Raw genomic sequence first — 125,678 nt, forward strand, 5'->3', positions numbered from 1 at the left:
TCTGAGCCTGTTTACTCGGAGCTGGTTTATACTTAGCCAGGTTAGACTGAGCTGTGTTATACAGAGCAGGATTTTACTGAGTAGGGTGATACTGAGCCTGGTTATGCTGAGCCTGGTTATGCTGAGCCTGGTTACGCTGAGCCTGGTTACGCTGAGCCGCGTTTTATCGAGCTGGGTTATACTGAGCCAGATTATAAAGACCTGTGTTGTACTGAGCTGTGTTATACCGAGCTGGGTTATACTGTGCAGCGTTATACTGAGCTGGGTTATAATGAGCTTTGTCATACTGAGCTGTGTTATATTGAGCAGGGTTATACTGAGCTTTGTTACACTGAGCCTGGTTACTCTTAGCAGGGTAACACTGAACCGTGTTGTACTGAGCCGTGTTGTACTGAGCCGGGCTACGCTGAGCTGGGCTATGCTGAGCCGGGCTTTAGTGAGCAGGATTATTATAAGCCGGGTTATTCTGAGCCGCATTATACTGAGCCGGACTAGACCGAGCTGCGTTATACCGGGCCGTGTTACACTGAGCCGGGTAATGCTGAGCTGTGTCATTCTGAGCCGTGTCATTCTGAGCAGTGGTATACTGCTATACTGAGCCGGGCTATACTGAGCCGGGCTATACTGAGGAGGGTTGTACTGAGGAGGGTTGTACTGAGGAGGGTTGTACTAAGCTGGGTTTTACTGAGCAGCGTTCTACTGACCTGGGTTAAACTGAGGCTGGTGATACTGAGCCAGGTTACACTGAGCCGCACTATACTGACCAGGGTTATACTCAGCAGGGTTATACGGTTCCGCATTATATCGAGCTCTGTTATACTGAGCCGGGTTACGCTGAGCCGGGTTACGCTGAGCCGGGTTATACTCAGCTGGTGAATACTGAGTTGTCCTATAATGAGCTGTGTTATAATGAGCTGTGTTATACCGAGTTATGCTATACCGAGCCGGGTAGTACTGAGCCGTGTTATACCGAGTTGGGTTTTGTTGAGCCAGGCTATACTGAGCTGTGTTATCGTGAGCCAGGTTATATTGAGCCGTGTTATCCAGAGCAGTTTTATACTGAGCTGCATTATACTGAGCTGTGTTACACTGAGCTGTGTTATACTGAGCTGGCTTATACTGAGCACAGCTTCTAGCCAATGCTGAAGAAACACTATGTTACTGAAGATTCTGGAGCTGGCTTCTCCACCAGTCTGAATATTCTGGTCCGGACAGCCACAGGGAGTGTTTCCCTGGGGAGTTGTGACTCTCCAGTGCCTCTTGTATTGTCTTCAGCGGGGTTCCCTCTCTGAAAGCCAGTCTGTCTGACATCTTGTTTCCCTCTCAGCCAGTTAGTGCCCCATTGGCAATTGTGTTGAGATTGTGGTGGGGAAGGGAGTTAGCACAGCAGAATATCGGCAGGGTGATGATTGCGGGGGTCAGAGACTGATCTGGGCAGTGGTGGGGGGTGGGTGTCAGTGAACGCAGAGCGTGATCTGAGTGTGGAGATGATAGGACGGTGCAAGCATGGGCTGAGTTGCCTGTTGGGGCAGATTTGACTCCTACCTCTCCCATGCAATAAGGTTCTCCCCTCCACCCCCTTCAACTGGTGTCTGAGTCATACAGTGCAGAAACAGGCCTTTCGGCCCAACTGGTCTGTGCTGACCAAGATGCCAATCCAATTAATTCAGAAAATTAAAAGTTGTCTGAATTATGTACCTGTGATGCTGCTGCAAGCATGTTTTTCAACGTACCTGTGCCTCACAGTACTGGTGCATGTGACAATAAACTCGAATGAATAGTTCAAACAAATAAAATCTGAGGCTCATAGCAGGGAAATACACAGCCATTTTGTTCCCAGGAAAGATCTGTAAACAATAGATGTGTGGTGGTGTTGGATTTACCAAAACTGCAGCTACATCTCACTCACCCATAAGTCGCCCAGTTACGTGTAAAGTTAGCATCTGTTGTAGGTGGGAAAACACGCGATGTTAGAGTGCAAAGCCTGCACACTGACGCATTTAAGGTTTTCCTCACTTCGCTGCTAATTTGTACAACAGGCAATAACAATTACACCTAATTTCTAGTGAGTTAATACAACAAAACCACATGTAAGTGGAAAGCTGCAATAATCTTAAGTTTATTTTTTGATATAAAATTTACTCAAATGCATTTTACTTATTCTGTGGAGCAAGACCTAGAAATATTTTGGCATTGGCTTGTGGAGATAAAAATGTCAAACTTTAAGTTAAATTTGCAAAATCCATTAAAAGACCCTATTAATACATAAGATAAATGTAAATTCATCTTTCTAATGTGTGGTATCTCCTTAAGTACCCTTGCATGACACTCTCATCAGTAAGGTCATTGGCATGCCACATTTTTGTGTGGTGTGTGACTTCCAGAACAATGTTAATCATCACTGTGACATCAGACTAAGTGCAAGCTGTATACTGAAATATATAAAAAAATGTAGATGTGTGACATAAGCAGGGTACATAGGACAAGGTCATATAATGTACAGCATGAACTTGGGAAGCAGCTGATTAAGCTTGTTAAGATCTATGGTGCCAATAACTTATATAGTCCTTATATTTCAAGGGTGCTCCAAATATTATTCAGAACTTTGTTACACATGAGTTACTCACTTGTAAATGAAATTGGATATTGCATTGATCTCAATTCTCTATATTGATGTTAAACAGTCTTACAACTGCAGAACATGACATTATTTGCGTATACTTTGCATAATTGCTAAAAGTAGAATTATAACCATCATCACGCAACTGATTTGTCAGGAGAATAATAGAAAAAAAACCTTTGAAATTAATTTATATTCTCTTCACAGGCCCAGAATTCAACTCTGGTATTTGGCTCTTCCCTCAATACCTTGCATTATTTGTTACAGTGTACAGAAATCATTTCATATTTTGACTTTCCCTCGGCTTGCTGCTCTTTAGTACAGCGGACCTCCTCTAGGACCTTTTCTTTGTGGTGAAGTTCAATGAACAGAATATATATGGAAGCGCCCAGGATGCCCCCGATCAAGGGTGCAATGACGGGAACCCACCACCAGCCGTCACCAGCTCTGTGAAAAGGTAAACATTAAAGTTAAAGGGAGACTCACTCCATGCCATCCCAATAGCAGTCCAATACCCCGGCCTCTTAGAACCCAACAGACCCCATTCACATTTACCCGGATGTCGGTAGGACTCAAGGGACTGGGTTATAGTGAGAGGTTGGACAGGCTTGGACTTTATCCCTTGGAGCACAGGAGACTGAGGGGTGTCCTATAGACGTGTATAAAATCATGATCACCAGTAGTCCGTCCTGGTCCTACCACGTAGACTTCACGGCCAAGAAAGCTCACCAGCACCCCTACTTCCTCAGGAGGCTAAAGAAATTTGGTATGTCCCCTTTGACCCTCACCGACTTTTATCAATGCACTGGATGCATCACGGCTTGGTACGGCAACTGTTCTGCCCGGGACTGCAAGACACTGCAGAGAGTCAGGGACACGGTTCAGCACATCATGGAAATCAGCCCGTCCTCCATGGACTCTATCTACACTTCTCGCCGTCTTGGCGGCACGGTAGCGTAGTGGTTAGCGCGACGCTATTACAGCGCCAGCGATCGGGGTTCGATTCCCATCGCTGTCCGTAAGGAGTTTGTACGTCCTCCCGTGTCTGCGTGGGTTTTCTCCGGGTGCTCTGGTTTCCTCCCACATTGCAAAGACGTACGGGTAAGTTAATTTGGGTTTAAAATGAGCGGCGCGGACTCGTTGGGCCGGAAGGGCCTGTTACCACGCTGTAAATAAAATTAAAAATTTAAAGCAGCCAGCATAATCAAAGACCCCACCCACGCCAGACATTCTCTTTTCTTGCCTCTCCCATCAGGCAGAAGATACAAAAGCCTGAAAGCACGCACCACCAGGCTCAAAGATAGCTTCTATCCTGCTGTTATAAGACTATTGAATTGTTCCCTAGTACGATAAGATGGACTCTTGACCTCACAATCTACCTTGTTATAACCTTGCATCTTATTGTCTATCTACACTGCACTTTTTTTGTAGCTGTGACACTTTACTCTGCATTCTGTATTGCTTTACATTGTGCTACCTCAGTGCACTGTGTAATGAATTGATCTGTATGAACAGTATGCAAGACAAGTTTTTCACTGTACCTTGGTACACGTGACAATAATAAACCAATCCAATTCCAATTCCAGATAGGGTGAATGCACTTAGTCTTTTTCTCTGGGTTGGGGAATCAAGAACTAGAGGGCATAGGTTTAAAGTGAGAGGGAAAAAATTTATTGGTATTGGTATTGGTATTGGTTTATTATTGTCACTTGTACCGAGGTACAGTGAAAAGGTTGTCTTACAAACCAATCGTACAGGTCAATTCATTACACAGTGCAGTTACATTGAGTTAGTACAAAGTGCATTGATGTAGTACAGGTAAAAACAGTAACAGTACAGAGTAAAGTGTCACAGCTACAGAGAAAGTGCAGTGCAATAAGGTGCAAAGTCACAACAAGGTAGATCATGAGGTCATAGTCCATCTCATCGTATAAAGGAACCATTCAATAGTCTTATCACAGTGGGGTAGAAGCTGTCCTTAAGTCTGGTGGTACGTGCCCTTAGGCACCTGTGTCTTCTACCCAATGGAAGAGGAGAGAAGAGAGAATGTCCTGGGTGGGTGGGGTCTTTGATTATGCTGGCTGCTTCACCAAGACAATGAGAGGTAAAGACAGAGTCCAAGGAGGGGAGGCTGGTGTCTGTGATGCGCTGGGCTGTGTCCACAACTCTCTGCAGTTTCTTGCGGTCCTGGCAGAGCAGTTGCTGTACCAAGCCATGATACATCCTGAAAGGATGCTTTCTATGGTGCATCGGTAAAAGTTGCTGAGAGTCAAAGGGGACAAACCAAATTTCTTTAGCCTCCTGAGGGAGTAGAGGCACTGGTGAGCTTTCTTGGCCATGACATCTTCGTAATTTGACCAGGACAGGCTGTTGGTGATGTTCACTCCCAGAAATTTGAAGCTCTCAACCCTCTCGACCTCAGCACCATCGATGTAGATAGGTGCGTGTACACCGCCCCCTTTCCTGAAGTCAATGACCAGCTCTTTTGTTGACATTGAGGGAAAGGTTGTTGTCATGACACTATTCCACTAAGCTCTCTATCTCCTTCCTGTACTCCGACTCATCGCTGTAATAGGGATCTGAGGGTAGACGCAAACAGTAGTTCATATATGGGACGAGCTGACAAAGGAAATGATTGAGGCAGGTACAATTCCAACATTTAAAAGACATTTGGACAGGTACATGGATGGGAAAGGTTTAGAGGGATATGGGTCAGTTGCAGGCAGATGGCCATTATGGTTAGCATGGATGAGTTGGGCCAAAGGGCCAGTTTCCATGCTGTATTACTCTATGACTCTATGACCTCTATTCAGTAGATTTGCTGAATATATCCAGGATTTATTGCTTTTATTTCAGAAGAATATTCTTTATAAATATTATGCAAATCCCCCAAATTATGATAATTTGGTCTCTCATGATCTTTGGACTGTATTTGATGCAAACTTCATAAAGAACACATTTGTACTTCTGCAAAACCACATACAATTGAAATCTTGTCCAAGTATTTTTACAAAATTGCTTGTAAATACAATCATAAAAGCTTAGAAAGTGTTGGAAGAATCTAACACCTTACAACCTCTTTATAAGTTCCAAGCCCAACCCACACAAGCTGTGTTCAGTTTATATCTAAAAGATACTCTGTAATTTCTGCTATCCTATGAGTCTCTTTCTCCAGACCACATAAGTCTTTCTTTCCAGCACCCAGAACATGCAAAACTTGGCAACCCAGTATCCTTGATCTGGATCACTCTTCCCCCGACAGGTGTGAGCTTTGCAAACTTATTTCCAAACCTTTGCCGGCTGTGATTTCCTCATTTTGCTCATTTCGTTAGAAGAACATAAAAACAATACCAACTTGAAACTCTTCCAGGGCAGAGTCTGCAATATTGTGCAAGAATTAGATTCCCCATGTCTCAGCATAATTATGCACTGCCCTCTGTTCAACATCAGAAGAGCTTTCTCAACACTAAAATAGCTCACTGAGCTAGGTAGACGTCTAGCAAAAATAGGAAGCAAGGTAGCACAAACCATCAGTAACTTTATTACTCAAATGTTTTAGGTTATGCATGTGAGATCTGTCAATAACCTTTGTAGGATGATCCTTTACTACCATAAACTCTTTGTGCAAACGTCCAGATTCCTTGTTCCTTTCAGGAGTGTTTCATGATTTTGTATTGAAGGTGTAACAGTTGAATGCTTCAGTCACCTTATTGTAAAATAAACAAGCTGTGCTCCCTTTAATCATGTCACACTATGTTCGTGTTCACCTGACAGTACAGAGGGAGTCTTTGCTTAACATCTCATTCACAAGGATGATGCTTCTAGGTAGCAGAACATCCTCAGCACAACACTGAAGTGCATTAGCGTTTAATTCAACAATAACGGTAATGACTAAATTTGATTTCTTTTATAAAAGCAACATTTTCTGTGCAAGTATAAATTTGTACTGTTGCACTGATTTTGCAGTTCATTACAAATTGATTCTAATATTCTCATTATATTAATCTGCGCAATGGCCTGAGATTTACACTGCTAGACTACATGGTTTTGACACAGATGAGTGTTCTGGCTTCCCTTGAAAGTCACACACCAGTCACAGTACATACTGCATCATTCTATTAGGCACTAAGTACAAGCTGGCATAACCACATTCTCTTAATCTACCAGCACATCAAGTACCGAAGAATAGACATAATCAGAGCTTGTGCTGCCAGGTTAAACAACTCAAGGGACTGAGCTTCTGTCAGTTATGGCTACAGAGCAGTTCATGATACCCATCACTTGCATCAGGCTCGGGAGAGTAGACTATCACTCAAGCCTGGTGCCAATGTAGTCAGATGGCACCATCTGGTATCCTTCAATCAGTAACACGCTCTGTACTAAATGTATAATTAATGAATTGCTCTCATTCCTTCTCCAGTTAGCATAATGAATATTGGGAATTTATCTGTTTTCCAAATTTACAAACAGGATTTCACATTTTGCATCCAGTCAATACTGAAATCCGGACTTGGAGGGCCAAGGGTGGTAAACAACTGATGGAAGTGAGTCAACACAAAAAACACTAGAGGAACTCGGCAGGTCAGGCAGCAGCTATGGAGGGAAATGGACAGTTGACGTTTCGGGCCGAGACCCTTCATCCGGACTGGAAGTGGGTGGTTTAGTGTAGGCACCTGGCAAAGGTTGGTTCTGAAGTTTATATTTCAGAGGTGGTAGAGCCAGTAGAGCTGATGCCTCACCACACCAGAGACCTGGGTTCGATCCTGACCTCCGGCACTGTCTGTATGTGGACCTTGCATGTTCCCCATATGACCACACAGCTTTCCCCGGGTGCTCCGGTTTCCTCTCACATCCCAAAGATGTGTGTGTTGGTGGGTTAATTGGCCACTGTAAATTCCCCCCAGTGTGTGGGTGAGTGGTAGAATCCAGGGGAATTGAAGAGGATGTGTAAAAGGATCCAAGATGGGTGGTTGATGGTTCGTGCGTACTCAGTGGGCGGAAGGTCCTGTTTCCATGCTGCATCTCTCTAATGACTCTCTGACTTTTATGTATTTACCTCAGTTGTCTAATTACAGGGGAAAAACAGCCATGTGGAAAGTCAGAGTTCCTAGCTTTTTACTTTTTCATTAATGTGAAAAAACAGTGGAAAACATATCGCCTGGGGAATGTTCTGAGCCAGGAGCCTGGACTTATTGGGATGGGTGGAAAACTTAGCTAAAGTCTTCTGGGCCAGAGTACAATGTGTGCCAGTGGCTTATCAGATCTGGTCCTGTACTGCCAATTATTGTGTAAAGTAGAATCAAAGCTAGAAGCTCCCCAGACTATGGCTTGGGCAATCTCAGAAAGCCTTTATCATTTGCCAGGGTTCAAATTAAATCAGCAATGCTTTTGATTTGCTTCTAAATGAAAAACATTATCATCTACACCATTGATGTACTATCAAACAGGACAGAGGGAAGTCTTGTGTAGGGGGGACTTGCACAGTTGGATTCTTTTAGGGAGAGGGCTGTGTCACGTACCCTGGTGTACAATGCTTCAGCATTTTGGGGATTTTAATTGGAAGCTGGCTTCATCCACAGACGTGCCCACAACATCAGATCAAAATAATGGACACGGCAACTTTTGACTGACTGCACTGTTTAGTACTGAAAAATTAAAAAGAAAGCTCAAAGGAAAAAAAACAAAGTATTTGTTTTGTACACTATTCACTTCCATAGTCCTCTTTAATTAGGTTATTTGTAATTAAAATACATCCACATGCTTAATGTAACTCAGCCAGCAATTATAATGAGAACCATAAAGATTTTTTGTACATTTCACTCAAAACAATCACGATCGAGGAAGCCGTTTAAATTAAGTTTGTTATTTTAGGCATTGGGCTGCTATTGTGCTGAAATTGTTCATTGTCACATACCTGAAAACCTCAATTCCCCATCCGGCTACAGCAGTGAAGAGACGTGGTCCCAGGTCACGAGCTGGATTTATGGGACCACCGCAGTTGAAGCCCATTGAAAGACTGATAACCATAATGATCAGACCAATCACTACTGGCTCGAGACCTTTGGGAACACGATTGTTCTTGGAGTCCAAGATGGCCAAAATGGAGAAAAGCAGTGCGGCTGTGCCCACAATCTGTGCAAATCACAGAGAGGTTTCATCAATTACATTGACATTTCCCATCATCAATTCTCAGGGGGTTGGGAGGGGGGAGTCTATGTTCTACAGACTGACTTTTCTATTTCCCATCTGTGTTGCCATAATATTAAAGAAAGATGCAGGATTGTTCAGTCCCTTATTTTGATGAGAAGTAATTTATTCGACAATACAGCTCACAGTGAAGACTCAGTCAAGGCCTATCTTGCAATCATTTCTCTGATTGAATTATTTCACTGTTTGTCACATATTTGCGCATTAGAATTAAATCCTAATGTAAGGTTAAGTATGTTCTTGGTTCAAGGTAGCACTGTCGACTGAAAATAAGGCACTTCAGGGACAGAAATCTGTTGAGAATTGGAAGAGGAGTAAAGTGGAAATATATCTCAAGTTTAGCAAAGTTGACCGTGCATTTCTACCTTATAGTATTGGAGACTGGACCAGACTTGGCAAAAAAAGAAAAAATCTGTTCTTGCTCTCCTCAGGTTTTGGTGCTTGTCTTTAAGGCATTGGCTATTCTTGTTTTTGTTCAGTATTCCTTTCTGCTGGTGTTTCCTCTTGTTCAACCTTAGGCTTATTGGTAAATGGACAAACAGTTTGGCTTTCTTTCATTGAGTAGTTGTATATTCTTTGTACCTTGCCTGTTCAACCCTTCACCAGACTTGACTGTGTCCCAGATGGTTGATGACCAGCTCACAGGTTTGCATCTCAGTCACACTTCATTTGGTTACAGTCAGGTCACCTTTAGAACTCAAATGGCAATGATTTACAAAGGCTGGAAATTGCAGTAGATGTGCAGAGATATCCATGTTGACACTTGGAGTAAACTCACCTTCACCGCGAGGCAGGAGTCAAGCAGCAACCTAATGACAATTGAGCCAGTTCCCACTGGTATCCTGCTTGAGATCATTTTAAAGAGGGTGCTGGAGTGAACATACAAAAGATGGGTCTACACACGTCTGTGAATCCCAAAGCAAATATGACCCAACAGTGAGCACAGTCCACAAAAATTACTTGCAAGGTATCAAACATTTTTGATCGATCTGCAGTTCATTTAACAACTAATGGAGAGTGCACTGAGCAGCCTCTCACTTGTTAAAGCGCCACTGGAGGTTGATTAAAAATGTTTGATAACTTGCAAGGATTTTTTGTGGATTTAGGAGTGTTAATATTTCTTCTAATCCCCTAGAGGCGAGTTTGCAGAGCTGTATGCATGGTTATACCCCAATAGGCCATTGGAGATAGGAAGAACATGAGAGCACAGAGACACAAGAGATTCTGCAGATGCTGGAATCTGGAGAAATACACAAAAAGTGCTGGAGGGACTCAGCAGGTCAGGCAGCTTCTATGGAGGGAAATAAACAGTCGACATTTCGGGCCAAGGCAGGAGAGGAGAATCTGGAACCAACTATAACCTCTTCACTCATAGAAGATACAGGCAGCACAGTTCACAATGGAACCTTATTCTGAAGTCATGTACACTAAGAACGTAGTTCACCAAATTAGTGAGGCAGCTCTATCAGATGGAAACATGTAGCCATTTTATCTACCTGCACTGCTCTCTCTGGCTATAAATGTAGCAACTTCATTCACCTTTCATGGCACCAGACCATTTCATGGAGCCACAGACTATCTTTAAAGAATAGGCACAGATTCATCAGGTTACGAAAGGGCTGGCAAATTTATTGCCTTTGTTGTCAGTACAAGCCAACAAGGCTGTGGGGCCGTGCACAATTACAGACATTGGTCAGGTTCTGGAGTTTTTTAAGCTTCCACAAGAAGGCTCAACAGGTAATGCTTCCACTTGCCTTGTACAAGTTGAGTGTGTAGAGGATCATTAACCTGGGAAAGCTCTCAGGATAATGTTATCCTCCGTAATGCAGCCTTCCCTGACCCATTCAGGTGAGAGACTCATGTAACTAGATGGTTCCTGGATATGAAATCTCAGCCTCTGGCTCTCATGAAGAATGGACACACCAAGAGCATCCGTAGTACCAATAATGAGACACATCACCAAGAAGTCCATTAACACTCAGTGCCAACAGAGAACAAGAGGTTAATTTCTGGCATTGTCCTCATATAAATCATTAATTATTGCTGCCAGCTGCGCCCTTCACCTTTAAAAATCAGTTGGTATTTGACATTGTTGGTGAAGACATCTCAATCTGGTGGAGTCAGGTCTGGATGCTGAAGACTATTAACATGACCTTCACTTGATTCTATTGCAAAGGATATCAGAATACATCAAATCAGTGCTGATTTCTCTTTCGTGTAACACAATCTGCCTTTGACACCACAGTTTTTCATCTCTCTCTACAACTTTCCAATAAAGGACTATTACCTCACTTGACCAACTGTCCTGCAACATCACAAGATAAAAAGCAGGAAAAAACATCAACAATGCAGTAAGGCAGTTCTTAATTACCAATAATCTGCTCACTGATACTCAGTTATCCTTCAATCAGGACCACTTAGTGCCAGATCCATTAGAAGCTTGTATTAACAAGTATAAGCAAGTATAAAAGAGTTGAGTTTCAGAGACGAGGTGAGATTGACTGCCCCTGATATCAAGAAAGCACACAACCATCTGAATCCTTCTGGTGCTCCAGGAGTCAGGAACTTCAGGATTCATGGGAATCATGAGGAAATGTCTTCATTGGTTAATGTCAAACATGAAGGAGAATGGTTGTGGTTTTTGGAAGTAAGCTGGATCATTGCATAAGATGAGAAGTGATGGCTGCAGCATGTTCAGTTCCAGTCAGAACTCCCTACATAATGAAATAGTTCACGCACAATGCAGTTGGACTTAGATAACATTCAGTCTTGGGCCGATAGATGGCCAATAACATTCTTGTCACAGAAGTACCAGGGAATGGGTGTCTTAGGTAAGAACATGACTACTTACGCTTGACTTTGAACATGAGCACCTTGGCCAAATTCTCCATCACCAACATCCTAAGGGGTCATCAGTGACCTTGTCATATAGAAACTGTGCCTACCAAGGGCAGGTCAGAGGCTTGTATTCTGTGATGAGTAACTCACCTCCAGACTTTGCAAAGGAGCTTGTAGGTGGCACACACAGTCAGCATTGTATGCCGGTGAAAGAGGGAGTGAATGTTTAGGTAGTGGATGAGGTGCTGAGTGAGCAGATTGCTTCGGTCTGTCTTGAGTGTTGTTGGAACTGCACTCACCCAGCCAATCAGATTATTCAATTGCACTCTTTACACTCTTTACAGCTCCAACGACACTCAAGACAGACCAAAGAAATCTGCTCTCTCAGCACCTCACTCACCACCTAAATCTTCACTCCCTCTTCTCCTGGCACGCCCGTAGCTGCTGTGTGTGCCAGTTACAGGATGCATGGCAGCAGCTCGCCAAGGCAACACTTTGCAGTCCTGTGACCTTTGCCACCTAGCATGTGTAGCGACCATAAGACTGGATAGACTGGATTGGTTGTCCCTGGAGCAAAGGAGGCTGAGGGGAGGAAGTAGATGAGATTATAAGAGGCATCGATGGGGTAGATGGTCAGAATATTTTTCCCATGGTAGGGTTGTCAAAAACAAGAGGGCAGAGGTTGAAGGTGAGAGGAAGGAGTTTTGAAGGGGATCTGAGGAGATAGTTTTCTGGAACACTCTGCCAGAGGAGGCAGTGGAATCAGACACAATCACTATGTTTAAGAGCCACTGAGACAGACACTTGAATAGGCAAGGTAAAAAGGGGATACAGACCTAATGTGGGCAAATGGGATTAGTGGAGCAGGGCAAAATGGATGTGGTGGGGCCAAAGTGCCCGTTTCTATCTGTCTGAGCACCAAGAATGGTTAGTTATATACGTATTTCTTTAAAGGATGTGTTCTTACACAGGTCAGGAAAGCAAGAAAAGGAGGCTTCATCAAGTTCAACTTCTGGAGAGGTTTACAGAGCTGCAGGTAAGGTAGCTGGAATCTACGATTGATACTACCTCTCTTGAGGAGGAAGGAATTTAATCCCCAGTTAGTTTGCAGACATGCACACCGAGGTGCCTGCTCCCCTCAATTTCACTTTCTTCGCTGTAAGCTTGTAGAAATCCTAGTTGGTACAGTTGGCTGCTCTCTTTCTTCTGCTTGGTAGAAATATAATGACTAGATTGATGAAAGATGCAGCGGTTATGAGAGTTAAGGAAGCCAAGCACTCTTCCTGGTTCACTAGGAGGTCCTCAGACAAGGATGCTGAGTTGTCCTTCTTTACAATATTTTTATTAATTCCACATAGAGAATACAGAGTACATGAATCAGAATAGTACTGAATACATTGTCTTGAATCACACTTAAAATCACAATACCCCCATAATGGTAATCAAAAGTGATAATTAATTAATAATGATTAAATTGCAATAATTTTCTTAAAAAATCTAAATCCACTACCAAGACCGAAGCTGTTTGGTAAAGAAAGAAAGACAAAGAGAAACCCTTATCACGTAATAATACTAGCCAACATCTGTACTTTAATCACCAAATCAAAGGTTTTGAAAATAGTTCAAAAAAGGTCCCCACAATGTTTGAAAGTCTAAGTTAGCATCAGAAATTGAACAACAGATCTTCTCTAAATTCAGGTATGACATAACATCCCGTAACCATTGAACATGAGTAGGCAGCATAACTTCCTTCCATTTAAACAACACAGCCCTCCTGGCTATAAGAGAAATAAAAGCCAATGTATGTAGATCAGAAGTCTCCAAAGTTATGCCTTTTTCTCCAACAATCCCAAATAATGCAGTCAAAGGATTAGGCTCAAAATTTATTTTAAAAAGCACAGAAAAAGTTTGAGATACTTCTATCCAGTACTTTTTAAGACTCGGACATACAGTATATTACACTAATCATGAGGCTTGTCCAGTATGGGTCTCTTTAGAAGTTAACTCTGTTAAGAAATTTTCTATTATTTCTTTGCTTGGTTCCGCACTTCCTTTATCATTAAATAAACTAACTGATAATCTGGTAGTTAAACATTCTTTGAGGATTTGGCTACAATTTAGAAACTATTTTGGTTTATTGAGATTTTCTCTGTCTAGTCCCATTGTTTCTAAATATTTTTTTAAACCTTCTATGACTGATGTAGTTTTTAAAGGGTGGGATAGATTGGGTATTACTTGCTTTCATGATCTGTTTGTTGGAGGAAATCTCTCTTCATTTGAACAATTGTCAACTATAGTTTACCAAAAACCCATTTTTTTTCGATATTTACAAATTAGAGACTTTCTCCGATCTCAATTACGTACATTCCCTATGAGTCCTGATAAGAACTTAGCAGATGTAACTTTTAATTTGAAGCCTTTTCATAATGGCTCAGTATCTAATATTTATGGCATGTTATTAGGAAAGAGTGAGGTCCCTTTAGACAAAATTAAAAATGCCTGGGAACAAGATTTGCAAATTTCAATCTCTGTGGAAACTTGGAATGAAATTTTTAAATTGGTCAACACTTCATCATTATGTGCTCGTCACTCCCTCCTTCAATTTAAAGTGGTCCATAGAGCTCACTTGTCCAAAGACAAGTTATCTCGTTTTTATCCGGATATATCTCCCTATTGTGATAAATGCAACAATGGAGAGACTTCTCTAATCCATATGTTTTGGACATGTCTGAGTTGTCCTTCTAAAGGCTGCACTCTGTTTTCCATGCACTGTGGTCAATTAAATTCATTTTACACAGTATTTACACCAATGACCACTCATGAGTTTATTCACTCATAGTTGCCTGTCCAGATTGGCAAGAATCATTTTATTTCTTTCTGTAATGTCAGTGTAAGTCATGTGCAGAACGACCCCTCCCATACCCCTCAACAGGGTAATTCAGCTGGTGAATGCATCTCCAGATGTGGTTCTAAGCCAAACAGATGGGAAAAGTCCACGGTTTGATCCTTGGTGAACTAGATAGACCCAACTAAGGGCTTGATTCGATAGAAACTTTCCCTGTAAAATTGGCCAAATGTTCCACCTTTTCAAATTGGGAACAGCTTGTGTCTGATTTTGTGATAAGGGTCTTTGTCCCAACAATCTCTTACATCCAAGCCCAGAAGAAGAAAATCTACCGAAGAGACCATGTGTAGGAAATGAGGAACAAGCATCATTGAAAACTGCAGTGAAAATTTATAGATATGGCACACAAGTATTTGTGAAATGATACAATCTAAACCACATATCACATTACTAAGTGAAAGCAGGATCTTGAGTAAAAGTAAGAACATATGGGGCAGTTGGTTCCAAAAATTTCTTCAATGTGAATTGGGATTCATCTAGAAATTTTATAGACTGTGAATGAAAACACTTTAATTATTTAATTAAAATAAGGCACATGATAAAGAAATAAAATTAAGCAATTAATTCAAGGGAACATTAAAATGTTTTATAACAATTAAGAAACAATGAAATTTAGGACATAAAATATTTGAAAGCTAAGTAGTTATTATTAGTTTAAAGTATTCTAATATCAATATGATCCGATGATCACTTGAGAAGTTGAAATAAATAGTCACATTCTGAGGGGTGCAGTAGTGTGAATTCCTTGCAAGGTGATTATTGGTCTGGTAGGCAAGGGACTTGGAGGGTTTGAGCTGCTTCATCTTCAGAACAACCACCTTGAGATTGATGCTGCCCGGTCTATTGTTGCTTTATAAAGAACTACACTGAAAAATCCAAATAATCTTACTAATAATTTGAAGGGTGATATCAATGAATGAGTACATGATTGAGTACCACGTCCTTGACGAGATGTTACCTTTACATTCAGAACTACAGATGAGGGAATATCTGTTCTTCCAAGTCCATGTGAGTTGCCGATGGCATCAGGATGAATTGTAGGAGGAAGGGCTTACATACTTTCTTTCCCTACTCTTATTCTTACCAGTTCCCTGATTTTCTGCATCCTCTCTGTAACAGGTCCGCCTGTAATATTTCTGGGCTAACTTCGTGCCTTGTGTCCCTGAACTCATGAAGTCAATAACTCCCCCTTTCCCTGTGCTTGGGATAAGATACGCTGAGAGATCAGGAAAGGTTTAACAGGTGCTTGCTGCTTTTATGAATGGTCTGCGGACATTATTCCTGTCAACCCCAGTACGCCAAGCAATGGAGGACCAGGAGCCAATGCTTTCTCGTATTTGGGCCATCAATGGAATGGGTGCAAAACAAATGGATAATTTATTAGAGAAACAAAGGACTGCAGATGTTGGAATCTAAATGAAAAAACAAGGTGCTGGAGGAACTCAACAGGCCAAGCAGCATCCGTGGAGAAAAGCAGGCTGTCAATGTTTCGGGTCAGGACCCTTCTTCAGGACCGAAGATAGGAAAAGGGGAAGCCCAATATATAGGAGGGAAAAGCGGAGCAGTGATAGGTGGACAAAAGAGGGGAGGCGGGGTGGGCACAGGGTGGTGATAGGTAGATGCAGGTAAGAGATAGAGATAGGCAGGTGTGGGGGAGGAGGCGAGAGCAGATCCACCAGGGGATGGGTCATAGATATGGAGGCAGGCGGCATTGGGGGGTAGATAATTTATTGGATTTCCTGTCACACTCCCCAGCATTGAGGACATCGTCAAGATGCGGTGCCTCAAGAAGGCGACATCCATCACTGAGGACCCTCACGATTTGGGACATGCCCTCTTTTCCTTACTACCATTGGGGAGGAGGTACAGGAGCCTGAAGACCCACACGCAACGTTTCAGGAACAGCTTCTTCCCCTCTGCCATCAGATTTCTGAACGGTCCATGAATCCATGATCACTATCTTGTTGGTCCGTTTTTGACCTATTTATTTCTTTTTGTAATTTATAGTAATTTTATGTCTTTGCACTGTACTGCTGCTGCAAAACAACAGATTTCACGTCATGTAAGTCAGTAATAATATATCTGATTCTAATTCTGATTCACATTATGAAAACTTTATTTTTTTCAATACATTCTTGTGTCTTGGCTGGGTTTTCTGTGCTCAAAGGTTTGTTATCGGGTCCCATGTATATTGGAAACTGCATGGGCCTCACGAATGATGGTGAGTGGGAAACTGTGAAACATTTAATTATTAACTCATTCGTTTCTGGATTGCTTCTCACTGTGCATCCTTCTTCGACCTTCCACTAAGTAGAAGTTGGGGAAAATTTTCCAAATCACAGCAGTGCTGGGGAGCCTGGGCATTGGGCAAAGTCAAACGAAATGCAATCCCAATTTTCCGATGGGCATGTTTCCTGCTGTCTCACCATACATAGATAATCTCTGCATTTTATTGATATCCTTTGCCCTTCCACACATCTTGTGTGAAATAGGTAAATTATCATTTCCATGAGCAGTTCACAGTGTTGTATGCATGCCAAATGACAATCTAATAATTTAATGATTTCTTTTTATTTTATCTCTTTCATCTAGGGTTTTCTAAAATAAGAGGTTAATGTTTTATCAGTGAAGATATGGTGCCATTCAGTGGAAGGCACGGTGCTGTTCCTTTGTTATTTATACAAGTGGAATATTCAAACAGCTAGCAGTGTTACCTTTTGTACTTTAATGTCACCAATGAAGAACTATCAGTGTCTCAGTACTTACCTCACATTTCGATTGCTCCTTTACGTACTAAAGTATTTCGCAATGAGTTGCATTTGAAATGATTCACTGCTGTGTGGGGAATATGACAGCTAATTTGCACTCACTAAGATCTCACAAGACAAATGAAGAGTTAATCTATTGCATGCAGCATTAATATTGGTTCAGGCCATTGGAAGAACCTTTCTGTTCTCTTGCAAATAGTGCCAAGGTTATCATTTTTCCCACCTGTTTTAACAGGCAGATAGACCTTTGTCACTATGGAACAATTTTTTTGTCTTCACTATCAGGCAGGAACCAGGGTGGAACAGATTACAAAACCCATCTATTTTTCATTCTATTGATACCTCATTTAAAAGACTTCTGACAAGACACTGGTCCTTTAGTCCACATTGAAGTGTGCTCAGTCCCTGAGTGAGGTTTGAACTCATAGCCTTTTGAGGAAGAGATGTGTGGTAACATTGGGCTTGATTGACAGCTAACATGCCATGAAGATAACACAGGTTTGCATTTGCATTCCCTTCCAGGGTTAACTTTCAGTCTCCTGACTGCCTCTGGAAAGGGTATTTATACCAAGGAATATAAGGAAATTCTGAGGAATGCAACCCTTAAGACCCTTTGGATGGTCAATTCCAGACCAACATGTTAACAAACTTGATGGTTGGTCATTTTTTTATGACAGGGAAAGATCTATAATGTAGAATATGGAACAGGTGGAAAGATTACAAGCCGGTGCAATGCAAAAGAATTTCAATGTACTGAGTCACAATATAGGAGCAATTCCACATCTCTGTCACCAATATAGAGAAAGCAATAATGGTTAAGTGTTTCAGTCAAGGGTGCTCTGCTGTAACTTCTGAAGACTGATTATGGAGTGTTCGAGGATTGGGAGCAAAACATTAACCACAAGAAATAAATAAAATTCCACAACAATTTCAAGGGGTTTGATGAATTTGTTGGTAATGATCGAAAAGTGTGACAGGCAAAACATATCAAAACCAGTTCATAAAGATTGTGTAAGATTAGTTAAGAAGCATTTATGTTTACCTGGTCTGCAAATCCATTTACAAAGGACAGATGTGGAGCTGGATAAGAGGAGAAAATCTGCGCTGTTGCATTTTGACCAGTTATTGTCAAGTTCCCACCATCAAAAGTCATGAAGGCATCTGTAGAGTATATAAAAATTAAGCAGCAGCAATTTCTATTACATAAATGCCGATGTAAAAAAATAACAAGCTTACCATAATAAAGACCAAAAACTGCCGCTGAACCAATAAAAGCTCCGACGAACTGAGCGAAGCAGTAGACAGGAAGTTTCAGCCACTGAAGCCGCCCCAGCACACACATTGACAGTGAAATAGCAGGGTTCAGGTGTCCCCCTGAAACAATTTGAAACATCTTGTCAGCTTGGGAGGGAAAAGAAGGAAATATTCTCTGTCATATTTGCCTGTGATCATTATTGCATTTCATGAATTAACCACATGGAAATTTAATTTACTTATTGGGAGCAGATTAATCCTTGCAGCTCCAAAACACCTCAAAAAAGATACAATGAAAACCAAAAGAGAAACAACCGCAGGTGGTGGAAATCTGAAATAAAAACAGAAACTGCTGGAAAAACTCAGCAGGTCAGGCAGCGTCTGTGGAAAGAGAAACAGCTGAGGTTTCAGGTCTGACACCCTTTATCAGAATCTTCTCTGATTTATGTTTAGTTTATGTTAATGCTTTTCTTGTGATATGCTCTGTGCCTGTGTTTTCCAATGCACCTGTGCACACATGCACTTGTGTGCATGATAGTAAACTCAACTTTGACTTTGACTTCGCTTTCTACAGATGCTGCCTGACCTGATGAGTGTTTCCAGCTTTTTCTGTTGTTATTTCAAAAAAAAGGCTTTAAACCCATTAACATCCTGTAACAAGATTAGAAGAAGGGAGAACTAAGAAGTGACAGGGGTGGATGTGACTAAGTATCAGGCAAACATAAAGGTGAGATGATGGAAATTCCATGTGGGACATTCCCATTCCCAGTCTCCCACATCCCAGGAGCAATTTATACAGTGGAAAGGAAAGCAAGGAATTTCTTCAGATTGCTTCGTGAATGGGTCTCACTGCCACCTATTCAGCTTCAAACTCGGAGTCCAGCAGTAAGTTTTATCCAACTCCATCACTATAACTTCAACACAAATGCAAAAACTCTGAGCCGATGTAACAAGGAAATAGGCCACTGATTTTTTTTTTGAGAGTTCATGCACAGAGAAAGGATCTTCAATATTTTGTAGCTCCTTTCCTGAAGTTAGGATTACTGAAGAAATTTACAATCGCTAAAGTCCTTTTGAAACATCGTAGAGTCATGGAATCGTAGCACATCGAAACAGGTCACTCGGCCTAACTCATCCATGCTGACCAGTGGACACCCTTCCATATTAATCCCATCTGTGAGCACTTGGGCTCATAGCCCTCTTTGCCTAAATGATTCAAGTGCTCATCTGGACACTCCTTAAATGCTGTCAGAAACCCAGTGTTAGTGTGTGACACCCAGTTTAAACCTCTCTCTCAGGCACTACGTTCCAGGTACTCACCACTCTCTGGGTGAAGAAGACCCCTTCATATCCCCTCTAAATCTCTCCCCCTTACCCTAAATTTATGTTCTCTAGTTTTATCCACCTCTGATATGGGGATAAGTTACCTGCAGTTTGCCCTATCTAAACCCCTCACAATTTTATATATTTCGTACATGTCCCCTCGTAGCCTCCTCTGCTCCCAGGAGAACAGACTTGCTTTCTCCAGTCTCTCCTCATAACTGAACTGCTCCATCCCAGGCACCATCCTGGTGAATCTCCTCTGCACCCTCTCCAGTGCTATCACATCCTCACAGACGTGATCGGAGAAAGTGTGGGGGCTGAGCTCCTATACAAGGAAATTGTACAATGACTGGTTAACTTGCCTCTTTTTAGTGATGTTAGGTGTGAATACTAGTCTTCTGTTCTTCTTGTTACATTGGATCAGAGTTTCTACATTTGTGTTGAAGTTATAGTGATGGGGTCGGATAAAAACACTGCTGGCTTCAGAGTTTGAAGTTGAATAGGTGGCAGTGAGACCCATTCACGAAGCAATCTGAAGAAATTCCTTGCTTTCTTTTCCACAGTATAAACTGGTCCTGGGATGTGGGAGACTGGGAATGGGAATTCCCCTGCTCTTCTATGAATTTTGCCATGGAATCCCACATCACCAACTGGGAGATCCGGCAAGGCTTTGACTCATCGCCTCGGATCCTTTGGTTGGCATGGCCTGTTCTATGACTGTGTGTCCCACCCGTGTGATATTCCTGAGGCCACAGTTATCTTTTGTGGATGTGAGCTACAAACCTGCCTTGCGGCCTTGCTGCTGCAGCTGTTCACCAAGTGGAGCAGTCAGCAGGTGGCAACGAGGCCTCAGGAGGCGGAATCTGAGCCCTCGCTTTCAGAAGGGCTGATGGTCTTTGACGGTTTGTGCTGAAAAGGGTCTTTTCTATTGTTTCTTTAAGTGTCTCATGATCAGAGACATTTATAACCAATTTAACTAGATATAAACCAGTTTGAAAAAAATAAAGAAATATTGTTCTAAATTTTAAAAGAAACTGCAAAATAATTCAAGCATGCATTTATCTGGTCGCAGATTCCTGGAGTTGTACAGGACAGAAGTGGGCCCTTCTGTCTATCACATCCATGCTGACCATTTGTTCCCATCTACACACGTACACAGTAAATGGCAGGACGCTTAAGAGCACTGACATACAGAGGAATCGTTAGCTGCAAGTCCATCGTTCTCTGACAGTGGCAACACAACTGGATAGGGTGGTAAGGAAGAGGTAAGGCACGCTTGCCTTTATTAGTTAGCGCATTGAGTATAGAAGTTGGGAAGTCTCGTTGCAGCTGTAGAAAACTTTGGTTAGGTCACACTTGGAGTATTGTGTGCAGTCCTGGTCACCACACCACAGGAAGGATGTGGAGACCTTTGAGAGGAGGTCTTTGCAGAACAGGATGTTGCCTGGATTGGAGCATATGAGCTATAAGGAGAGGTTAGACAGACTTGGATTGTTTTCTCTGGAGCATCGGGGGGTGAGGGCTGACCTGAGAAACGTAGTAAAATTATAGGGGGCGTAGATAGGGTAGATAGTCCGAGTATTTTGGTTGGCACAGACATGGTGGGCTGGAGGGCCTGTTCCTGTGCTGTTCTGTTCTATGTTCTATATTCACTAATCCCATTCAGATCCGTACCCATCTATGCATCGCCTATTCAAATGTCTAAATGTCTTTTAAACGAGGTGATTGGATCCGATTCCACCACCTCCTCTGGAAGTGAGTTCCAGATATTGACCACTCTCTAAAATATTTTCCTCTCAGATTCCCTTTAAAACTTCTTGCTCTCATCTTAAACCTATACCCTCTTGTTTTTTTTGCTGTTAATTAATTAAAAGCATAAACATAAAGTGGAATCAATAAGATTAAAAAAAAATTAGCTGAACTTCTAATGAACGTGAGCTACCCCATGCATATAAACAGGATGTGATAGATAAGCCATGGCTGACCGAACACAGACGGGCCAGATATGAAGAATCTAGGCCCTTAATTTCAGTGCAATGTGAAACAGCTACTGGCGCAGAACATGAAGTCAGATGACTGCTGAAATATGCAGGTATGGAAGTCAGGAACATACTGACCCATGAGAAGTCTTTAGCTGTTGTTAGCTGGACCATTGGCAAAGTTAAGTAACAAACAATCTACTGGAAGAACTCAACGAGTCAAGTAGCAACTGTGTGAGGAAAGGAGTTGTCGACGTTTCACATTGAAACCCTGCATCAGGGCAAAGCTAAGTAGTTTGGGGCATTGCTTGGCTTGGAAAGTAGCACTTCTGACAGTGCAGCACTCCTTCAGTACCACCCTGAAGTCGTAACCTAGACTGTATGATGTTTCCATCAAGTGTGTAAGATGCTGGAAGGTTTAACTCGGGAACCTTCAAGGGGAAATAATATTGGAAACATATAGGGAGTCCAATCTTTGAAGAGTAAAATAACCCCGGTGAAAACAACTGTTTTTACCAAGGAATATAATGCCAATATTTCAACAAACTATCATGGCCTTGCACTCAAGCGGTGGTAGTGTTAAGAATGGAAACCAGGGTGGGCCTCAATGTCTGAAGGTCTGACCTTACAGAAAAACATTTACATTGTAAATCATTTAAAATTACAATGTCAAATAATGCTCTTCTAGACCAATTTAACCTCTCTTAATTGTAAACAAGAAGCAAAAAAGGCTCAAGAAACCAAAAAGCATTATTGATGGAATTGAAACAACATGGTCTGTTTAACATAACACGGAGGATTTAGTTCATTGTCCAGGCACACCATTGCCTTGCCATTGTCTAGCAACACACAGGATATAAATTTTACTGGGCTCCTTGATTGGAAAACAGTGTCTCACACACAAGATGAATATAGAATCTCTGGCAAATCAAGTTAATGATCCCACAGGACTGTGGAGACGTGGTAAGTTCTTTAACTGAACTGGTTTGAGTCGTGGGAACAAGGATTGTGACTGTCCGACTGGGCACCGCTCATCTGTTCCCAGTGCTGACAGCACCAATAATGCCTGCACCTGAATGATGGTGAAAGCTGCTTATTGAAAGAGTTGGAAGTTGGGATTTTGAACTCAATTTAGTCAAACACTGCAATTAAACAGCATGCTGTTGTCTGAAGCAACCCAGGACTGAATTTTAACCATAGAAAATATTTCATTTAGTGCTTCAGATTCAATGGAATCTATGACTGGCTTCTCAATGAGGTTAACACAAGCCTAGAAACAGCCCCCCTGGGGTATTCATTACAAGGAGAGAAATATGTTTTCTCTTTTGGCCACCCCACAGCCACCTCCTCTCTCCACACCCATTAGTTCTCCTCTTTATTCCCCTCACATTCCCACTTTAATCTTTTCATTTATTCCCTCTCTCTATTGGAGTCGCTTTTGCAATCCCTCTCTCTCCTGCTTGGCACTGCACAATGACCACTGAATTCATTCTGACCTGGCATTTTCTCCTGCCCTCAAGGCTGTGGCGATATAACCCACTATGTTAGTTGATCTGAAACAGAGACTGGCATCAAGTCTTTAAAAAAACTTTCATATATCATGTCCTTTCAGATTGTTTCAAAATGCTTTGTGGTTAATGTGGTACCATTGAAGTGTGATTATTCTTTTAATATGGGAAATGCAGCAGCCAATTTGCACGCAGCAAGTCTCCACAAACAGCAATGTGATCTTGACTGGGGGTAAGATATTGCCCAGGGCACAGGGATGACTGCACCTGTGGGAGTAGTTTACCATATCACCCAAAAAACTGCATCTGCGATATTGCAATGATCACCCAGTAACCAAATCTCTGGTACAGAACTTGAACCCACAGCTATCTGATGCTAAGATAATTCTCACTGATACAGATGCAAACAATGGAACCATGTTAAAACTAAAGGCAGTTTTTCAGGAGGGTTTAAGGAAGGAGAAGGATATAGGGAATTGGGGAAGCTGAAGGAAGATTAGTGTCCAAAGTTTTGTATCCAGATACGGAATGATTCAGCCATCAATGACGATTAAAGGTGTGCAAAAGACCAGGAATGGAGGAGTGTAGATATCTCAGACGGTTGTAGGGAAGGAGGTGGTCACAGAGATAAGCAGGAACGATGCCACAGAGAAATAGAAAGGTCTATAACTTTGGTCTGCATGCTTATCTCCTGGGAAATTCCATCTGGTTAAGTAAACCCACAGCACTCCTGTCTAGCTATAGTTCCAGTTATTGGCTCACTGGATTCAAAGCCCACAGTGTTTTAGAACAAAGAGAACGGTGCACCACAGCCCTCTAACATTGAAAGATAAATAACACAAGGGGCAGTCCACTGAAGTAAAGAAATATGTCTTTCACTGGCAGATCAAGTTAACAAGCTACTAGCTATGTCTTCATTTCAACACTTAACATGTACACATTCACTGCTTAAGTTAACAAGTAAACACTTCCGCTGCCTGATTAGAGAGAAGGATTCAGGAACTGACACATGCCCGAGAAGGACGGGCCACCACTTTTTAAGAGCACATGCATACTGTTTCTCGCAGTGCATTCTCCATAATGCCAAGACCCTGCGAGCAAAGTGAAATTGGTCGGGAGATACATTCACCATGAGAAGACAGGGGCAGCTGGAGCCAAGGCTGGCTGATGCCACAGATGGACACCGTAGAGAAGTGATGATGAACAGAATCTCAATGGTTGCAGAACAACTGAAGAAAGATAGCGCAAGGATCACATTATCACTGCACTTAGTCAGATATGAGGGGTATTGCAAACAAGTAAAATAGATAACCCGAGTGCTGCGAGTAGACTGAACCCCACTTTATGGATCTATTATTAATTTACAGAGTGTCTGTTTTAGGTGCTTCAACAGACAAGCTACTGATACAGGGGTTGCTCCAACATTTTCCCCTGGAATTGGCTGCTGTACTGATATTAAAACTGTCAGCACTCTGTTGTTAATTTGTGAAGCTGACAGTGATATCCAGTGTCTGCACTTACATATCTCAAGGTGAAATTCTGGAGCTATCTGTCAACAATACCTTTCTCCTCCCCTGGATGCACTGTTGGAGTCTTTACAGAGCAATCGTTACAAAATAAGTGATTTAACGTAAACTTCAACTTTTTACGCCCTATTCTTACCGGAGAAAACTATGAAATGTTAAAATTTGTTGAATAACATGTAACCATTGTTGGGTGGCATGTTAAGTTAAAATTTCTGTCAAACATTCTCTCTGAACCTGTATTTTGTTTTGGTTTGGAATTCCCTTGAAATAACAATGACAAATTATGCAGTTTAAAAGCTAACAAAACAATCATTTTTAAGAAATTTCTAATATTTTGACTTCTATCTTAATCCAACGCATGTTCTGGATTTTATTTCACTTTCTGTAAATTGTCAAAGAATTTAATTGAATTCAGTAATTTTGACTTTCTGGTCTTTGTGAATACTTCTCTCTGATTGGCTGCTCAGCCACACTGATGACATCACAGCTGCTGAAGGTGGTAGATCCCCTAAAAAGGCACAGATCGTAAACCATATTAGCAAAGGAGGAAGTTATGTCTTAATCTTTGAGAGAGGATTTTGTTAAGATAAGTGGTGATCAGAAGATTACCCCCAATCTCATGCGCTCTAATTTTGCTTAACAATTTCTTGTGTGGCACCTTATTGAAGGTCTTGGCTTTACAGGAGACCTTCAATAAGGTGCCACACAAGAGATTGTTAAACAAAATTAGAGTGCACGAGATTGGAGATAGTCTTCTAATCACCACTTATCTTAACAAAATCCTCCTCCAAAGATTGTCACTGTAATATGTAACTTCCTCCTTGTATTGGTACTAACTTATCACTTCAGATGATTACAATATCATTAAAATTCTTGCAGATTTATCAAACTTAGTTTCTCTTTCTTGAATCCATGTTGACTCAAACCAATCCTTCTTTTCTAATCAGGTCCATAATAATAGATGTTAGTCTTTCCCTACTACTGAGATCAAGCTTACTGGTCTGTCTTGCTACAGTTTGGAAAAGCCAGGCCTTTAACTTTGTCAATGCTGCCATATACTCCAGAGACGCTTTTTTTTAACGTAAATTCTAACACCTAGATTTCTTACTTTGTAATGTCATCTTTGTTGTGCAGTCATCTTTTAGTACAAATGCTTGCAATTCCTTATCTTTCAAGCTGCATTCTAGGTTAACTCCCTTCAGTTATCTGTTTTAACATTTATGTAACGTGTGTATGGAGTGTGTATGAAGTGTAAAGTGTGTATGGAAAAGATATTCTAAATTCACAAGATGTATGTTTTCTGTAGTCATTCCAGCCAAAGCAGTGCTGAGAGCACTGACAACCTCAGGCTAAAGTTTTATTTAGAGACAAACGCAGCCTAGACTGTGAATCGTGGAAACCTCCTGGACAATGAGTTCTGTGCCCACTTTACAGTGAGACATATCACACACATTGGACCCAGACACACGGATGAACGCCACAGACACAACACGCAAACTCATGCCTTAAATGCACACCCTGCACACACACACACACACACACACACACACACACACACACACAGGTGTGCATATGCTGTTGGGTGCTGGATTTGGCTGCTAATTCACAGAAAGCTTGAAATTATTTCAAGAAGGATGTTAAAATGTTTACTAGGTGTGGAGTGTGGTGTCACTTTTCCTTTGGCTAAATATAAAAGGGGTGGTGGGTGCGTATTTTGACTGGGCAGATATTGAGTGGATGGTGGGAGGTTTCTGTAATCTTGCTTCATGCTCTAACATAGGCAGCTTGCTAATTGGATTTGGAAGTCTCCTGTTTGGAGCTGAGGTAGCGGAACTAACGTAGAGGGAGAAGGAGGCACGAGAGTGGTGGCAGAGTGCTGGATCAAAAATTGGCCCTGAGTTTTGTTGCTGTGCTCTGTATCCCTCCTCCAACCAACAAGCTGAAAGAAGCTATGATCACACCACCCACCTTGATTCTTCTCAACCTGTTGACATGACTGATCACATTGATCCAGCACTGTTCCCCTCTTATTTCTGATCATTCCTCTTTTGTCCAGCTTAGTAGATGCTCCCTTGCTTAGTTCCACTTATATTCATCCAGTCATTGCCAGGGAATCACTGCAATGGCTTCTCTCTCTAAACCTGGACCATTACATCTGGAGTCTCCCAGGGATCTATCCTTCACCCCCTCCTGGTTATCATGTATAGCATATACCAGGGTAACAATAACAACAGGTTTCACACGTACACATTCTGCCTCATCACCACCTCTTTCAGTCTATCCACTGCCATCACCTTGTCCAATATTCAATGATCCAGAATCTCATTCAGTGACTCTTTGGGAAATCCAGAGCTGTTGGCTTCAAACTGATAGCACAAACTCCACTGCCCATCATTGACTCCGTCTTACCTGCCTCAGGTGAGCCAGAGTGTTCACAATCATCATTGGTCCCAATGGACCTCTGATTTCCTCCTCTCCTTTCCATCTCTGGTTCCATCTCTATCTGCACCTCAGCTAATCAGCCACTAATTCTCTTGTCCACACTTCTGCAACCTCCATTTGCAACTATTCCAATCAACTGCTGACTGGCCATTCATTTCCAATGAGTGTAAACTAGTCACCTGATGCCTGTGTCCGAACTGACACTATCTCATTCAGCGAGGACATCTCTGTGCTACCTCAGCTCCCAGTTCTCCAATGCCTACATTTTAAGTTCTTGTGCTTATGGTCTCAGCAATTCCTTCATTCCCATGAAAATTCCTCTAGTCTTCAGCATCCCTCCAACTCTGACCTCTTGTCCAACCCCCACCTTTTAGGTCTGAGCTCTGGAATTCCGTCTCCAAGTTCCGTTGTTCCTCTTCTTTTAAGATGCTATTTAAAACTATCTTTTTTTGACTCAAATTGCCTGTCCTAATATTGCTCCCTTTTAGTCCTGTGTGAAAATCTGTGTGGTTCTATTCCTGTGCAGTGTCTTTGGACATTTACTAGACTAAAGACAGAACATGCTACTACTTTGGCTGGAAGGATCTGTTGTGCTTACAAATACCTTTTGTTTTTCGATTCCATTTTACAGTTTTGCTACATTTTAAAAACATTTTCTTTTATGCATTCTAAGATTTACTGGTCTCAAAAATCTTACAACAAACTATAAAAACATTCTTGAGAATAGGATTGACTTCAATCCTTTTAAATTGCCTTGTAAATGCTATTATCTGTCTGATCTTCTGATAACAACTTAGGTGAATGGATGTTATTTGGCTATGAAACAGTCATAAAATATATGTTTAAGATCGGTTTCAATTACCTTTAGTCTCCGCTAAATCTGAAACTAGTTAAATGCACAGCTGAAACTTTTCTGTCGCGGTCTAAGAGTAACTTAGAAAACTTGATAGCTGTACTATGAAAACCTTTACACTTAAATATATCTGTTTCCAAGCTGAAAGCAGAAGTGAAGGGATTTGCTCTTGCTTCAGACGAAGCCTGCTTACTGAGCCCAGTTGACCTTCTTGCACGTCCTGCCCTCTGTGCCTAGATACAGCAAGGGGAAAGCCCACCCCAGTGCATACTGCACACTGTTTTAAATCAATATTTCTTTGGTAGGGAGAAATATTCACATTCAACATAATTGCACCACATTTTAAAACAAAAATAGTTGAGCCAGTATTATAAGTCAATTCCCTTTGTGCATTTGAAAATGGAATGGTGCCTTCAACAACACTGCAGCATGGTTTGTAAAATCTCCTCTCCACACCTCAGATGAACAATAGATACCCTAGAATGCCAGGGTCTTACTCTTTTATTCTACATTCACACACTTGCTTTCTTCCTTCACTTCAGCAGATGCTAACAATCCTCCGGTATCATCTCCAAGTCATCAAGGGAATGAGTGTTGGCAAATGATTTCAACTCAGGGTCAGGGTTAAACGCCATTAATAACAACTTTTCAAATTCACTTTTGGGATCTGGGTGATGCTAGCACGCCCTGCATTTATCATCTGTTCCTCGAGAAGATGGCGGCGGATGCCTCCTTGAACCACTGCAGTCCTTCAGGGGAAGGTGCTTCACAGTCGTGCTGGGCAGGAAGTCCCAGGATTTAGACCTTTCCGAGTCACAATGGTGTAGGACTTAAAGAGGGGAACCTGCAGGTGGTGGTAGCTGCTGCCCCTTGCCCTTCTTGGTGGTAGGGGTTGAAGCTTTGGGAGTTGCTGTAGAGTGGCCTGGGTGAGAAATTGCAGTGTAATTTGTAGGTAGCTGGTCATTGACTTCAGGAAAAGGGGGCGGTGTACATGCACCTGTCTACACCAATGGTGCTGAGGTCGAGAGGGTTGAGAGCTTCAAGTTCCTGGGAGTGAACATCAGCAACAGCCTGTACTGGTCAAATCACGTAGATGCCACGGCCAAGGAAGCTCACCAGCGCCTCTACTTCCTCAGGAGGCTAAAGAAATTCTGTTTGTCCCCTTTGACTCTCACCAACTTTTACCGATGCACCATAGAAAGCATCCTATCTGGATGCATCATGGCTTGGTATGGCAACTGCTCTGCCCAGGACTGCAAGAAACTGCAGAGAGTTGTGGACACAGCCCAGCGCATCACGGACACCAGCCTCCCCTCCTTGGACTCTGTCTTTACCTCTTGCTGTCTTGGTGAAGCAGCCAGCATAACCAAAGACCCCACCCACCCGGATCATTCTCTCTTCTCTCCTCTCCCATCAGGCAGAAGATACAAGAGCCTGAGGGCTCGTACCGCCAGGCTTAAGGACAGCTTCTACCCCACTGTGATAAGACTATTGAATGGTTCCCTTATACGATGAGATGGACAATGACCTCACGGTCTACCTTGTTGTGACCTTGCACCTTATTGCACTGCACTTTCTCTGTAGCTGTGACACTTTACTCTGTACTGTTATTGTTTTTACCTGTACTACCTCAATGCACTTTGTACTAACTCAGTGTAACTGCACTGTGTAATGAATTGACCTGTACGATCGGTATGCAAGGCAAGTTTTTCACTGTACCGTGGTATAAGAGACAATAATAAACCAATACCAACAATACCAATACCAATACCAATAGTACACACTGTGGCCACTGCAGGGGGAAGGAGTGCTAGGGCAGTGGTCCTGCAGGCTGCTTTGTCCTGGATGGTGATGGCCTTCTTCAGAGTTTTTGGTGCTGCACTCATTCAGGCAAGTCTTCTGTCATGCTGCTGACTTCTGTCTTGTAGATGATATTGGTGCTGGTTTATTATTGTCACTTGTACTGAGGTACAGTGAAGAACTTGTCTTGCATACCGATCGTACAGGTCAATTCATTACACAGTGCAGTTACATTGGGTTAGTACAGAGTGCATTGAGGTAGTACAGGTAAAAACAATAACGGTACAGAGTAAAGTGTCACAGCTACAGAGGAAGTGCAGTGCAGGTAGACAATAAGATGCAAGGTCACAACAAGGTAGACCGTGAGGTCAAGAGTCCATCTCATCGTATAAGGGAACTGTTCAATAATCTCATCACAGTGGGATAGAAGCTGTCCTTGAACCTGGTGGTATGTGCCCTCAGGCACCTGTATCCTCTGCCTGATGGGAGAGGAGAGAAGAGAGAATGACCCAGGTGGGTGGGGCCTTTGATTACGCTGGCTGCTTCACCAAGGCAGCAAGAGGTTAAGACAGAGTCCATGGAGGGGAGGTTGGTTTCTGTAATGCGCTGGGCTGTGTCCACAGCTCTCTGCAGTTTCTTGTGGTCCTGGGCAGAGCAGTTGCCGTACCGAGCCGTGATACATCCAGATAGGATGCGTTCTATGGTGCATCGATAAAAGTTGGTGAGTGTCAAAGGGGCATACCGAATTTCTTTCACCTTCTGAGGAAGTAGAGGCGCTGGTGAGCTTTCTTGGCTGTGACATCTACATGATTGGACCAGGACAGGCTCTTGGTGATGCTCACTCCTAGAAAGTTGAAGCTCTCAACCCTCTCGACCTCAGCACCGTTGATGTAGACAGGTGACTGCTGAGAGGAGAAGGGTTCAGAAGATACCCAGTCTCTTACCCCGTGGGTCTTGATGCTGGGGGAATTGGTGGTGGTGATGGCATGGAATGTCAAGAGCAGACGGTTCGACTCTCTTTTGCTGGAAATGATCGTTGCCTGACAGTTCTGTCACTACAAGAGGGCATGAGCTCAACAGCTCAATACAAGACGGCATGGCTTTAAAGTAATGGGTGGGAAGTTCAAGGGAGATAAAATAGAGGGATATGTGGGAGGAAGGGGTTAGATAATCTTAGGCGAGGTTTAAAGGTTGGCACAACATTGTGGGCTGAAGGGCCTGCATTGTGCTGTACTGTTCTATGGTTCTATGGTCACACAAATGTTTGTTCCTACTTATCGGTCCATGCCTAAATGTTGCCTGGGTCTTGCTGTATGGACTGCTTTATTCCTGAGGAACTGCAAAGAGGAAGGAACATCGAGCAATAAAAAGTGAACATCCGCACTTCTGACCCTGTGATGGAAGGATGCCCTGGACTGGGATGGTTGACCTCCAACTGTGGGCAGCACAGTGGCGCAGCTGGTAGTTCTGCTGCCTCACAACCCCGGTGACCTGGGTCAATCCTGACCTCTGGTGCTGTCTGTGTGGAGTTCGCAGGTTCTCCCCCTGTAACCACATGGGATTCCTCCGCTGCTCCGAATTCCCTCTCCCGTATCAAAGACATGCAGGTTGGCAGGTCAATTGGCTGCTGTGAATTGCCCCTCGTGTGTGGGAGTGGGGTAGAATCTGGGGGTGGATGATGAGCATGTGGGGAAAATACTTTAGTGTAGGATTAGTGTAAATGGGTGCTTGATGGCCAGCACAGACTCAGCAGGCCGAATGGCCTGTTTCCTCTCTGTAGACTTGGACTCTATGATTCTAACTGCGACCACCTCCCTTTGATGAGGTATAACTTAAATCACTGGAGTGGTTCCCTATTGATGCCAACTGACTTCAGTTTTACCGGGGTATCGTGATGCCACATTCGGTCACATGCTGCCTTGATATCAACAGCAGTCGGTCTCACTTCACCTCTGGGATTCAGATCTCTGGTCTATGCTTGGAGCGAGGCTATGATGAGGTCTGGAAACGAATGATCCTGGCAATAGCCACCCTGGGCCACGGTGAGTAAGTGTTGGTGGGTAAGTGCCGTTTTACAGCACTGTAGATGATGGCTTCCATCACTGTGCTGATTGAGGTTAGACATACTGGGTGGTAATTAGCTGGATTGGATTTATCCTGCTTTTTGTGAACATGGTTGGAGATGCCAGTGTTGTAATTGCACTGGGACAACTTGGCTGGAGGTATAACTTGTTCTGGAGCACAGCTCTTGTACTGAAGTTGTCTGGCCCAGCAGTGGATGGGATGTAGCAACTTAGAGGGTTTCTTTCTGCCCTGCTGTATGTCAAGAACCAATTTAAGTGCAATAGCAGGAAACTCGAGCCGAATTCCTCATTTACCAGCAGTCCCACACATTACCTCCCTCAGTCATTTACTATTGTTGTCTTGGCCACAGTTCGTAGATAAACCAAACAACAAGCAAATATTCTGAACCAAAGTTATAAGGCAAATCATATCACACTGTACACAGTGAAATGTGACAACCTTTCCTGGCCCCTTGGTGCCTGCTTTCCTTGAGCTTTTTTCTCAAGCTCCTACAATATTAGTTGAGAGGCTGTAGAGTGGTGGTGGCAGCCCTGCTGACTTTCAGTGAGGATACTGCCTTGGAGGCAGCCCCAACCACCTCTACGGTTAGAGGGTGTTCTTCCAGTGTCATTGGTGGCAGTACACTGAGCTGGCTGATTGAAAGGAAAGAGCAAATGAGCAGGGGTTGGGTCTTGAATGCAGAGAGACTGCAGTAGGTTCATTCTGCATGGAGATACTGCTATTGCCCTGGTTTAGGCTCAGTGCCCCCTGATGGATTGCTGGTCTGCTCTGGTTTACTGAAAGCCCCCTAAACACATTGACCTTCCATGACAACAGGGGTGCCTGCCTGACCTTGCACCCGAGTACTCACTTTCAGTGGCAGCTGCTTCTGCGGAGCTGTAAGCTGAGACACTGCCATCATGGTTACTGATGGAGTTGGCCACCAGTACCATGCTGGAAAGGATGGGCTCCCAGCTTTGTGCAAAGCCCGGTGCCAAGTTGGCACCAAACTCTGCCATACTGCTTGTCAGTGAACATAGGCTTGCTGGCAGCTGACTCGAGGCACACATTATGTTGTGTTCCGCTGCCAACCTGTTCCTGGAGGCTGGCTCGCTGATGTTCTCATCTAAATTCTGTGCAGTGCTACTTGAATTAAATCTTACCCTCTAATGAGGGGCAGCAGCACCAACTTCCCCCTCACCCTCGCTCCAGTGTCTCTCACTCTGTGTAGATCTTGCCTCTGTGATATTTACTAAGTTTGTGCATTGTCATTCTCAGAGCTTCTGGCTGTGAAGTGAGGTTAAGTAACTATATGTTTTCACCTGCACTGCCCTCTTGGATTTCCTCATTACTTGACCAGGTAGCAGGTTTTGGATATCTGAAAAGCAATGGGTAGGGGTGGGGTGAAGGGAGAGGGAAATACAAGCGTGTATGTGTGCATCTGTGGCACTTCCGTCAGAAGGGATTGTGGACTGAGAGGGAAGTAGATTGTAAGGGGAATTAGTTCTGATGATAATGCATCTGCAACAGTTTCAGCTTGGACATAGCGGTTAGTGTAACACTATTACAGCGCCAGGGACCCGGGTTCAATTCCAGCTGCTGCCTGTAAGGAGTTTGTATGTTCTCCCTGTGTCTGGGTGGGTTTCCTCCGGATGCTCCGGTTTCCTCCCACATTCCAAAGTCGTACGGGTTAGAATTTGTGGGCATGCTATGTTGGAGCCGGAAGCGTGGGGACACTTGCGGGCTGCCCCCAGCACATTCTTAGCAATGCAAAAAGATGTGTTTCACTGTGTGTTTCAGTGTACATGTGATTAAGAAATAAACATCTTATCTATCCTGTAATAGCCAGAACCGCCACCTCTACAGTGCTTAGAACTTGTAAGCACATCTCTCCCTGTATGGTCTGTACCTGCTGTCTCTATCACAATTTCTTTCAAGGGGGAAATAAGTCTTACAGCTGGGCATTGTAATACCGTTAGGAGATGTGGCTATCACAGTTGAATAGCTGTCAGTGGGTACAAGCCTTGGGACATGGTGTGAGGTTGCTTAGTACTAAGTGTGTGAAGATGGAATGAAGGTGGAGTGTTAGGTCTAAATTGTGGTTGATAAGACATTGGCTGGTGAGTGATGGAATGACGCAGTCAACTGACTAGTGAGCATGACTACTGATGTAGCCAGTTACGGCATTTACAGGTGCATTGTGAACTGGAAAACTCATATCAGGTAATTAAATCTCTTCCACCAGTGATTCAGATCTTAAGTAGGTGCTAATCTCCTGCCACTGATATCTGTGTCCTTCCCAGTGCCTTTTCATGTGTGTCTGGAGGGCTTCCTGACATCACACCCCCCCCCCCCCCACCGCTCCCAACAGTGGACAGTGACACAAGCTGTTCTCCTTCACCAAGACTTCTAGTGGCTGTTTGGAAAGTCTTGGAACACACACTTTCCCTGGTTGTTGCCAGGCAATGCGCAGGAGCTTCTGGAAGGACACACACCTGCAACCTCAATTTTATACAGCAAGCTCACCAGCACCTTTACTTCCTCAGGAAGCTCAAGAAATTCAGCATGTCCCCTTTGACCCTCACCGATTTTTATCAATGCATAATGGAAAGCATTGTATCTGGATGCATCACGGCTTGGTACGGCAACTGCTCTGCCCATGACCACAAGAAACTGCAGAGAGTTGCGGACACAGCTCAGCACATCGTGGAAACCAGCCTCCTCTCCATGGACTCTGTCTACGCTTCTCGCTGTCTCGGTTAAGCAGCCAACATAATCAAAGACCCCACCGACCCCGGATATTCTCTCTTCTCCCCGCTTCCATTGGGCAGAAGATATGAAAGTCTGAAAGCACATACCACCAGGCTCAAGTACAGCTTCTATCCCACTATTATAAGACCACTGAACGGTCTCCTAGTACAATAAGATGGACTCTTGACCTCACAATCTGTCTTGTTATGGCCTTGCACCTTATTGTCTGCCTGCACTGCACTTTCTCTGTAACTGTAACACTTAATTCTGTGTTCTGTTATTGTTTTCCCTTGTACTACCTCAATGCACTGTTGTAATGAAATGATCTGTATGGATGGTATGCAAAACAGTTTTTCACTGTACCTTAGTACATGTGACAATAATAAACCAATTTACCAATGCATATATCCACAGCCTTAATTTTTTTGTTAAATGATTAATGCCCCCATTTGCATCATCCCATCCTTGCAATTCCTTGATTACTGCACAGAATTCAGAAGAATTATCTCAGTGTCTCCTCCAGCCACAATACACCTTCCGTTTAAGAGGTGCAGCGCAGATTTATGCAGTGAAGGTTAACTTCAAACAATGCAGGTTAACTTTAACAACGCTTAAGTATGAAGTGAATGATCAGCACAGTTACTGCTGGCTGCAAACAGCAGTCATAATTAGCAAGCAGTACAAAACAGGAGAGTTGTTCTGGGACTTTGGTCATGAAACACACTGTGGAAATGCCTATTCATTACTTCTTTCTCTTTCAATCTACCAATCAACTATCCTAGGGGCTCAGGGTTAGAGATGGTAAAGGCATTGCCTGGTGACCTGCTGTGACAGAGAACTCACATCTTGATCAGGTAGCAGTAAATGACCCAGATTATAAAAATTGATTTGGACATGACCACAACAATGATGATATTTGACACGATCTAGGATTCAGCAGTACCAGAAGACTGAGCCCAAAGATATAGGCTTAGAGTTTCCATCAGTTTGTGCTGGTTTTACAAAAACAAAACACAAACAAAAATCGCACAAAAGATCATGGAACTTTACACAAGAATTACATCAGGGTTACACAATCTGTAGTGCTGGTTTAAACAACGTTGCACTACAAACCACTCATGTCAACAAAACTGACCTTAGATCAAAATGGTGAGTACAGAAAGTTTTTGCTGATTTGCAGGAATTTTGGTGGGGATTAATATTATACTAATTTTTAGCCAACAAGATATCAGTAAACATGTTTATAAAGTGCATGCAAAGTTGTATCATACTGTATACTTAGAGACACTGACTAGTGTGGTCTGATAATTCAACACAACTCTTAAAGTCACTAACAGTCATTTGAACATAGGTCACTCACAGATAGTGGTAAGCATGTTGTGTTAAATTCATTTTCAGCTCATTAAGACACTCCATTTCCACCTTTATGAAGATCAGGTTTTTGTTAATGCAAAGGTACTTATAAAAGACTACATTCTATTACCGTTGTGCTGGTCCAGGGAAGTTCTTTAATTCTCCACCCCACTCCCCCTGTGATCCACATTGGCCTCCTGCACTGTTTTAATGAGGTTCAACATAAGCTTGAGGAACAGCACCTCATCTTCCTTCTGGGCACAGTGTAGCTTTCAGGGATCAATGGTGGATTCTACACTGTCAGATAACTCACAGTAGTGTAGCGATTAGCGTAACGCTATAACAGCGCCAGCGACCGGGGTTCAATTCCAGCCACTGTCTGTAAGGAGTTTGTACATTGCCCGCGTGGGTTTCCTCTGGGTGCTCAGGTTTCCTCCCACATTCCAAAGACGTACGGGTTAGGAAATTGTGGGCATACTATGTTGGCGCCGGAAGCGTGGCGACACTTGTGGGCTGCCCTAGAATGCTCCACGCAAAAGATGCATTTCACTGTGTGTTTCAATGTAGATGTGACTAATAAAGAAATCTCTTTTTGTACCAGAATTGGCCACTTCCTCTGTAGCTCATTCAGCTGTGATACTGGCTCAGATCCTTTTCTCTCCATTAGCATGATCTAACCTGTTGGTCATCTCCTCCACTCTGCATTACCGCAGCTTTATGTTTCTGTATTTGAGTTCACATCTTTTGTGTTGCTTCATTCACATTCTCTGTCTCTAACTCCCTCAGCAACCTATCGTCCAGATGTCTTCAGCTACAGATTATCCCAATGCAAACCTGGCCTCACCATACCAGAGATATTCCCTTCATCCCTTTTATCTCTGTGACCTAAAGCTAACCACTTTTCTCTTTTTCCCAGGTCTAATGAATGGTCTTCAACCTGAAACGTTATCTTCTTTTCCATAAATGCTCTCTGACCTGCTGATTTTATTTCAGAGTTCCTGCATCTACAATCTTCTTTTTGATTTTCAGCTATAAGGTAAGATATCTTTATTAGTCACGTGTACATCGAAGCACACAGTGAAATACATCTTTTGTGTAGTATTCTGGGGGCAGCCCACAAGTGTCGCCACGCTTCCGGTGCCAACATAGCATGCCCACAACTTCCTAACCCGTCTTTGGAATGTAGGAGGAAACCAGAGCACCCGGAGGAAACCCACGCAAACACGGGGAGAACGTACAAACTCCTTACAGACAGCGGCCGGAATTGAACCCGGGTCGCTGGTGCTGTAATAGTGTTACGCTGACCGCTACACTACCGTGCCTGCCCACCTAGGCCTCCGTGCCTGTGTGATTCTCTGTTTGGTGATATACAAATAAGCTTGAAAGGAAACTTGAACTGCAGCTTCACAGTGGAAAACAGTTACGATTTATGATGAGGAACAGGGCAGAACTATCACCACAGAATTTGTAAAGAATTAATTTCAAGAAAAGATTCATCGTTTTTTTAAGAAAATGAGCGAGCAACAACACTACAACAGAGAAATAGAATATTCGTCACTGGGTCTAGATCCTGGGACTCCCTACTCAACAGTGCCCTGGGAACACCTTCACCAGAAGGACTGTAGTGGTTCATGAAGGCAGCCACCAGCAGTTTCTCAAGGGGAACTGGGGATGGGCAATAAATGCTGACCTTGACAGTGATGCCAATATTCCAAAAGGTTTGTTAAAGATACGCAGTGCAGAGCACATCCAGGATGGCCAAACAACCATGGCAATCAATGGATAAACAGATCGATCTGGTGTAAAGGGAAAAAATCTCTAAAAGTATGCAGAAAAGAAGGTGAAGATAAACAAAGAAATGTGAAAGCATGTTAAGGGGGAAATCATCATTTTATAGAAATTGGAGCCTTTGGACCGTGAAAGTGTAGACAAAAACATAACAAAATGTTAAGAATGATAAAAGTATTGAAGAGGAGGACTGGAATAATGTTGTTAAAATATTCAATGATTATTTCCTTCAAAAACTTATTGAGAATGATTTAGTCAGTATATTTGACATTTAATAAAAATTAATAAAATGTCATCATAAACAAGATGGAGGTCCCATATACAGTAAAAAGAGGAATGAAATAATTCCACTTGTGATTCCCAGCATTTACCTCTTGAGTAATAAGGTAAGGGATGTGATTTGTGAGGTTTACACAGCCAACGTAAAGTGTTGTTGCATATTGGGAAGCCCCCATTAGATCAGAAGGAGGGTAAAATGGAACCACTTTCAAAGGGTAACTCAACATCGAAGTACCTAGAACGTAGGACACTGAAGCATGTCATTAAACCCAACTGATCTATACCAGTGATTATTCACCACATGATTCTTCCCCCACTCCCTTCAAACAATCCTTCAATTCCTCTTAAATATATCTAAGCAATTGATGGCAACTGCTCCTTGGAGCAATAAGGTCCATATCCTAAGCACGCTTCAGTAAAGATGTTTGATTTATTGGTGGTCATTAAATACTTATGTCCCATAGTTTGGACTCTCCCATTTTCTCTACTCATACTCATCAAACCTTTTCATAATCTGAAGACCTTTCTTCAAGAAAAGAACCCCGTTGATTCAAACCTTCCTGATTGGTTCAACCTCTCAGTTTTGGTATCATTCTTGTAGTACCAAGACCATGCATGGAAGACAATATTTGGACTTGACATCAGTTGCAAGCTGCTCTCTGCAGATCTACTCATTACTTTTACTATAATCATTCTACACTTTTAAATTTAAGTTCTATATCACTATTACCTCAACGCACTGTGTAATGAATTGATCTGTACTAACAATATGTAAGGCAGGTTTTTGCCGTACCTCGGTACAAGTGACAATAATAAACCAATACCAATACCAGTATTGTAAAGATATTAAGATGCAACTTCCTGTCAATGGTGAGCCATCTATACTGACTGATGACCAATGCAGAAAGTCTGGATTAACTTTCAGCAATCCCCACAGACAACTTGAAATCCCAAATTAGTTCAAGCCTCAGTGGCAATACCCTCTGAAGGGGCAGGGTCTTCAGTGACACAACACTGTCACAGGAGGGCAGGATGCCAGAACAAGCTCCACCCAGGAAGCTGCTGACAAAGGCTTTGACAGCTGGCTAAGCCATACCCTGCCTTTGCTACTTATTAAAACATGTCAAAAACTTTGAACCTTCCTGAATGTGTCTGACATTTTAAGTGTAACTAAAAGTCAACAGGAAAATCATAAATTATCGAAAGCTTACCTTGCTCCCTTGTTGACTCAGCAGGTAGTGCTGTTGCTTCAAGCTCCAGAAAACCAGCTCGAACCTGTCTGTGTGGAGTTTTTACATTCTCCCTGTGGCTGTGTGGGTTTCCCCTGCATGCTCCAGCTTCCTCCCAGATTCCAGAGACATTTTTAAAAAAATTTTTTAAAATTTTATTTACAGCGTGGTAACAGGCCCTTCCGGCCCAACGAGTCCGCGCCGCCCATTTCAAACCCCCAAATTAACCTACCCGTACGTCTTTAGAAAGTGGGAGGAAACCGGAGCACCCGGAGGAAACCCACGCAGACACGGGAGAATGTACAAACTCCTTACAGACAGCGACGGGAATTGAACCCCGATCGCTGGCGCTGTAATAGCATCACGCTAACCGCTACGCTACCGTGCCGGCTTCTGCTGATTGGTAGGTTAATCGGTTACTGTAAAATTATCGCTAGTGCAGGTTTATCATGGGAAACGCGGGGGGAGCTGATGGGCATGTGAGAGAGAATTGATTATAGGAAATGAGAACTGATGGGATTGCTCTGAGTGCCAGTATAAAACATGATGGGCTGAATGGCTTCCCTACGTGATATGAGTGAACTAAAAAAATGCCAAAAATCTGAAACATGGACCTCAAACTAAACCATAGTGGTAGGACTCTGTACAGATGGGTTCAGGCTAAAAGAAGACAAATTTAGGATTGAACTCAGGAGTAAGATAAGATAAGATAAGATAAGATAAGATAAGATAAGATATCTTTATTAGTCAAATGTACATTGAAACACACAGTGAAATGCATCTTCTTTTGTGTAGAGTGCTCTGGGGGCAGCGCACAAGTGTTGCCACGCTTCTGGTGCCAACATAGCATGCCCACAACTTCCTAACCCGTATGTCTTTAGAACGTGGGAGGAAACTGGAGCACCCAGAGGAAACCCACGCAGTCACAGGGGGAACGTACCAACTCCTTACAGACAGCGGTCAGAATTGAACCTGGGTCGCTGGTGCTGTAATAGCGTTATGCTAACCACTACACTACTGTGCCTGCACAATGAGTGAAGAACGTATGCTACAGATTCCTGAAAGAAGCAGTGCTAAGTGAAAAACCCAGAAGACAACAACTGATGAATGAATGAACTATAGACCCTCATCTTTGTTTATGTTTTTACCTTGTGACGAGTACTTTAGTTTCTTGAACCAAGCTTAATTGTAGCGATAAGCCGATTGGTATGTAGCTCACCTTTATCATAAAGCTTTTACTTAAAGCTGCTGGGAATGGAAACCTTTTCTTTTACACCCAGTATCAACATTGTGTATTATGTCTTTAAAAGTAAACTCCATCATACTCAGAATTTATTTCAATGAAATCTGTTTGCTGGTGCATACTTTTCAATAATTTACTTCTGAAAGAATCAGTAGTCAAGACCCAGACTTCATTTTTATTTGATCACTTCTGAAAGTTCATGAAGCAACAAGCTTCCACTGCCACAATGATTGCCTAGTTAGGTCACAGTTCATGGAGCATCTGATACCAACAAAAGTTGTGCTTTCCACTGGCCTCTCACTTCTAGGTTTGTTTTCCACAGAATGGTGCAATGTCAGCTTATAAGTCATTGACTTTCTGAATAAACTTCTCCTGAGACAGAGTGTGATTTGTGTTAAGCATCCAGTGAAGAGTTACTGGCCACCTGTTGTACCTGAGACAGGTCTTTGGTATGGGTTGGAGTGCAGAGAGAGATGGGGGACCCCTGGTACAGGACACACCAAGGCCAGAGACAACTGATGGGAAAGCCTACAGTGTTTTACATTTTCTCAGTGGCATTCTTTCAGCATTCATTCCAAAACACACTTCTGCTGTATTATTTGAGCCTGTTACATTTAGATACAATGCATAGATTTAATAACAGATTACTGGGGAAAAACATGAGGAACTCAGCAGGCCAGGCAGCATCCGTGGAGAAAAGCAGGCGGTCAACGTTTCGGGTCAGGACCCTTCTTCAGGACTGAAGATAGAAAAAGGGGAAGCCCAGTATATAGGAGGGAAAAGCAGAGCAGTGATAGGTGGACAAAAGAGGGGAGGCGGGGTGGGCACAGGGTGGTGATAGGTAGATGCAGGTGAGAGATAGTGATAGGCAGGTGTGGGGGATGAGAGGAGAGCAGATCCACCAGGGGATGGGTCAAGGAGAGAGAGGGAAAAAAGGGTAAAGATTCCAACCTGGAGTGGGCCAAGTTCCTTGAGCATTCTGTCAGCCTTATGCCTCCGCTGCAGCTTTCCAGCAGGCACACAGGCGCTTGGCATCATTGTGTTCGCCCCCATGCATTTCTCTGAATGGTGCATTTTACAATGAGAACTTGTCTGTAAACAGGACCTTCGGCCCAACTTGTCCATGCTGTTCAATATGTCTATCTGAGCTAGTCCTACTCACTTGCGTTTGACCCATATCCGTCTAAACCTTTCCTATCCATGAACTTGTCCAAACGTCTTTTAAACATTGTAATTGTACCTGCCCCTACCATTTCCTTGAGCAGCTCATTCCATATAACCACTACGGTCTCTGTGAAAAAATTGCCTCTCGGGTTCCTTATAAATTTTTCCTCTTTCACCTTAAACCTATGGCCTCTGGTTTTAGACTCCCCTATCCTGTGACCATCCACTTTATCTACACGCCTCATGATTTTATAAACCTCTATAAGGTCACACCTCAGCCTCCTGCACTCAGGAGAAAGAAGTCTCAGCCCATCCAGCCTCTCCTTGTAACTCAAGTCCTCCAGTTCTGGTAACATCCTCGTGAATCTTTTCTGCACCCTTTCCAGTTTAATGACATCCTTCTTTTAGCTGGACGACCAGAACTGTACACAAAACTCCAAGTGCGGTCTCACCAACGACTTGTACAGCCATAACATGACGTCCCAACTCTTGTACTCAGTGCCCTGACCAATGAAGGCAAGCATGTAAAATGCCTTCTTCACCACCCTGCCTACCTGTGTTGCCACTTTCAGGGAACAATGTACTTGCACCTCTAGGTCTCTCTGTTCTACAACACTGTCCAAGGCCTTACCATTTACTGTGTAAGTCCTGCCCTGATTTAACTGACCAATATGTGACACCTCACACTTGTGTTTAACAATTGAGCCTTACTATTCTGTTTTGACCCCCCTCTTTACTGAGTTTTACTGTCAGGAACTACAGTTACTATAGCATTCAGCACCATGTACTCACATCAAACTGTCAACAGATCAGTGTGGACTGTGATAGTTTGATCAAATCACAAACAAAACTGCTCATCGGTAAACATTTTGGAACACAGCAAGGGTCACTCTTCTGATGCAACATTGCGGCAGCAGGCTGATCCCTAATAATAGCACATGGTACAATACAATTTGTACTGATCCAAAGACCATTACACTTACTTCACATTTTTCATATTCAATTTCTTTCTGTTAAAAATGATTCAGTAAGAAAATCACATGTCACAAAAATTATCCAATTTGTCTTGTTAATGACATAAAATTGCTTTTTATATCTCAATAATACTGCATCAAACTGGATCAGACTGGAAGGTCCTCAGCTAATGGACAAATTTAGTTCAAGTTTGTGAATTACTTGGGGATTATAGAGTCATAGAGTCATACAGCATGGAAAGAGGCCCTTCAGCCCAACTGGTCCATGCCAGCCAAAATTCCCATCTAAGTTCATCCCATCTGCCCACATTTGGCCCATAGCCCTCTAGGTTTACTTTCCTATCCGTGTACCTGTCCAAGTGCCTTTTAAATGTTGTTAATGTACCTGCCTCAACCACTTCCTCTAGCAGTTCATTCCATATACTGACCACTCTCCAGGTGAAAAAGTTGCCCCTCAGGCTCCTATTAAATCTCTCCCCTCTCACCTTAAACTTATGCCTTCTAGTTCTTGATTCCCCAACCCTGGGAAAAAGACTGCGCATTCACCCTATCTTTGCCACTCATTAATGGTGCCAGCATTTACTGGCCATCTCTAATAGCCTTTGGGGAGGTGGTGATGAGCTACCTTCCTGGAACACTGCAGTCCTTCTGGTGGAGGCTGGATAGGGAGTTCCAAGGTTTAGAACCGGCAGCAGTAGAGGAAAGATGAGACATTTCCCGGTCAAGGTGGTCTGTTATTTGGAGGAGGGGATGTACCCATGCACCCACTGCTCTTACCTTTTCGCTCGTAGAGGTCCTGGGTTTGGGAGATGCTATTGGAGTGGCCCATGTCAGTAACTTTCATGCATTTTGTAGATGGTAATCACCACAGTTACAGTGCTTTGTTGCAGAGGGGATGAATGTTTAAAAAAAAAACCTGCAGATGCTGGAAATCTAAAATAAAAACTAGAAATACTGGAAACACTCAGCAGGTCAGGCGGAGTCTGTGGGAAGAGAAACAGATCTAACTTTTGAGGTCAAAGACTTTCGTCAGAACTGGGGAACATTTGACCTGAAATGTTAGCTCTGTTTCTCTTCCCACAGATGCTGCCTGATCTGCTGAGTGTTTCCAGCATTTTGTGAGTGAACGTTGAGGTTGGTGAACGAGATTCTGGTCAAACTGGCTGCTTTGCCCTGGGTGGGATTAAGTTTTCTTTTTGCTGGATCTCCACTCATCCAGTCAAGTAGAGAGTATTCCACGACACCGACGTGCCTTGTTGATGGTTGATAGGTTTTGATGAGTCAGGGACTCAATCACAGGATTGCAGTCTCTGGCCTGCTCCTGTAGTCACATTATTTCTGTTAGTTCTCTGATCATTGGTGATCCTCAGAATGTTGAAGATAAAGGACTTGAGAATGTCATTAAGTATAGTGGACTCTATCTTATTAGAGATAGTCGTCACCTGATATTTATGTGGTGCAAAGTTTACTCGCGACTTATCAGATCAGACCTGAATGTTGTCAAGGTCATGTTGAACATTTACCTGATTACTGATAAAATAACGACAATTAATAAAGCTAAACATGCTTTCCTTCCTAACGTGGCATGACATGATTCAATATTTTCATTCTTGGAGGGAGCTACTCATCTCACACAGCAGCTGATTAGTTAAGAGAACAGATTTACAATGAGCTAAATCAACAGCCCCAGTAATATTGAGAGCTATATCTTAGATAGACATTAGATATTTATTTATTAGTCACGTACATCAAAACACATTGTGAAATGCATCTTTTAGCATTACTGAGAATGTGCTGGTGGGCAGCCTGCAAGTGTCACCACGCTTCTGGTGCCAACATAGCATGCTCACAGCTACTAACCTGTGCATCTTTGGAAGGTGGGAGGAAACCAGAGCACCCAGAGGAAAACCCACATAGACACGGGGAGAATGTACAAACTTCTTATAGACAGCAGTGGAATTGAACCAGGGTTGCTGGCGCTGTAATAGCGTTATGCTAACTGCTACACTACCGTGCAGCCCATATTTTTATTATTGACAAAAAGCATCACAAGTCAACTGATTTTGTTTGAAAGAAACTGGAATTTAGGTAATGATAATTGAGATGTTCTAACTTCTCATTTACAAAACGTTCCATACTGACAATGTCCATATTAATCTGTAAGTACCCAGCGACGGAAATTCTTATTGATTGGCGTGACTTTTGCTCGGTTCCACTCAATGGGTCAGTAAACAAAGACAAGCAAGGAGCTAATTCCTTGGATAAGCCTTTGAGAACATAGCATTGTATGATATTCAAGCCAATTTCAACTCCGGCACAGATGTTCCTTTTTAATTTCGTTGTCTTGGCTCTAGGTTATCTAATCACTTTACTAACCTCTCTCAAAACTTTTAATTTTGATGATGGATTTTACAGTAAATTAAGTGTTAACATGTCTTGCCCATGGAAGGTTTATCAAGTGACATCTCAAGAAAGTGGAACTGAATTCCCAAGTGGAAACAGATTCAAGTAAATCCCACCATTCTGTCTGGGAATCATGTACTTTGGAGACAATTTAAAACTTGTCTCCTGGTGGCTGGGTAACAGAATTCTTTGCATTGCGAGACTTGGTATTGAGATAAGCATCTGAGCCTGTACAGTGGCTCTGATTTTCCTTATCTGCCAACTGTTGTCCACGTGGAACCATTACAATGTGTGGCTTTTTGAATCAAACGTCCTGGCCTTTTGCATACTGTTGCACATCTTACCGTATACAGTATATAATATATGTGAGAGAGAATAGTTTGCAAAGAGCTATGTGGGGGAATGGGACTGATGGGTGTGCTCTCAGAGCTGGCATAGACTTAATGGGCCAAATGGTCTCCTGTTTCGTAAGGAGATATCTGAGAAATATATGAGAAATGCTCCCAACATAAAGCCTCAAGAAAATGGGTTGACTGGTGCAAATTTAGACATGAGCTGGGAGCAGCTGATTTACAATCTGCACAATTTTCTGTTATTCTTAAAGGGTTTAATCTCAGCCTTCAGAAAACCTTCACTCCTTCTCCACCAAGTGAGAAATTAGCAGTTGAGTCGAAAATTGGGTTTCGTCCAATTTCAGTTGATGTAACTTGCCTTATGATCGTATGTATGCCAAAGCTGTCTCTGCAGTGACAACAGCTGAATTGGAAATCTGAGATGGAATTCATAGGATCATCAACCACAGCATAAATTTCCACTATAGGGAGAATTTATACTGGTCAAAGCCAGGATTAAGAACAACACAATCTGGAAGAAGCATAGGAAATGATGTTGATCCTGTAATACAATGTGTATTATTTTCATTATAAATGTGGCAGCAAAGCTATGAGCTTTGCATGCTTTGCTGAGTGCCAACAATTTATAAAATAAATCTCATCCCATTGTTGCAATGTTAAATTAAATGGGAAAAGTCCCCTAGCAAGTGTGCTTGTGAAAATTTATGGTTTTGACAAATCCACTCTATGTCTTTTCAATATGGCGTAAATAAAACCATATGGAATTGTTGATCCCAGGAACTATTTAATGTTCATACATCAATTTGCACCAGCATGCTCAGTGTGTGGATGTAAGTGAAAAGAAGGTTCGGGGAAAGAAATGATCAAATAAGGCTTCTTTATTATAGGGAGTTTGTAAGTTTCTGTATCGACTCTAGAAGGCAAATGGTCTTATATACAGACAGAGGCAGCTAAAGAGTGGACCACTGCCTTATTCTCCCCTCCCCCATTTGCAGCCAGGTGTTCCAGTCCTTGTCTGCTGAAGGAGTGGGTGGATCTGCAGGGTAAAGGGCCAAATTCTCCAAATGGCCACGACCATGTGTCCTCTAAGTCCACATGGTTCTCCACCATTTGTGCACAAGGAAAACAAGAAGATGACATCCAGTCCATAGATCAAAATAGATCTCTTTACAAGAGGATCAAAGGCAGGTTCTGAAGCTCCGTAACATTTAAGTTATATCCTTGTCAGCATCTTAGCACTTCTGTGCTTGGATTCTCAGTGGGATATACACTGTCATGAAGGTCAAATAGATATATGGTAGTGATCTGAGCATCACTAAACTGTTCCTAATAGATTCCTCCCATATTGGGACTGCCTGGCTAAGGAATTCTTTAAAAAGTGCATGATAAATTTTCTCAATGTTATGCCCAATAAATACATGTGCAAAATAACTGCAGCCAATATGGAAAATGGGTGAAATCCATTGCATTAGATTTCTGCTTGTGTAAGCGTCCATCTAGATGAACCCTTCAGTTTGCAGGACAATAATTTTAAAATTAACATCAATTTACTTCCCTGGAATTCAAGCTACGTGTTCTGCTTTGTCACCTATAATCTGTGTTGATTATAGAAATTATAGAAATTATAGAAGGGTTGTTGGTTATAGAAACTCATTTAAAGATCTCCAAAGCAGAAGCAATTTAAGGGTTATGGACCCGCATTGGAAACATCCAGTGAAACACTCCTCCATTTAAGCCATTGGCTACCTCTTCTTGGCCATTTATTGATTGTAACCATCCCATCTTTAAGCCCTTCTGAGACAACCCATGACTTGTGATAGGTGCACAATTTCACTTCTAGGTTCCCTGTGGCTTCTGTTGTTCTTCTCCTAAATATTGTGGCACAATCATGAATTGCAGCATATTGACCGAGGGGACAAATGAAGCAATGTGACTTGGAATAATCCCTCTAGCTTCAACATGGGATTGTTGAAGCTACTGTACATTGAATGAACAGAAAACTAAGGTGCCTCTGACATGAAGGGTTAAATCTTAACCTCATTACACCTGTCATAGTTAAAGATGAACACACGTTGGATGTCAACTGTGGCTAATCATACATAGAGATAAATATCATGGAACTTGCTAAGTTGACATATCTGTAAACAAATTCAAAGAAAAGAAACCTTTAATGGATTGTACTGAACTTAAGCAAAAGCAACAAACTAAGGATTTGAAACAACCCCTCTGAGCAACAATTTGATGCAGTACTCTCTGAGGTATATTTTTATTCATGTATTTTTATAATGATACAGAAGAAGGCCATTTGGCCCATCGAGTCCATGTTGGTTCTCAGAGCGATCCCATCAGTCTCATTCCCCAAATTATTTCCCTGTAATCTATTCTCTCTCACACATCAACTCCAAATTCTCCTGCCACCCACCCATACTAGTGGCAATTTACAGTAGCCAATTCTCCTACCAACTAGCACGGCTTTGGCATATGGGAGGAAACCAAGTAAACACACACAGTCACAGGGAGAATGTGCAAACTCCACACAGATAGCACTCAAGGTCAGCATCAAACCTAGATCTCTGGAGCTGTGAGGCAGCAGCATTAACAGCTGCACCACAGCACACCCTAAAGTTGTCGAACGTAAGTTTATTAAACCCATGTAACACTCACCACATTCACTGAACTCAGCCAATCAGACATAGGAACCACCACTAATCTATCTATGTTCCCATTACTGGATTATTTTGTTGCATTCTGAAGACAATCTCTTTCTCCAGTGACACATCAATAGCCCCTCATTGCACTCTTGAGGTGTTTAATCTTGGAAACTCTGGTTACATCCGTTGCAGTCAACTTTGAACTATTTTAATCTTGTTTTACCAATATACATGATGTATTTCTTGTCTGTCCCTTTTCAACACTAGGTTCTGCTTATTAGTGGTTGAATGAACCAAAGTTAGGGTTATGCTGGCAAAGGAGCCTACTTTAGTTATTAAGATGACAATTATCAATAATTACAGCTGACTCTGTGTGATTTTTATGCACTCACTCCAGAACTTCCTTTGGTGGAATATTGTGAGTTGTGATCATGGCTGCACATTACTTCCTGATCATCAGAGAAAGCTGCATCAACCCCTGAGGACGATTGGTTGGTGGACTGTCTTCTGAGATACAACACTATTACGGCTGGACAAACCTAATGTTTGAAATCAATAAAGGACATTTCAAATGCAGGTGAATTATAGAAATAACTACAACGTAATTTTCTGGTACTCTGTCTGGCATTTTAACTCCACTATTGTCCATGGTAATAAAGAATCAGAAGGTTTGCTGGCTCTGCACTGCAGTGCTCCAGGAAATGGAAGAAGACATTATATTCTGCATTCTGTTTTCCTTTTTACTACCTTGATGTACTTATCTATGGAATGATCTGCTTTTCACTGTATCTCAGTACATGTGACAATAATAAACCAACTCCAATTCCAATATATGTCTCCATTCCAGCAACTACCTTGTCCAGCAAGAGAGAGAAAAGTGTGTGGGGGAGTGCTTCAAAACCTGTATGGATGATATGCCTGCCACGGTTGAAGAACTGACACTGTGTGCAAATTGCCACGCGTGTGTGTCAGACTTGCAGCCGTATGAAGCGTATGAAGGTGCGGTATAAATACAAGGTACGGGTCCTGACTGCTGGTTGATGAACGATGGCAGCGTGGCGCAGAGCGAGTGGCTGGTGTTGGGAGAAGGCAAGTTGCCATCTTCCCCGTAATGACGACCTCTATTTGCAGAAGCCGCAGTGCACTTTCTCTTCAAGCCCTGCAGGCTTGTTTTAACTGTTGCTGACCACACTGAGGGTAAACCACTCAGTGGTGGAGTGAATGCTATGAGGACACCGATACTGTGGTGAACAGGCAGCAAGTATTTGGAGTGCTGTTTGCATCTGGTTGAAATGATACTGGCTAACTGTGTATCACTTGCCCCTTTCTGTTGTTGAGGGGCATCAAATTTAGCCCCACCATCTGCTAATGCATAACTGAAGTGCTTAAAGGAAATTACCCCCCCATCGGATTGGATAAGGAACAGCACCTGCTGAAAATCCCTTGACCGTACTATAGAAATCCAGATGTTGAAGGAAATTGGCCGAGAGAAATTCAGCTGCAGTTAAATACATAAAGAGTACTCCTTCAGTCGTTATCTGATACAATGTGAACTGCATTACAGTAATTCAGCATTTTTGTTTAATGATCAATTGATGAGTCCATGTAATCTATTACAAAGAGTTCGGATTAGTGTTCCATAGAATTAATTGTATTTCTTTTTAGAAATGTTCTTTAGAAGAACAAATGTTTACTCAAAGGATAACTGACGTCTCCAACTCCAGAACTTTCTCTGATAATCTTCGAAGTTAATAAAGTGAAATGTTTCATGCATTTTGTTTACTATGAGTGATCATCTCCAAAGCTCAGAGTTTATCATTGACTTTGCACAGATCAATGTTAGACACGGTTACAAACTGCAGTCAGAACTTAGGAGAAGAGTCATAATGTTTTATTCTCTCTGTTAGAGAATGGCAGGGCAGCAAAGGCAACCCCTCCATACCTGCTCTTACCAACTTTCTCTTCATTTTTTTTAGAAAATTGCGAGTCTTTCACCAGCCACACTGCAACCACTGGGGGGCAGTGTGTAGGAGGGTTGGTAAAGGCCAAGGCAGGGAGAAGACAAGATAAACTGCTGGAGGAGCCCAGTGGGTCAAGCGGCATCCGTGGAGGCAAAAGGAATGTGACAACGTTTTGGGTCAAGACCCTGCATCAGGAGTGGTCTGGTTGCTGTTTGAATGGTGTTTGGCATGAATAGAATTTGAAATGTTCGTTCTGTGTTTGCTTTTATTTTGCCATTGCAGCCAAGCAGAGAGTGTGGTGGTCAGCAACAGAGAGGGAGTAGGAACTGCTGGTGAAAGGGGCAACACAGCAGTGTGAAATGGCAGTGCAGTGAGATGGGTTGTCTATGGACAAGCCTGGACACAGAGAGACGGTCGGGGTTGTCTCCATACTTTGTCTTCCTCCGTCTTCGGCTCTGGAACTGCTCACCATGTACAAACAGCAAGGCAAGGCTGGGCAGCATAAACAGAGCGTTGCCAATCTTCCATCCAGCTTTTTCCATGGACTGAGGGCAGCTCCAGAGTAATCTGAGCAGGATATTTGTACGTAAACAGCAATGGGCTGCACCAGGTTTCAGGTGGCACTGTGCACTTGTTGGATGTAAGTTGCCCTTATATGTGTGGGTCACACACTGGAGTGAGGGCTGGATCATTGATGTCCAGCCCTCAGCAGTCACCTCTGCCTGTAATGTTGACTACAGAGCGGACTGTTGCAAGATGAAAGCACTTTGACTGCTGCCACGTGACTGAGCACTGACGTAAAAACAGAAAGTGCTGGAAACACTTATCAGGTGCTGTTTCCAGTGTATTTGTTCTTTATTTGAGATTTCCAGAGTCTGTAGTTTGTTGATTTTCATTTACTGAGCAGTAACCTGCGGGGTGCACTGACCGTGGTCACTGAGCAGCTGGGCACTGAGGGAGTGGACTCCCTTCTAGTGTCAGTACATCTTCGAGGTGACATTTAGTGCCCACTGAGAGACATGCAGCCAGAAGCACCCTGCGTCATGGGCACACCTGTACTCCTTGCCAATCCGTGTGCTCACTCTGCCTGCTGCTTGCTGGCAAGAGTGAATTAAATCAAAATGCACGCAGCTCTCCTGGAAAAGAGAGCATCAGCAACCTCTGCTATGCAGCCTGTTATGTGTTAGAGATATCTCCAATTCCAGCTTGGAATGTAACCACACCGACCACTAGTAATGTGCTGCTCACCCTCCTCTTGAGTTTGGAGCTCATGACATGTTTCATGTAGAAAGTCCTGACCAAAGCACAGGTGACTCACTCGAGTTCCTCTCCAAGGTTTGTGTTCCCTGCTGAGACTCAGGCTCTGCTGGGCGCCCTGCCCCTGCTCTCTCTCCCTCCTTGGCTGGCAGCTTGTCCTGCAAGGTGAACCCTCTGATCATTTTCCCTGCTACACTGTACACCCTACTAATGCATCAATCTCAAACTAGTTACTGTAGAAGTCAAAGTTAAGGCCAACCACACCTCGTAGACTTCAGCAATTTCAACAAAGTCTGGAAACCATTCTTCCATCGAACCAACAGCCAATAGAAATTAGCTTCAGGTGGTGGTGATCTCTTTAAACAGTACTGATGGGGGATCCACCCTGATGCTTAACATTTGAACCTCCATGTGTGTTTAACACATGACCTTGCTGCAACATTGAACACAAACTGACAGTAGTGGCTTTATGTTAACATTGCACACTGATTGACAACAGGTTCTGTCTGCACCAGTAACATTGAATGCACCCGTTCACTGTGCAGCAGCTCGTGTGTTCATGGTACAAACAAGCCCCTGAACATTGATCGCATTGGAACTACTTCAAAGCTCAAAGTGTCCAAACAACAGGTGCTGCGCCGCCAGATCTTGAGCTGATATATTTTCTCTTCCTTGGAGAACCAATGCATAGGTTTATATGCAACACAATTAGGATATGTCACACTGACTGCAGAGCTGAGCAGCTAACTGGAGGTAGAAATCCAGTGTAATGTTTCAGAATCATTATAGCCCATTAGGGACCATACATTGCCATAAATTGTACTTAATATGTCAATCGGTTATGCTACATTACACTGATGAGTTAAGGATACACAGAAAGTGCTGTTTTATCATATATTGTAGAATAATGAAATAACCTCCAATGAGTCAGTGGAGCCAGTGCAGTTTTTGTCAATGGAGAAAAAGGGTATTTAAAGATCCAGCTCTTAAATCAAGCTTCAGACTGAATTTCCACCAGCTGCCCTCCTATATCTGAGACCTGCACTTCCTACAGTACCACCTCAGGGCACTGGAAAATTACCACCAACTTTGCCTCTGCAAAATCCTTCAAATTCAAGGACAAGTGAACTAACATCAGCGTCCAAAGTCGCTCCAATGTCTCCAGTATTGAGGCCCTACTTACAACTTAATTGGATACATTGGGCAGGCCACATTGTTTGTATGCCCAACATCAAATTCCCAAAGTAGACTCTTTTTTCCAAACTTGGTAATGGGTGGATAAGGGAAAGATTCAAGGATGTGCTCAAAGCTGTCTGGAAGAAATGCAACATCTTCACTGACTCCTGGGAATCTCTGACATGACTGTTAAAAGTGGCAACTGAACTTCCAGGGTGGTATTGAGAACCTTGAGAACATGGATCAGAAGCACCAGGAAGTCCTGTGTAAGTGGTAGAAGGAACACAACATCTCTCAAACAACCCACCCACTTGTCCCATAAGCCACCAACTGCCCCATCTGTGGAAGACACTGCGATTCCTGCACTGGCCTCACCAGCCACCTCAGACCCACAAAACTGGAAGCAATTAAGTCATCCTCTATCCCAAGGGACTGTCTAAGAGACAAGAGTGATTCACAGTGAAATGGATGCATAGCTAAACAATGGACAGTCTTATGAGTGCCATAGTAAAGAGACAAGAATACAGTCAGTGAATAGGACAATAAATTCTTCTGTATTGGTTTATGTGGAGTTGAGAACAAGTTAAAAAATATCTATTCAGGAATATCTATTCACCAACAAGTAACAGATTAGCTTTATGCCAATTCTACAAATAACAAAGTAGCAGGAATGAAGATATTACAGTACCAACACAACAGGCTGGAGAAGCTAGACCTCATTAACAAGTAGCTTGGAAAATTATTCACCAGTTGGTAAAGAGCTTCAGTAAGCAATGGAGGAGGGGTGCTGGCATGCAACAGTTAAAACCATAAGGGCAATCAAAAGTTGGAAAGGCAAAAGGTTGACAGTTGTGGAGGAGGATGGATCCTGACTTGTACATAATCATTGGATGCAGCCATACATGATTTTGTAGAATGTTTGCATGCTCCACAAACCAGAACATATGGCTTCAATGCCACAATATAATGCATGAAATGTCACATGTTATTTTGCAGCAAGATCACAAGAGACAGAGGGCGAGGCTGGCATTGACAGATCATTAAATGTGCATGAACATTTTGCAGGTTTCACACACAGTAACACACAGGTCATACCGATGGAGGAAGGGTTGATGTTAGGCAGTGTGATCTCGAGCAGTTCATTAGGAAGCCTCTCAGGAAGGTTGTGCACCTGCTTTTCATATCGGACTTTGGAAGATTAAAGGAAGAATTGTTGGGGTTGGACTTGATTCACAAATTGTCTGTCCACATCTTGGTTCATGGGTTGTGGTACACAATACTTTTCACAACCTAGGATATCCCAAACTGCATTACAACCAATGGAGTACTTCTGACGTAATGCAGGAAAAGTGACAGGCAATTTGAGCAATGCATGTACCCACAAACACTGTCGACTGGATCATGCACTTTCCAGTGTTGAATCAGGAATAAGTACTAACCAGGATACTAGGGAGAACTCCCCTTTAAAACAGTATTATGGGATTCACCTGAGAGAGGAGATGTGGCCTCAGTTTAATGTCTTGGTTGAAGGACAGTGCCTCTGACAGTGAAGCACTCCTTCAGCACCCATTGGTGGGTTAGTTTACGTTTTTATAACCTTGGACAAGAAAAGGCTATAGAAGCAAAAGTGCAGCCAGAGCAAGTAATGTTGAAGGCTGTGAAAATAGCTTGTCCCCACAGTTAGCAGCTGAACAGGTGGGTATAGATGTTTGATGGAGACACGAAACTGCAGATGCTGGAATCTGGAGCAAAAAGAACAAACAGCTGGAGGAACTCAGCATCTGTGGAGGGAAGTGGGCAGTCAATGTTTCAGGTGGAGACCTTTCATCTGGACCGAAGGAGGTATAGAAGTTCTACTGTGTTCTGGACTGGACTCAATGCCAAAACTCAGGTGGCAACTGTGCCCAGGAGGCTGCACCTGGATAAAGCTGTTCCTTCACTTATTGGGATATCTTCATCTTAACAAGAGAAAGAAAACTAAACCAAAGACTTCAATCAAAATTGTCATAGTGCAGACAGTGATGATTGCTGAAATTCTTTCATTTCAAGACCAGATACATTTTTGAGATCTTCTCTTGAGGTATGATTCTAGCCAAATTTCTTCCTTACTTAGGCAAAGAAGAAGTTGAGAATTTCTTTGAACAATTTTGCAAAGCATGGATTCGGAAAAGAAAATACTTTCAAGTGCTAGGTTTCTTAAAGATAGAGTTTGCACAGAGGGTTTTAAAAGGAAAGCCATAACCTCAGGTGGTTGCAGAATGTATAAGATGGAGGCTGTACTGTAATGCTGTGGCCCAGAATGGTTGGAGACAGCAGCGGAATTGTTCTCTTATCCCAAGGGCTCCCAATAAACATTTACGTTGCGAGGACTGCAGATCCCTGAGAGAGGAATAGATAAAAGTATTTCCAAAGGGAGACAGTCAGGTTAGATAAGTAGTCCTTTTGGCTAGTTAATTCCCAGGCATGGGGTGAAGTCAGAAACCAAGGGCAAACTTCCTCTGGTGAAGAAAAGTAAAAGAACAAAGATCTTCATTCATGTAGCAGAAGGGATGTGAGACAAATGGAGTGCAGGAGAGAGGAATAAAATTATTTTACATGGAAGAAGCACCGGCTGAAGAGCGGTAAAATGGATTGTTTGTTATTTTTAAATTATTAGGCAATAAAGTGTATCTTTAGACTTAATTGAGTCTGATGATACCTGTTGATTATGTGGACTTGCATATATAAAGATCACTAAACATTTAAGAGCCAATAGACTGAAGAGACTTTTATCCCAACAGATAGAATATAAATTCCAAAGGTATATGAACATTGGGCTAAGCCATTAGACCATCCAGTCTCTGCAAGAGTTTATGTACATGATAGGTGACTCATTAATGATCATTTTAGTGAGCTTTACATTGTGTGGCTTATCTGATGGGTGTGGAAGTATCATAATTCGTAACTGATGGATTTCTGATCGGAGACATTACTATCTGGAAATTTGATTGCACACCTTTTTCAATGGTTTACAATTGAAAATCTGTATTTTTCATGAGTGAAATATAGAAACGAGCTTTTCTGTGTTGTTTTGCATCACTCTGAAAATTCATCCAAGTACCCTTTGTCACCAATAACTATAACGATCCTGATTCTACACTGAATCATTCTCCATGCGGGTCTCTAGTTGGACCACTACAGGGGAATGTGGGCCCTGTTGTCCCAGGGGCCATCCATTGTTGGGCACTCCCATAGCAACACAATCTGGTCCAATAGCAGTGACGTAAAATGAGGTTTAACTAACTTACCTCCTTCACCCACATTAAAGCATGCCCCACACCACCCTACCTCCAAGCGCAAACCCCTACCTCCCAGCTCCGCCATCCTCCAGACCTTTTCTGCTGCTCCTGATCCTCACCCACACCTCCTACACCCTGACCTCCCTGCCATGACATGGTGAGCCCACCACCATTTGTGCCCACGGCTGATGTCCAGAGACTACCCTCAGGGCAGGGGGAGCAGGTGATATACTTTCTCCTGCAAAAAATGTGCAATGTCCAGTCTGTTAGCATTGAAGCCTCTGGTTCTCTACAATCGTTGTGTGATGTATAGAGACCTGCTGACCATAGGTCCATCCTGACAGAATATTCTAAAGGCTTTAACTCAAGCAGAATATTCCTTATCACTCTGCCAAGAGAGCTGACTCTTCCTTCGATCCATTGACAGTAGAAATAGTTGCATCTGAGGCATTGATAAAATGTGTACATCTCCCCCCACGCCAATCTCCAAAAAAACCCGATATACTGCTTTGTTGTCACATCAATTGTTGCCTTCTCTGACATAAACATTGTTGCTTCTCAATTTTTATTTCACTTAAATAAATTATGGTGCTGTCATAGCAGTGAAATGAAACTCTGTCTCTGAATTGCCCAAGTTGAAATAATCCAAGATCCAATTTAATGAATTTTGGAAAGAATAATCCAAGATTTCTAAAGTAAGTTTCATTTCAAAAAATGGCAGAAGGCATGAATGAGAATCCAATGTCTCTATTTTGTTCCAGCATAGATTTATTACTTTAAGCAAAATTTAGTTTTAAATTAACCTGTAACATATTCTCAACTCTACATCCATCTGAATATTCAGGACATAATGATGGATAGATAGGCTTACATCATTTCTACTGTATGTGTCAAAGCAAAGAGTGAGGCAGCACAATGCTCCACCCATGAAGTAGATGCATTTTGGATCATACATTGCATGTGTCTTCAAAAATGTTGTTAGTATGGACAGGGACATAGTTGTAAAGAATGAGCCTCCTCAGCCATTTGATTAGGGAAAAAAATGTATTTGAACCATACAGCACAAAACCATAGAACCATACAGCACAAAGCATGCCCTTCAGCCCATTTGAATAGATATAAGGTTAGAATACAGGGAGAATGGAAGAAATATTAAACTATTGTGCTGCATTTTGCTTTGAAAGTAACACCAAGGCTGATTGCACTCACTGTTATTTATGTAAAATTCAGTCAGCAATATCTTGGTGAGTATGCTCTAACTCTGGACACTGGTGTCAGAGATGCACGGCTCCTCCGAACCCTGGTCAAGACCAGCATCTTGTCACTGAATCCCCATTCAAACAGAGTGAACACTGCGAGGTTTCTGCATTGACGTTCCAGCAACACACACAGGCTGTCACAAGAAGTGACGCCTTGGTCACTTGAGCACAATTAACTTGTAACAGAACAGTATGCCAGTTATGGCCAAACAACCTCCCCGGTACTTTTAAAAGTGTCAAGATTTGTTTCATCATATTTTAATTATTGCTCCAGATTTAAGAAAATTGAAGACATTTTTTAACACTTCTTTCCGTTACCTCATTATGATCTTGCACCTTGTTGTCTACCTGCACTGTACTTTCTCTGTAGCTGTTACACTTTATTCTGCATTCTGTTATTGTTTTACCTTGTACTATCTCAATGCGCTGATGTAATGAATTGATCTGTATGAATAGTATTCAAGACAAGTTTTTCACTGTACTATAATAAACCAATTCCAATTCAATTTTTCTTTCTTCCTGTTTTGTTTTCTTTCAGAATTCCCTATTATAACAAACTTCAGGGTTCAGACACTGGAGGCTCGTTGATGAATTTTTATCATTAATATTTCAAATGCGGATTTCATTTGCAATTATTCAAAGAGTTTGTAAATCATTAATCGAGACATAACTTGCTTCATGACTAAAACATTAAAATTTGTCTGAGCTTCATTGTTTATGAACTGAAAACTTTATAAAGAGCCTGTAGCCAGCGAGAGTATTTTTTCTGGATCTGCTGGCAGCTCAAGGATTCTCAAGGCTATATCCAAATAATAAAGAAATATCCCCATTACCTTTATTGATGTTATTATCTTTATAGCTTTAGTGCCATATTGTAATAAAAAACTTGGGTTAGTTAAAGCCAACATTTTCTCTTTCAACATTTAAAATCTCTTAAATCTTTCACGCTGTTCAGAAGAATGTCTCCACCTACCTGACACTCCTATTGTAGCATAAACAGCAATGGTAACGCCAAATGGAAAGCCAATAGAAGAAGTCAACATGTTGCCACTTACTCCTCTGCTCAGCACTGACTGGGCGATAGACCCACAACCAAACAGCTGCAATATACAGAATTTGGAACAACATTTACAGATATTTCAAAAGATATATGGTACTATGACATCAGCTCTTTAATTTGAAACACTGAATCACCTGGATATTTTAATATACATAATATGAAATGACTTTGCTATAAATTTTAATGAAGTAATAAGCAAACTTCCGGTAAATGAGTTCACATCTTAACTGAAAGGTTGCAAGAAAGAAAGACCCCATATAGGTACAGTGTCCACCATGATCTCAGGGTATGTTTGACATATAGTCATTGTTGTCTAACAAACATACACACTCATGGCACACAATTTCATTTCTGTGAAAATGGTTGGAGGGAAAGTGTCCATATTGGGAGAGATTCTAGAATTACTTTTCTTTCATTCAAGGGACGTGGGCTTCACAGGCTGAGCCAGCGTTTATTTCCCCATCCCGAGAAGGTGGTGGCGAGCTGCCTTCTTGAACCCCTGCGGTCCTTGAGGTGTGGGTGTACCCACAGTGCGGTTAGGGAGGGAGTTCCAAGATTTCGACCCGGCGACAGTGAAGGAATAGCGATATATTTCCAAGTCAGGATGGTGTGTGGATTGGAGGGCAAGTTCCAGGGGGTGGTGTTCCCAGGCTTTTGCTGCCCTTGTCCTTCTAACTGGTAGAGGTGATGGGTTTGGAAGGTGCTGTCTAAGGAGTCTCGGTGAGTTGCTGCAGTGCATCCTGTAGATGGTACAAACTGCTGCTACTGTGCGTCAGTGGTGGAGTGAGTGAATGGTTGAGGATGGGGTACCTATCACACAGGCTGCTGGGTCCTGGGATTGGCCCTTTTCCAAAACACCATGTCACCCCACTAAAGCTGTCAGGATGCACTTAGAACAAAAATTTGCACCTGTGGGGTTCAATTTGGATGGGAGTTATGTAAAAATCCTCCTTATTTTAAGGACAATTAGATAGCAGTAGCACCACTGATGTATAAATCATCCACCACCCTAGCAGAAACAGGCCAACTTGTCATGGATAATGACTTAAAATCAGATGTGATTTATATTTCAAACTTGTTTAATATATCATAGTTAGTTACTGATGGAATTGCTGCATTGTTGGAAATACAGTGGATAACAGGCTCATCCAAGGCCCCGTATGAATGTTCATTCCAAAGGCCTGTCGGAGTTCTCTCAGCACCTTGGCAGATTTGTATCACCATAGCCAACACTGCCAGCTCTACAATGATATTCTATCTGGCCTCCTGGCTTGCTGTGGGTGTAACCTGAGCAGGTTCACCAGAAACCTCAGGGTTTTGGCCAATGTTGTACCGGTGAACCCCAGATGCACTCCGGGGACCTCTCACCATCCTGGTTGTGGGATCTTGCTGACCCCTGAGTGTGGTTATATATGAACCAGTGGGGAGATAGGGGTTGTTTTATCCCATCTGGTGTAGACCTGAAAAGATGGTGGGATCAAGTTCAGCAGGAACTTCCAAAAAAAGTTGATTAATATTTGAAAAGAAAGAAATGTATGTTGTGCGGAGAGCGGCACAAGTGCAATGGGCGGAATGGCCTCTCACTGAGCTGTAAGATTCCGTGAAAATTGTACTGAGCACGCTTCACCAGTAGTTCTGAGACTCTGGAGTGACTTTGGACGTCCTGGGGACGCGAGAGACGTGAAGGAAAATGAGCTCTCTGCCCAACTGAACGGCACTGGATTTTGTTCGCCTTCCCTGCTGACCGTTTGCAATACTGCCAATCGCACACGGCAGCGTTTTGATGCTTGCTTCATAATCTGTCAACGCACCGCAGCCGCAATACGAAAGCCTTCTGTTCTAGAGACCAGTACACGGGAAGTGGTGCCACGGGTGATGATTACTGTCAATTCAGCATGGAAATACACGGACTTCACACAGCATCCGGGCAGACTAACGGGGGAAAACAGTGGGACCCGGACAACCTTTGTTTACAGAGTACCTTTTTTTTACTTTCTCTGCTCGGTTCTTTCCCCTTGAAATTAGAACACGAGGCCTATTTTGACACTTCAATTTAAAATTTACGAGAATTTGGCGGTAAAGAGGGTCTTTGTGACTATTGATGTACAACTGAGGTAAGGTCTGTCTCCAATGACTTGGCACAGGTGCCCCCAGATGAGAGCTAATGGATGCAGTTATTCATGAGGAAACTCATCATTGCCAATACTCACAATCAGAATAAATGTTCCCAAAAATTCGGCGAGCCCTTCTTTTATCCAGCTGTTCTTGAGTTTGCATGTATCTACCAAACTCTTCTTCTGGATCTGTGATTGCATGGTGTGTCAGCGAGTTCTTTCTCTCTCTCTCTCTCCCTCTCTCTCTGTGCAGGAGCCGCTACCTGTTGGTTCTTTTAGACAACACACCGCTCTGAACTTCGTCACTGTGCTGTCCACCTCTCTGCCCCGGCTGTGATAACAGATCAAAACGTGCGGTCCACGCTCAACATGACCAGAATCCTCGCCCTCTCCCTCGCTCTCTTTCTCCCCACATTTCCAAATACAGTCAGGTTTCCAATAACTCAGCAAGTTATCGACATCGGAGGGAAAGAAACATTTGCCCGTTTCCCTAAATTCGAGTGCTCCCAGTTAATCATTACCAACACACACAGTGGATCCATTATATCTGGCCCGCTAGGAAAATCAGTGTCCCGGGGGTAAAATGCATTTGGCTCAGAGATTCAGCCAAGTTCTCGGAGCTTGTAGCTCACCGTGTTGAGAGGATGTTTTGGAAGCCATTATTTCTTTGGAGTTGGTGGTGATGGAGACATGGGAGATGGGAAAAGGCACCGACTTCATTAAAAGTGAAGGAATTCCGATAACAACTGCAGATATCTGGAAACGGCAGTATTAAAATGTTCACCTGACTGGTTGGAGGCCAAGGTTTTCAACATGACTTTGGAACCAGCTACTGTACAATGTGTCCCCAACCTACCGCAGATCGCTACTGGTCGCCTCGCTGTCTGTACCGGGTGCTCTGTAACTCGGGTTATAATTGAACTCTGAACGGGATCTCTGTGCCAACTCTCGTCGCCAGACCTTGTAAGCCTCGGGTAGTTTACCAAAGGTCTGCTTCTACAGGTGGGGTAAGATTCCTAATGACCACCTGCAGAAAGTAGGTAATTGTCTGTGGGACATGCCCCATGTTTCCTTTTAGAACAAACTTATGGACTGTGTCCAAATGCATGGACTGTGATCAGTTGCGAAGCAAACTTTATAGTGGCAAACCATGAATCAAATGAACCAATCAATTCCCTTAGCCGCCTGACTATAAGCTCAAAGTAAGGTTTCTGATGTTTGTAAAATGGACGTTTCACAAAGGACATCACTAAACACACAATGATGCTTTCTGTTTGAGGATTTTGTCTCCTTTTAGAAACTGTGGCGCGGACATTCTTTCCCCTGACTGCTCCAGGCAAGTTGTCTGGAGAGGTCCCAGCAGCCTGAGCAAGCGGAGTGGCCACAACTCATGGGATACGCTCTCTGCAGGAAAGCGGGAAGGGTGTGCTTCCTCAAAATGTAAACTCTCAAAGGATTTCAAAGTTTTTCCCTGAAGTAATTTAAAATAAAGTTTCAGATCTGTAACACTTTATTCGGCATTCTGTTCTTATTTTCCCTCCTCCTACCTCAATGCACTGTTGAAATGATCTGCATGGATGGCATGCAGAACAAAGGTTTCCATTGTGCCAATAATAAACCAATTTACCAATTTATAGTTGAGGGGAGAAATCAGGCAAGCATTTCAATCCCAATGAACTTGAATGGTTTTGGTATTGGTTTATTATTGTCACTTGTACTGAGGTATAGTGAAAAACTTGTTTTGCATGCTGTTCGTACAGATCAATTCATTACACAGTGCGTTGAGGGACATAGAATTTAAATTCAAAAGAGTAGAACAATTGTAGTCAAAGTAATGAGCAGATCTGCAGAGAGCAGCTTGCAACGAGTTGCCACGATCTGGCGCCGTCTTGCTGAATAGCTCAGACCCTTTGGAAAGCTGTCCAGTAATGTGAGGTTGGACTTCCCACACTCAGGCAGTTGCCTCTGGGGGTGGCTGAGGTGGGGTTTGCATTCGTGCTGAATTCCTCCTCCCTTTCTGAGGTCTTATTTCATTGCCAGAAAAGCTTCTGCCTTCTGCAGGAAGGAAGGCCTCGTCCATATCTGTTTATTTATCGTCTGTGTGTATTCAAAGTCGAGTCTCTATGGTGACCAGCTGTGGTTGCAGTCTGCCGCTGGGTTGGTTGGTGGGCTCACTTCTACAAGATGCGCCATGGGTTGTTCCGCACCACAACTCAGGCACCCCTACTCAGTCGGGACAGCCACAACCTACAATTCCCTGTCCTGGTCTCACCTATAACGAAAGGCACACCCTCCAGTGACAGCAGCAGCAGGAGTGGTATCCCAGAGGTGGGATTGAGGGGAGTGGATTCCAGCCAGAGCAGTGGGAATGGGATCCTGGGATTGGTGGATTGGAGGATCTACCAGTAAGAATTTGGCATTGGACAGGGTGTGGAAAGTTTGGGATTAGACTGGTGGGATATTAAAGGATACTTGGGGAGTGGGATTAGACTGGACAGGATTGCAATGAAACTGAGAAAGGCTCTGCTGAGGGAAGTGAGGAGCCAGTGTACTGTACAGACCAGGATTGGAGGCCATTTTCATTGTGCTGAGACCCTTAAACTGCGGGGCAGGGTGAAAGGAAGGAAATAGGGCGGTCAGGACAGCCCTGACTCACAAAGTGCAGCCCTGTCCTGGGCTCAGTGGCTACGTCAGCATTTCAGCAAAGGGCAGGGTGGTTGGGGAAAGGATCCAGCACTGGACCAGTGATGGGGGGATGCAGTAGGAAGCTGGTGGTGACAGTGGCAATAGTAGCACCAAAGGGTGACCTACTTCACCTCAGTCGGAGCTCCCTTCCCCTCCGAGCGAGTGTCTTGTCTGCCGGTCACTTGGTGCAAGCTGTGGTGGCAGAACCTTCCACCTGCCCCACTGACATGCATCCAGTTACCCGCCATGGTGTCGCTCCCACCCCAACACATTTGAACAGCATTCCCTGTAGAGTGTGAGAAGGATCTTTTATTTGCAAAAACACATACTTGTGGTCTGAAGCATGCCCAGTCCTTCATGGCAAGGACCCAAGGGAGGTCAGGCCCCTTGCACGATGACACTCAAGTGGGTGGCTCTAAGGTGGGCCTTGCCCATACAATTCACCAGATTGATCCTCTCAATCTTAAAATGACATTTGACAGACTTCATCATTTGGGTCACCCTGGAGACTGTACCAGGAAATGCCCAGTCCAGACATGGTCGGGATGAGCCAACTCACATCATGACAGGTTGAAACCAGACAGGCCAGTGCTAGGAATGGTGGCTGATGCCACAGATCTTCTCTGTTATGTTATCCACATCAATTGGGAGTGGGGAAAGCCTTGCATCAGTGAGATAGTGTAAGATCACAATCCAATAGTTCAAAATGGGCATTCATGAAACACAACAGGTCCTCATAGTCTGCAATCTCATCGTCTGATGTCGTTCTCTTTCCCCCATCTGCATCAAGTCATTTGTGCAGCTGTGGTCCCATGAAGACTCTAGAAAAGTAGGCCAGAAGCACCCAAGTAAAGGTCAGGTCAAAGAACATAGAACACTACAGCACAGTACAGGCCCTTCGGCCCACGATCTTGTGCCAACATTTCATCCTGCTCTAATATCTATCTAACCCTTCCCTCCCACATCGCCGTCCATTTCTATATCATTCATGTGTCTATCTAAGATTCTCTTAAATATCCCTAATGTACCTGCCCCCACAACCTCTGCCGGCAGTGTGTTCCTTGCACCCGCCACTCTGTGTAAAAAAACTTACCCCTGACATCCCCCAATCACCTTATAATTATGCCCCCTCATGTTAGCCATTTTCGCCCTGGGAAAAAGTCTCTAACTGTCCACTCAATCTATGCCTCTTGTCATCTTGTACACTGTCCTCCTTCGCTCCAAAGAGAAAAAACCTTAGCTCGCTCAGCCTATCCTCATAAGACATGCTCTCCAATCCAGGCAGCATCCTGGTAAATCTCCTCTGTACCCTCTAAAGCTTCCACATCCTTCCTATAATGAGGTGACCAGAACAGAACACGATTCTCCAAGTGTGGTCTAACCAGAGTTCTTTAGAGCTGCAAATTTACCTCGTGGCTCTTGAACTCAATACCTTGACTAATAAAGGCCAACATACCATACGCCTTCTTAACCACCCTATCGACCTTCACGGCAACCTTGAGGGATCTATGGATGTGGACCCCAAGATCCCTCTGTTCCTCCACACTGCTAAGGGCCCTGCCATTAACCTTGTATTCTGCCTTCAAACTTGATTTTCCAAAGTGTATCACTTAGAACCATAGAACCACAGAAAAACTACAGCACAGAAAACAGGCCATGCGGCCCTTCTAGTCTGTGCCGAAACATTATTCGGTTAGTCCCATTTACCTGCCCCCAGCCCATACCCCTCCAGACCTCTCTCATCCATTCACTTTTCCGGGTTGAACTCCATCTGCCACTTCTCAGCCCAGCTCTGCATCCTAACTATGTCCTGTTGTAATCTACAGCAACTTTCTACACTGTCCACAACACCACCAACCTTCATGTCATCAGCAAACTTACTAACCCAGCCTTCCACATCCTCATCCAAGTCACTTATAAAAATCACAAAGAGCAGGGGTCTCAGAACTGGTCACTGACCTTCAGTCAGAATACGTTCCATCTACCACCACCCTCTGTCTTCTATGGGCAAGCCAATTCTGAATCCACACAGCCAAATTTCCCTGGATCCCATGCTTCCTGATTTTCTGAATGAACCTTCCATAAGGAACCTTATCAAACGCCTTACTAAAATCCATGTATACCACATCCACTGCTCTACCTTCATCAATGTACTTTGTCACATCCTCAGAGAATTCAATCAGGCTTATGAAGCACGACCTGCCCCTCACAAAGCCATGCTGACTGTCCCTAATCAGCCTATGCTTCTCCAAATGCCCATAAAGCCTGTCTCTAATTGGTATTGGTATTGGTTTATTATTGTCACTTGTACCAAGGTACAGTGAAAAACTTGTCTTACAAACCATTCGTACAGGTCAATTCATTACACAGTGGAGTTACATTGAGTTAGTACAGAGTGCATTGATGTAGTACAGGTAAAAACAATAACAGTACAAAGTAAAGTGTCACAGCTACAGAGAAAGTGTAGTGCAATAAGGTGCAAGGTCACAACAAGGTAGATCGTGAGGTCAGAGTCCATCTCATTGTATAAGGGAACCGTTCAATAGTCTTATCACAGTGGGGTAGAAGCTGTCCTTAAGCCTGGTGGTACGTGCCCTCAGGCTCCTGTATCTTCTACCTGATGGAAGAGTAGAGAAGAGACAATGTCCTGGGTGGGTGGGGTCTTTGATTATGCTGGCTGCTACACCAAGACAACAAGAGGTAAAGACAGAGTCCCATCTGGCCCCAGTGACTTATCTATCCTAATGTTTTTCAGAAGTTCAGGCACACCCTCTTTCCTCACGTCGACATGCCCTAGCGTTTCGGCTTGTCGTGCGCCATCCTCACACGTCAAGGTCTCTCTCACTGGTGAATACTGAAGCAAAGTATTCATTAAGGACCTCCCCTACCTCTTCCAACTCCAGGCACGTGTTTCCTTTTTTATCCCTGATCAGTCCTACCCTCACTCTAGTAATCCTTCTATTCTTCACATACGTGTAGAATGCCTTGGCGTTTTCCTTAATCCTATTCACCAAGGCCTTCTCAGGCTCCCTCCTAGCTCTCCTAAGTCCATTCTTAAGCTCCCTCCTGGCTACCTTGTAACTCTCCAGAGCCCTGTCTGATCCATTCTTTCTAAACCTTTGTTATGCTTCTATCTGCCTCTTGACAAGATATTCTACATCTCTTGACAACTATAGTTCCTTCACTCTACCATCCTTACCCTGCCTCAATGGGACAAACCTATCCAGAACCCCATGCATATACTCCCTTAACAATTTCCACTGTGCACTTCCTCAAGAACATCTGCTCCCAATTTATGCTCCTAAATTCCTGCCTAATAGCATCACAATTCCCCCTCCCCCAATTAAATACTTTCCTATACTGTCTGCTCCTATCCCTCTCCAAGGCTGTGGTAAAGGTCAAGGAGTTATGGTCACCGGCTCCAAAATGCTCTCCCACTGAGAGATCTGAAACCTGATCAAGCTCACTGCCTAGTACCAGACTCAGTATGTCCTCTCCTCTCATTGGCCTGTCCACATACTGTGTCAGGAATCCTTCCTGGACACACCTAACAAACTCTGCCCCATCTATCCCCTTTACACCAAGGAGGTGCCAATCAATATTAGGGAAGTTGAAATCACCCATGACAACAACCCTATTACTTTTGCATCTATCCAAAATCTGCCTGCTGATCTGCTCCTCAGTGTCTCTGCTGCTATTAGGGCATCTGTAGAATACTCCCAATAGAGTGACCGCTCCTTTCTTATTTCTGACTTCCACCCACACTGACTCAGTAGACGATCCCCCCGGGACGTCCTCCCTTTTGTACAGCTGTAACACTGTCCCTGATCAGCAAAGCCTCTCCCCCACCTCTTTTACCTCCACCCCTATCCCTTTTGAAACATCTAAACCCTGGAATATCCAGCAGCCATTCCTGCCCTTGCGACAGCCAAGTCTCCGTAATGGCCACCATGTCATAGTTCCACACAGCTACCTGCCTCCTGCAGCTTCAGAGTGACTGCCTCCCTGTAGCCCTTATCTATGAACTCCTCATTCTCCCGTAGGAGCTGAAGGTCATCCAGCTGCAGGTCCAGTTCCGTAAGGAGCTGCAGCTGGATGCACCTCGTGCAGATGTAGTTATCAGGGAGACTGGATGTCTTCCAGAACTCTCACATCTCATAAGATGAATGCACGACTGACCCTGGAGACATTCTAACTACTCTGGCCTGGAACTAAAGGAAACACCAAAGCAAGAAAGAAGGACACTTACCAGAGACTTACCTTCGCCTCTTGAGCCAAAGCCTCAGTACCTCACTCTAACACTGGCCCACTCACACAATGGTCACTCCCAAAATGGCTGCTCCGCTTATAACTACCTTCCTTTTATTTGCTACTGTTAATCAGCAAATCAACTGGTAACAATTTGCAAATGTGGCTCGTTTAGACTCTTGCAAGATGAAACTCAGAAGCGCATGCACAGAGACTCACCTCTATTCAAAGGTCCCGCTCCAAATCTCGCTCCAACTCCCGACTCTGCAAGGTGAATCTCAGACTGTCTTGCCATATCAAATGGTGGGGGACATTTAAGCAGCTAACAGGAAGAATTGTACCACTATCCTCAGTAATAACAATATGTCAACTTCATTGAAAAGTATTATGTGAATTCTTGTTAGTCCTCTTGTGTTCCTTACTTGCAGAGATGTCAGTCTTCAGCTAATCCAATTCTGTTTTGATTTTGTTTAGTTGTGGAATATCTAGATTCCCTTCAAGTTTAGTACCATTTCACATACAAATTTAGCCCCTAGCACCACTGGATTTTCCATTGGGAATTCCTCAACTGAAGGTAATTTGGAAAAAAGTACATGAGCAAGAAATGGATCAGAAAAGATCAGGCTGCATGTGAAATGGCTATCCTTCAATAGCCGCACACCTGCATCTACAGACAATGATGAACACGCCCCATTTGGCAAATGCAGAGAGATGTTTCCAAATTTTGCCAAGAATGATGTCTCTACTCACAACAACTTTAATGTAACCATAACTGTAAGGAAAACTGCTGACACAAATGTGTGTGATTCTTGCTGCCAACATATTCTTCTTGGTGCCAGTGCTGGGTGGATCCAAGAGAACCTAACCTTGTACTTCCTTTGGGTGCTACCTCTCAGCTTGGGAGGGAAGAGGTCGCTGACTGCTCTCTTGCTTATTGGAAACTTTGAGGATTGAAATGGTTCCCATATCATGGGAACTGCACCCTTGTGTGTAGCCAGCCTGATTCTGCTTCCTTTCTGCAACATGAGTACACATTGAGTCGTGCTGTTCTCACTACACAGCCTTTGGGTGAAGCCCTGTTGATTCAGTGATATCAGTGGGTCTCGTCACTTCCATTCACAATCCTGCTTAGATGCAGCATCCATCTCCAGCCTGGTGCTGTGCGACACTCTGGCAGCAATCTAAGAAGAACCACGAACCTTAATTCGCATCTCAGTCACATGTCCTGATATTCCCAGAACTGTCAAATGCTCCAGGTTTGGCTGTAATACCTCAAACTCATTGAACATTGTTCTACAAATGTAGGCCAGCTGACCTAGTCACTAGTGTGCCAGTATGCTTCCCCAAAGGAGAATCAGTCAGACATGAATCCTACAGTTCAACTCTTTCTCACTTACACACCCTAGTTCCCTACTGAAGAGTGAAACCTTTGATAGATTGTCAGTCGACCACAGTGTGTCTATAATATATTAAATGTGGTACAGCCAGTTCCTGGGTTATGTAAGGGTTCTGTTCCTGAGAACTGTCTGTAGTCGATTTCTCCATAATTCAGAAACGTTCATTTTCTATAGGTACCCACATCGTATCATAGAACATAAAAGCAAGGATGTACTGCTGAGGCTTTATAAGCTATTGGACAGACCACATTTGGAGTATTGTGAGCAATTTTGGGCCCCGTATCTAAGAAAAGATGTGCTGTCCCTGGAGAGGGTCCAGAGGGAGTTCATAAGAATGATCCCAGGAATGAAAGGCTTAACATATGGGGAGCGTTTGATGTCTCTGGGCCTGTACTCGATGGAGTTCAGAAGGATGAGGGGGGATCTCATTGAAACCTATGGATACTGAAAGGCCTGGACAGAATGGATGTGGAAAGGATGTTTCCATTAGTGGGAGAGTCTAGGATCCCAGGGCACAGCCTCAGAATAAATAAAAATCAGTCATGATTGAATGGTGGAGCAGATGATGGGCTGAATGGCCTACTTCTGCTCCTATATCTTATGGTCTTATGATTTGGTTCCACATATACTTGCTATAATTTCATTTCATTAAATAATCACCCTATCGCTACCAATAATTAAACTAATGGGATTACATGCTGTATACAGTTATTAATAAATACAATGAAACATTTTTTCCAGCTTCAAAAATGCTTTAAACAAGTATGGGAGAATTTGTGTAAAGTTGAATCTTCATAAATCAGTTCATTTGTAACCCGGGTGGCCCCTGTACTTCGGAGAACACACACATTATGTGCACAGTTTATTCCATAAAGCACTTCAAAAAAAGCATTGCTAATATCTTTACTTTTGAGCAGACTTAGCAAGCACGTGGTTTCACTGAGTTCAGATGCTGATGATCAGTAATGGTCTTCTGAATGAGCAGCACTTGTCTTAGTTAAACACTTAGATTTAGAGACACACCGCTGAATGTGACATTGTGTTACATCTTCTCCATGGTGACAGGTCTAGTTAAGTGTCTGCTCATTGGTGAGCTCCAGGATGTTGATGTTAGTGGGCTTTACAATGGAACGGCAGTGGTGGTTAGATCCTCTGTTGTTGGAGATGGCCATAGCCTGACACTTGTACATCACTGTTACAGCATTTCTCTCACCTGACACTGAGTGCATTGCCAGGTCTTTCTCCATTCAAACACAGAGTTGTGAATTGAACTAACAATGAACAGATATCAGCAAATGTCTGACACTCTGGGAAGTTCATTGAGAAAGATGATTGGGCTTGGGACACTCCCCAGACCACCTGCAGTGATGTCCTGGGGCTGAGATTACTCCAGCCAGTGGTAAATTCCTCTTGATTCCCATTCAATTCAACTCCACCAGGGTTCCATGGTCTCAAAGACAACCTATGGAATTTAGACCCCTTGTCCTAGTTTGGAACAGCCTGGGCTGAGATCTGAAAACACAGTCTTGGTGGTTTCCAAACCAAGCACAGGTAAACAGGTTATTGTTGTGGAAGTGCCACTTAATAGCAATGTTGTTGACACCCTCGAATAACTAGCAGATGATTGAGGGGAAGCTGATTGGGGGCAGTAATTAGGCAGATTGGATTTGCCCTGCTTTTTGTTGACAGGAGATATCTGGGAAATTTTCTACCATGTAGGAAGATGCCAGTGTTCAAGTTGTACTGCAACAATTTAGCTAAAGGCACAGCTAATCTTCAGTGCGCCAATTGAAACGCTTTCCAAATCTCCAGCATCTCCAGGTTAGTGCAACCAGCCACGTCTTAATATCATGTAGAGTGAATCGAACTGGCTGAAACCTGGCTTCTGTGGTAGTGGGGCTTCAGGAGGAGGCCAAGATGGACAAACCTCCACACTTCAGGCAGATGATGGTTACAAATGCTTTAGGGTACATGCACATTTCCAACTCTGTCATTATTTTAAAGAACTCTATTAAAATAAACTCAGTTCTGTGATATTCTGCCAAGTCTGAGGCCTGGAACCATCAGTCTGACGATGTATGATGAGGAACAAACAAAGCACTGGCCCAGAGAGTGTTTGGAAATGTTGACAGTTCTATGACGAATTGTTGGTAGTTACTCCCTGTAAGTGTTGGCAAGCGTTGGACTTGTGCGTGGGTGTGGAAGTCCAAACCTGTTGGTTTGGCCCTGCTGCCTATTTCTCAAGCAGGCCTATTGCAGCAAGAGCGAGTCTGTGCCCTCGTATGGATGGGAATGGCTGTGAAGGACAAGGAGAGGTATGAGGGAATTAATATGTACTTCATCAATCTGTCTCGTCCCAGTTACGTGCCTGACTCCCACAGTCATCTGCCTAACCTGACACCCTCTCACCTTTGAGATCCTCTCTCTGACCCACCCCTGCATCACTCATCACCTCCCCAAGAGATCGTCTTACTGAATCAGCCTTTCCCCACAGTGCAATCCTCTCCCTGTCACCATTACCAACCACCTACTGCCCCCCGTCTCATGACCCTCTCTCTCCTCTTTATACTGGCTCTCCACACTCAGTCCTGATGCAAGGTTTTGACCTGAAACATCTACAATTCCTTCCCCCAACAGATGCTGCTTGACCCACTGAGTTCCTCCAGCAGATTAGAGTCACTGAGTCATAGAGTAATACAGCATGGATACAGGCCCTTCAGCCCAACGATTCCATGCTGGCCATGGTGCCCACCCAACTAGTCCCAGTTTCCTGTGTTCGGCCCATATCTCTCCAAGTCCTGCCCCTCTACGTACTTCTCCAAGTGCTTCTTCAATGATACTATTGTACCTGCCTCAACCACTTCCTCTGGCAGCTCGTTCCATATATTCACCACCCTCTGCATGAAAAAGTTGCCCCTCAGGTCCCTTTTAAATCTTTCCCCTCTCACCCTAAGTCTATGGCCCCTAGCTTTGGACTCCACTGCCCTGGGGAAAAGACTGTTACCGTCCACCTTATCTATGCCTCTCATAATTTTAAGCATTTTTATAAGGTCGTCTGTCGTTCTCCTACGTTCCAAGGAATAAAGACCTAGCCTGGCCAGCCTCTGCCTATAACTCAGGCCCTCTAGTCCTGGCAGCATCTTCTCTGCACTCTTTCCAGTTTAATGACATCTTTTCTATAACAGGGTGACCAAAACTGTACACAGTACTCCAAGTGTGGCCTCACCAACAACTTATACAACTGCAACATAATTTTCCAATTCATATACTCAGTGCCTTGACTGACGAAGGCCAGTACGCTAAACACCTTTTTCAGCACCTTGTCTAACTGTGACTCCAATTACAACAAACTATGCACTTGCACTCCTAGGTCCCTCTGTTCCATTACACACCCTAGTGCCCCACCATTCACAGTATAAGTCCTATGCTGGTTTAACTTTACAAAATGCATCACCTCGCACTTATCTGTATTGAAATCTATTTGCCACTCCTCGGCCCATTTCCCTAACTGATCAAGATCCCTATGCATGGTCAAACTGATGAACACAGAAACCTGCCCGGCACCAATTATGTAACTACACTCCCACATTGTTACGTGCACTGAGACTGGGTTGGACTTGGGGCGGACTGGTGTGGATTGCCCATGTGTCACCACCTTCATGTATATTATCCACTGTGATGGAATTCATGGGCCTTGTGTTCTCTTCTCTTGTTTTGTTTAATTAGTGAAGTGTACTACTCTGCTGAGTGTAATGGTATCATCTTAAGAATATTCTTAAGGATATAAGGGTAACACTCACATCTACTGTGCTTTGAGAGGTTGGTCATGGCTAGAATTAACTCCTGCCTGAGCAAGGACCTGGACCTGCTGCAATTTGCTGACCACCACAACAGGTCTACAGCAGATGCAATCTTGCTGGCTCTTCACTTTGCTTTGGAGTACCAAGCCAACAGCAAAACATACATCAGGTTGCTGTTTATTGATTACAGCTAGCTGTTCAACACCATAATCCCCTCAGTACTAATCACCAAGCTTCAAAACCTGGGTCTCTGTACCTCCCTCTGCAACTGGATCCTTGACTTCCTTATCAGGAGACCACAGTCAGTGCAGATCGGTAATAACATCTCCTCCTCGCTGACAAACAACACAGGTGCACCTCAAGGATGTGTGCTTAGCCCACTGCTCTACTCTTTCTACACTGATGACTGTGTGGCTAGGCACAGCTCAAGTGCCATCTATAAATTTGTGGATGACACCACTGTTGTTAGCAGAATCTCAAATAGTGATGAGGAGGCGTACAGGAGTGAGATAGATTGGCTGGTTGAGTGGTGTCGCAACAACAACCCTGCACTCAACATCAGCAAGACCAAGGAATTGATTGTGGACTTCAGGAAGGGGAAGTCGGGAGAACACACACCAGTCTTCATTGAGGAGTCAGTGGTGGAAAGGGTGAGCAGCTTCAAGTTCCTGGGCATCAACATCTCAGAGGATCTGTCCTGGGCCCGACACATTGATGCAATCACGAAGAAGGCACGCCAACAGCTCTACTTCATTAGGAGTTTGAGGAGATTTGGTCTGTCACCAAAGACTCTTGTAAATTTCTACATATGTACGGTGGAGAGCATTTTGACTGGTTGCACCACCGCCTGGTATGGAGGCTCCAATGTGCAGGGTCGACAGAGGCTGCAGAGGGTTGTAGACTCAGCCAGCTCCATCACGGGCACCTCCCTCCCCACCATCGGGGACATCTTCAAGAGGCAGTGTCTCAAAAAAGTGACATCCATCATTAAGGACCCTCACATCCGGGACATGCTTTCTTCACGTTACTACCATCGGGGAGGAGGTACAGGAGCCTGAAGACCCACACTCAACATTTCAGGAGCAGCTTCTTCCCCTCCGCCATCAGATTTCTGAACGGTCCATGAAACCATGAACACTGCCTCGTTATTCCTCTTTTGCACTATTTATTTATTTTTGTCATTTATAGTAATTTTTATATCTTGCACTGTACTGCTACCACAAAACAACAAATTTTACTACATATGTCAGTGATAATAAACCTGATTCTGATTCTGATTCCTTCATTTCATTTATCTTTGATTCGATTTGCCAGGAAATCTCCGATATGCTCTCATTTTGACTGTGATGTGTCATTTGAATGTCATCGCCCCATCCACATTCTCTGTCTTTCATATGATTTTATGGAATAATTTTTCTCTTTTTCCCCCAAGTACAATTAGTAAGCTCGTGAGTAATTGTGATACAACTTGGTTAAAACCGTAAAGTAATTCAATGAAGCTATCATGCAGCTCATTTATGTGCATTAGTGATTGGGATTTTTCCAAAATGAGTTCAGGAAATCTTACTTTTCAAATGAGTGGTGTTTATATCTACTCTTCTTTTGCTTAAACTTGTATCTATCCCAGGTGCAACGTATGGGTCAGCATCATGGGATGACACTATAACACTTATGACACTAAAATAGGTGGTTTGGTAGACAATGAAGAAGGTTATCATAAATTACAGGGGGATCTTGATCAGCTGAGTAACTGGGCTGAGGAATGGCAAATGGAGTTTAATTCGGATAAATGTGAGGTATTGCATTTTGGAAAGTCAAATCAAGGTCGGACTTTCACAGTGAATGGCAGGGCCCTGGGGAGTGTTGTAGAACAGAGGGACCTTGGACCTGAAAGTGGATTCATAGGTAGACAGGGTGGTGAAGAGGGCTTTTAGCTTGCTGGCCTTCATCAGTCAGTGCATTGAGTATGAAAGTTGGGAGATCATACACGATGCTGGTGAGGTCGCACTTGGAGCACTGTGTTCAGTTTTGGTCGCCCTGGTATAGAAAAGAGATTAATAAACTGGAAAGAGTGAAGAAAAGATTTATAAGGATGTTGCCAGGACTCCTGAGTTATAGGGAGAGGTTGGACAGGCTAGGACTTTATTCCTTGGAGCATAGGAGACTGAGAGGTGATCTTATAGAGGTGTATAAAATCATGAGGGGCATAGATAGGGTGAATGCACTCAGTCTTTTTCCCAGGGTTGGGGAATCAAAAACTAGAGGGCATAGATTTAAGGTGAGAGGGGTAAGATTAAATAGGAACTTGAGGGGCAACTTTTTTACATAAAGAGTGGTATGTATGTGGAATGAGCTGCCAGAGGAAGTGGTCGAGGCAGGTACAATAACAACTTTTAAAAGACAGTTGGACAGGGACATGGATTGGAAAGGTTTAGAAGTTTATGGACCAAATGCCAGCAAATGGGACTAGCTTGGATGGGACATCTTGGCTGGCATGGACCAGTTGGACCAAAGGGCCTGTTTCCGTGCTGTGAACTCCATGAAAAGTGGTTGGCTGCTGTGTCTCTCCTTTTATAGCTGGAGTTGTTCCCTTCCATATGCCACTTGTGGAGGGTCAGTCGTGGTGTTGTTGTGATTTCCACCTCCTCTAGGCCCAACCTTTGTTTCTGTACCATCCTCTTCTGCTTTAACCCAATGCCTTTGTCACTTGACCTCTGCCTTCCACCTTACCACAGAACTCCCCTTGTTCTTTCCTCTCCCCCACCCTTTCCCTTCCGCTGCTACTCTCCCGAAAAAACGCCACCTTGTGCAGACTGCCTACAGCCACCACCATTCCTTCCGAGCCTGGGTCCATGTCTACACCTGCCCTCCCGGTCTAACAGCAGTTCGCTTCATTTTGCATTTAATCCAGTTTATTGAAACTATGCTTTTCTTCCCTGCATCCTTACAATATCCTCCTTTTCTCTTGAAGCGCCTCTGCCATTCCCTCTATTTGAAGCCGTTCTTGGCATAAACTCTCACAGGGGCCATTGATTCCAATGAACACCTGGCTGGGGGATTCAGTTGTCTGCCTGCTACATCAATGCTGCTGTACTCCGAGGTACCTCGCCCTCCCAGTTCATTATTCCCATGCTGCGCAATAGCTGCCCTCTTGAACCACTGGATGCTTTGCTGAGCAGACACCATCGTGAGAGTAAAAGTGCCAAACCTGACTGGTGGGCACCTATCCCAGCGTAAAACTCAACAGTGGCAGAGTGCTCCAAGGAACGCTGGGTGCATTTTCTGTGCTTCTTTGAAATATGCTGGAAATAGAAGGCTGGTCAGGCGGCGTCAGTGGAGAGAAAAACAAAGTTCGCTTTTCAAATTGATAATCTTTCATCAGAACTGGCTAAGGTTAGAGATATAAAAGGTTTTAAACAAGTACATCGGATGGGTGAGAGGAAAGGACAAGAGGAGTTCTGTAGAAGGAGATCAGATTAAACTACAAAGACGAGCAGAAGAGGATGGTAAAGAAACAAAAGTTTGGTGTAAGGAGGTGTAAATCACAGTAACAGAATCGTTACCATGCCTGCACTCTGAAAAATCAAAGTGTTTCAGATCTGTTAAAATGAAATGAAAAACCTAATTGAAAGATGAAATGTTTTTGCTTAACATTACACGGATGGTTTAGGAAGCTGAACAGAGTGAGCTCAGAGACCGGGACAATGTGTTATTGGTATTGGTATTGGTATTGGTTTATTATTGTCACTTGTACCGAGGTACAGTGAAAAGCTTGTCTTACAAACCGATCTTACAGGTCAATTCATTACACAGTGCAGTTACATCAGGTTAGTACAGAGTGCATTGATATAGTACAGGTAAAAAAAATAACAGTACAGAGTAAAGTGTCACAGCTACAGAGAAAGTGCAGTGCAATAAGGTGCAAGGTCACAACAAGGTAGATCGTGAAGTCATAGTCCATCTCATTGTATAAGGGAACCATTCAATAGTCTTATCACAGTGGGTCTTATTACAATGTCACACGAAGACTGAAGGGATTACAAGAAACTTTGGAGCTGGTATTACAAAGGGTGAAGGCTGTCTGAAAATAACCTCAGGTCACTTCTCACCCTATTTACCCTGGTAGACCAGTTACTGCCATTTGAAGCTCTGAGAGAGTTGATCAAAGTTGGGAGACCATTTGTAATTTGCTATTAGAGATCCAATGACCTATGCAGCATGATAGAGTGGAGAATCTATAACGGTTACACAGTGGATGAAATACAAGAAAAAATGCTATACCAGGTAGTGTACATGTCTTCTATGATTGAACGATTGGTAACAAATGGGAAAAGAGGCCATGGAAAGATATCCAAAAATCAATATCTTTCACTTTCAGAATAAAAATATTACTGATAGGTTAAATTAGCGCAACGCTATTACAGCGCCAGTGATCAGGGTTCGATTCCCGTCGCTGTCTGTAAGGAGTTTGTACGTTCTCCCGTGTCTGCGTGGGTTTCCTCCGGGTGCTCCGGTTTCCTCCCACATTCGAAAGACGTACGGTTAGGTTAATTTGGGAGTTTAAAAAATGGGCGGCGCGGACTCGTTGGGCCGAAAGGGCCTGTTACCACATTGTAAATAAAATTTTTAAAAATATATAATTCTATATTTTAACGACTATTACATGTATAACTGTAATAGTTATACAAGTGTAACTGAAGTCAGTAGCTTTAAATAAATTACAAGTGTGTCTGTGGAATGATGTATTGCCATGGCAATTCTTCTTTCTGCAATAAGAAATGGGCCACAGATACTGAAGAAGAAATATCAATTTATGAGTGCATGCATACTAACTGAAATTAAATTACGTTGTATAGATTTGCAATGTACAGAAGTCTAAAAACTTTGGAGAATCTGCAAATGAAATGTCCTCATGGTGTCAGGATCTAAGGGTTTTCAGGCTAACTCTGTTACAGTAGAAGTAGATTCTATCCCGAGTATTCCATGGAAAAGCTTTAAGAGGACTCAAGAGAGCTCTGAATGGCAATGTTCTCAACTGAGTTGGAGGAGGGTTGTTTATTTTGCACTAATGTATTGACCAGATTGACCAGAGACCAATCTGTTTTGTTGAGTGTGTAAACAATTATATGACATTAAGCAACATTACTATGCCAGTGTTTGTCTGGGAGTTACTAGCACTGATGTTGCCAGCAGGTCCATACTCTTATCCAACAAAATTGAGCACTGTGTTCAGGATGTAAAAGGGCCAACATTTGCTTTATCTCATACCAGTATTAAGTTAAAATGCTGTGTGCAAGGATTTGTGTTCCTGTCTGAGTGGTAACTGAATCCCTTTGCCTGCCTACAACCATTTGAAATGCCTTAACACCTGTCCAGCATTAAAATCACTTAATGCCGTCTGTGTTTTTATAATGTGTGCTGTTTCAAAGCCAGAAATGCCCTGTTACTCTCTGTCTCGTTTTTATGCATCCTGTCTGAAGGTTATTTAGAAAAAGGACAGAAAAGTAGAAGAATATTTAACTCAGCAAAATATATAAAAGAAGGATCTTAAGATTGTACTAGCTTTATTTTTTTTCTGCAGATTTCTGTGCAATAACGGAAATAAACTGTGGTGCAAATGGGTAAATGTGAGCAGGTTTTCTCAAACTACATCTCAGTGGAATGGTGAAGACAACTTTACAACTGTGGGTATATTTGGTATTAGGGGAATCAAGGGATATGGGGTTAGTGCAGGAAAGTGAGGCTGAGGTAAATCTTACTGAATGGTGTAGCTGGCTGGATGACTCAGTCCTCCTGTTTATGTTCTAACAGCGGCTGTACATCAAGAGTATGCATTGGCTGCAAGGTACCTATAGATGCTTTGAGGTCACAAATGATGCTATATAAATACAGGTCTTGCTTTTTCAGTCAACCATTGTGGATTAGTTTAAATGACACCTTCACAATAAAATACAAACAGTATCTGCCAACAGTAGCTACAGACTCAGATTAGTTAACCGAATGTTGTGCAGTTTTAGCCATGGAAATACAAACTGCTCTATTGGATGGCCTTGCACACATGGGCAGGCAGCAGTACGCCTCCATTCTCTCTGAATTCAGGTATGGAGCAGGCATGTTGGTAGAATGTGCTGTGTCAATAAAGGTGAAGTTTTGTCAAAAAAATTCTAATTTAAGTTTTTCAGGTTGTAAATATGGAAATCTGTTTGTTAATTCATGGACTACACACTAGAATTTCCAGGTGTTCCTGTGTCACCACATTAGCATAAATGGTGTGTGCGTGACTTCTGCAATTGCTTTCTTCACTTATGTAATGCACCAGATGGGAGAGCCAGTGTGACTCCTTTCTATCTTGGGTTGTTTTCTCTGGAGCGTCAGAGGCTGAGGGGCGACCTGATAGAAGTATATACAATTACGAGAGGCATAGATAGGGTGGGCAGTCAGTCTTTTTCCCAGGGTGGAAATGTCAAATACCAGAGGGCATAGATTTAAGGTGAGTGGGGGAAAGTTTAAAGGGAAGTTTATTACACAAAGAGTGGTAGGTGTCTGGATTGTGCTACTATGGGAGGTGATTGAAGTAGATACAATAGCAATGTTTAAGAGGCAAACAGACACAAGAACAGGCAGGCAATGGAGGGATATGGACCATGTGCAGACAGATGGGATTAGTTTAAATTGGCATCATGGTCAGCACAGACAGGGTGGGCCAAAAGGCCTGTTCCTGTGCTGTACTGATCTATGTTCCATGTTCTATGCTTTATGTTCCATGTTCTATGTTCCATGTTCTATGTTCTACTTACCTCTGTGCACTCAGTCCTGAATCACATCCAGACTGATGCATGACATAAAGATGTGAACCTAACTTCAGGAGCAGATAGGATAGCAATTAGTTTACAATTGATAGGATAGGAATTAGTTTACAATTTGAAAATTTGATCCTGAGGAATGAATTATAAATATTTCAGATATCGATTTCAGTATTGCTGAGTCTAAACTCATTATGGTAGAGCTAAGCTTTTCACTACTTCCTCTCTAATCTCACAATGTGGCTAACCTTAATGCCATTGTTCATTAATTGCAGATTGCTTTATTCTACTAACTGCCTGCTTTAGCTGATATAAGTGACAGAGATTGGGAATGGTAACTCATCCCAAACAAGTCACGGAATGGCACCAGCTGTACGGTGCACAAGAGCTACAGATATGAGCTCCAGTATTTGCTTTGCAAATTATTTTTAAAAGATATATCCAGTCCTTGGTGTCCATTTTCATGTAGAAAATTGCAAAAAGTCATTTTTCTATGTTATATTCTGCTGTAATTTAGCTTAATGTTAGCCACGATCAGTGGGATTTTCAGATTCACAGTGGCTGTAGAATTAAACTGCAGCATGATATCAATTATGTAGCATGGTCCTCAAATGAAGAGCAAGGTCAAAGACGAAGTTTCATAAAACTGTCAGTTTTATGTGGGAGGTCACATTATTAACATTAAAATAAATCAAGTAACAAATTCAATTAGAATCAAACCTTTTTATAGTAAAGAATTGGTGCTTATGGCATTTTTTATGCAATGCAACTGGTGCTTGGAAACTCACAATGGTTTGAAAAACATTCCAGTGATAGCTCAATGGAGACATGAACCATCAGGCATGTGCCATCACTACTGAGAGAGCCTTCAGCGATCACTTGCTTGCGCTATACCTTGGACTATGCACTAGTTACATGTGGCGAACTTATAGGATTACCTTTTATTAGTGCAACTTCCCAAATGTTGGCTGTAATTCCACTCTATGTATATATAAAAATGACGTTTTGTAGAAAAGTGATTCACTATATTTGGAGAAACCTGCTTCTGATATCTTTATAAGACAATATCATAAAACTACAAATCAATTACTATTTCCTTGTAAAACTTTCCTTCGTTATTGAATGACTGTTTTACAACAGATTGCTATGATCACAATATTGTAACACTCCCTTCTCTATGTCAGTAATGTAGCCCCACTGAGCAACACTCCCCAGCTGTGACTATTTCTGAAGATTCCTATCTGAGAAAGTGATGGTGGGAGCAATGGGCTGCAACAACACAAATTAGCAGTGGAAGGAAGTGCTAGGCTGGATCAGATGCTAACTTTATGCTGGTAGTGAATGATAATGAACAAAAAAATTACATCTATATATACCTGAAGTCCCACACCACCAAGTTCAAGAACAGCCACTTCCCTTCAACCATTCGGTCTTTGAACCAACCTGCACAACCCTAATCACTACCTCAGTATAGCAACTCCATGACCACTTTGACCAATTGGCACAAAAATGGACTTTGTTTTCTCTTTTTTGTTCTAGTTGTGTTCTTTATTGTATAATTTATATTTTTCTTATGAATGTTGTGTCTCTGATGCTATGTGCCTGTGGTGCTGCTGCAAGTAAGTTTTTCATTGCACCTGTGCACACATGTACTTGTGCATGTGACAACAAACTCAACTTTGACTTTGTATGGTAGCATGATGATGATTACTAGTGTTCAAGATACTGAACTAATGATCTGGGGACATGATCAAAAGGCCAGGCAGGCCACTGAATTGTATCAAACCACTAAAAAATGAGTAAGAATAAACTGGAGGGGCAACCCAGCATGGAGTAGGCACAGGATTTGACAAAGACACATCGAGCCCAATTGACGTGCAAAGTCCACCGTGTGAACACCCAGTGATTTGTTCCATCATTGGAAGAGCAGACAAGGCAAGCCAAACCTGAGATGGTCACACTCACAATAATACTTTTTAGCCAATATCCCATTACTGCAGCTGGCTGCATCCTGTTCTTTAGACAGGGCAGAGAAAGCAGGTGACAGTCACGGTGGCTGCACTTGGGAGGCAATGGCCTCAGTGTTGACTCCAGACTCCATGAAATCTCATGGCACCAGAACAAACATGCACACGGGAATCTCATGCTGTATAAAACTTTGGATCGGCCACATTTGGAGAAGTGCATGCAGTTCTGGTCACCCATTATAGAAAGGATGTGGAGACTTTGGAAAGGTGTAGAAGAGTTTCACCAGGATGCTGCCTGGATTAGAGGGTACTAGCTATAAGGAGAGGTTGGACAAACTTGGATTGTTTTCTCCGTTGTGTTGGAGGCTGAGGGGCGACCTGATAGAAGTTTATAAAATTATGCGAGACATAGATAAGGTGAACAGTCAGAGTCCTTTATCCAGGGTGGAAATGTCAAATACTAGAGGGCAGAGCTTCATGGTGAAAGGGGAAAAGTTTAAAGGAGACGCGTGGGGCCAGTTTTTTACACAGATTGTGGTGGGTGCCTGGAATGAGCTGCCAGGGGTGGTGATGGAGGCAGATACGATAGTGGCATTTAAGAGGCTTTTAGATAGACACATGAACATGCAGGGATTAGAAGGATGTGGATCACGTACAGGCAGGGGGGATTAGTTTAATTTGGCGTCATGTTCAGCACAGCCATGGTGGGCCGAAGGGCCTGTTCCTGTGCTGTACCATGTTACGTTCTACGTTCCATGTTCTATTCCGACTGACTGCCCTGCCTCGGCTGATGAATTAGTACCCTTCCATGGTGGAAAGATCGCACTTGGAAGGAGCACTGAATGCAGCAAGTGCAATGAGTGGGAAGCTACAAAGTCCATCACCAGGTGTGGCGTGACAACTAAAGGCCACAGCTACCGGACTGGGTGGTGAGAGGAAAATGGAGAACCTTGTCCTCACCAGCTTACCTGACCCACTTGTATTTGCCAGTGGGAAGAATTGATTGGAATGATCAGCACACAGTCCTTTTGGGGATGAAGTTATCTTTTTTTTGAGAATATTCTCCTCTGTATCAGTGTTAAATGGGATAGATTTAGAACAGAGCACCACCTCAATGCTGGGCATCCATGAGTTACTCGGGGCCATCAACAGAACACACTAGCATGGACTGGCATACCCTACATCCCACCTGTATGCTCTAGTCAGTGAGGAATGTAGATGAGGAGTTAAACTGGTGATGCTACTACATAGAACTACATGCATGCTAAACAGCAAATGCATCCTGCTGTTTTCAGAACCTTACAAACAAAGGATCAGATCAAAGCTTCGCTATCCTGTCATGTCCAGTGGACCATTAAAAAACTAAAGAGAGAGGGGTGCTTCCTGAACATTTCCAACCTGTGAGTGCAGAGGACAAGGAGGAATTATCTGCGATATCAGCAGCTTGAAGTGCCGATTAAATAATCTCTCTTGGCTCTTCTTGAGATTCCCACTGTCACAGAAGCGTATTTGCCAATTTGCACACTTTAGCCAATTTGTTTCACTCCAGCTGTATCAAGAAAGGGCTGAGCACATTGGAGGTCCCAGCACCCTCCTGAGGACTTATGCTCTGGATTCAGTCACGCCTCTCGTCAAGCTGCTCTAGCAGAGCTACAACACTGCCATCTACCCAGCAATGCAAAAAAATTTCCTCAGAATATCCTGTTGATAAAAGGAGATCAAATTTAGCCAATGACTCACCACCAGCCAACTCTCAATCATCGTCAAAGTGATGTAAAGTTTTGTCAACAGTGCCATCAAGTGGCTCTTGCTTTCCAATAACCTGTTCACCAGTTTGGGTTCTGCTGGGACCTATCTCTCCGATCTAACTCTAGCTTTGGTGCACATACAGCCAAAAAGACCTAGTGTGACATCTGCACAGAATTTGACTGAGTGTGGCATCAAGGCACAAAAGTAAAACGGAAGTCGGCGGAAATCATAGGGAACCTTTCCGTTGGCTGGAGTCATACCAGATGCAAAGGAAGATGGTTGCAGTGTATGGAGGCCAAGCATCTTAGCCGCAGAGCATCACTGCAGATATTTATCAGGGCTGTGCCCTAGGCCCAATCATCTTCAGCTACTTTATCAACTAACTTCTCTCTATCATTAGGTCAGAAGTTAATACGTTCATAGAGATTATCTAGCGATCATCATCATTTGCAACTCCTCAGGTAATGAACCTGTGTGTAGGAAGACCTGGATGATTTCTACACTTAAGCTGAACAGTGGCAAGCATGGTGTGTGTCTGTATGTACCAGGTAATGACCATGTCTGACAATAAAGAATCTGAACACCACCCCTTAACTTTCAGCAACATTACAGGCACCCACCACCAACACCCCGAGGTGACACAAAACTTAGTTGGAGCTGCTCTGTAAATAATGTGGCAACAAGAGGCTGGGTATTCTGCCTGAGTGACTCATTCACCAACTCCTTAAGCCTATTCGATTCTACAAGGCTCAACTTGGGAATACGTTGAAATACTTTCCACTTGCCTGGATAAGCTGAAATCTAACAGCATTTGTGAAGTTCAGCATCATCCACAAAATACCCCCCTAATTTCACTGTCCCTTTGCAACTGATGTGCACATTAAAGGAATCTTTTTGCCCTTTATGAGTCTTACTTCATTTCTTGCACCCTTTTGCTGTTAGACTATTCCCTTCCTGTTATCTTTTCCACTTTTTTTATTTGCCTTGGTTTTCATTCTTATTGCTTATCTTTCAAGTAAGCCTAACAATTTAGATTCAAATTTGATCAATTGCCTATTGTCTAAATCATTTATGAAATTCCAGCCTTGAAATCCTTTTCGGAATACATTTGAATTGCAACACCTTTAAAAATTCCCATTGCTGATCTATTCAACAATTTTCCAAAAAAATTAATCTTTGCACAGACACACCCATCTTTATTCACTTTCATTGTTTTTCAGTCAAGGAACTGTTCTCAAGTTTCGTTTTGTTTCTTCGCTTGTACTGAACCCAGTTCTGGTGTCTACTTGTCTGTTCCCGACTTTACAGAGCCTTTCATCCAAAAACAAGCCAAGTAATGATTTATTCCCTGTTGAAATAGCAACAGATTGATGGGAGGATGATTCTGAATGTACTGCATAAATAAATCTCTCTTTTCATCACTTTGCTTTCTTCATCCCAGTCTATTTTTAAATATCCAAAACCACCCACAACTATAACTCTGCCATGAATATACACCACACTACTCTGCCTACAAATCTCATTCTGTTTCCTTTCTTCTTTGTACAATTAGTTTAAAATCTCTTTCTAGATGAAATAAGGCATCTGACGATTCTCTGAAGGCACTGATCATGCAATGATCTTTGCCCATGAGAAAGGGATGGTCCCATGGTCTGAATGTTGGCTCTGTTCAAGAAATAAAATCAAGCATTATTGGTTGAATATTGTTCTCAAGATAAGAAATACACAAAACCTGAAAATCTATAACCTTCACAGATTGTTATTAATACTGACTAACTCTCAAAATTATTTGATCAGCTTGAGATATTCACTCTCCTGTATATTACTAAATCACCACTCATATACATCTTGTTGACCAGAATGAGGTTCTGATTGTATCTAGTGCCTCCACCGCACAGATGACCTTAGACTCCAGCACAACACTTTGCAATCAGCTAACCCTTATAAATGCCATTTATTTCGTAATTATTTGCATTTCACTCAGCAGAAAGCGTAGGTTATTCACTCAACTGTAAGAGAAACGTACAAGTCAAGTCAAGTTTATTGCCATGTGCACAAGTACAGTGAGGTACAGGTACGACGAAAGACTTGCTTGAAGCAGCATCACAGACACATAGGTTCAAACAACACACGGAAACAAATGAAATTTTAAAGGGGGAAAAGAAGTCATCCAAAAATTGTCATTGAAAAGTATTGCAGACTTTACAACCAAAGGGACTTGTAGGTCTTGTCACAAAGGACAATAAAGAGAAGATAGAAAGGGGACAGAATCAGAAACAAGGACTGTTTGGAGCCACATGTAGCTGGATGAGGTGGATAAGGTTGGTTGGGATTTTGTCATGAATCCATTTATAGATGAGGCTGAAATATTTGAATACTGAAGTCAGAAACTGAGACCAAATGAGGTGGAATTAGTGTAGGATCAGATGGAGAAAACAGTGTAAGTACTTATCCACGATTGATGCCAGGAAGCCAGAGAGAAAAGAACTGCAATTTGCAGCTCTGGATATCCAGGTGAAGGTTTTCAGTAACGGAGGGAGAGATGGAGTGGAAATTAATGGTTTAAAATAAGGGTGATGGTGATGGACAGTGCATGGAACTTAAAGCTCAAGGAAAAATAAGTAGAAAATAAGGAGAGCTAACAGCAGAAAAGGTTGTTGAGCTTGGTCTACATAGTTTGGGTAGTTGGAAATGGAGTTGAAAGATTCACAAAGGGAAGTAGAAGTGTGCACAGAGCTGGACATTGGCAATGACATTTTCAAGGACCATCGTGTGGAACAGAAGGTTGGGAATGGGTTTGTGGAGGGAACATTGCTACATTGCATTCCCAGTCCTGCCAGGAAACAGGGAGGCAGAAGGCCAGAGGCAGCTGAGTGGCAGGTGAGTGATCTAAGAGGAAAAGGAATCTGCAGTACTTTTCCATTTCTGGGAGCAGTCCGCAGAATCTCTGATCTCTCCGATGCTTGTTCAGTGTCCTTACAGTAATGGCTGTGCTCCTGAAGTGAAAAGGTTGCCTTGTGCTAGGTTTTACCACTTAATTGTTTTTAAGAATGGAGCAAATTGCAATGGACAAACGAGATGTGCTTCTTTGCCCCCAATTCATGTACGTTACCTCTGGGCTATAATTTAATGACAAATTTAATTACAATCTTATTCATTATTTATAGGGGTCAGTTGATTGCAAAACGTTGTACTGGAGTCTAAGATCAGCTGTGCAATTGAGGCCATGAATGCAACCAGAATCTTATTCTGGTCAACCCTGAATTTCCTCCATAAAGAGAATGTCCCCTTATAAGTTATTAAGAACATAGGATTACATCAGCTCAGGCTTCACGAAGACCTGTGAGCATCTGTCTCAACCACTTCAGGTCTTCCACCCAGTCCTCTGTCTCTTGTTAGTATCAACCTTGCACCCACCGAAGCGACAAGGATCTGGAGGTGGAGAGGCAGTGAGCTGAGGGATGTTACTCCTGAGCCCGCACCTTAGATCGGTGGTCTCTGGGTGCAACGTAATGGGGAAGTGGCATTGAGATTTACACTGCCCTCCCCACCAGTCCAACCACACGTCTCTCCCTCTGAACTTTGACCACTTTCTTCTCCCTCTCACTTGCAAACCATGCACCCTCAATTTCGATAACTGCATCCACAGTTTGCCCAGACCACATATGATGCCCTCCGTAGCTGTCTCTGTAGCCCAGGGAAAATTACCTAGTTTTCCAACTGTGCCAGCAACAAACACATTTTGCAACAATTCGGCTTTTCATCTGGCAAGTCCCAGCAGCAGAAATATTCCATTTTCTGTTTTCTTCTCATAAGTTGTGGTCATCAAACATGTTTCAAGCAAGTGCACGTGACATTTCTCTTCAGTCCAAATTCGGATAGGCACCAGCCATTTCACCGGCTCCAATGGCCAGCAGCTGACCTGCCCTCTCTTCACCTTCCTTGTCCTTACATCCTCAACGTCAATAACTGCATCCACAGTTTCTTCAGAACATCCATTCCACCAGCAACCCCTTCAGGACCACAAGCTCAGTGGGCAGGTTACTCAAAAGCACAGCTAGACCAATCTGAGGACTAGACTGAAGACTTAAGAGGCTTTTAGATGGACACATGAATATTCAGCGAATGGAGGGATGTGGATCATGAGCAGGTAGAAGAGAAGTAGTTGAGTTTGACATTGTGTTCGGCACAGACATTGTGTGCTGAAGAGCCTGTTCCCGTGTAGTACTGTTCCATGTTCTATGGATGGAGACACACAACTCTGACACCTCAAGTCAGCCGATCATGAGTTAAGATCAGTGGTACTTCTGGCAGTTCTGCTGGGAAGATCAGCCCCAAACTTCTGCATGGTTGATTACTGCTGAGTCCCCAAATGCATTCCAAAGCTGGATGCTTTGTGTAGTCCAGCCACGGACCAGAGAGTCAGCAGATTGCCCAGACATTGCGCGGGAAAAGCAGCAGACAGAACCAGCACTGGATGCAAGTCTGTGAGTTCATTATCTCAGACGGAAAAGAATGGCCACAATGGAGAAAAACATAAGATCATTTGCATTATTTTTATTCATGTGAGTTTATGTAAATGCATTTAATTAGTTTTACATTTTTTCAGGTGTTGTTAAATGATGTAGTTTTTCAAAAAAAATTAGTAGCTTTACTCTTTGGTAGGTTTTGAACATGTATGAATATCAAATACATTCACAAACATTCAAATTCTTGGACAGCTGGTAACTCTGGGACCATGGCAACCGTGGCAGAATGTCTGGACCCATTTCCCACCTTGGATCAGAGGAGCAGAGAGACAGAACTCTACAATTCATGAAAGCTATTCCAAATGAACACCTCAAGAAATGTTAATATAAACTCTAAACTGGACAGACCCATGCAGTACACAAACAGCCATTCATTTAGTTGTGATATCACTCTGCACTTTGGTTAGAGCTTGCATTGAACCTCCACAGCCTTATTTCAACCTAACATTGCTAAATTTGCACATTCACTTCCCCCGATAGTCACATGTCCTTTGTCTCTGAGAAGTGAATGCAGGTCAACATCAATGAAGCAAAGAAATCTCTTCACCTAGCTCTCCCTGATCTAATGCTTTGTTTTCTGCAGAAAGTGCACAGTTATTGAAAACAATCATTTACTTGGAGCAGACCCGATGGGCCGAATGGCCTGCTTCTGCTCCCTTGTCTTGTGATCTTGTGATCATAACCCCTTTCATAATAAATAACTCAGAGATATTACAGAAAAAGGAAAAGTTATATCAGTTTACTAATGTGTTGCTGTCTAACAATTTATAAGGTTATACATTTATGAGTCTGCATAAAAATATAAAGTTTCCAACAGTATCGTAAAGTATCGTAAAGTAAACGGTATCGCCATCAGATTTCTGAATGGTCCATGAACCCATGAACACTACCTCATTGTTCCTCTTTTGCTCTATTTATTTATTTTTGTAACTTATGGTAAGTTCTATGTCTTTATGTCTTGCACTGTACTGCTGTCACAAAATGACAAATTTCATGACATATGTCAGTGACAATAAACCTGATTCTGATTCTGAATTCCTAAAAATTTAGGATTCAGCAGCTGTTATTTTATTTGTCTTAAATGTGTTTCCAGGCTTTGAAAAAGACAGTGGGAACTGAAGAGAACTTGAACAACAGTGTACCTATGTGGCTGATACAGTGAGCGAGCCTCAAGGAGGTCAGATTTTGGCAGAGCGCCTTCTTGACTTGATGATCAGTTTGTGTTCCTGAGGCTTGTGTAGGAAAGGTCACTGCAATCTCCGTCAGGTGAAGCCTCGCCACCAGGTAGGAGTGGGTTTACTGACGGGTGAAAGGTACAAGTGAATGGTGCGCTGCTCAGTGGAAGATCTGGGCTATTGACATATGGAAAGCATAAAGAGGTGAACTGGCTGGGTCAGATTGGAGGATCATCCACTGAATAATTATTTTCCATTCAACCCAGCCTCCATGTTAAGCCCACCTTCAGTAAATATTCCCAGCCCATGGGTAAAACAAGGGGATTGAAATCCCACCTTCCTGAAACACCACAGCTTCCAGTCAATAAACCATCGAAAGTCCGTATGCATCTGCAGACAATCTGTGAAATGCAAAATTTCCAATCACATCTCCCTCCCTACTACCCGTTTATAAGATTGGAAGAAAATCATCATGTTTCATGGATCAAATGCCGTTTCTCCAAGTGAGATCAAATGATGTTGCAGACTGAATTCTTGTTATGGAATTAATCGCGATCTACCGTGTTGTGACCTCGCACCTTATTGCACCGCACTTTCTCTGTAGCTGTGACACTTTACTCTGTACTGTTATTGTTTTTACCTGTACTACATCAATGCACTCTGTACTAACTCAGTGTAACTGCACTGTGTAATGAATTGACCTGTACGATCGGTATGTAAGACAAGCTTTCCACTGTACCTCGGTACAAGTGACAATAACAAACCAATACCAATACCAATTTTCAGAGGCACTTCAATTTCAACATTTTTTTTTGCTTTGCTTTTACAAATAAGTGTTCACAAATCAACAGATGACATCTATTCCACGGGTATTTTTCTCCATTTATTTAAACGGGACCGCGTTCCTTCTAAGATCAAATTGCTCCTGCCCTCCACAGAATTATCGTCTGTTCCAATGCCCAGAATATGGCCAGGATTACCCAGTTACAAATGGCAGTTGCCCTCCGCCGTGCATTGGGTGGTTTGTTTGTGAAGAACACGGGGTTTGCCCTGTGACTACACCCCGCCAGCAGAGCAGAACTCGACTATACGCCGCGCTGGGCTTCACATCTCAGAGAGTGACCAAAAAATGGACTGTCTGCTGTCTGAAGTATGAAGCAGATCAGACTGATCCCGAGTTATACTCAAACGTGGCGCCCACGCAACCGGCGTGAGGCCTTGTCTCCAAGGGGTCCTGTGGTATTTCATCATGAGATCAAGTAGGGACTGAGTCAGTCGTACGGTCACTCTCCCTGGGAATAAATTAACAGCCACATAACAATGATACAGAAATGATACAAATGGGCACAAGAAAAGGAAATCTTAATACAATAATATTAAGCTGACGCAATCTGGGAATTTCACTTGCCAGACAGAATTAATAATGTTACATGGAGGCCAAGTTAGCAACAATTGAAGGATGCTCCCGCCTTCCTTAATGTTACATTGGACGTGGACGGCGAGGCTGGGCGGATGAAGCGGGCGTGTGGACCACCAGAGGGAGCACGGTCTTGTGGTTGCAGCGTGTGAGCGAGGGTGCGCTCCGGCGGCGCGCTTCCTCTGCTGTTTGTCTCTGTTTAAAGTAATGACTTGAGAGTTAGATGTTTTGATTACATTAATCACTGTCAGTCTCTTCGGGAATTAAGGACTTTGATGTGAACCTCTGCTGTAAGAAAACAGTTTTTTTTAAGGAAAAGGTAAACTGTATTCACACAGGCAGGAGATAACGCTGGTCGACTTAGGGCAATTTCTTGGATATTGACAAATTTAGGGCCGAGACTGTTATTTCAGTTGTAAAAAGATGTATTGATTGACCGCAAGGTTTAAAGATGTGTCATTTCCTCGGGCCCGAATGTTATGTCTCAAGACTTTCGACATCAACAATATGCATTATATTAATTCAGCGGGGACTGACTCCGTTATATATGAAAAACAGCACGCAAATCCGTGGCTTCCTGTATTACTGCCATCGATTCAGATTAATGATCCCCGTCACTGTAAATCGGAACGATTAAACCTACTAGAATCATTATTCTAAAAAAAAGGTTCCACTCGCAGTCTGAAGAATAGTAACCTGTGGTGTGTGGGCAGACCCGGCGAGCTCTGTTTATTGCCTTAAGGCGATCCCCCAAGCACCAAAGTGACGAAGGCAGCTCTCTCCCTTGTAGTTTTGCCTCGGGCAGGAGAAGATGTAACACCGACCCAAATCAGTTTTCACCTTCCCCAACTCATACCTTCGTACCCCCGGCAATGCACTGAGAGCGGTGGAAGTGTTGCTTCAGTCAGATGTTTAAGTGGTGTGTAGTTATGTGTATGATGTTTCAGGAGCTCCGGTGGTGTGTCCGTATGGATTTGGAGATATATGAATGAATTTGAAAAGTGGGGATAGTCTCAGGCAGGAGTTATTGGTTGGGGAAGTTACCCCCAGCCGTATTGTCATTGCTGCAGTGAAGCGGGCAATAAGCGGACTGTAAGTGTTAAAACAGGAGAGTCCAAAACATGCGCCGGAGGTTGCTGTCCGTCCCTGTGAAAAGTGCGTTTATTTTGGACCAGTTCGGCCGGCTTCGTTCCGCAAAAGCTGTTTTGTATACTTAAAGCTTGAGTTTTTATTGGCAAGGAGAAATCCCAGCTGTGGAAAAGTGGCGGATATGTCTGGAGGCTGTGGGAAAAGTCCGGTATCGGTGCGGAGCTCGGACCCATGGTCGCTCCCATTGTCTGACAGAGGTTCCAGTTTAGATTAAGTGACAGTTTCACTGGGGGAGGTGGTTCCGGTCCCAACATAGTTACACCGCTAACAGGTCCCACTAAATACCCCCTCGTCCCATTGAACGGAATAGAACGCTGAAAAATAACTGATATATAATGTCTCTCCTTGAAACCCTCTTGTCTAAACAAAACGCTTTCCAACAATAATATACTAACCAGAAAAGGCAAAACACAGAGGAGGGTCTTTCTTATCAATCTGTCTGCAGCATTATGAAGGGAATACACTCAGAAACAAATTGTGCTAATCGTAGATGGCGATGCAGAATCAACAGCAACACCACGCTGTCCGTTACCTACAAAAAAGTATGTGTTGACCAGAGCAGTAAGAGAACGGGGGTCACTGTCACTTCTGTCGGAATTAAAGGTGAAAAGCAGCGGGCGTTAGAAAGTTACTGCATCCCCCCTGATAGAAACCACAGGCAGGAAGATGTGATGAAACCAGGGCGACCAGACGTGTGGGCTGATGCCTTCAATATCTGCCACTTCTCTACAGATTCTCTACAGATTCATGGGTCGGTGTGTCTGGGGTGCTTGGAGCGGGTTGTCTCCCTGCGCGGTTACTTTAGACTGAATTTAGCAAATTGCCCCCCAACTCTTTCCCCAGGGCGAACAGTTGATGTTGGTGTTTCAGGTGATCCCAGGTGTGATTGAATGAAACCCTGCTCTCTCCTCCGCCCGGGATCCCGCCCATGGGGCGCGGATAAAACAGGTCTGTGCTCACCCAGGCTCACGGACAGTGGCAGGAAAGAGAGAGAGAGAGGGGGAGTGTTTCAGATAAAATAATTTTAGAAGTCTCCAGTCAATCCAGTCGTGCGTTAGTCCCGCATTAAAACGGCAAGTGTGCGACTGTTTAATCTTATTCTTTTGAGCATATCATTCCGGGGCCCGGCCCCTTCCCAGCCGATGCCCAATAAGAGAGAAGCACGGACTGACACCTGCTTATAAACAAAGCTCAACCGCACGGGACGAGTCAGAACCTCCGATCAGCAAAAGTCGAAAAAACAATCGGCATCGTTGCGTGCGCCGGGCTCAGTAGAGACATGACTTCCAGTGAGATCGAGCTCCCCGGCGAGCTGAAGGCTGACCCTCCTTCCCTCATCGCTTCTCTCCAACTGCTGCCGTCCCCAACTTCAAACCTGGAGATCAAACACACCAAGGTTCGTGCTGTTTTGTTTTACTAAGTGAGGTGTAAGCAGTTATCGGCCGCAGAACAGGTTACCCCGCCTCACACTGCCGTACCTGGTTATATGTGTGGGGAATTGAGCAGAGAGCCGCAGTCGGGTTAATTCACTGGGAATGGTGAGGGCTCAGTGGTGGCGGGGAGAAGGGGGTCCCACGGTACTGTGCTTCACAACCAGTCTCCCACTAAGCAACCCCCCCCCCCCCCACGCTCTGTCCACTAGCTTGGTACAGTGTTACCCTCCACCCAGTTCACCCACCCTCCCCACCGTCCCTGCTTCTAGCGCCGAGCCGCGGCCGCGCTCTCGCCTCCTGTTTATTTGCCTTCTAAATGATGGTAAGAACAGCAGGTGGGTTTGTCCCCGATGTAAATCTTCAGAGGGGAATAACACTGACAAACAGGAGCGTGGAGACTCCTTCCTCACGGGCCGCCCAGCTCGGTAATGTCACAGTGCGTAAAATGGGATGTTTAAATGTAAATAACAAACAAAGTGGGTACGTTTTGAATGTGGGCACTCTGTTACCGAGGCCAGTCAGATGGGAATGGGGACTGGTTGCGGGTCACACCTGGTACCGGCAGCAGGGCAGGGAGTTGACGAGGATGCCCGGGCACCGATCTGTTTGGGATCCGCCGGTGGCAGCTTCTCCCCGGGGACTGGCTGCGTTGCTCGCGGCTTCTCTGTGGCTTGTGATCATGCGACTCAGCCCCAGAGGATCGGTCGCCCGAACCTGTGCTGTGAGCTTCCTTCTGACGCTCCCACCCGTCCGGTTTTATCCCGGGATTCTCCTGGAACAAGCTGGAACGAGCATCCGCGCTCTGAGCGGTGATGGAGCCATCCCTTCCTCGCCGCGCAGCGCCAAAGTTGAAGAGCTGAAATATTTCTTTCTAACTGAATTCCTCTTTTTGTTGGCGTTGGAGTGCCAATATATCTTTAAAATTATGTAACAGTAAAATCTCCAGGTACAAATAATACATCGGATTGGCGGCTGTGTTAAGGATTTCCAATTCGATCAACCTTTCGTTGTGAATTTAGTTTCTCTTTAAAAATGTGATTCTTACCTTCTTAAATGGCTTTTCCGCGCAGATCTGTCAGAGTAATGTGTGCACCGTGCATTCTGCGGGGACCTTCAGTGCGTACGATTGGATCTCTACGGGGAGTGAGGGAGATTTATGGCTATTTAGTGTTTTGGGTATTGAATCATCCCCGGCCGGCCCTTTAATGCAGTATCCACTTTCCCACTTATTATAAAGAAAAAACAAACAGCTGAAATGAGGCGAGGTTTGTATGTGAGCCTTCCAATTTTTTTAGATCTAATTGGTAATGAAACCTTACTTTCTCACCATGTGGTAATTTCCCGATAACTACCCGCAATTTGCAATCCGCTTTCCGGGTGGGTGGGGGGGGGGGGTGGTTGTTGTTGACTCGGGGAGTGCGGTAAACGATTCCCATGGGCACTTGTCACAGGGGGCCGCCTGCAGCCCTCCGCCCGGCCTTCCATAGGACCGGACGGCGAAAAGGGTCGAAAGGCCTCGACGTATTTATAGGAGCGAAATGCGTGCGGAGAACCTAATGGGGTTGATACGCACAGCTCGGTGGGTGTGAGGACAGATTGTCTTGTGTTTAACTGGGGCTGCTAACGAGGCATGAGAGGGGCAGAGAGTCCCAGACTGGGAGGCAGGGCTCCCGGGACGGGTCTCTGTCGCTCCGGAGTACCGCATGTTGCAAATTGATACTCAAAGCAATCTTGCTTTTCCAGACTTGGCCAATCTTTGCCCTGGGACTGGGTGGGCTGAATATCCCCAAATACCTATCATTGTTGAAGTCACATAATCGACATTCGACTGTTTCCTAAACATGTACTCAGTCTGCGCATAAACATTACACCCCGCGCTCACACGTATGGATCTCAGTGATTCAGTTATTAGACCCACATTGAAATCAGTGAGACAGTATCCACACACACTGTCCGAAGCGGGAGTGGGGGCCGGCCCGGGCACTGGGGCCAAGGAGTCTGAGATCCCCATAACTTCCACTGCTGCTCGGAGTCACTTGGGGCGCCTGAACCCAGTTCATACCACACACGTTCAGCGTGGCGAGGAGCCCAAACCGTTGGACACGGGTGTTAACCTTGTCCTACAACAGTATTTACACTCTTCAGCTTGACAAGGTGTGAGGTGTAAATCCAGTAGAACGTCTGCCTGCTGTTAATTCAAACGTTTGGAGATCGCGTCGCCGTTGAAATATGAACATTTCCCGTTGTTGGGGGTTGTTTCCGAACATGTGTGCGCGGGGCTCTGCGTGTCCACAGAGACAAAGCTGTGCGTGTCCAGAGGCAGCCGTGAACACGTGAGGAGTCAACCCCTTCCCTGATGCACAACTGTTCACTTCATGCTCGGTGGGAACTCTGAACACGTACAGAGATAGGCCTGTGTACATGCACAGATAGCGACACAGTCCCTGTGTAGGCAGAAGCTCTCCTATCTATCAGCATAGATATAGAAACGGTTCTGTGCCTTTGCAGAGATAGAAAGTCAAGCACATATAGGGGTAGTCTTGCTTCTGTGCACGGACGGTCTTGTGTATGTGCTGAGATGGTCCTGTGTACAAACCGTAGTTACGTGCTGCATAAAGCATGCTACTCACCTCCCTGGTGATATTTCGGCCAATTACCTTAAATCTGCTTCCTCCTATGCTGGGAAGGGTCTATCCTTATTTAACTTCTTTACGTTCCAAGAGGAGCAAAAAAAAACACAGTGGACTTGGTTCTGTTTTCTATAATGATCCATACAGCTCTGTGCAGATGGTCTGGGTGTCAGGTCTGGCAGCTGGGACTGAGCATCTTTCCTTTATTTTACATTTCAAAGGGATTCAAAATGCTCCATATGAAGATTAAATTCGATTCAATAACTGTGCACCTTTATTCAGTGGGTGGAAAGCTGCCCTCTGCTATCTCAAGCAAGTAGCCTCACTGCATGTGTGAGATTTGTCGCTATTCACCACAGGGGCATCACAGGTTACCCTGATCTTGTCTTTACTCTACATCACATATGTACACTTCAAGCAGGAGTCAATGAATAGTGATTCGTGGTGGGAATCTTGGCTAAGTTTTGCTTCCTAGCCTGGGACCAATTTTATCACATCTGCTTCTGTCCAGGAACTGATCCATGACATTAACTAATCTCATAGAACTACTGGAGGAATATTAGGAACAATCATTATCTTAAAGTCAAGATGATGGGAAGTATTTTTCTGGAAATAAACTGCAAAGTTAAAACAAACAAAATACAAACAGTAAGCAGATAACTTTGGAATTAAGTAATCTCCAGGATTGTAGACCCAGTGACAATTGGATTGATTCATCCATGGAATTGAAAGCATGGAGGCGTTAGGAACTGTAGGCGTCTGGGCAGTGATGTACCAGGACTGAGGTCCCCGGAGGACTTTGACACCAGAGCTGAGTAAACCAGTAGGAAACCACAGGATTTATTGCATGACTTGTTTCATTTTTCTGAGTATTGTTTGAAGCCTTACAGTACGTTCCATAAATTGTCTTCATTTCTTTACACTTTCCTTCAAACTGTAACACTGAGGAATTGTTGGCACACTCAAGCAAGGGGAAAGTCTTTTGTATTTGTCATCTTTGCTATATCTATTACAAGCTGGAACTTACTGAGGAGCTGAAACTGTTATATCACAACCTGAGAGCTTTCTTAATGTCATCTCTGCCTCAAAATCTGTTACGACCTTGAGACATCTTCCAATGTAAATCATTCCCCTTCTTGCTTTAAAAAGGGGTTATACACTACTGTTAATGGACAATCGATTCGCATCAGGTTTCTGTGTGTAATCCTTTAACAAAACTATTAACCTATTTAAATCAGTATTAACCAATCACCAAAAATACTACATAAGGAAAGGATGTCTCCATTTATTTGGTGATGAAGCTGTCATGGTGGATAGCAACAAGAGGAAAGATCCACATCAAAACAGATAGCCTGACAAATATCTTAATGACTTAAGCAGGGTAATCACATAGAGCACATGTAATGATTATTCTCTAATGGCACTCAGTGCAATATATCACCTTTACTTACCTCCTCATTCCACTGGTACAATTTTATTTTGCAAATGTAGAAGGGTGGAATATCACAACCTAAACCAAAGGACCAGATAACAAAGTCTCAACTCTACCCAGCCATTGTGTCTACCTGCAGTAGATTAAACTTATTGCGGGGCTGATGGTCCCAGTACAACACTCGAACGTTACAGAGCTTCAATCTGGCAGAGCTGAATTGCCGACTGTATCCCCAATGGTGAGTTAGAAATTGTGGAAGAGAACCTATGCTCTTCCTCTGTACTCTGCTCTTCCTTTCCAGTCGACACAAATTGATAAAAAAAATCGTTACATAATTCTCAAGACACAACAAAAGATCTGTTAGTCAGAGCGTTGTTATTTTATGTTATAAAATTGTTCAACAGTCACCAAATTTTCACATCTTTTTAATGAGCTCGTTGAAAATGTATTCTTTATCAGATTAAATAATGGTTGCAACTCTTCACATGCTCAGTAATACCTGCTATAGTTCCGGCAGTAAGGGCAATACATTTCAGAATTAGATAATGGTCACAGATCAAGTATTTTAATAGTAAATTGCTTTGGTGGAAATCTGACACTGCCCATGTAATGGGCTCACACTTTGACCAAGTACAAATTGGACCTAATTTTCCTGCATGTTTTCTTTGAGTAAATGTTTCTTTTCTACTTAGGCATGAATGTCTCATTAGACAAACAAGTCCTTGATAACTTATTCCTGGGTAAAGACCTTTTCCTTTCTACACAAAGTGGCTGTGTGTGAGTAGGGGTCTTTGTAGTTGTGTCTCCCAGCTGTTTGCCTGAGCAGCTCTCAGGGGGAGTGGATGCAACGAACCTGGAATAACAACAACATTAAACTTCATTTACCTCTCTAGAGAGTTTAAACCTCACTAAATGGATTGAATTGATGTGATATTGTATTCCAGGCAAGACCAAAGGGTTGCGGTGAATTAACTTTCTCCAGTGCTGTGTTCATTGAAGCTTCTTTAAAGGACGGCTGGTTATCAGGCTACATGTGTTGGTTGTAATTAATATGGCCTTCCACACCTCCACATGTTGATAAGTATTTGCACTGTCTGGGTGATAAATTTCACAAATGAAAGCATTGCTGGTGGTTCCAGCCATTTAGTGATTTTGTGTCACAGAGTTCAATCTATTGAGCATAAATCCTGGCTTGTAAACAGCGGGAGCAGTAATGAGCTTTCCTTCACATTTTAGTATCATTATATCAAATTCGTGAAAGGATTCTAGCAGAGTGAGGAGACGGATGCACTGAGCAGGAGAAGAAAGGACCATTTATTGTGGAAAGCCTCAGGTTTGCTGTTGTGCTGCAGTACTGCTGTTTGTTACTTCACATCTTTATCTCATAACTGCTGACATTTTGTTTGAAATTTTTACCTAGGACGTCATGCCTAGCTTCACGTAAAGGTTAATCACTTTGAGCTGTCAGGTTTTTTTTTCTCTTTTAAAACACCAATGGAGTCAACGGCATTCCAGTGCCCTCTTGTATCTGGTACTTAAACGATAACTGTCGTCACATTTATTTCATTTGATGGCAGTGATGGAGTCTGTTTTAATTAATTACACAAAATCAAATCTTTTATATAAAAAAAACATTTGTTTTTGATAAAACAGTCTGCACACAGTACTTCTTTCACCAAGAGATACTCACAGGTAATACAACACCCAAATGATAAGAACTGTTACAAACAGCCAAACTAATTTGAATGCCACTTGAACCTCAGTTGTATGAATTCAGAAGAGTGCGGAGCAATGAGAGGCATACAGCATAAGTGGATCAGAGATTGTGGGCAGAGAAAGTTCAAGAAGTATATTTATCGCTTTGGCCTAAATTATATCTTCTACCACTGTGCAGGTCAGTGGCTCTGCTATTTGTCTCTGACCCAAGTGATCTGCAGCTCTTCAGATCAAAACTAAGTCTTGCTGAGCTGAGATCAAACGGGCGAAGGTAGGGATACTGCCGGTGATTCATCATTGCCAAGGAGGGTGATTGGGCCAAATGGAGCTGTTGCAAATGAAGGTGACATTCCTGCTATCTCCTCTGTTTGATGAGGGGACCATGTTCTTGATAACATGAATTTTCATTCAGGAATGGAACAGTGGAATCTCCTGTACATGCGTATTGCAATACAAAGAAGCATGTGTACATACATAGCAATTTTTACCTACAAATACTTAAACAAAAGCACTTACATATACATATCCTGATGCACACACAGATGCATATGCATTGAGCTGTTACTAAATTTCTGCAGTATTTTAATGCATGTATAGTAGAAAAAATGTTTTAGAACCATGAATAATATCTGTAATTTATCACACCATTATATATGTGTAGCCCATCCTATTAGCACCATTTATTTATAGTCAAACATCAATAACCTGTGTGTTATTATTTTAATGGAGGTTTTTCCCTATTTATAATGATCAGATTTACATATATGAAGATAGCAGACAGAGAACTGTCTTGCAAAATTGTTAAGAAGTTCTCCATGTTTAGATCAAGGCTAGAAAAGCAAGATCCATAGTTGTAAAGCAGTACCTTTTACTGTTAGTGTCGCAAAGTGCTTCACACAGCCGATCTTGCATTTTACTCAAATGATCGTGACAGCATACTCACCGTTTCCTAACAAAACAGAGCCTTTTACTTAATCAATAAAGCAGAAAAGGCATGAAATCTAATTGTTTAAAAATATAAAGTATATCTTCAGAAATGAGTGAGAAAGGAACAGGTACTTTGTTTTCTCCAGAACTGATTTAAAAACAGCTCATAAATTGTCACAATGATGTTACAATGCACTTTTAGACCAAAGTACAAAGTTAAATTGTAACTGATGTCAGGATATCAGAAACTTAAAATAACGCAATGTAAAATAATACCATTTTTGTCATTGGTTACAATTTTGTAAGTTACTGTGGCAATGAGTTCCGAATTCTGGAAATCAGCAAACATTTGGGATGGAAAAGTGCCCCACAGATAAGTTGTCAGAGAAGGAAAATAAACATTTTGGTGCCCTACGCTTGCTCTGTTGCCATATGCAAATTTCATGACCAATTGAAGAGTGACGAGGGTGCAAGCATTTGGTGCAAGTATTTTGTTCCATAACAAAATGTCAAGTTACATTCCTAGTTTCATAACAGATTGATGGGAGATGGTAAAAGATAGCCAGTGTTCTCTCCTCCCCTCCTATCAATGTGAGACAGCCCTCCCACAGAGCATTCTCACCAAGACACAACTGCTTCTACATTCCAAATGCTTATAATCCTTGGCCCTGATTAGTAGCAATGAAGCCATTGCCTACATTGTTTGAACCTAGTCTTTACTCAGACTAATTATCAGAAGGTCTCTCTTGAATGACTTTGGAATGCAAAATGCAAGAACCCAGAAGTAGCTTTGTTCTTTGTAAGTAGAACAATAAAGCATATTAATATTCTAAAAAAAAGTAACCACAAACATACCAGACTCTTCAGCAGTGTCTAATTTACTAGCTTCTAAAAATCAGCTGAAGAAATGGTGATTCAAAGATGTTTAGTTCGCTACCAAGTAGAGCCGCATCTTCAGGGTATCATTGTTTCCCTGACCCTCCCAACTCCACACTCCCTGCTGCTTTGTAATCTAACAACATCTTGTTGGTAGATTACAGAACAGCAGTGGCTGGTAATGCAGAATTTACAGTCCTAGCCATACCTGTTCACAATCCAATACAAAGTGAACTGGTTCCTTGGCAAACATTCACAAAATGGAAGAAATGTTATTAGAAATGACTCAAACATTGAATGTTCTGGAAGAGCATTGCGTTAATTTAGAAAATGCATTTTTGATCATGTTGTGTAAACAGTGTTTTAACAGTGTTTCACAGGGAATAGATTTAAGCATTTGATCTCAGTTGCACAGTAGAATATTACGTTCTTGGCTAAGAACTCCCAGTGTGATTCCCAATCCACCAAACTCCTTTCCATTTGTATTTTTTTGTTTGCTTGAGTCCCTGGAAGTCTCATGCAAGTCGTTGGGAGGAAAGGAATGGGGTATGTGTTGGCCAATCCTTTTCCTCACTCCATGAGGCAAGCCACATCCCTCAAGGATGCCTCCTGGTAGATCAATCTAAGAATGGCATTCATGGTGTCTCTGGAAAAGGAATTGGGGCAGACTTTTATGTGTATCATGCTGAAATCTAAATGAGTTACTCAGTTTGCAAGATGGTATCAACTATGCTCAGTTATTTACATTGAGTTTTATTCAGAATGGCAACTTTACAGTATGCATTGCGTAAAAATAAAATTTAATACAACGAAGGCTGTTTATAATGTAAAGGTTTATAATTAGTGTTAATCTTTAATCTAATTTACAGTTTTAAAACATAAGAGAAATCCAAGGTAAATAGCCTTTATAAGATTTTAGGCATTTTATGGACGACGATGAGACAGGACTTTGCACAAGTGACTAATATTTCATATTTGTTGCTCTTTGGTAGCTGGAACACCTTCCATTTCTATTGCAATGGATTCTTCATGAAGTTAGATTTTGGCGAACCTTTGTTGTGGAATAAACCAATTCCATTTCTGACTTATCAGTTGAAACTGATGAAATAAAACTTTTTGCTGACTTCCGCAGACCATCTAGTGTCCCATAAATATTTTCCTGGCATTTGAACTTTCTCAGTATCCTGATGCAGAATATTAACTACAGCAAAAGTATATATAAAATGCAATGTTTTATTGCACATGCTGTGCTAATACTTTAAGTTGATTACTAAAATAAACATAATTAAATAATAACTAAACTTCCTTTGAATCCACATGACAACTATTGGATTTTGTTAATGTTTGATGAATAAATATGCGAGGAATTGATTTAAAATTCAAAGCTCAGCATCATTACTAGGAAATATATTAAAATATTGAATACTTAGAATTGCTAAACTAAATGTTGAGTTTTCAAAGGCAGCAGAGTATATGGAAATAATTCTTGGTGTAATGGTTAGAAGGGGTGCGTCCTGTTATTAGTGATGATTGGAAACACTTTTTTAACTTCCTGCTGATGGTTTGAGATGCAAATAGTACAGTTTAGTGTGACAACAAAGAAAAGAGAAAAAAACACATCTGTGACTCATTGAAACTATAAAAACTCATCAGGAATACCTCATCATTCACAATAGTATTAAAAGATAATATTTTCCAGCAGCCACTATTACCTAGTATGACTCATGGGTAAATCACAACCCTGTTTTTCAAGAGTCTTGTAAAGGAAGCAATCACACCATTTTAACTGGGCATTCGACTCTGACATTGTCACTACTTGCTATATTATTACTTTGCTTGGGATACTCTCCCTCAATATGACATTCCATAACATAACGTTTACAAACAGTGGGGTCGGTGATTATTAGGTGCTATAACCTTTCCAAATTGTGTAAACTGGTTTGTGTGCAGAAATAGAACCTTCTGGGATCATTCAAAGCAGGGGAAAAGATTTACTCTGGATGCTGTGTGACAACATGGTAAATGCATGTAAAATATTTACTTTGTTGTTAAACATACTGCTCAAAGCAGTTCTCCCCTCGAGGGAACAAATAAACATGATATATGTTAATAAATATAATGTTTCCAGTGAATATTGGAACATGTACATTTAGGGTTGGAATATGCATTGTGAATCTTTCAGTGAAGCTAAGGGTTGATGAAATTAAAGGGTAAAGTATATTAGATTAGTAATTGGCTCAGACTAGGTCCCTAATTGTCCATGTGCAGGTCTACTAAGACCATACCAAGTTCATTCATGCACATGTAATATTAGTGCATGGTCCAGACTCAAGACCACTGAGTATATGTCCAGAATCACCCACGGGATCTTTAGATCTTGCACTCCAGACAATCAGTTGTGCCATGGGATGATTCTCTATTTGTCCAAACCATATCTTCTGCCTGCTACAGGTAGCATACTCAGTCATAATCACAAACAGAGCATGCCCTGGTATAGTGGAATTATCCCTGCCTACTGGATAGTGTAGACGAAGAACTCGGGGGACATTTGCCAGTGTTTGAATGGACTACAGAGATTACGCTGGAAGGCAGCAGGAGGTATTCCTGAAGCCGTCTGACTGCCGCAGACTTCCCCTTCCTTGCCAGAGGAACCAAAACAACCAACTCTCGGATAGATTGAAAAGTTTTCCCATCAACTGTAGGAACCATACATTTCCTAAAGATGGAACCAATTAAATTCTCCATCCATCTTCTCGACTCAGTCCCCTGACTCTGCTAACTGATGTATAGAACTATGTAGGTCGATGGTTTTGGTAATACAGCAGGGCCTCAGAAGGCAGGCTAAATTTTGGGATTATGCAAGGGAATAACATTGGGAGGAGAAGCACTGTTGACAGGTCTATGCATTGACAGATGCTGCTCAATAAAGGATACAGGATATTAAGAAACCCCAGGATGAAGAGTCTGCACAGGTTAGACCGACTCTCTGTGCTTATTAATGATGTGACAGTCACCATTCATTCCATCACTGAAAGGGGGCTTCTGACTAAAATATCAGATTAGTATTAGATTAGTGACTACGCTAAGGATCAGCCAGAGTGGACATGATGGGGAATTCCCCAAATATTCAAGCTTGGTGAACATACTGCTGTAAGTGAAAAACACGATGCTGCTAGAGAATTCCAAGCGCAAACTGGAGGGACAGCACCTCATTTTCCGTCTTGGAACCTTGCAGCCCAGCAGCATGAACGTTGAATTCTCCCGCTTTAAATAATCCCCACCCCCCTTCCCCAAAACCCCCCCCCCCCACCATGCTTCTTCTCTTCTTCCCTTTCCTAGCCTCTTTTCTCAACCTTTTTTTCCCTCTCTCTCCGTACCTTTGACCCATCCCCCAGTGGATCTACTCTCCCCTCCTCCCCCGCACCTGCCTATCACCTCCCTGTGCCCACCCCGCCTCCCCTCTTTTGTCCACCTATCACTGCTCTGCTTTTCCCTCCTGTATATTGGGCTTCCCCTTTCCCTATCTTCAGTCCTGAAGAAGGGTCCTGAGCCAAAATGTTGACCGCCTGATTTTCTCCACGGATGCTGCCTGGCTTGCTGAGTTCCTCCAGCATCATTGTGTTTTCCATCTAGACTTCAGCATCTGCATCCCTTTGTTTCTCTAATACTGCTGTAAGTGACTGAGGTCGACTTAGACTCATAGAGTCATGGAGTAATACAGCACAGAAACAGGCTCTTGGGTGCAGCTGGTCCATGCCAACCAAGGTGCTGACCTAAGCTGGTCCCATTTGCCCATATCCCTCTAAACCTTTCCCATCTGTAATTTTGTACATATGTACATATGGCTAGTGCATATGATTTTGTACATATGGTTTGTGTGTAATGATGCCCCACTCTGCATTTTTCTGGCAAAAGTACGCTGCTTTTTTCATGGGGGAAGTTTCTATCATTCCTCCACTCTTTAAATGATTTGCCTTCTAACTAAATTAACTCTGTTTGCAGTGCAGTAGACTGTTTGCTATAAGTCGTATAGTCCTATAGCCTGTATCAATACCAACTCATTGGTACATGCAGTGCATTCAATTAATACCCTATTGGTAATGACTATTGGATGCAAAACTGAAGGAAGCAGCCTTAACCCAGTCACTGTGTCAGTTGGTAGTGCAACCATAATGGAAACATAAAATAAGGGTTTAAAAATATCAATATTAAATTTATTAAGTTGAAAAGTTTGTTTCCTAATTAGTTATTTTTAACCTAGGAATCTCACAGGTAATTGTTTTTGACATAATTGTGTTTACATAATTAGAGAGCAGTGAATGAGAAGTGTCAATGCTGGATTCCAGCTCCTCTCTCAGAACTGGGTCCACCTAATACATGTAGTCCATCCGCAACATTAAAAATTGTCTCCACCTCTGCTCTCAATATCTCAAGTATGATTATACCTGAATACAAAGGATTTTGTTCGGAAGATCAAATTTACATATTAGATAACAGATTAAAGATAGTTAATGAATGTTGTTGATGACAAGAACATTCTGTTAACTGTAAATTGGATGACAACCTATTCAAAAGTCAGAAATCAATAAGCTATCAGCTCAAGTGGAAGTCCATCACACTTCTTGCTGCGTTCTTCAAGAGAGAACTTGATGACTTTCTAGTACAGGGAGCACAGAGGGGTATGATTCAAGATCATGGGAATAGCTCTTTGCTTAGGTTTGGGAGTGGCAAATGTAGGGAATGTAAAAGGCACTGATAACCATTCCTGTTCAGGTTGGATGAGGCCGGTGCTTCAGAGTTGGTTCTTCTTTTTGCGGTCACATATATCTCACATCAAAAATCTAACAAAGGTATCAATCTGGTTGAAAATTAAGGCCTTTATTGTGTAAAATGCACTTTGTTCACTTCAGTCATGCTTCTATTTAAACCTTATCTGATTACAAATAATATTCATTCTGAGAATACTTCCTAAGCATCTTTTTTAACTGACCAATTGGCAGAAGATTCTATGGAGGAGGGAGACTGATTGATTTTAATGTCTTCTGTTCATCTATCTATCTATCTATCTATCTATCTATCTATCTATCTATCTATCTATCTATCTATCTATCTATCTATCTATCTATCTATCTATCTATCTATCTATCTATCTATCTATCTATCTATCTATCTATCTATCTATCTATCTATCTATCTATCTATCTAGTTCAATATTTAAATTATTTCCCCCCTTTGGTGCCTTCATGCATCTCTCCTTGGTTTAGAGGTTAGGTGAACAACTTATTCCTGACATTTTTTCTGTGTGACTCCACAGGTCTACCTGTAAGAGAATGCTGGCTAGAGACCATCCATTTGAATCACATTATAAGATAAAGTCACGAATTTACAAAAGTCATTTCACCGCCCTTTTTCCTGTCAGAATTATAGACTTCAGTTAGCTATTTTGATTTCTCCAAGCATATATGTATCTACTCCTAATCAGAACATAACAGAGACAAATGTTGAGCTGTTTCTTTGGTTGACCTTATTTGGCACCAATTTCCCGGAGGGAACATTGTTTTTTTCCATGGATACATAAATGAAGTTCATTCCCTATGAACACATTAAAATTGATCAGGGAGTGATTTTGAAATTTGATCCTCACATGACCTTTCAGGTGATAAAATAAATTATGATGTAAGAATCAAAAGTGCATTTAATTAGCCTTGTGACCATGGCTTTATTACAGCCACTATAATGTGGAGATTCTCCTATTTCAGTAGGAATTCTAGTATAGTATCTGTTCTGGATCCTCATAATATGATTGTGTATACAGTTTCATGGCACATATGTTATAAACTTGTGATTATACTGGAGTCAAGCATAGAAGGATTATTATCATATCAAATGTTAATAACAATTGATAAATGGCCATAGTATAACTGTTCAGAATTTATATTATTAAATCTGTGCAACATTTATATTGTAAAATTGAATACATCTCAAACTACACTTGTGTTTCCCAGGCTCATGTCTCTTCCATTACAATGATAATTGTCAGCTCTGAATGTTCCAAAGAGCCGGAAATGAAGTTCTTAAGTTGGAACAGGATATGAAATTTCCTGCATTATCTTAGGCACAGGTGCCCAGCATGCATGAGGCTATGGAATATTTACAAAACTGTGTCATTCCATGAGTTGGAAGACACTAGGAGCCAAACAGCTGCTAATGCTTCAAAAATAGTTGAGTATTTGATGTCTGCCTCTCTGAGCATGGGAGTCGAGAACTCTCAAAGCAGGAAGCCACATATGAGAAAGGAATTATTTTTATGGAATGAAGTTGCAACCAGCTACTAAATCAATTAAAATACAAGAAATTCCCATTCATTCAATCCTCCATTCACCTAAAGTTATTCCTCATGTGGGAAACCATTATTTGGGATGTGGAAACTCTTCCGGTACCGAAACATGTGTGAGGCTGAAAATGCAAAAACATCCCACAACATCCGTGAGAAATGTTTGTGGTTAATTCTCCAGCTATTATGGTACATTGTAAATTAATTTAAAGATTATCGAATATTAAAAGGAAAAAGAGTAGAACAACTATATTTAAAATAATTATTGATTCCATCCTCAGCCATGGAGCTAATGGAAAGAGCATTCTTTTAAGTTCTTAAATAGAGTAAGTGTTCTCAATTAAATGAAAACACTTAGCTCTCTTTATTCCCTGTTCCAGGACTGAACTTCTGGAATCATTCTCTGCAGGCTGGATATATTATACCAGCGATGTAAGGATGCAAGTGCATGGACAAAATGTTATACAGATTGGAGCATTTCCACAATTGAGTTTAGTTGACGTGCAAATCTTGAGGGAAAAAATTGTGTTTCATAAACATTAACATGACATTTAATGTCCAGGAAGAATATCATAATTAAAATATTACTGCTCTCATTATTCTGAATCATGCTGTGATCATTTACCGGTTGAATTTGTGACCTCATTTTCCATCCCATACACAATATAATTTAGTTTATGGTCATTATCTTGTTATTTGAATCCATATACATTGAAACACACCCAAGTCTATATCTCAGGGGCAGGTACTGAACTAGAACTCAAAGTTGGGGGCATCTCCACCTCATAGAGTGGCATAGAAATAGTAGGTATTTGTCACAATCTCAAATGCAAGATATCTTACAGAATGTGTACTAAACAGGTATTTTTATTTCATGGGATTAAATAATATTGGCAAAGACAAAACATTGTTGTAATTTGCTCATGGGTATTTGTGAATCATGAGTCTTTTGCATTTACAGTTTGCCCAAAGTCACCATGCACTTTCCTGGATATAGGCTTTTGTTGTGAAATGCTTTCTCATTTGTACCTAAGTAGCACAAGAGATCAAATGTCAATACTTTGCCCAAAGATTCTTGTCCTTGTATTCAAATCTCTCCATGGCCTCATTGCTGTCACTTTGTCCAATCCTCAAGGAATGATTCTTCATTTCTGGCTCCTTGGGCATCTTGGAATTTCTTCACTGCTGTGTCTTCAGCTATGTAAACCCTAAGCGCTGTTTATTGCTCCCTAAACATTTCTACTTTCTCCTTTTTTCAAGACTTTCCTTAAAACCAGGCTCTTTGATCAGACTTTTGCGCACCTGAGCCAACATCTCCCAATGTTGATCAGTATTGAAATGTTCTAAAAATCTCTTGTGAGGTTCCTTTAGACATTTTGATACCAATCTAAATTTACCTTTCTTAAATTTTATTATATTAAAACCACCATAAAAGTAAGTTTCTGTCATCAGGCTTGCCCTTAAAATGGTCCCATTTATGTATGCAAACATGTTTGGTTCAGTTTGACCTGCTTTGGTTGTTTACTCTGTTATTAGATGGGGCATTAGTTATCTTCAGCTAAGCCATGGCTGTAAATCAATCACAGAATGTGTAGAGCCCAGAGCATCCAACTGTAACTGGTTACGTCATTGGTAGTACTGGCAATGCAAATATGGAAGAGAGAAAAAAGAAGGATTTCTTTTGTTGAATAAAATAGAAGGAATTCAAAGATGATCTGTAAAGGTGATGATGTCATTGAATAAAAACCATAAACATTCCACGATATTTTTTCCAGAGGAATAAAATTCATAAGTCAAGAAGTTGGGTTAAACTTGGTTAGACCAAAATTCGGATGTCATGTGCAATTCTGGTCTCCACAATTCAAAAAGCACATAGAGGCACTGAAAAAAGTGCAAGAAAAGATTAACAAGGAGCAAATGCGGCTAGTTTGGTGGGCACCATGGTCAGCATGGACCAGTTGGGCCAAAGGGCCTGTTTCCATGCTGTATTAGTCTATGATTCCATGACTCTAAGGAGGATAGCAGAATTGGAAAAGCATCACGATTAGCTGAAAAGTTTAACAGGCTGAAGCAATTTTGACTTAAAAAGGTGAATTCTGTGGGGTAATCTGACATGGCCTTTAGGATTATGGAGAGGTTCAATAGGGTTGGCATAAAGGTGTTTCCATTTGTCTGAAACAAATAAATGTAAAGTAGCAACTAATAAGGAATTCAGAAGCCATGTCCCTACTCAAAGAGCGATAGAATAAATGACTCTCTACCCTAAATGGCTGGAACAAGTAGCAAAAATGCATACAAGGGAAAGATAGAAAGGAGAAAAGAATAGAAGAATAAGTTGTATTCGCTGGCACAGCACAGTTAGGCCAATAGCTTGTTTCTGTGCTCTTAAATGCTACATAATTCTATGCATGTAATTAAAGGAAAGGCATTGGCTACTGGATGTCTGGGCTAAAAACGGAAATACACAACATCAGACAGAACATACATTATCGGTGGAACCCTTCATTACTGGAGCAATGAAATAAGAGACTGGAGTTGCTGTGGGTAATGTTGTACCAACACACCTTCAACAAATCCCACTATTTGCTATTTTATCGGAGACATTAATTTAGAACATAGAACATTACAGCACAGTGCAGGCCCTTCGGCCCACAATGTTGTGCCGACATTTTAACCTACTCTAAGATCAATCTAACCATTTGCTCCCACATACCCCTCCATTTTTCTGTCATCCATGGGCGTATCTAAGAGTCTCTTAAATATCCCTAATGTATCTGCCTCTACCAGCACCTCTGGCATTGTGTTTCATGCACCCACCACTCTCTATGTGAAAAAACTTACCTCTGATATCCCCCCTGCACTTTCCTCCAATCACCTTAAAGTTATGCCCCCTCACGTTTGCCATTTCCGCCCTGACTTTCCACTCGATCTATGCCTCTAATCATCTTGTACACCTCAATCAGGTCACCTCTGATCCTCCTCCGCTCCAAAGAGAAAAGCCCTAGCTCACTCAACCTATCCACATAAGACGTGCTCTCCAATCCAGGCAGCATCCTGGTAAATCTCCTCTGCACCCTCTCTAAAGCTTCCACATCCTTCCTATAGTGGGGCGACCGGTGCAATAACCTGTGCAATAAATAAATATTTAAATGGTTCAAAGCCTGCATTAATATTACAGCAAGAAGAATTTGATCCAAGTGCGTAAAATATTTGTTTAGAAACATTGCTCATTGTGATTTCCCAAGTGATGTCCATGATGCCTGTTTATAAAATCATGTAGAAATTAAACCTGATACTAAGCATCACTTTCATTCAAATTTTCAATCACTAAAAAGGCATATAACTACAAAGGTTCCTCATTTTTTTATACCATTGTATAGATACCCTATCATTCTGGTTTTCATGAGAAGCAATTCAAGATCGTAGGTGATAACAAGTCTGAATTAATTGTCCATACATAAAATATTGTCCAGGATCCATTGTAGTTCTGTCTTCTGCAATAAATTAAGAATGGTTCAGGCAGGCTGCTGAGAGGAAATCCCTCCCCCACATCCCCCCAGCTGAAGGAATACATGGCACCTTGAGACCTAAACAGTGGGAAGGGTGGGCGTATTAGTTGCTGGGTTTAGGGAGTGGAAGCAGGGACAGAGATGCACTAACAATATTCAAACATTGTTATTGTTAAAAGTGAAAGAGAAACTGATGATCCTGGGCAATCAGACATTTGACCACATGATACTTTCTGCACTGAGTTCAGTCAACACCCCTGCCTCATCCCTCTCTTCCTCTCCACCTTTCCCACTTTTTCCCAATCCCACTCTAAGATTTAAGGACGTCTAGATCTTTATTCTCTTAACGCTCCAAAAGGGGAAGTAAATGACATTGTGTTTTTGTCTTGCTTGAGCATATTTTCTACTTGTCAAGATATTAATGTAAAGTTTGGACACCAACATTTGTCAGCATCACCTGACATAAATGGTCTGGCCAAAGGTGGGCCAGATGTCCCTTTGGTTTGCCTGTCAACATGCTTTGCCTTCAGCTACAGTGACATTGACCCAACCGACCCAACATCTCTAACACCCAGCAACCACCTCTGTGAAATGCCACCCTGGTGTTGAATTTGGTGGTCAGTTTAAATCTTATACACATCAGGAAGCGAACTGAATATGCCAACTAAACTTACACATGTATTGCAGCTGGTATATACAGAGGGCTTGCAGTCATTTATCTGGGCTAAATCTAAAGGTTAGATCTTATAGATGAAAAGACACTTTTCTAGCCCATGTCAGCATCTCGATCACGAAGGACTTCTACATCAGTTTAATGCAACTAATAATTCCAATATGTAAAAGTTATTTTTTTGTACTTGAAATCTAACCTAGACAGATCTCATACTCTTCCTGTGAATCCTCAGCATTGTGTCTCATGATAGCACAAACTTTTGCAACTGATTGTGACTGGAAACCAACATTAACACTTCCATGCAGTAAACATTAGCAAAATAGGATATGGAATTATCAAGGGTGGGAAGGTGGGACTGAGTAATAAAGCTATAATTTATTTGGTTAAATGATGTCATTAAATATGAGAGGAAAACTTTTAGTGACATTTTCTGAATCCAGAGTAAAATTATGGCTGCTAATTGCTCTATGCAATCTATAATTTTAAAGCATGCTGTGCCTGTAATATATTTAAAAGAATTCTGATATTTAAAAGTAGAGCTGAAATTACATTGATTGAAAACTGAGAAGCTATTTTGACATTGTAGCATATCATGTCATATAATTCACAGAGGCGTAATAAAGTCTTAAAATATATATAACCTCTACAATAAATATCCAAAACCACATGTTATGAAGGCACGGTGCTCTACCCAATCACATGTGATGTTTGCCAAATTTCACTGTGGACTAAGGGAAAATGTATTTTTGTGTCTATTAAAATGAGTAGAAGTGTATTTAGTACAGCAAATGAAAATCAGAAAATGGCAGATTCTGGAAATCTGAAATAAAGACAGAAAACACTGGAAACACCCAGCAGGTCAGGTAACACCTGTGGAAAGAGAAACAGTTAATCTTTCAGCTCAGTTCTCTTTCCGCAGATGCTGCCTGCCCTGCTGAGTGTTTCCAGCATTTTCTGTATCTGTACAGCTTTGCTGAAACTGCTTGTAAAATCCTTTGTTTGTTATTATGTTGCAATTTAATTCCTGCTGGTATTTCCCCATTTAGTCATAGAGTCATATAGCACAGAAACAGGCCCTGCGGCCCAACTGGTCCATGCCGACCAAGATTCCCATCGCAGCTAGTTCTATTTGCCTGTCCCTTCCTTATCCATGTACCTGTCCAAGTGCATTTTAGATGTTGTTAATGTACCTGCCTCAAACACTTCCTTTGGCAGCTCGTTCCATATACTGACCACTTCTTATGGAATAGTTCAAAGGCAGGAATGTGTTGCAATAGTACAACAGATTGCAGAGTTGAGATGGATAATCATTTGCGAGAACTGAGCTTGCATGGTTTATCAATGTCACCTTAAGCAAGAGATGTGTTATTACTGTGTTAATTTCACTTCTATGTAGATTTACCACTGTACATTTTACCACAGGAGATGTGTCACACCAGACAGTTGCATCCAGCTCTTGTACCTGATATAAGCAAAAGTAAATAGCACTAGTCATTTCAATGCTCAACAGAGAAGACTACAACTGCAAACGTACGATGATGCCTCCATAAATTGGATGTGAAATAAAGTTGCCCAATAATCTTCCACTGCCCCATTCCTATCGAGCACCAAGTCCTGTTCACTTCTCATCCATGTCTCTGCTGACTTATAATTTCTCTGGTGCCCTAATACTCCAAATTAATCAAGCTTTGGGAGTTAAAATGTGGACCAGCCTTGATCAAATTATATAAAGGAACTAGGGTGCTGAAGGGCCACTATATTTTATTCCTCCTATCCTTTTATTTGGACTAAGATGTACTTTTGTGTACTGTGGAGTGTCTTGGAATAAGTTTCCTACACCAGCAGGCACCATAAGTGGGCATATAGCTCCACATATGCACATTGGATAAAAGAAAGTTCCTGACTTCAGAATATTCTGAAATTCATCAAAATATCCAACCATTACTAAACAACAAGCTTCAAATGCCAGAAATGAGACTGTTTAAAACATTTCTAGGCTTTATTCATTCCAAAGCATTCTCTATGATTCTTCATTCTTGAAGGCCTGAGTCCATGGATAACAATCACTTTCTGCAGTCTATCACTCAACCTGCCACTCCTTGTGTAATCTTGGAGAGTGAGTGTCAACAGGTTTATTGAGAAGGCATCAGAGTGAGGAGCAATGTAGCTAAACTCAAAGGCGTTGTGCCCAAGTATTCATACACACTCACTTTCCAGCACCGGATACTGAACTGGATTTGGAGCAGGATTTTGAGCTGCTTTTACTTTCTGGGCCTGAGGGTCCTGTGTGGGAGAAAGGTCAATTCAGCAGAAAAAGGCAAACTTCTTTGGTCAGTTTAGCTCAATTAAGCACTTAAAAATTATTCTTTGTTTAAAAACTTGTGGCTGAGACAAAGATGTACGGTACTTGAGACACCACAAGAACAGCCTACACAACTGGTAATGGAAAACACTGATCCATCTCATCTCTAGACAGCGAGAACTGGATTAAATTATGGAGTTTAAACAGTGTAAAGCACTCAAACTTTAGCAGCAAATAATTCTCCCTAATGAAGTGTAACCACCGGGTCGCCAGTTTTCACGCGGGTTTCTGAGGAGCTTAATACAAGCGGTTGAGGAGCAGATTGGACACATTTTCCAGTAAAATAACACCCGGCAACACACTTAATAAAAGGGGGAAAGCAGAGCCGGGAATGCAACACAATAATTGATGCATTCTTCCTATCAATGTTATAGATACTAGGATGTGTTAGCTCCAAACTGCAAATAAACATGTTTAAGCAGAGAGAAAAAAAAAGCTCCCTCACCTTCTTCTCACACGCTGGAGACATTTATTTTAATCTCAGTAAAGACACACAACAATTGGAATTTGCACTGGTAATTCAATAAATGTTTGCAGTGAAGAAGTGTGATCCAGTGTGACTTAACTGCTATAATGTCGAATCTTTAAGGCTAACTACGTTTCTCCTAACACAGTGGAATCATCAAGTAGCTGGTGTGAACGGAGACCGAATGTTGAATGTGAAAACGTACGCGCGGAAGCTGTAAACTAATTTAGCATTGACCGATTCTAATGTTCTGTCTCTACCCCCGATGAAATCAGAGGGTTTCTTTGAACAATGTTATAGGCATGGTTAAAGTAAACCTCACTTTGGATCGGATTGAGACTATTCCCGGCAAATGTCACTCGGGCCAAGTCAAGGACCGCCAGGGAAGAAATCCTCCACTTCAAATCCTTTTTTATGACCTTAAAATGAAACGCGGTGCCACAAGCGGTAGGGGAGAGGGGAGAAGGGAGAGGGGAGCGATGACAGGGGTCTCTGCAAGGCACGATGTTTGGTTCTTGCGCATCTTGCGAACCCGATATTACATCAAATTGCAACCTCGCATTTCGGATCAGCTCAGATCTCCCCGCAGCTCCATGCCCTCCCGGGAAAGCGCGGCCCCTTGGAAGCGGAGGAGAGGGAGTTTGCGAAGGGTCGGGGGGTCGATGACAGACGGAGTGCAGAGGATCCGACTGCTTCCTCGCCGGTGCGGTACCGGCTGATACCGAATACCTTAACCCATCAGCAGTGAGTTATGGGATCTGTGGCCCGCCTTGTAAACCTGCCAGAGCCGCTGTGTGCCAGCTGTAACGATTCATTCATGAGACAGTTCCAGAGAGCTCTCCTTTCCTTTATATCTCCTTGGAAGCGACTAATCCCCATTTCGCCGACAGATTAAATTTACGTACCTGCCTTCAATAAATCAGTATTCTATTATATAAATATTTATAGACTGTTATACATCCATCTGTGGAGCACAGGGGAGTACTATAAATACTGTTCATTTGCAGACTTAAACAGAGTATAAATGGGAGATTTTAATGACTCCGATAAACTGTAAAAAGTAAAACAAAAGTGTCCACAGTATCACTTTACCGCATTCCTCGCTGTTGGAAAGGCCCTCTCTTCGGGGTTTTATTTAAAAGTTAGCAGATACCAACCGTGCACCTTGGTTGCCTGTTACCGAAGGCATTAGAGCATTAGATTTCAATGGGATGTGGATGCTCCGGAAAAGGCTCGGTTTTTATCACTGAAGGATTTGGGTCTGCATTAAACCGATAGAGAAATGTGATTCTAATGCCCAAAGTGATTTTCGCGGCAGATTAAATGCTCCCTCCGGGGTCCGGCAAAGAATGCTGAGTCTCTCCCGACTTGAGGGGGCGGGGCAGTTAAAAGCAACCCCCATTCAATGGGTCCTGGGTCGGTTTTAATTTGGGATCCAGTTTCACGCATGTTAACGCACGCCGTTTGAAGGTGCGCCGGGCTACAGCTGTAGACACCCGCCCGCCGTGGGTCGCTGGGGGCAGGTGTCCTGTAGCTGGATGAGTGTTTCAGGATAGTTTCCCAAATTACACGCTTGTTGCAGTACGGGGAACGGATCTAATCGGGGAGGGATGGTGCAAGGTAGGGGGGAGGCTTCGGTGCGGGGGTCGGCTCGGTCCTCATGTCCCGCTGGGTGTGTCTCAGGAAGGAAAGGTGCGTGGGATCATTCTGTGCGGGCGCAGTCCACCAACAGGCAGCTCCTGGTCGTGGCGGACGTTCCTGCCCCCGTTATTACTGGATGAGAGCAAACCACCCCCCCCCCTCCCGTCCCCACCCCAGCTGGAGCCGGAGGGACAGGGGATCGCTGTGGTACTGACCGGAGCTTCAGAACTTCCACACTTGATGAATTGAGTGGCTATGCCGATGCTCGTGAATATTGCGGAAGATGTGAACTACTTCTTGTGTCCCACATTGTGAAACCGAGCTTGTGAAAGGGACGGGAGAGGCGCTATAGAAACGCGGTAGAAGCGATCCATAGAAATGCCGGTCTTTATTCCAGGGGACGCACAGCGGGAGGGCGATGGATGTAACTTCAGGGGGAATCTTTCACAGCCCCATCGCCCAGGACGCTGCGTGTTCTCGGGGATTAGGGACTGGGCCGGGAGCAGTTCAATCCAGAAACGCCCCACCCACTGCGATTAATCGATTCACATTTTTATGCAGAAGAGACATCGGTAGTATTAGTCTGGGTGAGATGTACAAAAATCCGAGCAGGTATTGGTGATTGGTTTATGATTGTCACACGTACCGAGACAGAGGGGAAGGCATTCGCTTGCCTGCCATCCAGACAGATCAATCCATACAGGAGCACATCGGGGTAATACAAGAGGGGGGAAATGCAGGATCTAGTGTTGCAGTTACAGAGGAAGTGCAGTGCAGGCAGACAATACGGTGCAGAGACCAAGAGTTCATATTAATCATACAAGAGGTCGGTTCAAAATTCTGACAGCAGTGAGATAGAAGCTGTCCGTGAGCTTGGCAGTACTTGTTCCCAATTCCACTGATGATCCCAGCTGCCCTCCGGAGCTGACCCTGGACAGGAGGACTGCCCTCCCAACTGCTCACAGCACAGGAGACACAGGAGACTGCAGATGCTGGAATCTGGATCAACACACAATCTGCTGGGGTAACTCAGCCGGCGGAGAAGCATCTGTTGGGGTGGGGGGCGGGGAAGGAATTGTCGACATTTTGGGTCGAGACCCTCCACCAGGACAGAGTGGAGAGGGGAGATGGTCGGTATAAAGAGGCACCCTGCACCATTCCAACCTCTCCGATAATACAGACGGTCAGCATTTGGTCCCAGCACTGATTGGGACCTGGCCACCTCCCTCCCCAATCCATACTCGTCCCAGACACCCAGCAAACCCAGCACCTTCGGTGGTGATATCCTGGGGCTCGAACCACCGACGCCCCCGGATCTCATTGATGCAGCTGCAGAGTTACACAGAGAGTGCTATCAGTCAGAGTACTTCTCTAAGGTGGTAACTAGAGTGTACTTGCTTTAACCGCCCCACTTCAGCCTCAGTGAAGGTGGTGAAACCTTTGGAGAAATTAGTTTGGGATAACATTCAATGTTAAACAAGGATATAGAAGTGGGAGTAGGCCACTCGGCCCCTCAGTATGATTCATGGCTGATATACCCCAGGCCTCCTCTTCTATTCCATGTCCACATAATCCTCAGTTCCCGGATCTTTCAAAAATCTATCTCTACTTTTTTAAATCCCCCCATAAAGATCTGGCGATCTAACTTCCACAAGAATTCCAGAGATTCACTACCCTCTGTGAGAAGAGGTTCCTGGACAGGTCAGTTTTAAACGACCACCCCTTCACCTTCTAACTATGTTCTCTTGATATTCTCCCAGAAGTGGAAGCATCTCGACATCTCCCCGTCATGCCCCTAAGGATTTTATGTGTCTGTAGTAGGAGAGCACATGGCTGTCACATGACAGTAACAACACTGATCCCGCTGGTCGGAGAACAGCATTGCTCCTCGGATCGGAAGTGACACCACTGTCAATCAAGGTGTGGCTCCACCCCACCCATCAGGTGTGGGCATAGGGATTGGCTTTGGAGAGGCACCTTTGTCCCTGAACCTGCCTCACCATTGGCCTTGGCAGGTACCTTTGTCCTTGACCTCCAAACCATTGGCCTGTCTAAATCACCTGGCCAGGCTCCACCCAGCCTCCCAGCACTATAAAGAGTGTTGCAGTCCCCTGGTCTCTCTCTTTCAACTTGCCCAGGAATAGTGAGACAACGCTGCAGAGACCACTGGTAAGAGTGTGCATTACCATGCGGTTTGGGAGCGTCTTAGTTAGATTCCAGGGAGTGTTAGGACCAATGCTTGTCAGGGCCAAGGTATTCAGGCATTGAAGTATTTATCCCTTGATAAGCTGTACCTTGTTTACTGCGTGTTTGTGTGTGTGAGTGTGTGTGTGCATCTCATCCTCGTTGCGATTCCCCCTCACATTCGCAGTCTCCTGCGTGTGCGAGTGTGCGAGTGTGCGAGTGTGCATCTGGTCCCATACATTCTGTCCCCGCATTTGCCTTTGTGATTAAACTAATTTTAAAATCCAAAGCCTGTGTCCAGATACCTCGATCTTCAGGATTCCAAAAGAACCTTTTCACACAACAGTGTCTCACTCATAAGATCACATCATCCTGCCAAACTCCAAAGAATATAAATTGACTTTCTTTAGTTGCTTGTAACAGGACAAGCCTCTCCTCCCAGAAATTAGCCTGGTGAATTTTTTTCTGCACTGCTTTCAATCCCGGTATATCTTTTCTTAAATAGGGGGACCTAGTGCTCAGTACTCCAGGTGTGGCCTCACCAATACCCTGTATAACTGCAGCAACGCTTCCCTATATCGAACCCCCAATCCCCTTACAATACAGGCCCTCCCCAGGTTATTGTATGGTTCCGTTCGTCTGAACTGTTCGTAACCCAAACAGTTCACAAGTCGGAAATGCAGCCATGTTCCCAGTTCCCAGGCAGCAGTAGATGCCTGCAGCCCCGCAGCAGCCGGCAAATCCATCCCACTGGTCTCCCCAATGTTCATTCATATGTACGGGCTGTACATGTGTCATGCATTCCTAAACTGGGGAGGACTTGCAAGGGCCCATATGCCTTCCTAACCATGTGCTGCACCAGCCTGCTAACATTTTTGTGACTTGTGCACAAGAACACGCCAGTCCCTCTGTATGTTGCTCAACTACAGTCTTTCTCCATTTAGGTAACTGTCTGCCTTGAGATTCCTTTTGTCGAAGTACATGGCCTCACACTTTCCAACATTAAAGTCTATTTGCAAGTTTTGTCCACTCACTCAACCTATTCATATCCAGTTGATGAGTCCGAATATCTTAATCGCAGCATATCCTCCTACCTATTTTTGTGTCACTGGGCGACTTGGATACCTTGATCTCTGACCTCTCCTCCTCTGAACCATAAACCTCCAGGTTAACAATTAAATAAGTCTTGCATTTGATCGAACCCTTTGATGAAATGACACCGAGGGTACATGTAGGCAGTGCAGCTGAAGGTGTTTGATAAAATATCAATGAGTGATCAAAACTGAAGGGGATGGAAGGTTGTGTGGGGAGCACTGATGTGAAACTTATGTGTAGCAGGAAAGGTTCTTCATCAGGCTGCAGCGATGGGCCCAGTGAAAGAACTTGCAACATAAATAAAGGTCTGGTCTTGGCTACGACGTTCACGTTTCAATGTTTGAAGATGATTCAGAAACTCAGCAACATAGTCATCATCCAACTCCTCCAGGACCCAAGGGCAGGTTGAGGAGATGGGCGGGTGGAATTCAGTGCACAGAAGTACCAAGTGATGGCTTTAGTAGGATGAATGAGAGACATTGTAAACTAACATGTTAACATGGATACAAAGAGCATAGAAATTAGGACTTTTTTTTAAAGTGCCAGGGTAAGATGATCAGGCTACTTGAAAGACATAGAGGATCATTTCAAATAGAGGTATGGAAGGAAAGGAAAACTTAACCCTTATGAAGCACAAGTTAGACTCCAACTGGAATATTGTGAGCAATTCTGGGCATTGGGAAGGATGTTAAAAGTTGATTGCATTTTACCAGAGAAGTGGTACAAGAGAATAAAACACGTTGGTTATATGGAGAGACTAGAAGAAACAGGATCGTTCCTCTTAGAACAGGTAAGACTAAGGAAGATGTTGAAAATCTGGAAGAGTTTTGATAGATTAAGCAAGCAAGAAATTAAGTGGTAGAATGATAATGAAAAGTTAAGGTAACTGATAAAAACAAAAGGTGCCATGTAAGAAACCTTTTCTATGTACATAAGATTTGGAAAGGACTGTCTAAAGGTGGTGGAAGCAAATTCAATAATAACTTTCAAGGAGAAATAGGGAAAATAATTGAGAAGGAAAAAATGACATTCGGCTGAACAAAGAACAGAGATGCAGGACAAATTAAATCACTCATTCAAATGGCCAATACAGATATAATGAAGGAAATGGCCTGCTGCTTTACTGTATCATTTTATGGTTCAATAATGGCTGTAGATTAATGATGAGTTTAATTAGTGGTAGTCAGATGTTTTGGAGATGGTACCTGCACAACAAAGGAGCCACAGAAGAACAATCTATTTCACACACGTCTGAAGACAGTAAAAAAACAATGCACAGGTCCCCTGAGACAATCAACTCCTTACTGACTTTTCTTGCTGCTTGTTTCACCAGCTTTTTATTAACAATGAATGGCATCATTCAGCAAGTGGAAAGACCTTTTCTACCTATAACCCATCCACTGGAGAGAAAATCTGTGATGTTCAAGAAGCCGACAAGGTAATCTCACCTCTCACAATGTCACGATTGTTCCAACCTCTCGTGGTCAAATCATCTTCATTTAAGACCCATTAATTTCTTAACATGGCCAGAATTAGACAATAATTTGCTTTGTAAAAATTCAGGCCAATGAGATTTGTAATAATTTTGTATTAGTGAATTAGGAGCGTTTGTTATTACTTGCGTAACTTTGTTCAGAGGCAAATTATTTGTGTGCACATTGTATCATGATTTATGGAAACACTATGTACAGTGATTTTTGTACACACAGGTTAGAAATTGCTGGATTGGTGAATTAACACTACTTCCTATTATTAGGTCTTAAATTATTAGGTCTATTATTAGGCGGCACGGTGGTGTAGCGGTTAGCGCGGTTCGATTCCCGTCGCTGTCTGTAAGGAGTTTGTACGTCCTCCCGTGTCTGTGTGGGTTTCCTCCGGGTGCTCCGGTTTCCTCCCACATTCCAGAGACGTATGGGTAGGTTAATATGGGTTTAAAATGGGCGGCGCTGACTCGTTGGGCCGGAAGGGCCCGTTACCACGCTGTAAATAAAATTTAAAAAAATTTTGCAGTTGATGATGTAGATGAGGTGTGCAGTGAGGTTCAATTCTCTGTGAGTGCTGGGTAATTGGTGCAGCTCTGGTAATCTTAGCATTGCTGGAAACATTGAGGTTTTGTCACAAGCATCTCCATTGAACTACATTGTGCTGTTCCTGTGAATTAAACCTATTTCAGCCAATTAGGACTGGTAATAGCCATTGCAGGGATCTTATTAACATACGACATTCGCAACCCAGGAAAGGAAACTTGAATCTATGGAGTCACACAGAAGGTGGTAAATTGCTCCTAGACGTTTTATAATCTTTTTCTCTTTTTTGCCAGACTTGCTATTGACATTTCTGTTAGTGTTGGTAAACAGTCATTTCTCTAATGCAAAGCCCTTTTGATATTCAAAGATGCAACTAAGAAAAATAACTTCCAGAAAATAAATGTGGGGGACAATTGATATATGAGCCAGTAAACATAGGGTGCTTGGAAGAATAAAGGTGTCATGGTTCCAAATGCTCTCCAGAAAGAGGGTTTTCATTTTGCCTTCTCTGGGTGTGTTGTAGGTAAATACTGATTGACCAGATTAGTTAATTATCTTGTTCCATTGATGATAGAAGGTCAACTATGTTCCTAAGAAAGTAGTTCCTGAACATGGTGCACAAGCCTTCATTTAAATAAGAGTTTTGTACTTGTCAAACACTATAGTCCACAAACATACTGAGTTACAATGTCCTCTCCATAAACTTGCTCATATTAACATTTTGCTTACTTTTCCTTGCTGACTCTTTTCTCAATCCATCCGTATTCTGCTTCTCTTTATTTTTTTCCTTACCAAACGTGATTGTAATTCACCCTGTTTCCTTCAGCATCATGTTCTCTGCTTTCTGATCCTTTTATTGGGTAAAGAGATAGGTCATTGTGCATGATAGTCACCAGGTCACAGAGGGAATATTGACATAGCGGCTGTAGTTTTGCTTCAATGGTACAGCAGTTAACATAGTTATTCCATAATAGAGTTGTCCTACCCTCAGACAGGTGGTCCCCCAACCCACATAGTCTGCTCTCACCTGGTGTCCATCCCTTGGAGCCAAGGCTTTCGCCAGGATAATGGTTGCCAACTGATCAGAGGAGGCAAAAGAAGTGAAGGGTCTTTCAGATTGAAATTGGCAGACCCCGTCCGCAGAACTGTCTCAGCCTCTTCCTCAGCCTTACCAGCTGTCAAAGGTGTCAAGATTTGTGAATGTCTCTGACCTTCACAAACATTCAACAACTGTTAAAAATTAAGAATGTTATTTAAAAAAAAATAAAAACTTAAAAAACTCTCTTTATTCAAGGAACCAATGAAATACATATAAATATATTAAATTAAAAAAACAAAATCAGCATGTAGTTACACTTCTGTCTGTGATCATTTGTCCTACAGGTTAACTTGACAGAGATTTAATGGACAGATTCCTCGGCAGAAGTGCTGGGAAGCCTGTGGACATTAGTGCATCCCTGCAGGAACCCTCTGTTCAGGGGTTCCAACCCCCTGCAGAATTACATTGGTAAAAACTGGCAGGGAAGGGGAAACGCTGGGCCATTGTATCTGAACAGTGAGGTAACACGTGTAATTATTATTGCTGACAGATCAGTCATCTCTGCCTCAAATACATGTACGTGTTGTAAAATGATTGCACTCAATTTGTATTGAGTTTTGAAGCACACAGTATATGTAGACACAAGTACTGCTGTACTGAATTTGCCGCTGAGTGTTAAGAATTTGTTACATCTTTGCACCCTGTTTGCACAGGCTGATGTGGACAAGGCAGTAAAGGCTGCACGACTTGCTTTTTCCCCGGGATCTGTGTGGAGGAGGATGGACGCTTCAGAGAGGGGCCGGCTGATTGATAAACTGGCAGATCTGGTGGAACGGGACCGACCTCAGCTTGCGGTGAGTATCCAGGCACATCTCTTTGCTGGTTTTTTACCCAATCACCATGGTGTAGAGGAGCAGAGAAGGCATTTTAATTCCCACTGAGAAAATAAAGCAAAAAAAAAGTTTAAAATTGAAGCCAACAATAACATAACCTACCCGAGGAACACGTACCTTCAGGACATGTTCCCAAAGAAGGCAAACCACAAGAGCATTAAAGCAAAGTGATGCGGATACAGGAAATCTCAAATTAAGAACATTTCCCAAATAAAACAAGTTAAGCCTGTGGATTCAAATACGTTGTTGCGAATCTTTGTATAAGAGCGCAGAGGTACACAGCTGGGTTTAGCCTGACTTGGGCCACAAATTGATGGTCCAAGCAGAAGTGATAGTGAGAGCTGATCAGTGAGATGACCCCGTCACCCCTTCATAGATTGGGGGACTGAGTAGGAGACGAGCAAAGTTGGAAGCTGAGGGATTATCTTGCATTTGGGACTGAAGTGACAGGGTCCGTAACACAGGAAAACACAGGAGAATGTGGGGAGACTGAAAAATGGGATTAATGTAGGATTAGTGTAAAATGGGTTGGTACACACTCGATGGGCTGAAGGGCCTCTTTCCATCATGTATCTCTCTATGACTCTATAAAACAGAAGATGTCGGAAACACTTAACAGAACAGACAGAATCTGCAGAGAGAGAACCAGTTCTAATTTTTCAAGTTATCAGAACCTTAATAACATTCACCTTTCAACATGTACTTGAGGAACATTACCTTTAGGAAGGTATACCCGAATATATTCCATTACCCATGGTTTTATCTTTTGACATCATGGCTTTCAATACCCGTTCTCAAGCACAATGATCACCATTGTTTTGGAAAATATCATTGAATTATTTCTAAAAGATTAACACAGTTTGTTATCATGAGTGAGATATATTTAAATGTCACAGAATATACATGTTGTAACACTAATACTAAATTGTTCCAGGTTCCCCCACCCCCACACTGGTTGTGTAAGCTTTGAAAAGGGGTAATTTCCATATAATGACGTCAATAGCTGACCAAAGGGCTTGTTATGTGACGGGAAGAACTTCTTTATATCTTTGAAAATAAGTTAAAAAAAGATTTATGGGGAATGAAACAGCATACTCATTTATAGGCAAAATAATACTTATTACAAATTTGTGACACTCCTCTGTGTGTTTGTTCATTTCCACATAGACTTATGTTTCAATTTAAAATAACAGAGGAAATTCAAATGCAGGTTACGTGAGCATCCACATATAATCTATTAGTATATTTAGTAAATAATATTGCACCAAATTGGATTTTATCTGTAACTCTTCCTTGAAATGGAGCTGCATTAATTCCTTTAAATTACAAGATAGATACTGATGAGGAAGACACAAGGCATGTACAGAAGCGAGGGGCCAGCAATATGGAGAGGACAACACAGCATACACACCCACCACTGTAATCACTCGACATGTTAAGGACACATGTTTCTGCATTTTATGTACCCTTCTCAAAGCAGTCAAATTTAAATTCCTCCACATGCCTCTGGGAAGGCCAGATGGTCCATACCAGCTTATCTATTCCCCAGGCCCCTTGCATTATAGCATCCAGCTGCGTCTTGCCTGATGTAAGAGAGTTTGCTTCAACAGCCCCACCCAAAGGTCCATTTTGAAGAACTGATATCAGCCTACGCTGCCTTTTTGCTTATTTCTGCAGCTTAATAAATTGTTCTCCTAATTCTCCAAATAATAATGCACCTGCTACAAACCCAGTGAGAGCTCCATTTCCTCTGGTAGCAACCTGGTAATGCACTCAGGCAGGGTTTCCTTAGGCATTGCTTTAATGTACTGGAGAATGTCCTGTGAACACATTAACCGATGTCCCACCGGAGGAAATGAAACCCCTAAATGTCAGTCTTCCCTGAGAAATACGAATAATCAATTTTACGATCCTAATCACAATAACACACTCATCACTTTGTCAATCATGAATGATGTGGCTGATGTCCAATTGGGTAAAGTTGTGTACACAGACCACGAGAGACTGTTATATACCTCCTAGTGATTAATATTGTGAAAGGCATGGCTGTAATCTCACATTCTGTCTGTGGCTTGATTTATTCTCTCACTGAATTGCTTTATGTTCTTTGCAGACACTTGAATCTCTAGATAGTGGAAAGCCATTTCTCCAGGCTTATTATGTGGACCTACAGGGAGTCATAAAAACGCTCAGATACTTCGCTGGTTGGACTGACAAGATTCATGGGAAGACAATTCCAGTTGGTAAGTTGAAGCTCTTTTGATTGTTTTGCTTGAAATTAGAGCAATGGATAAAAAAAACCTGAAGTTGCAATTAAAGTTAATGAATAATTAATGGCCTGAATTTTAGAGTCTGTGGTGCGGGCTTTAATGCTTGTAACTGACCTCAAAGAAAAATGCTTCTATAAAGAAGTAGCCCAGTCTGTGCTAAAGATTCCCCCCACTCTGCCATCAGTTGCAATCCGTTGCATTCAGTTCTGGGTTTGTGGGAGTGCTGAAGTCATCAGAGGGCTGAGCAGCCAATCAGTCCTGGAAATAAAAAGCCTGGATAATAGTTAACATTTCATTTGATTAAGAAAGCAACATAAAGATTGGGACTTAAACAGGGACTAAAGTGTAGCTGAAATGTCATTAACAAACTTTAGAAGAAAAATTTAAAGTTAAAAGTTATTATTTTAAAAGACTATGTTTTGGAAGTGGAATAGAGGAAGGGGCAGTTTGCTTTTTAAGTAATTTTTCATGGTTAAAGAGGATGATTAGCATTAGTTATGACAAGACATCAAAATTGAATTACTTCACATTCTACAGTGTTGAGTGATCAACAGCCCATCCTGTGAAAGGTCAATGTCTTTTGGATTTCTGCATTCAACCGTGCAAGTGTGGATGCCAGAAGTTATTGATGATTTGAAGTAGAAACATTGATGACCCCCAAGAATTTCTTTATTGCTGCAATCTTCAAGCCTTTAAATCTAGGTAATCCGAATTAATATCCTCATGTGTAGTGCTTATTCAACCTCGTGTGACATATGCAGATAGGTTAGTGGACGATCTAGAGGTTGGAGTCTAGACACAGTACCAGTATTAAAATGACTTTGATTATAAAATGTAGGCTTGGATATATATTGATACTATTGGCACTGGTT

General features: G+C 42.7%; 2 protein-coding genes across 3 annotated transcripts in view; one reads left to right on the forward strand and one right to left on the reverse strand.

Annotated features, from left to right (window-relative positions):
* Positions 1 to 2,103: 2,103 nt before the first annotated feature.
* On the reverse strand, positions 2,104 to 60,851 carry LOC127584043 (aquaporin-9-like). The gene is made up of 6 exons (XM_052040576.1): positions 60,477 to 60,851; positions 58,180 to 58,306; positions 18,575 to 18,712; positions 18,381 to 18,499; positions 8,535 to 8,752; positions 2,104 to 3,067 (listed from the first exon to the last, which is right to left on the reverse strand). Exons 1-6 carry the CDS (start codon positions 60,579 to 60,581, stop codon positions 2,875 to 2,877), a joined length of 900 nt encoding a protein of 299 aa, XP_051896536.1. The 5' UTR covers positions 60,582 to 60,851; the 3' UTR covers positions 2,104 to 2,874.
* A 31,713-nt stretch (positions 60,852 to 92,564) lies between these two features.
* The window catches only part of LOC127583965 (retinal dehydrogenase 2), an 83,456-nt gene continuing 50,342 nt past the window's right edge, over positions 92,565 to 125,678 (forward strand). The window contains exons 1-4 of one of the 2 annotated variants that reach the window (XM_052040430.1): positions 92,565 to 92,695; positions 119,911 to 120,015; positions 122,357 to 122,497; positions 124,650 to 124,779. In XM_052040430.1, coding sequence (XP_051896390.1) covers positions 92,579 to 92,695; positions 119,911 to 120,015; positions 122,357 to 122,497; positions 124,650 to 124,779 — 493 coding nt within the window. In that variant the 5' untranslated portion in view covers positions 92,565 to 92,578. Of the gene's footprint in view, positions 92,696 to 93,137; positions 93,158 to 119,910; positions 120,016 to 122,356; positions 122,498 to 124,649; positions 124,780 to 125,678 lie in introns of those variants that run through there. The other variant, XM_052040431.1, reaches the window with a different exon arrangement.

The sequence above is a fragment of the Pristis pectinata genome, chromosome 28 (genome assembly GCF_009764475.1).
Source record: "Pristis pectinata isolate sPriPec2 chromosome 28, sPriPec2.1.pri, whole genome shotgun sequence".
NCBI classification, from domain to species: Eukaryota; Metazoa; Chordata; class Chondrichthyes; order Rhinopristiformes; family Pristidae; genus Pristis; species Pristis pectinata.

Coding starts and splice junctions, on each gene's coding strand:
- LOC127584043 (XM_052040576.1), bottom strand. CDS start 60,581: ATGCAATCACAGATCCAGAAGAAGAGTTTGGTAGATACATGCAAACTC. Junction 58,307..60,476: donor TGGGAACATTTATTCTGATT/GTGAGTATTGGC, acceptor TGTATATTGCAG/CTGTTTGGTTGTGGGTCTAT. Junction 8,753..18,380: donor TAAATGGATTTGCAGACCAG/GTAAACATAAAT, acceptor TGATTTGCACAG/ATTGTGGGCACAGCCGCACT.